At 33.7% G+C, this 125,895-nt stretch overlaps 14 protein-coding genes, 1 non-coding gene and 3 pseudogenes across 15 annotated transcripts; 9 read left to right on the top strand and 9 right to left on the bottom strand.

Moving 5' to 3' along the window:
* Positions 1-2,269: 2,269 nt before the first annotated feature.
* LOC139882358 (plant UBX domain-containing protein 7-like) lies at positions 2,270-5,336 on the bottom strand. Its single transcript, XM_071866690.1, has 10 exons — positions 5,235-5,336; positions 4,787-4,914; positions 4,583-4,699; positions 3,905-4,112; positions 3,712-3,789; positions 3,552-3,620; positions 3,140-3,283; positions 2,951-3,059; positions 2,558-2,832; positions 2,270-2,434 (listed from the first exon to the last, which is right to left on the bottom strand). Exons 1-10 carry the CDS (start codon positions 5,334-5,336, stop codon positions 2,270-2,272), a joined length of 1,395 nt encoding a protein of 464 aa, XP_071722791.1.
* A 7,784-nt stretch (positions 5,337-13,120) lies between these two features.
* LOC139882352 (uncharacterized) lies at positions 13,121-14,622 on the bottom strand. The gene is made up of 3 exons (XM_071866687.1): positions 14,491-14,622; positions 13,628-14,329; positions 13,121-13,582 (listed from the first exon to the last, which is right to left on the bottom strand). Exons 1-3 carry the CDS (start codon positions 14,620-14,622, stop codon positions 13,121-13,123), a joined length of 1,296 nt encoding a protein of 431 aa, XP_071722788.1.
* A 389-nt stretch (positions 14,623-15,011) lies between these two features.
* On the top strand, positions 15,012-15,121 carry LOC139882361 (small nucleolar RNA R71). The gene has a single exon (XR_011771796.1). It is a non-coding gene; the product is annotated as a small nucleolar RNA R71 (small nucleolar RNA).
* A 6,897-nt stretch (positions 15,122-22,018) lies between these two features.
* LOC139882351 (uncharacterized) lies at positions 22,019-25,056 on the top strand. The gene is made up of 7 exons (XM_071866686.1): positions 22,019-22,332; positions 22,764-23,508; positions 23,727-23,852; positions 23,992-24,057; positions 24,166-24,231; positions 24,725-24,763; positions 24,886-25,056. The coding sequence occupies exons 1-7, from the start codon at positions 22,019-22,021 to the stop codon at positions 25,054-25,056; spliced, it is 1,527 nt and encodes a 508-aa protein (XP_071722787.1).
* A 5,565-nt stretch (positions 25,057-30,621) lies between these two features.
* On the top strand, positions 30,622-35,273 carry LOC139882360 (protein CHROMATIN REMODELING 19-like). Its single transcript, XM_071866692.1, is given in 14 exon segments — positions 30,622-30,967; positions 31,003-31,039; positions 31,041-31,182; positions 31,615-31,732; positions 32,248-32,288; positions 32,366-32,616; positions 32,693-32,873; positions 33,230-33,415; positions 33,554-33,727; positions 33,829-33,987; positions 34,393-34,470; positions 34,563-34,699; positions 34,790-35,008; positions 35,111-35,273. Coding segments are annotated over 14 exon segments (2,232 nt in total).
* A 26,573-nt stretch (positions 35,274-61,846) lies between these two features.
* LOC139882355 (protein indeterminate-domain 4, chloroplastic-like) lies at positions 61,847-64,694 on the top strand. Its single transcript, XM_071866689.1, has 3 exons — positions 61,847-62,027; positions 62,209-62,605; positions 63,596-64,694. Exons 1-3 carry the CDS (start codon positions 61,847-61,849, stop codon positions 64,692-64,694), a joined length of 1,677 nt encoding a protein of 558 aa, XP_071722790.1.
* A 9,369-nt stretch (positions 64,695-74,063) lies between these two features.
* On the bottom strand, positions 74,064-77,767 carry LOC139882350 (protein indeterminate-domain 5, chloroplastic-like). The gene is given in 4 exon segments (XM_071866685.1): positions 74,064-74,803; positions 74,923-75,374; positions 76,827-77,223; positions 77,599-77,767. Coding segments are annotated over 4 exon segments (1,758 nt in total).
* Positions 77,768-80,883: 3,116 nt separating this feature from the next.
* On the bottom strand, positions 80,884-85,496 carry LOC139882349 (protein ACCUMULATION AND REPLICATION OF CHLOROPLASTS 3, chloroplastic-like). Its single transcript, XM_071866684.1, has 15 exons — positions 85,162-85,496; positions 84,989-85,047; positions 84,831-84,901; positions 84,497-84,631; positions 84,280-84,290; positions 84,005-84,143; positions 83,849-83,920; positions 83,363-83,473; positions 83,007-83,188; positions 82,547-82,860; positions 81,984-82,387; positions 81,596-81,703; positions 81,371-81,508; positions 81,100-81,266; positions 80,884-80,953 (listed from the first exon to the last, which is right to left on the bottom strand). Exons 1-15 carry the CDS (start codon positions 85,494-85,496, stop codon positions 80,884-80,886), a joined length of 2,316 nt encoding a protein of 771 aa, XP_071722785.1.
* Positions 85,497-86,415: 919 nt separating this feature from the next.
* On the bottom strand, positions 86,416-88,443 carry LOC139882348 (uncharacterized protein At4g15970). Its single transcript, XM_071866683.1, has 3 exons — positions 88,111-88,443; positions 87,118-87,483; positions 86,416-86,901 (listed from the first exon to the last, which is right to left on the bottom strand). The coding sequence occupies exons 1-3, from the start codon at positions 88,441-88,443 to the stop codon at positions 86,416-86,418; spliced, it is 1,185 nt and encodes a 394-aa protein (XP_071722784.1).
* Positions 88,444-94,392: 5,949 nt separating this feature from the next.
* On the bottom strand, positions 94,393-96,016 carry LOC139882347 (pentatricopeptide repeat-containing protein At5g13770, chloroplastic-like). The gene is given in 2 exon segments (XM_071866682.1): positions 94,393-95,214; positions 95,216-96,016. Coding segments are annotated over 2 exon segments (1,623 nt in total).
* Positions 96,017-96,617: 601 nt separating this feature from the next.
* LOC139882346 (protein SLOW GREEN 1, chloroplastic-like) lies at positions 96,618-97,625 on the top strand. Its single transcript, XM_071866681.1, has one exon. The coding sequence runs from the start codon at positions 96,618-96,620 to the stop codon at positions 97,623-97,625; it is 1,008 nt and encodes a 335-aa protein (XP_071722782.1).
* Positions 97,626-98,299: 674 nt separating this feature from the next.
* On the top strand, positions 98,300-99,229 carry LOC139882345 (protein SLOW GREEN 1, chloroplastic-like). The gene has a single exon (XM_071866680.1). It carries the CDS (start codon positions 98,300-98,302, stop codon positions 99,227-99,229), a length of 930 nt encoding a protein of 309 aa, XP_071722781.1.
* A 2,516-nt stretch (positions 99,230-101,745) lies between these two features.
* Positions 101,746-102,186, top strand: LOC139882344 (protein SLOW GREEN 1, chloroplastic-like). The gene has a single exon (XM_071866679.1). It carries the CDS (start codon positions 101,746-101,748, stop codon positions 102,184-102,186), a length of 441 nt encoding a protein of 146 aa, XP_071722780.1.
* Positions 102,187-102,553: 367 nt separating this feature from the next.
* LOC139882343 (uncharacterized) lies at positions 102,554-108,759 on the bottom strand (annotated as a pseudogene).
* Positions 108,760-111,204: 2,445 nt separating this feature from the next.
* Positions 111,205-113,942, bottom strand: LOC139882359 (zinc finger CCCH domain-containing protein 17-like). Its single transcript, XM_071866691.1, is given in 4 exon segments — positions 111,205-112,932; positions 112,934-112,981; positions 113,110-113,220; positions 113,817-113,942. Coding segments are annotated over 4 exon segments (2,013 nt in total).
* A 735-nt stretch (positions 113,943-114,677) lies between these two features.
* On the bottom strand, positions 114,678-117,370 carry LOC139882353 (uncharacterized; annotated as a pseudogene).
* A 2,597-nt stretch (positions 117,371-119,967) lies between these two features.
* LOC139882354 (tobamovirus multiplication protein 3) lies at positions 119,968-122,855 on the top strand. The gene is made up of 11 exons (XM_071866688.1): positions 119,968-120,126; positions 120,361-120,451; positions 120,556-120,608; positions 120,688-120,780; positions 120,867-120,938; positions 121,034-121,106; positions 121,199-121,244; positions 122,072-122,135; positions 122,220-122,273; positions 122,509-122,586; positions 122,763-122,855. Exons 1-11 carry the CDS (start codon positions 119,986-119,988, stop codon positions 122,853-122,855), a joined length of 858 nt encoding a protein of 285 aa, XP_071722789.1. The 5' UTR covers positions 119,968-119,985.
* Positions 122,856-124,422: 1,567 nt separating this feature from the next.
* LOC139882342 (uncharacterized) lies at positions 124,423-125,179 on the top strand (annotated as a pseudogene).
* The last annotated feature ends 716 nt before the right edge of the window (positions 125,180-125,895 follow it).

The raw sequence follows: 125,895 nt of genomic DNA, 5'->3' as shown, positions 1-125,895 counted from the left end.
TGCTGCATGATTGACTACAATGAATTCTGCCTCTGCTGTAGACTGTGCAACAACAGTTTCATTTCTTGAACTCCAGCTGAAAATTCCACTGCCAAAATTGCAAATAGTATCCACTTCTGCTTATGTAATTCTCTCCCATGACATAGCTAGCATCACTAAACACAAGCAGTTCTCCATTTCCATCATTCTTAAACTAGATTCCAAGATTAAGACTGTATTTCATATACCTGAATATTCTTTTCAGGTAAACTACATGAGTTTTTGAGGGATTGACACTAAAGCTTGCCATCATGTTATTTGAACAGGCAATGTCAGGTCTTGATGCACAAAGATACATTAGGGATCCAATCATGCTTCTGTAGAGTGATGAATCAAACTCTTCACCAATTCTTGTAGGTTCTAGCTTGAATTGATTTTTTATTGGAGTAGAAATCCCATTGCAGTCCTCCATCTTGTATTTCTTTAACATATTCTGCAGCATACTTTCTCTGGTGAATGAAAATTCCAACTTTTCTTTGTTCAATCTCTAGTCCAAGGAAATACTTCATCTCTCCCAAATCTGTCATATGAAATTCTGCCTTCATCATTTCTTTGAAATTGTTTACCACTTCTGCATCAGTTCCAATAATTAGCAAGTTATCAACATAGAGTGATAGAATAATCTTTGCTCCTCCTTGATTTCTGATATAGAGTGTTGGTTCACTTTCACTCTTCAGAAAGTCATTCTGCAACAGGTATGATTTTCTCCTAGATTATTCAAAACATAATCAATATTCATTACGCTACGATATTTCAATCAAATAAGCAGATTTGAAGTAATTGTATATCACCGTCATTATTTTTCCTAAATTTCGAAGTTATTATCGATTTTTTTTTTAACTTTTTGGGAAAAACTTGCCTCATATCTTAGCAGGATGCCTTAAAACCAACAGCTAGTAGTAATAAGACATGTGACAAATTTGAACTTTTAATTTTATTTATGTTGTGTTTGTTTCATATTTTTTAGAAAATTGAAAGTAAAGAACTATTGAAATATTTTAATTTTATTTATACGTAAATTTTGTGTCTTCATTATTACATTCAATAATAAAGGGAAATCGTCAAAAACGATTTTATTATAATAATTTTTATAAATACCAAATAATATTTAAATAAATAAATTCAGATAAATTCAAATCTATCACATGTGTTATTATTATTAGTTGTTGATTTTAAGGCTTAAGTTTTTCCCTTTGACAATTGTTATTAGTTACCGAACTTGTACATTGAAATATGTATTTAATAACTACAGTTTAGCCATTGATATATATATATATATATATATATATATATATATTCTGTATTTATTGAACCAGCAAATTACGTTTGTAACGTCGAAAAAAGAAACTACGATTGAGTTTTTATATAAAATGCAACATTACATTCTTTAAATATTTAATAACATACCACATTAACTACAAAATTCAGTATAAAAAACATTTATTTCAACTGATATATAATTAGTATTGTTAACTAGAGTTAATTGTATTAATTAGATATGGGTTGAAATAAATGCTCTTTATACTAAGTTTTATACTAATTAATCTATATTAGTAGGATACTATTAAATATTTAAAGAGCGCAATATTATATTTTATAGAATTTTTTTTATGTATTACATTTCGGTCCATTTCGCATAATGAAATTTATTTTGGTCCATAATAAATGTTGTTTTATAAAATCTATGTATATTTGAGTTTTTTTTTCTCAATATTACCCTTATATTTATTTCAATAAATATTCCATTTTAAATAAATATTTATGATTTTTTAATAAAAAATTTTCTTAAGATTCACAGCATTTGAAATGAACCGGAAGGAACATATAATAATATCTCGCTATAATATTAAATTTCCAGGATCCCTAGTTCTACCTTCGCTGCTACTTGAGTTTTGATTTCTCTCAATGTGCATATCCTACTAAGTTCGAGGCAACATTGCCGTGGATAGTTGGATGGCATAACAACCAGTCCACCAACACCACGTAAGAGTGAAAATTAAGGAAAATTAATATAACTTTGTCATTCATTCATTCACAAAATCTTAAACATGAACAAAACATCTAGAGGCGAGCTTACAGATTTACTAAAAATAACATCTCCAACACTAGTTTAAGAAACCTCAAAAAGCTGTGAGGTCAAACGACCTCACTGCTCCTATACTGTAAAGCTGGGTGGCTGCTGTTGCAAAACCCAAAAACAGACAAATTAAAGTTACCACTCTTAATTACTTTACTCCCATGTAACCGAGATCATGGAATTGGCTAATCCCGACTCAGCGAAGGTTACATTACTATTGTAATCTAGGGATTTGGTAGCTCCTGGGATCGCCTCTGCTAATCGGAATGGCTTCCTCTCTGCTTCCTCTAGCTGAGAAGCACAAAATGACCACAGCAGCTGCAGAAAATAAAGAAAGTTTAGGGTGTCTTTAATGAACAAAAGCATAATATGGTATGGTCCTTGTACTTTAGTAAAAAATACAAACAGGTACGTTTCTTTTCAAAAGTCTGAATTTTATACCTGTATTGGATCAGTTCGTAGGAAATTTCTTTGGACCCTGCGTCCATCAGGAAGACGAACTCCGACCCGGCAGAGGAGGCTCCTATCACCCTTAGGTTCTTCAGGAAGAGGTTGATACACTATCGGGTTCTTAGTAGTGGGGCTCATTTCTTCTTCTTCCTCCTTTTCCTTGCTGTCTTTTGCATCTTCTTTATCGGGTGAATCTTTCAGGCTTCGCATAGAAGCCGCCAATGCTTGTATCATTTCCTCTTCTTCATCAGTTTTATCTGCGGATACTAAGTGACATACATAAAAGTCCAAGTGTTCAAGCTTAAAGTCCAAAAACTGCAAATCACATAATTTAATGCTACAAAACTGACCAAAAATATCAGTTTTAAGAGAACCAACAATCACCTTTGATTTTCTGAGCAGGAGGGGGTATAGAGGTTTCTTTACGGCCACGTTTGTGAGAAAGAGTTATATGATGATCCTTTGGGCCACCATCCAAGAATGGTACAAGATCCTACAATCAAAAGACAAAGACTTATAAGGAAGCATTTACAGAGCTTCTTACTTTCGAGCACATTGACAAGAATGACGTACCTCCAGCAAACACTCTGGCTGAATCATTCCTGTCCATGCCCGCATTTTTTGCCCTGTAATTGGATCGATGACCAGAACAACTGGTATAGAATCTAACCTATAATAGGTGCGGACTTTCCGGCCCTCGGTTGTGTCATCATACACCTACACCCCACAATGCAAGATCAGAAAGATGAAGAAATTTCAACACCATGTTACATAAAAATCCAATAACCGTAATTATAGTAAAGAAGATAACTGGGAGAGGAAAAAATAAATTTTCTTTTAGACAGGAGAAAAGGAAATATTAGTTCCTGGTAAAAGAAGGGCGACAATTTCCCAGTATTATCTGCTTGAAAAGATAACCAGAAGAACATTTCACAGAAACAATGCAGCACAAAGAAAGAAAACCTTCTTATATCAAGTTACTAACCTGCCAGAATATAAAATTAGTACCGACCAGTTCACTGACAGCCTCATTTCCCCATGTGTCCCGATTAAGCTGTAGAAAGAAATCAGATTATAAGCTACAGAGCGAGATATGGTCGAACATTAGCCATGATTAAGAATCAAAGAAGAGTTAAATAGAATACCATATGGGAGCTGAACTCCTTGGTGGATTGCAAATTCACCAGGAGCCATTTGTCCTTGACAGAAGCAGCATCTTTAGCCTGATACAATATACATAGACACCTTTTAACTATTCTTTCTTGTGGCATTCTCTAACTTGTGATAATCACATCATAAGACAGCAGAAACAAAAAAACAAATAAATTACAAAGCTACCTTTTCAAATGGCCCTTGGAACATCAAATGGAAAGGCGGGCGGTAAAGAGAAGCGAGATTATCCCGAGAATGCTCCGTTGTGGATGGACCACCACCACCCTGGTCTGATCCCCAAACACCAGCCCCAGGGCGACTCACTTCCTCATCAAAATTACGGAAAGCAACCACTGGACTTGGCTCATGCAGTGGATAACCACCTCTTGCCAATCTGATAATGAATGGAAGAAATATGTATAAAAGAACAATCTTTCAGTTGATAATAAATCATGTGGCTAAAATTGCATTTTTGTTTTTACCAACGTAACAGAGAATGCAAACATATAAACGACGGACCCAGTGGCCAGTACAGAAATAAGCTTAATTATAAAGACCACAGGATAAAATGTTGGCAGAAGAAAATTAAAGCAAAGTAATGAATCCATTTAACTTATAATCATTCATTAAATCTTAGATTGGTGCAGCATTCAAAATTATATGCAGAAACTATGTAATACGTCCTTAAACAGAAGCAAGCGCCCCCAATTGATGAGGAAGAAGCGAAAGGAGAAAAGGATTGAAAATGAACGATCTAGCCTAAGAAAGGGGAATCATAAATTTATCAACCACCGCATTTCATTATAATCGAATAGCACTATTGTGTTTCATTCTGGAAGCAGAAATAAAGACTAAACACATTACCTAGCCATCAATGCATCATCGTAAAGTGTCTCCCTCACGACAGGTAAAGGAGCGCGCACACCATCTCCAGCATCTTGTGCAATTTGAGCATTTTCATCAATAACATTAGTCAAACCCCTGAGACATCAAACAGACCAGTTGTTCAAAAAAGTCAAATCTCGAAAACCACAAGCTTTTGAAAAAGAATAAACTTTGGGGACTAACCGTTGACCATGATCGGCCAAGGCATTGCCATCACCATCGGGGTTCGAGCGTGGAGCTGATGTAATCGCACCAATGCCATCACCTACAAAAAACAGCTGAATGGCCTCTTCAAGCTTCCAACTTGTAGCCTGTTTATGAAAACATTTATCATAAGTTCCGATATAAACACAAACAGTGTATCGATGCATTTCTTAAATACAACAAAAAAGCCACAATCAATCCAAAGCAGTATCACTCACCAAAAAACTTAGAATTCGTTTCATTCATGCACAAACCAAGCATCGATTAATAATCATTATAAAGAAATCGCACAAATTTCTCAGTACCCAGTATGAAAAAATCTAAACTTTAGCTCTAAATCGACCTCAATTAACAGTCGATCGAAATTTCATTAGAATTCAAACAACCCTTGAATAATAATAATTAAAAAAAAAAAAAAAACTTAGACCTCCAAGAACTGGCGCGCAGTGTCGGCGGTTTGGCCGGCGGCGATCTCGAGGAAGGATGAGACCATTAGCTGCTGCTCATTAGCAGATAAAATTCCATCCATTATTATTAATCAATGGCTTCCCGACTTCACTTAATCGAATCCCCAAAAGGAGTTGATTGTTAGAGACAGAGAGATAGAGAGAGATCGAAGCACGTTTAAGAAGACGAGCTTGTAACGAAGATCGAAGCACACTAGACTATAGCTCTGCGTTCAGAGGAACCCAAAAGACAAGAACTCAAGAAGCCGGTTGGATGGGACTTACGATGATAAATGAATAAAATTTTAAGGAAAGGAGTACTAATTAACGTGGGAAATTAATCAATAAGATTTATATCCAAAAAAAAAAAAAAACAACTGGGCTGGCCTGATAAAAACTAAGCCCAAGTAGCAAATGACTATAGGCCCAATAAAGTTGGTGCTACATACACCACTCTCTTGCCCTTTTTATTTTTTTTTTGAAGTTACCACTCTTTTGCCTTCTGTATTGGACATATGTACACAATTGAATTTCATAATCGAGTTTTCTACTTTGAAATTGCATTCCTGTTTTTCTGCGGTAGATCAGTAGAGCATACAAATTTTGGAGCAAATATGGACTTTTTCTGTATCAAAATATATGATATTTTTCATTATAAAATTCACACATATAGATATATATTTAGTGAAGAAACATCATTTATCTTGATACGAAAATATGATATTTTTGATAATGCAATAGACAATGTGTTGATTGACTATATCCCATATGTCAAATTCTTGAATTAGAGATGATGTCTAATATGTATGTTAAATATTTATGACTTATGAGTTATAAGACATTGATATTACAGAAAATTATTATGGGTTTTTTGATATGGATATTAGTATATTTGTAGGAATATGATATTATATTCGTAGGAATATGATATTATAGATAAACAATTTTCGTATACATCCTTGAATAGCAAAAACACACATCTAGTAGTTTTCGACCAAACTGTTATTAAAATTTTATTATTAGGTGCAAAGCAAAGTATATAACTTTTGCTCAAGAGTCAAGTGGAGTACGAATTAAACTTTTTTTTTGATAATAAATACGAATTAAACTTCATCTAATATTTTGGCCGTCAAAAAAACAAAACTAAACGAGGGGCCGACCAAACATATCGATTACCACCACGAGCTATTTAAAAAAATAAAACCAAAGAGCAAAATTGCTTTTGGTAACTTTAAATAAATAATTAGTGATATTAATATATGTCTCTATATCAATTATTATTGGTGATAACTGTGTAGACGATGAAATTTTAACAAAAATAAATAATATATATAGATCATGTGTCATATCCATAGAGGTCAAAATCGGGTAGGAGAGGAGAAAGTTTCGCTGTCTTTAAATTGGGTGTAGCTATTCTCTTGATTCTTCTCCAAACAAGAAACATAGGTTTTAAGGATTAGAGAAAGCCTCACGACTGAAAAACAGAAGTCTTAACAAGACCATTAAAAACTCATGATGCGTAAAGAAAGCCTGGCCCGATTCATAAAAGAAGGTCTGAAAAAGATCAGAGTGTGTGGGAAAGGTTGGACGAAAATGGAAAGTTTCGAGAAGCTTCCTCAAAGAATGCCCTGACCAAGGTATAAATAAAAGATATTTGATTTGCTTCAAATAAGAAAAGTGAACCAGGTCAACACCTGACATCACAGAGATGAGTCAGAAAGAGATATATAAGGTAAGTGAATCTTCGCCTGTTTACCAAGACATAAATAAAAGATATATGATTCACTTTAAATAAGAAAAGTGAATCAGGTCAACACCTGATATCACGGAAGCGAGTTAGAAAAAGATATATAAGGTAAGTAAATATTCGCCTATTTAAGGCAATGTTCTGATCACATGACCCAGATCACATGTATATTGAAAAAAACATATTCAAGGCACATTCGCGCTCAGGAAAGGAAAGGGATTACGTCAACTCCCAGAACTTTAGGGGATGATCAAATTATGTATACATGGTAAGTGAAATATTCGCTTATTAAGGCGATATCATGTTCATGTACCCTACAACACCTTCACCCATTATAAATAGAGGACTGGTATCATTTGCAAAGGATCCGATTATTATACAGCTGACAACACTATACACAAATTTCCAGTTTTCCAGACGCCGCTTCCAAAGCTTTACTCAGGTAAGCCTCCACTCTCATTAGCACTAAAGCATCCCTAGCTCCCGTCCATAAAGAGAGTACGTCCAATCAGGAACCAAAATAGTTTTGTGACTGAAATCTTTGAGGAAGATTAGTCTAGATTTTGTTTTAAAATAGACGTTAATCAAGGGATTCACAAGAGTTGTACCACAATCGCATTGATATTTTGAGATTAATAAAAAAATATTAATTTTATATTTTATTTGTTGTTTTGATTTTCGCCTGCTAATCCTAATTCTGACTGTGTGATTTTTCATAATCTACAAATCGATTACCGGACTCAAGGTTTATGGATGGATTCAGTCACCAAAAGTCCCTCAAACTGTTATCGGATGCCCTTGACTACCCTGCACATATTTGTTAGTTAATAAAAATGCTACATAAAAAATTTGTTGGTTAAAAATATAAAAATTAATTATCTTTTAGGGCTCACATCGTTGCTTAAGAGCCACATAATCAAGGGAGCCTTTTTGGATCAACCAATAACTTCTGGGTGATCGCTTGAAAACTACTCTCAAACCTAGCAAGTGTACTGTGGTGCAAACGTGAATTAATCGAAGTAGAAACGTCTGTTTCTACGTCTCCACCAAAACATTTTCTATCAATTTTTGGAAAAAAATAAATTTGGTTTAAAACGTCGTCTTAAACGTAAAAACGGTAAAAACGGCGTATTGTTTTTTTAAAAAAAAATCAAAAAAATGTTATTCTTTAAAAAAAAAATTGCACCAACCCATCAATTAGAGACCCAATAGATACTTCTACATCAAAAAATTATTAATTTGTTGTGATCTCATTAAAGGTAATATTTAATTAAGTTATTGATGATTGTACTTTCTATTAATTTGTCAATTTTTTATATAATTGGTTGTATTTTTTTTTTCTTTTCAAAAATATTATAATATATTTTTTCTTTATCTTCCATATTACATTTCGTATTTACGTTTTGAAAAAATAAAGATCGTTTTGAGTCCGTTTTACGTCTTTGACAACCCTACTAGCAAGTGTAAAAGTAGGAACTATAACGCGTATTTCATTTTCAATATAACAATGTTTATACATAAGACATAACATACAGTATCATAAAAAAAAAAAAAAACGACATAACATACAAGGTTTTATAGGTTTCGATTATGTTAAGTAAAGATTTCTTTGAAAATGATTTTATTGATATTCCGTCGGACTCTGCTCATGTATGATGATCTAAACAATAACAAGTTGTGAAAACTATTAGTTGAGCAGGAAAAAATAAATTCCTAACGTCTATCTTCTGCAAAATTGGTTTCTTAATTCATTAGGATTTAGGGTTCTTCATGAAACTTACTCCAACCAGTCATTTTATTCTGTGTAGCTCATGATCTCCTAAATATATTTTCAAAGTTTAAATTGACGAACCATTTAAAAGGTGCAGCTTTCTTGCTAGATTTTATCCAACGTATTGTTAGGAAGTTGTTCATCTCACATATTGATCAAAATTTGTCAATTCAATTTTTTTTCTTGTCTTGCAAGAATGTACAACTATTGCACAAAGTTCAGAATGAAAGCAGAAAACAAAAAAGGTGGAACTTGAATTGGAGAAATTAGAACAACATTACTGCCTGAAAAAAAACCACCCAATAAAGTGGCACTTAGCTACCTATCGTCCGATCTCCATATTGCTTCTCGACTTTCCCTAATCGAAAGCTCCATCAGACAGTAGGGTTATTTTACACGTGTTAAAGGCAATATTGCACGAGCCTCTTAATATATATAAGAAGATAAATATATGATTTTTTTAATTGCACGCGACCTTCATTTAAAAATTTTAGATATGAAAATGGATTAAAAGGAAAATAATTTTTTTAAAAAAGTTAATTAGTGGGGCTTGCATGTTTAAAAAATCCAGCAAACTACCCTATCAAAGTAATTCATGTTGACTTATTTTTGGATGAGGAATGATCTCACACGTCTTAATTTTTCTGTTGCTATTTCTGGTTTATCCCCTAGTAATAAAGGGTTTGCTACCTTTTCCATTATTTTTTGTTAATTAAATACCAAAAGAAGGGCCATTTAAAGTTGTATAATTACTAGTGTGTCGTGATTGATTTAAACTGTGTGCTTAACGATAGACCAAATCATGTTTAAATAATAAAACCGTCGAGCCAATCAGACTATCATCGCCCCAACCTAATTTTTTTTATAAGTATTATTATTAGTTAAATTATTCGCGGTCGAAATCAAATTGTATCAATTAGCGACAATTTTCGAATGAAAGCCTAGTTTTCTAAAGGGTCGAAATATAAAAATTGTAGGCATTGTCGATAAATATCCTCTACAAATTCGATTACTGAAGCTAATTACACAAAATTTTGAATAAATAACAAGCAATGCAGCTTAAAATATTACAAACACAAACATCATAGAGAACCATACGGGGAATTAAAGAATCATATCCACCAACAAAATCGATGATTCAAAGCATAATAATAATAATAATAATAATAATAATAATAATAATAGTCTCCGGATATATTCAAGCAAGATAACAAACACCTTCTCAACGGCTGTTGGACTAAAACCACTTACACGCAAGTGTACGTGTCGCCTCAAGTAGTAATGGGACTGTGAAGTCCGATTATCGATCTAAGGGAATCATGAAGAATTCAAACCAAGTACTAGTATCGAAATTCGGCTTATTGTCCAGACAAATTCTAGCAGTTGATTGTTGTTTTAAACTAAGAATATAAAATAGCATGCAAAATTGAAGTTGAGACAATTAATGATTAAATATCTAGGGTCTTGCGAATCCACGTTTACAATTCTCAATACATGATTAATTGTCAATTCCTATCTCTCGATTCCTAACTTTACTACCCAATACCCACAATCGTTCATAAGTGTCTTGCGACCCTTGACTTATGTCCCTAATTAAGATTAAACAACCATATCTCCCGAATGTGTACGAACTAACCCTAATTGCATTAAGTTCTCAATTCGTGTCAAGGGTAGGTTAATTGGTCAACTAGCTATATTCCTACCTTTGTCGACAAATCAAACATAAGTTCAATCAATTATTTATTAAACAAGTTCTAATCTTAATCTCACTATTCCTAAATTTTGATTAAGATAACCAATCAATCAATTTGGTGATCAAGCAAATTAAAACATTAAGAACAATTTAACAAAAGTAAATTCATGAATTGATTAATTGGAAAAGACGTCAATCTCAAAATATATTGAATTGCAAACGCTTCATCAACCCTAGATTAAAGAATTAGTTCATGGAGGAATTCATCATACAAGAATCAAAGTTTGGGGACATAAAATAAAACAACAAAGATAAAAGCCTAAGTTGATTCTTCGTTGTCGCTTCAATTGTCACGATCTCCTTGCTTCGAGAGTTGTAGACTTGTTTCCTGATGAATGGGATGTATTCTAAGAGAATCGAGTTTTTACTTTTATAGTTACAAGGTTTTTGGTGCTGAAAAAGACATCCTAAAAATAATAGGAGTATTTGCCGTCGCGATTCACGCATAATCTCACGCATATGAGTGGGTTCCACGTGGATTTTGCTTTGTCCCGTAGTCCCACGCATAATGCCACGCATATTCGGGGGTTATGCTTGGGTTCGTCCAGTTTTCGTATTTTTTATCATAAATTGAGCTCTCAATGTCCAAATGACCTGATTCTTGATGTTTTGGAAAGCTAAGACATCAAGCTACAACTTTTATGTTGAACACTTTTGCTAAATCACAATGGATGATATCTGAAAATCACAATAAAGTCAGAACATCTGCATATACTCCAATCCTTTCAACTTGTAATATATCGCTATTTCCATAAGAACTTCAAAACATCTAAAAATACCCCTATTTCCTATATTTGCAACAAAAAAGCAATACCAACATAAAATCTAAAAAATAGAGAAAAACAACCTACAAACGAAACCGATTTACTCGAGAACGAACAACTTATTGCAAAATCGGTAGGGAATGGAAAGCATAATTGGGCGTTATCAAATACCCCCACACCCGAAATTTGCTGGTTCTCGAGCAAAAATTGAAGAATAAAAAGAAAAGAAAAGATAACAAACAATTATGACAAGAGTGGGCATCGGTAAAACCTCAGTGAGGGAAAATATTATCAAAAATATGTCATTAAGCACCCCTTGACATAAAAGCGACTCATGCAAGTCTACCTAAATATGCAACACAATCTAAAACAATCTAAAACATGTGTGTAAACATAGTCATTATCAAGTCATCAAAATTCCGTTATCGTGCAATGCAAACATGACATATATGCTAGCTAATCCACAATCATGCACCATCAAAAAGTGACCTCCTAGCTGAAATCACGATATAAATTAGATGAACACTTAATCTCTCAAATTTTATTAGTCAATTCGCTCACAATTCACAAGAAATTACTTTTTCCTCACGCGCTCAAGCACTCAACATTTATTTCAGTAAAAGTGTTCATCCCTCTACAAAAATTTCGGAATGCCAACATAAATTCGAGTTATGCAATTCGAGGATGTCATCCCAATTTCCACTAATACAGTGATACACTCATAAGATCAAGAAGGTCTTTGGCTTCTGGTTGTAACATATGGTCATGTGTTTGGATAAGTTTGGCTTATAAAAATTTAAGGTCTCAACATCTTATGTGTCACACTCACATCCCAACCCATTGATGTCCCAATTACAAACTTTAGATTTCCAACACAACCTACATAAATGACTACCCTTCACTCAAAAAGAACCTATACTATCCGAATTCTTCAAATTAGACCATACCAATACTTTATGAGAACATAATTATTAATCTTTTTTATTTATATTATATTATATTATATTATTTTCTTTTAGTTTTTTTTTTCTCTTTTTATTTTTTTTTCCTTTTTTCTTTTATTTTCGGATTCTTTACATTTTTTTATGTGTCAAGAGCTCAGTAATTTCATACAATAATTTTCAGGAGCATGGCATGGTCTTTTCTTTGTTCTATCCGCATACATAACAATCTCCCAAATTGTACTCTCAATAGCACATAAGACATTAAAATATGGACTTTGGTTAGTACACAGAGAGAGGCTTTAAGGTAGTCAAAGAAGTGGTCAGCCTCAAATTGGCTCACTAATGATCATACGTTAGGATGGCTTTTTGAATATAGTAGCTCAAACTTAATTTACCTTCTATCACATCCTAAGATATCATTAACTCAAATATCATTTCAAAAGCAAATCAGACTCATTTAGCATTCTAACTCATGAAAAATCTTAATTTTCAAGATTTTAATCAGGAAAAGCATCGACTTTTCAAGGCATAACTCAAACTTTATATCTCAATCCTACTCATTTAGTATAGTTGCATCATAGCATGAAATCAGTTCAGTTTCAACAATCATCCAATACACTCATGCATCATAACCAACATTTCTTTCTAATTCAAGTTCAGTACATTGCATTTCAAGCGATACCATCGATTTCTTAACTTAAACCACATTCCACACATGCGACTCAAACACATAAACATAAAATGCACAAAGATGAAAATATAAAAATAAAAGACATAAAATAAAGATAAGGAAAGAAATACATCATAGAGGATGAAGTCATGGGTTGCCTCCCATAAAGCGTTTGATTTAACGTCTTTACAACTCAACGAGATTGAGCAATCATTCAGCTAATCGCAGAACTCCTCTAACGTAGTAAGTTGTAAGAGCCGTTTCACCCCAACATCACCTAAAGCTAAATTGAGCTTTTTGATGGCTTCTTCGCGCTCCCGTAGGATTTTCAGCAACTTAAATTCAAGTAGAGGGGTTAGTTTTGCAGAAATAATGATCGGTAACGTCTCAGATTTGTCTAAAAAGGTGTATTTGAGATGCTTTGGTAACGGTTGAAGCTCTATATCCGGTGCTTCTTGTTTAGAAGTCGCAAAAAACTTACCTCGAACGGCATGATCAATTACATTAACCTTTGAGCATTCTTCGGATTGTCTAGAATATGTCATGGCTTTGAAGATATTAAAGACAATCTTTTCATTATTCCACCGTATCGTAATGTCCCCTTCAGCTACGTTGATTTTGGCACTATTAGTTGCCAAGAAAGGTCTTCCGAGAATAAGGGGAACATTTTGATCAGCCTCCTAATCCAGCACCACGAAATCTGCAGGAAAAATAAAAGTACCAACTTGCACCAACACATCCTCTAATATTTCTTCAGTACGAGTGATAGACCGATCATCTAATTGTAGTGTTATCGTAATCAGTTTACACTTGCCCATGCCTAATTTCTTAAACACGGACAAAGGCATAAGGTTAATGCTAGCTCTTAAATCACAGAATGACCTCTTGAAAGACAAATTACCAATCTTGCATGGGATAGTAAAACTACTCGGATCTTTTAGCTTAGGCAGTAATGTGTTTTGCACGATGGCCGAACAATTCTCATTGAGAGATATTTCCTCATTATCAAGAAATTTCCTCTTCTTGCTTATCATGTCCATTAGAAATTTAGCATACTTTGGCATTTGCTCAATCACATCTATCAAGGGGATATTAACATGGACTTGTCTAAGCAAGTTGAGGAATTTCTTGAACTTACCATCCTCTTTAGATTTTTGCAACCTAGCTGGGTATGGAACCGGTGGCACAGCTTGCCTCACCGGTTTTTCGACAACTTTCTCCTTCTCGGATTGCACCTGTTCATCTGACTCTTTTTCAGGAGTCATTTGTTCTTGCAACACATCTTTACCATTGTTAGTGTTCAAAACAGGAGGATAGCTTACCTCTTTACCGCTACATAATGATATAGCGTTATATTGCTCCGGCTTGTCATCCCTAGGATTTGCTTCGGTGTTACCAGGCAAAGTCCCAGGTTGTCTCCCATTAATCTGAAGAAACAACTATCCAATTTGATTCTCAAGATTTTTAATGGCAGCTCCATAAGTGGCCTTCGCTCGGGCCATAAAAGACATAATCATGTCCTTTAGCTCATCATTTGTGGTCTCCTTCTTGGCCGGTTGTTGAGGAGGAACTGGCTGGTTTGGGAAACCTGATGGCGATGGTACTTGTGGTCTTTGAAAATTAGGTTGGCTAGCAGGAGCGGGTTGATTTCTCTACCCAAAATATGGTTGGTTATTCCATCCTTCATCGTACGTATTTGAGCAGGGATTGAGGTCCCCATTACGTACATATCCCATGTAGTTCACATCCTCTACATAGGGGCAACAATTGTCCGCATGTTCACCCCCACACCTGCTACACACAACAGGTAAAGAAGATACATCATTAACATTAGAATTATTTACCTGCCCCTGGGTCAAGGTCTGGACGTGCTTGGCGAGCAACGTTATCTATGCAGTTAAGGCTGTCATGAGATCTACTTTTAGAACCCTTGCAATCTTTGGAACTTTCTGCTCATTGCTCCATGAGTTGGCCGCCATTGTGTCCAAAAGCTCGTAACCCACTCTATATGGTTTTGACACAAAAGAACCATTCGCAGCCGCATCCACCAGAGGCTTAGTAGTCGAATTCAACCCATTGTAGAAGATTGAAATGACTATCTCATTTGGTACCCCATGATGTAGGCACTTCCTCAGCAATTCCTTAAAGCTCTCCCAAACCTCCTGGAGAGATTCACCTGCATACTGTGAGAACGATAGAATCTCGTTTCTCAACCGGTTAGTCTTAGCTGGAGGAAAGAATTTATGCAAAAATTTGTTGGCTAGATCATTCCATGTAGTAATTGAATTAGCTGGCAAGGAGTTTAGCTACAACTTACCTTGTTCCCTTAAGGAGAACGGGAATAATTTATGCCGGATAGCTTCATCAGTTACCCCATTCCACTTTAAGGAACCACAATTATCTAAAATGTTAGAGAGGTGAACACTCGGGTCTTCCGAGGAGTGTCCACTAAACAAACCTGCATTCTGCAGCATCGTGATCATGATCGGTTTGATTTCGAAATTGTTAGAATCCATAGAAGAGCTAACAATCCATGAGGCAAAGCCGTCAAGTTTAGGCATAGAGTATGCCTCAATCGGTTGTTCTTGGCCAACCATAGGAACTTGCCTCGCGCGATTCTCTCTCAAGAGTCGATGCAAAGTTTTTTCTGGCTCGGGATACGGTTCAACTAAATCTCCTGCAGTACGAGTTTGTCGCATATAGTGACAAACCTAGCAGCAAAACTTTAGAGAACACCGTTAGGCAGCACTGTTCTAAAAAAAAAATTGACAAAAATTAAAAGGCAGAAAAATAAAAAGTCTAATCCAATAAAAAATTTCTACTTCTAATATTGGTTCAGATCCTTGTGCACGATTCCCCGACAACGGCCCAAAAACTTGTCTGGCTAAAACCACTTACACGCAAGTGCATGTATCGCCTGAATTAGTAATGGGATTGTGAAGTCCGGTTATCGATCTTAGGGAATTTTGAAGAATTCAAACCAAGTATTAGTATCGAAATTCGGTTTATTGTCCAGACAAATTCTAGCAGTTGATTGTTTTATTAAACTAAAAACATAAAATAGCATGCAAAATTAAAATTGAGACAATTTATGATTAAATATCTAGGGTCTTGCGAATCCACGTTTACAATTCTCAATACATGATTAACTGTCAATTCCTATCTCTCGATTCCTAACTTTACTACCCATACCCACAATTGTTCATAAGTGTCTTCCGACTCTTGCCTTATGCTCCTAATTAGGATTAAACAACCATATCTCCCGAATGTGTACGAACTAACCCTAATTGCATTAATTTCTCAATTCGTATCAAGGGTAGGTTAATTGGTCAACTAGCTTTCCTACATTTGTAGACAAATCAAACATAAGTTCAATCAATTATTTGTTAAACAAGTTCTAATCTTAATCTCACTATTTCTAAATTTTGATTAAGATAACCAATCAATCAATTTGGTGATCAAGCAAATTAAAGCATTAAGAACAATTTAACAAAAGTAAATTCATGAATCGATTGATAGGAAAAGACGTCAATCTCAAAACATATTGAATTGCAAACGCTTCATCAACTCTAGATTAAAAAATTAATTCATGGAGGAATTCATCATATAAGAATCAAAGTTTGAAGACATAAAATAAAACAACAAAGATAAAAATCTAAGTTGACTTTTCGTTGTCGCTTCATTTGTCACGATCTCCTTGCTTCGAGAGTTGTAGACTTGTTTCCTGATGAATTGGATGTGTTCTAAGAGAATAGGGTTCTGCTTTTATAGTTACAAGGTCTTTGGTGCTGAAAAAGACATCTTAAACATAATAGAAGTATTTGTCGTCGCGTTCACGCATAATCCCACGCATTTTTGGTGCTAAAAGAGACATCCTAAACATAATAGAGTATTTATCGTCGCGTTTACGCAGAATCCCACGCATATGCGTGAGTTCTGCGTGATTTTTCACTTTGCCCGTCGTCTCACGCATATGCGTGGGATCCCACGCATCATGCGTGAAAGTTTCTGCCTTTCCACGCATAATCCCACACATGTGTGGGTTATGATTGGATTTTGTTTTGTCCCATAGTCCCACGCATAATACCACGCATATGCGCGGGTTATGCTTGGGTTCGTCCAGTTTTTGTATTTTATCATAACTTGAGCTCTCAATATCCAAATGATCTGATTCTTGATGTGATGGAAAGCTAAGACATCAAGCTACAACTTTATGTAGAACACTTTTGCTAAATCACAATGGATGATGTTTGAAAATCATGATAAAGGCAGAACATCTGCATATACTTCAATTATTTCTACTTGTAATATATCGCTACTTCCATAAGCACTTCAAAACATCTAAAAATACCCCTATTTCCTGACTTTGAAACACAAAAGCAATACCAACATAAACTCTAATAAATAGAGAAAAACAACCTACAAACGAAATCGATTTACTCGAGAACGAACAACTTATTACAAAATCGATAGGGAATCGAAAGTATAATTGGGTGTTATTAGCGGCTTACATGAGTGTTGAAGAAAGATGGAACAATCATAATAATAAAACAGATAATATGAGATAGTTTTTTTAACACACGTCCCGATATTAAAGCAAACCGCACCCAGAACATTTCGAATTTGATGGTGAATCAAGGAGCTCCTGGTCTGCTAGGATCTTAGTGAAGTAATATTCCTTGCATACACATAACATATCAAAATGTATACCATCAGGGAGCCTCCTTGTCAAAATAGTGGATGCTTCACTTCGCTCAAAACATTGCTAGAGTGGATTTTATTGGCGGCTGGGATGCCCAACCTAATTTATTGATATATCTATTATATACTCCCTCTATATAATAAGTGACGTTTTCACACTTTCACCAATATCAAGAATTTTATTTTTGAGACAAATTTTGTTTTCACTTTACTCTTTTGTTCTTTCTCTTTCTTATTTAATTAATATTATTTTATATTTGTATTTTAGTGGAAATAAAGAGAAGATAAATATGTAAAGTTTATATTGATGTTTTAAAAACGTCAAATTATTTAAAGACAAATTTTTTTCTAAAAACGTCATCTATTTGTATACGGAGGGAGTATATATATTTATTAAGAAAAAGACTAATAGTATTTAGGATGAGAAAGACTTGCTAACGCTCTACAACCAATACTTGTTATTTTTCTAAAAAAAAAAATTATAGTTAAGGTTGTATTTTGCGTATAATTTTATTTTATGATATGGTTAATAATAATTTATTATACTACCTTCATTTTATAATAATTGATGTTTTGAGTTTTAGTGGCATGTCTAATTAATTAGTTACATTAAGGATATTTTTTATAAAGAAAAAAAGAGCTCAAGCTTCTCCAAATTGAGCAAAACAACATGCATAGTTTAAGAAATATTTTGTTTTAAAAAAATACTCTCATTATATCTATTAATTACACATGCTATTAAAATCCAAAATATCAACTATTGTGAAATGGAGAAAATAATATATTTTTTATATTATTCTATATCTTACGATATATCGGTGAATTCTTGATAAACAATATAAAAGACTATAAATCAAATATATCTTTAATTATAAAATTTTAAAAACATTAACGATCACAGCATGTCAAATTTTATGTGGATGTAACTTAAAAAAAAATTATGAGGATATTGGTTGTAGAGTAACTTCTTAATGCAATTGACAAATTTTTGCCATTTAATTAAGATTTCCAAAAAGAAAGAAACCAATTCATATTTAACATTAAAAAAGAAAAACTTTTTAAATGAGAAATACTAATTAGGATTTCCAAAGTACAAATCACTCATTAGCTACAAAATATGATGCAATTAAAGCAGTTGATCATTGTGTGCCGTGTCTATTGAAGAAGCCGAACCGGTTCTTCTTTCTTGAGCTTGTCTGGTATGGCAAATTGGTACCCAAAGTAGGGGAGGAAAGAGCAAATTAATTAAAGGTGAAAGGAAAATAAAAATTCCGAAGTGGAACTATGAATTAGGGAGTGATGGAGACGGTGGCCACCTTTAATTAACACCCACCAACTAGACCATGGGTCACTACCAACTCTTTTCTCCATAATTAAAATATTTTATCTATTTATATCTACATAAATGACAAGAACCAATAGCTTTCAGAAAAGAAGAAGAATAGTCGATTAATATATTAAGAGGCTGGAATTCATTTTCAAGGAATTCTTAATGTATTATGCGTTTTAAGGTAGAAAGGAAAGGAGATGGTGATTTGTAGGCGTGCATTTTTTAACATATAGGGTACTAGTTGCATATTCTTTGGCGACGGGAAACTGATGATTCATCGCTCTTTCGCCCCTTTTTTTCCTTCTTAAATATATACTTCTTCCATTATGTTTTTAGTTTTTAATAATATATATAATTAATAGATATAATGATGATATTGTTTTAAAACAAAATATTTTTAAATTATATATGTTGTTTTGTTTAATTTTAAAAAATTTAGACTAATTTTTTTTTTTTACAAAAGTATTTTTGTGTATCTCATCAATTAGACATACCATCAAAATATCAATTATTTTAAAATGAAAGTAGTATAAACAAATGAATGAAAATAAATGAAAGTATATATGTTATTTTTTCTTTTTTGAGAAGAACTATATATGTTTTCAATCTCCCACTTATTATTTCAATATATGTTACAACATGCATGGTCGACATATATTAATTGTTGTGTGCATCCAGTTGCATAAAAAAAAACAATTTGATTGTGACCGATCAGAGACGTGGTATAACGATTAGATATTTTTTCCATCGCTAATTCGATTTTGGTTAGAAAATGGATTTTGAATTATCAGTTTGGGTTAGGAATTTATAAAAAAAAAAAAAAAAGAAAACTTAGATTGTCAAACCTAGGTACCAATTACCTCATCACTCAATTGATTACCCTTGCGCAACTGTGCATGCAGTAAATTAGTAATATTTTACATTAATGAGAAAAATATCAGGAAATAAATTAAAGTTAAGGAATTTGATATGGATACTGATCGATCTAGGTGAAAGACTCCCTCAAAAGAATATTCTAGGTGAATCAAACCAATGCTTAAATTGAAATTGAGATACGCATAAAATTCTCAATATCAATCAAAATATATATGTTTGGCTATGGCTGCATATGTGTTCTAGAACAAGGAGACAGACTTAAACACGCACGCGTGCGTTGAAGATAATAGCATGGTCAACTCCAACTAAAAGCACCACTAATTTCCCCTTCCGAAAATTAAAAATAAAACAGTACCACTAAGAACAATTCTACCACTAATTCCACGTTGTACCACTTCCACATGTCAAATTAATTATGATCGATCCTCTCATTAGGAATTTATGTTCTCTTCTCGCACCGTAAGTTGGCAAGTGGTATCGAAAGCAGACCTAAAGTTAAAATAGAACCGACTTGTTTAACATGTGTCAAAGGTTAACCAATTTAGTAAAAGGGATAATATGTAAGAATTGTCCTAATGATCATGTTTTAAGGAACTTTAACTATCATGAATATTTTTGTAAATACCTTGGATTTTAAAACGGAATGAAGCCACTACCATAACATAAAAAAACAATCTCAAACCGAATCAATGAAACAATCACTAGCGAAAAAATGGCGTCATAAACGCATTTCTGCTGCGTGTTATGAGCCAGAAATATGCCAACTAACTAGATTTACCACTATCGTAGAACAAACATCCATCCTTATTGTTATTATTAATATTATTATTTCATAAAGGCTTATTAGTTTTATTAATGTGTTCAAGATTAAATGTGTGAGCTGTCATAGATTTTCGAATGAAAGTTTTTTAGCCCTCTATACTATAAAGAATCGTAGTTGACGAGAAGAGCATCGTCCACCCTCGGTCATCTATTAATGATTACAAAGCTAGAATCGAGTCACAAGCGTATACAAATATAGATACAGACATCCATAGTTGTACAATGATAATCAAAATAAAAGCTAGACGCTCATACAAGAATTAAAATAACTAAACTGCCAGGATGAGTCTGTTGCATTTGTTGCGCTCAGTTACGAATTCCATACGATGAGATTTGAATCTCCAAACCCTAGTTACAAATTCCATATGATGAGATCCGAAGCTCCAAACCCAAGGAACAAAATTTCCCATTGGAAGCTTTAACCAGGGTGCGGCACGGTGTGAATGACAAGAAAGAGAATATCCCTTAAGCTCGGCAAGCTCAAAATCATGGCATTCTATACTGGATCCATAAAGTCCTAGTAACCATCCCAAACATAATAAGCATGAAAAAACATGCATCGTTATTAAGGTATCTTAAGACGAAATGATGCCGCCTCGTCATCATTTTAACGCCAAAACTGATTTGATCACTTGAAATAAAAGTAAATAGCCACCTTCTTGAGCAAATTAGCATGCAAAATAATGTCGCCGCCTCGTTTTTATTCTATTCTATTTTATTTTATTTTATTATATGGGATGCAATTAATATTATTTGTAATAGAGAACGATTACCGGTGCTAGTTGGATCTTGAAATTAATTAGGTCTATATACATAGATACTTACGGGTTACTTACGATTGAGTGGTGTCATACATTTATAATGATTTATCTTTTATATATACACCCCACATGATAATTCTAATACAACATTGATATATATGTATTATTGTAGAGAGAGGGAGAATTCTACAAACAGTACTTCTCCAACAACAACAGCACTACTCCTAGCCAGAACTGAATAATTAATAATGACGACTAATAATGCTTGGGATATATATATATATATATATATCTGTGATTATGCACCTAAAAAATGACGACTAATAACCCAGCAACGTCAATTGCTTAACTCTAAGCGAAACACTTTCCTTACATGGACCAATAGACAATAATAAATTTCCCATCTAAGCTTAGTGCCTAGTGGAAAAGTTTTTCCACTCAGGTTTGCATAATTTATTGTCTCATAAACAAATATAAACGTCACATCCTACTCATCCTACAATTTCCTCCATAAATTCCCCATCACCCCCACCTTAACCAAGAAGGAAAGAAAATTAATCATTAGTAATAAGAGAAAGAAAGAAATTGTTTAATTTCTACATTAGGGTTTTCGATTTACAATGAAAATGGCTGAGGAATGTACTGAGCAGAGCTCTGTGGCTACTTCTACACCGATAAACTGGTGGGATCTTCATCATGCAAGTTCGAATAATTTCTCCTCTTGGCACCACCACCAACAACAAAACCCTAATTCGAATAACTCGTCTTGTGAGGAGGATGTCTCGATCTCCACGGCGTCGTTTACTAATGCCTCTAATCATTCGGGACTAACAATGGAGGAGTCATCAGGCCGTCAGCTTATTCATGAGACGGCTGCTGCATCCAATGAGTTGATCGGGGAGCATGCCTCCGATAGTCACCTCTGGCGACAAGTTTTATTGTAAGTAACTGTAATTAATTGCTTTTAAGTATGTTGCTTATATCTAAGTAAATATGTACAATATATTTTAGGTAATAAGGTGACTTTTAGTACTGCAAAATAAAAATAAAAATGATTGCCTGTGTTAAAGATTTATTCATCTTTTTTGATAGAAAAAATTATGTGGTCAATTTCTTAATACTTTATGCGCTGTATAATTAGAACGAGTCACGATTGTCGGCCGTGAGGTACCCGAGATGACTTTAAAAAATATTAATTCACGAATTAAAATTTAACTAAATCCCTTGGCTTAAATAGTTTCCGATCAATTTATGAGAAATTTTTACCTAAGTTCACGTTTCTACCATAGGATGGAACAAATTATTTAGGAATACAGATAACAATTGTGTTTTGATTAATTTTTATTTTCTAATTAATTAACGCCTTCGCAGGAGTACTGTCGGAAATAGTGTAGAGCTCAATAACAGTCGTGATAGTGGACATAATTTACTTGATGCTTTGTCATCTAAGAGTGGCATCTTTGATCAGCCTGCTTGTGACTACTTGAAGAAAATGGACAATAGCAATTGGGAATTTACATCATCATTCAACAACTTTGAGAAACATAATCTCAACGGATTCAACACAGATCATCACCATCATCAACAACAAAACTTATTAATCCCTAACGGAAGCGATAGATTAAGTAAGTTAGTAAATAATTGGTCGATCGCGCCACCCGATCAAGAAGCCAATCAATTATTCGATCCTAAACCATTCAATATATCCTTGGATTGCTCCGTAGATCGCCATGATCAGTACTTGTCGCAGCCTGGTGCTTCTACTCTTTGTCAAATGCAACAGAAACAAATTTTTGATCCGCTAATGGGTCAAAACTCAGCTGGATTGTTTCATGATCTGAAAATGGAATCTGATCATCAGGAAATTGAAAGATCTAGGACTTTGATTCAAAGGTCATTTGATAATTTGAATGAGTATCAAGTTGGACTTAATAGTCCTATGGTTGGAGACAACACCAAGCTTTTGCATGGCATGCCATATTCTCCATGCACAAGGAAATTTAACGATGTTTTGAATTTTACTAGTCGATTTGCTAAGCCGTTACTTGATATCAATGTCTCAAAGCCTTGCCTCAAGCCTTTGAGTTTATCGGATTGCAAGAAGCAAGCTTCATCGGTAAGCAGAATTAACATTAAATTTTATGTAAGAGAGTTGATTATTTAAATATCGATGGATAATAATTTATGGTTGTAAATTCATTGAAATAGACATGTATCTAGTGAAAATTATATGTTTTTTATGAATGAATGTAAAAAAGCAAAACATCTTTCATTATAATGCGAAGTAAGTATTAATAAAGGTTATTGATCAATTATTATTTCAATGTTTTGCAGACGAGAATCAATGGGAGAGGACAAGGAGGTTCGAATGAAGGAAAGAAGAAACGATCTGAAGAAGCATCAGAGACAACCTCCACAAAGAAAGCTAAGCAGGAGAGCTCAACTGCATCATCTGTGAAGGTAATTAAGAAAAAAATATTAAGATTGAAATGCTAATTAATTAATAGGCATTTCATTAGATAATTAAATTAAAAGTTGTACATTTGATCACATGTTGTTGTGTATATCACATTTAATATATTCAATGAAATATATGCAGGCACCAAAAGTCAAGCTTACAGATAGGATCACAACTCTCCAGCAAATTGTGTCGCCATTTGGGAAGGTATAAAACACATAGAACTAAACTTAAACTTCTATTTATTTCAATTTATGATTCTGACTCGTTCTATAGCATCGTATTTTTATTTTATTTTCCATTAAAATTTTGCAGACAGATACAGCCTCTGTTCTTTATGAAGCAATTCGGTACATAAAGTTTCTACAAGAACAAGTTCAGGTAATTATATGAATTTACACTTCGCAGAGAGAAGGATTTAGAACAAAAATATATGGCATCAAATGATTACATTAATAAATTATTTGACTTTTTTTTGTACTCAAGTATTTTAAGAAAATAAAATATACTATGTTCAATGATAGAATGATACAGAAAACGAAAGAAATTAAATGATAATGACTACAGTAGTGATGGAAATTGACTTATCAAATATATGACTTCACTTTTTTTTTTTTTTTTTTTTTTCAAATGGAAATGGAAGAAGACAAATGTGGTGGTTGAAAAAGCTCTATTCCACCAAAAAATAAGTGTACATTTTAAGAAAAATCGATAAAATATTAAGTAGTCGGCATGTAAGCTACAAATGTTATGATTCCTGAGAATCTAATTGTAGGTTGTGATTAATCATTTTCAAATTATCGTTAATTTAATTTCATGTTAGAAAAATTCTTATTTATTACTACTAATTCCTTTCATTTTGATTTACGAACAGTTGTTGAGTAACCCTTATTTGAAGACCAACTCTCACAAGGTACGAAGAAAGCTCATTCAATCTTGTAAATAATTTTTATATTATAAATAAGTAACTATTAATTATGAATCAAATTAGTTTTCTCGAAAATAATGATTTAAGAAATTAAAATTGATGATCAGGATCCATGGGGAAGTTTGGAGAGAAAAGATAATAAGGGAGATCACATAAGACTTGATCTAAGAAGCAGAGGGCTTTGTTTAGTTCCAATTTCATCTACTCCTCAAACTTATCGAGAGAATAATGGATCGGATTATTGGTCACCCACATTCAGCGGTTGTTTATACAGATGAAAAGTACTTTGCTCCCTATCCTATATATATAGTTGAATTGAATGCCTTTAATTAGAATATATACTCAGTATCAGAAAGTCGATACGTTTTACATTAATTAATATATCATTACAAAAGCAAACATATCTTGTATAAAGTTATGAGACATATTATAACGATTGAGGACTAATTATTTTGCTTTAAGAGTGTTATACTCACAATTTTGATAAAACGGTACAAAAGCCCGACCGCCCCTTACGATGGTTTGGGGGCGGCGACGGCAACGCTCCACGATCACGGAGACGAAGTTTGAGGGTTGACAATTGTTTATCTATGCAAAATTTCTAACAACGAACAAGCGGAACTACTAATCATAGGACAAGAATTTTGACTTATTGAGGAAGGAATCCAACAAGAACTTGGTGCAGAGAAAACGATTTACCAACAAACGGATAATTGGGGTGCAGAGAAGAAAATCAATTCAACTATAGATGGAAGTAAGAGAAAAAGAAAGCAAAAATTGAAACCTCAAAATTTATCTGTTTAACAACAAACTACCTCCATCGTACACTCTTTGAAGAAGAAGCTTGAGGAGCTAAGGGGTGGTAATGTGATAGAAGTTTCACACGTCTTGAGGGGAGGCAACAGACCTGTCGATATATTAGCTCGATTTACTAGATTTTTGAATATCGAGTGCAAGTTTTCAGAACTTCCCATGTTCCACTTCCCCATGTACTAACTTATTTTATAGAAGATGATAAATACGGTAGGCGTGTCGGGAATAAACCAGGGGCGTCTCAACAAATTGTGAGGTCCTAGCGAAACGAAAAAATGAGCACTCATATTTGGACTGACATAGAAACAAATATCATATGGGACAGAAAAATAATGATGAAAGTGAATTGCGCAAATAGTAATATGATAAATGATGATTTTTTATCATACCTTCTACGATTTAAATACATTTAACCAAATTGATAAAAAAATTAAGCATATTTTTTATTATTGTCGTACATACGGTATCAAAGCCCATGTATGTTCTCGATGTGTGGATGTTTGTATTGAACTGCCATAACTCAATACTCGTATTGAACGTGTGAGTTGTCGTATCACTGTCATGGACATTAAAATTTGCAATTGGAATAAATTGAAAAGTTCTTCCTATTGTCCATAAGATTCGACTCTCAAAGACTGAATATTATTGCTAACTAATTATATAATTAGATATACAAGCACCAAACAACATATACATATTTGTTCATCATCTTAAATATAAAAGAAATCTCATATGATTAGAAATAAGTAATTGGTAGAATTTTATTAGGAATCATTATATTTTTATTGTGTTTTGATTTGACAATAAAATTTGCCATTGAATTTGTAATTGAAACAAATTGAAAAATCTTGCTATTGTCTATAAGATTTTAATGTCGCACCTCAAACATTTGGAATTTGATTTAATAAAATTCATTAAAATTGAATAATAATAAAATTATAGGTTGAATATTTGAACAAAGATTATTTTTTAAGAGACTTCGTTGCAAATAACGAATTATATAAATATTTAAGAATATTTTAAATATATATTTAATCAAAAGAGGAGAGAAAATTTTAAAATGTAAAGTGACGTGTGGAGGTGATGAGGTGTTAATCGATCATATGAATTGTATTTTGATGGGAAGTATTGCAAATCACTTGACTAACTGTTTATTAGACAATTTTTTACAAAAAGTATTTATAACAAAATGCTAATTTAATTATAAATATAATTTATTTTTTCTTAACATATATTTTTGTACCTTTTTTTATGTATATAATTTTTTTGGGCCCTTTTAATATACACATGTAAAGCGATTTTAATTTTTTGGGGGATTTTTTATATTTACGTTTAGCATTTTATTTGTGGGGACATAATTTTATTCATTAGATTATAATTTTAGGGGAGATGAATAGTGTTCCTCTATTTTTTAGGGATCACTATTCATTCTTCTATTTAAAATTTTTTAGTCATTTTAATTATTATATTTTTAGTTTAGTCCTCATTTCATATATTCTACATAATTATTAAATATCTATTGATAAAAAAATTAAAATAGACTCAATAATTACTAAAATTACATTAAAATTAAAACTACTACAACACTAAAAAGAAAATAACATAATTAAACTAAAACAACATTAAAATTAAAAATACAATATTATTAAATAAAACAATTAAAACAACTAAGTGTTTAAAAACTAAAATCAACAAGATAAATTTAATATTCGACGACTCTAATTTAATTTCCTCCGGATCCAAATGGGAGAGATATAGTAACTCATTACAAACTTTGTAACGTTTTAACGTCTCAATTGAACATTTATGGGAGCGATATAATAACTCCATTGATTAAATTGTAGTAGCACTATTAATTGCATATTTGTAATTTATTATTACATCAATAAAATTGTTATTTAAATTAATTTGTCAAAAATATTATTTTTACTAGAAAGCTAAATTATGTTTTAATTAATTTATTTACATATAATTAAATTAAGATATGGATATAAATCGTGATAAATCATGTATACTTTTGATAAATACATTTACGGTAATCTAACTTTGTATATTTATACAATACTCATTTCTTTATAATTTGAAAAATATGGGTTGGAGATGAAAAAATTTAAAAAATTGACAATTTATAGTGATTTTATAATGATTGGATGATAAAATAAAATATAGAGAAATGGATTGAAGATGGCCTAATAATAAAGGAGCAAAAGCCTTTAGGCAAACGGGAAGGAAAAACTTTAAAAAAAAAAAAGCAAGGTATTAAAAATAAATTATTGAGACCGTTCCTCTTGGATTAATATAATCATCAATACTTAAACCTTTTGTAATTGTGTCATAATAAAAAAAGAAAGAAATGCTGCCTGTGTCAAACCATGCGATCTTCATATATAAATTACAATCCTCATAAAACATATTATTTGTACAAGAAAAATGATAATTAATTAAAGAGGGAGAGAATAAAAAATAAAGAGCATTAAACCTAAATAATGCATGGCAATCAAATCAAACAGTATTTATGTCGCCTATACGAGCTCTATATAGGTCGAGTCTAAAGCAAAATTGAAGTCAAAACAATCAATCAAATGAAATCGGGTGGGAAAAGCCCGGCCCGGGTCCAATTCCAATTTCCCGTAACATATGGTCAATGCATGAAGCTCAAAATTGAGATAGCAAGCCCAAACATATTTGGGCTGAATGTTTGAAATTCTGTAATTGAGCTAGCGAGCATAAACATATTGTGAGGTGTTTTGTTTTGTTTTGTTTTTTTTTTTTAATAATTCTATAATTCTTTCTTCGATATTCTTAATACAATCTTATTTATAAATTCTTAGTGTTAGGCGTTTGCTCTATCATAGCTTAGCCTCCGACATCCATTTTTGGAATAGTAAATTAAATGACTAATAGAAAGAGTAAATGACTAACTATTAGAGACATTTTTGTTATAGCGAAAAATCTAGGCATTTATTGATGTCAAAAAATCTTATTTTATCTTATATATAATAGCGAGATTTTTTCAATTTTAAATCTGTTCTAATTAAAAATTCAATTGTCAAATCAACATCCGATACATGATATTTTATTAACAAACAGTAATTTGACATATGTATTTTAGAATTTTGACTTTAATTAAGTTTCAAGTTACATATTTAAGTCAATGATATTAATTTTTTTTCATATTCTAATTAGAAAATCAAAACACAATAATAACGTAATGATTCCTAATAAAATTTTACCAATTATATTTTTCTAATATAATAATTTTATTCCTAATCAATTTTCTATCTATTATTTAAAAAGTTATTCCTAATAAAATTCATATATTCTTTTTTCCTATTCTAATTAAAATGGGTAAATCTTATTTTTTTCTATTCAAACGGACATATTATTAAAAAAAATATTCCTCATTAAATTATAATATATATTATTTTTTTCTAATTTTTTCATTAAACTATTATGCCTTATAAAAATCAGTTATATTTTTTTTTTCTATTCTTAATTAAAATGGGCATATATTATTTTTCAAACAATAGGAACAACAAAATTGATTAGATGCAATTACAAATTTTATTATGAAATCAAATCTTGAGATATAACTTCTACCTTTTGCTATGTTTATTAATTTTGAAAACAAAATAAATTTTAAATTTAATATGATTGTATATTTTGAAATCATATCAAAATAATTATAACTGATGTAAAATTAAAATAATTCTTTTTTGATATAATATTTTACATAGATTTAATAATGTTTAATACAAATAATTATTATATAATTTTTTATATGATATATATTTAAGTTATTAATTTTTAATGGTACGCATTACCCGTCCAATGGACGGGCCCACTAACTTGTATATATTAGACAATAGCAAGACTTTTAATTTTAAATCTGTTCTAATTACAAATTCAATTGTAAATTTTATTGTCAAATCAACATCCAACACATGGCGTTTTATTAACGAATAGTAATTTGACACATGTATTTTAAAATTTTGAGTTTAATTAGGTTTTAAGTTACAATTTTAAGTCAATGATATTATTTTTTCCTATTCTAATTAGGAAATCAAAACACAGTAATAATGTAATGATTCCTAATAAAATTCTATCGATTACTTTTTCCTAATATAATAATCTTATTCCTAATCAATTTCTAATCTATTATTTAAAAAGTTATTCCTAATAAAATTCATATATTCTTTTTTCCTATTCTAATTAAAACGGGCACATTTTTTCTTCCTATTCAAATGGGTATATTATTAAAAGAAACATTCCTAATTAAATTATAATATAAATTTTATTTTTATTTTTTCTTTAAACTATTATGCCTCATAAAGACCCGTTATATTCTTTTCCATTCTTAATTAAAACAGACATATATTATTTTTGAAACAATAACAACAACAAAATTGATTAGATGCAATTATAAATTTTATTATGAAATCAAATCTTAATATATAATTTTTATCTTTTGCTATGTTTATTATTTTTGAAAATTAAATAAATTTCAAATTTAGTAGGATTGTAGATTTTGAAATCAAATAAAAATAATTATAATTATAATTGATATAAAGTTAAAATAATTATTTTTTATAAAATACTTTATATAAATTTAATAATTTTTAATACAAATAATATTATATAATTTTATACATAATATATATTTAAATATTAATTTTTAAGATACAGACTTTTCGTCAAACAGACGAGCCACATACTTGTTCTTAGCAAAAGGCGAAGTGTCCCGAATTGCAAACTCAAAAATCAAATAGCCTTTGTTGTAATTGGAGGAGCTGTTATTAAGAGTGTTCTAAAATATCAGGGACTTAAGTTATAGTTTTGAAAATATTGGGAGTAGTAGACACATATTTTCATGGTAGCGCCTTTTTCTCTCTCGATCGACGCTCCAGTGGAGTTCCAAATGGCGCCTTCTTCTCCATCGGTCGTCCTTCCCTTATTCAGTCCCTTAAAATCAAACTAGTCTTCATTGTTCGTTTCTCTCTTTAAAGGGTTTTGCTTCAATCAAGTAAATAATGAAGCGAGTGTTCGATGAAATCTCCGACGAGGAGTGGGAGGAACATCAGGACTTCAAGCCTTCACGAGTCTTCAAGCAGAACCCTATCCCGCCACCACCACCAGCAATTGAGTCATTCTCTTTCAAGTCAAAGAAACCCAACACTAGTAATTACGAAGAAGATGACTGCGTCGAAATCACACCAGGGATATTCACTAATTCTTTGCAAGGAAATGGAAGTAATCACAATTTAGAGGATGAAATTGAGGATGAGGTGGAAGAGATGAGGCCTAGTCGCACGACGCGGAGGTTTATAGTGGACGATGACGAGGAGGAGAATGAGGGAGTGGTAGAGGGAACGGAGGGTAACCCGGCTTTTACTGAGGTGTTTGAGTTAGAGACGAGTGAAGAGGAAGAGGAGGAGGTGGAGGAAGAAGACGACGACGATGTGGTAGGGAAGGCGTTGCAAAAGTGCTCCAAAATATCAGAGGAGCTGAGGAGAGAGCTGTATGGTTCCTCACTGACTGCTTGTGATCGGTATGCTGAAGTAGAGTCTTCTTCCATCAGGATTGTAACTCAGGTGATGATTGTAGCTCAGCTTTGCTTGGAGTTTGTTTCCTCTTGTAGATTATCGATTATGCACATAAAAAATGATGATGCTTTACTGAATCAAAATGTTGCGGAATTTGATAGACTGGTAACATTCACAATCACTGAATTTTTTTACTTTTTGCGGCAAGTAATGAAGGCATTGTGTATCTTCACTGCATGTTATGTTGAAGGGCGATAATTTTGTTTCTGGGTATTGGTTCTGTCTTGCTTCTATTTCCGGAAGAATGAGGCCCATTAGAATTTTTATCCAATTTCATTTCTGTATTTTGTAGCAGCTTTACCACTGTATGTCACATAGACTTGAGTAACTCTGCCTTATGGCATGTTTTGCATTGATGCTGAGTATATAACTGTCTCTATTAATGATTCATAGTGAAGTGATATTCGGGTTTTCTTATAGGATGATATCAATGAAGCATGCCAGGCAGAGGATTCAGATTTTCAACCTATTCTCAAGCCATACCAGCTAGTGGGTGTCAACTTTCTTCTTCTTCTGTATCGAAAACGTGTGGGCGGAGGTACATTGTCCACCGTTTCTTTTTGTTGCTGTGTATTTTCCATAGAGTTTTATCTATAAATAATCATCAGTAGCGTTATAATTTCGGGAAAGGTTTGAAAGTATCGATACTGATATACACAGGGTTAATTATGAAAAACTTGCTTTATGAATTTAAACCTGAAATGTCTTTCAGTGATCAATGGAAATCCTCTGTCTTTTTCACTAGTATAATGTCTTTCACATTTGATATCTTTTGGTTTTATGAACTCCCTACAAGGGTTAAAATCCTTACAACCATTGTAGCTGGATTTTTTTATGTAGGGTGTCTGCCATGGTTTATAAGCATTTGAGTTTGCACTCCATATTATGATATCATGGTCAAAGTTTGAATGTTGTGAATCCTGCTGTGTTTTGATGTCACGAGCGTGTTAAGACAATAGTTTCTTGTATGCATATGCACCAAGTAGACTTCTAGATGCTTTCAGTATGCTCTGTAATTCGAACAATGATTATTGAATCACCCATCCTGTGCAGCCATATTAGCAGATGAGATGGGACTTGGGAAGACTATTCAGGTATCTCAAGCTTGCCTAATCATTTGCATTATTGATCTGGGAATACAATGTAACGTTCTTAATTTTCCTTGCACCAGGCAATTACATATATAACCTTGTTGAAACACTTGAACAAGGACCCTGGGCCACATTTAATTGTATGCCCAGCTTCTGTTTTAGAAAACTGGGAAAGAGAACTTAAAAAATGGTGTCCTTCATTTTCTGTGCTCCAATATCATGGAGCAAACAGATCAGCATATTCAAAAGAACTGAGCTCTTTGACCAGAGCTGGATTGCCGTGTCCATTTGATGTGATTCTCGTGTGCTACTCGTTGTTTGAACGACACAGGTTTGTTTTATTGCGTCTCTCTGTGAATGCACATGCAATTTTTAACTTTTGTTTCTAATTTCAATTGTATTTGTAGTGCCCAGCAAAAAGATGACCGTAAAATTCTGAGGCGTTGGCGGTGGAGCTGTGTGATAATGGACGAGGCTCATGCTCTAAAAGATAGAAACAGCTACAGATGGAAAAATTTGATGTCTGTTGCCCAAACTGCGAACCAGCGCCTCATGCTTACTGGGACGCCCTTACAAAACGATCTGCATGTAAGATTCTAATAACAAAGTTGTTTTTAGTTTTAGACATGAAACATGTCTGTCGTGTGACTCGTGTCAGTGGAATCTAAGTCTTTTCAATATCAGAACTAATAGATTTCTTAGGTCATATCACTTGACTGTAGGTTATGTAACTTTGAATACTGCCTTGAGGCCAAGCATGCACAGCGTTCTCAGTAATGGGTAAACCATTTAGGGGGAAGGCATTTTGTTGCTTCGCAATAAGTTTCTATTTTCTGACTCTGAAAGTTGTCTTTTTGTAAAACAAAATTTTACGATTATTGACTATCGATTTCTTAATTAATGGTCTATTTAGTGGTTACTTGAATATTTTGCCTCTTGTACAGGAACTATGGTCACTACTTGAGTTTATGTTGCCTGATCTTTTTGTCACTGGAGATGTGGACCTCAAAAAACTGATGAACGCTGAAGACAGAGATTTAATTGTTCGCATGAAGACCATTTTGGGGCCTTTTATCTTGAGGCGCTTAAAATCTGATGTAATGCAGCAACTTGTTCCAAAGATACAACAGGTAAACAATTTTTGTGCTCGATCATCTGGTTCAAAATATGTACCATATTAGATAGGAGGTTGGATTTAAATTTTAAATTTTCACCAGCTCCTGTTCAGTTTATTCCCTATGTCATATGATAAGAGAAATATTGTGCAGGTTAAGTATGTAGCTATGGAAAAGCAGCAGGAAGACGCATACACGGAAGCCATTGAAGATTATCGGGCAGCTTCACGAGCTCGTATGCAAAAGCTAAAAGTGGTTGACTCTACTAATATAATTGGAGTTCTTCCTCAACGTCAAATATCCAACTATTTTGTTCAGTTTCGTAAGGTGACATGATTTGAATTAAAGACTATATTTTTCTTATTTTCGTGTTCCTTACTTCCCTTGATTGTTGCTAAGCTTTCATCTATTTCATTTTCTTTATTCAGATTGCCAACCATCCATTATTGGTGCGCCGAATATACCGTGATGAAGATGTTGTTCGTTTTGCTAGAAAATTACATCCACTAGGTGCATTTGGGTTTGAATGTACGTTGGACAGGGTAATAGAGGAGCTGAAGGGTTACAATGACTATGCTATTCATAGGGTAATCATTTTATCTACTTCTCTCTATATGTAGTTCAGACCAGCAAAAATTTAAGTGATAAAGGTTCAGAGTAGACGAGTTTGGATCTAGTGTTTGAAATTGGATGTCTCCATATATACTTCATGCTTTTGATTCTTTCAGGTTAAACTGTAGAATATCGTTTTGCAATGCTTTGAGTTGTGTAAGCGGTTGTAGGAATGCTGTTATATTTGTTAACTGAAGAAGACCCTGATTGACAGGGAATATGCTAAAATTAGCCAACAGAATATTAGCGCTTGAATTTCATTATATTTGTCCAAAATCGTATGCATCAGAACTCTATTTTTTTACCAGTCCTTCACATTTTTCTTCCACAAAACTTACCATTTGTCTTGTTACACACATTGACGTAAGTTTACATTACAGCTTTTACTTTATTACGACGTCAAGGATACTAAGGGAAGTCTGTCGGATGAACATGTTATGTTATCAGCAAAATGTCGGGTATGTGTACATTGTTGTCTACACATTCTACATACATAAGCATTCTTTTGGTGTGTACTAAATACACTAATCTCTCTTGTGTATGCTTGCAGGCATTGGGTGAACTTCTTCCGTATCTGAAGAAAAATGGGCATCGTGTTTTGATTTTTAGCCAGTGGACATCGATGCTGGATATCTTAGAGTGGACATTGGAAGTGATTGGGGTTTCATATAGACGGCTTGATGGAAGGTTCTAACAAAAAGCATTTCTTCATATTATATATATATTGAACTCTATCGAAATCTTGTCCAGTAAACATTCTTCTTCTTTTATGCGCAGTACACAGGTGACAGAGAGACAAACTATAGTAGACACGTTCAACAACGACAAATCTATTTCGGCGTGCTTGCTTTCGACAAGAGCAGGAGGCCAAGGTTTAAACTTGACTGGGGCCGATACTGTTGTCATCCATGATATGGATTTCAATCCCCAGATTGACCGACAAGCCGAAGATCGTTGTCATCGGATTGGTCAAACAAAGCCTGTTACGATATACAGGTACCTCTCCTCTCATCTCATTATCTGAAGTTAATATTTCTAGAATTTTGATGTAGATGGTTTTTACAAGCTATGCTGGTATTATTTATCTATTTATTACAGGCTAGTGACAAAGGGTACCGTTGATGAAAATGTTTATGAGATTGCAAAGAGAAAATTAGTTTTGGACGCGGCTGTCCTCGAAGGTGGCATGGAGGTAGATACAGAAGGCGAAACATCTGAAAAAACTATGGGGGAAATATTATCGTCTCTTCTTCTAGGTTAGATCACAGAAGAGTTAAAAGATTTATATCCTCAATTATTTTGTAATGTACATTGTCGTGTATTATTATCAATGTCTTGCCTGAAAACAGATCATTTCAAATGATACCCAATACAAGCCCATAACGTTCATCTAGTGTTGGCATAGAATACTATTGAATCGAATCTGAGCTCGATATATTATCCTGAAAATTTCATGGGTAAAATCGTATTGAATTGCAAATTGAATGGCATATTTAGTCTGGTTCAATTATTGCTTAAATACTATCTCCGTCTCATTATTTGCATTTATTTTGAGACGGAGGTAGTATGAGTTTTTTTTAGATCCAAAAAATTTGCATCTATTTTGGAACGGAGGTAGTATGAGTTTTTTAAGATCCAAATTGAAATTTTTCAAACCGGAACCGAGTTCTCTTTTTAATATACTTCTGTATACAAATAGTCGACATTTTTACTTTTTAAGTTTATTATAAATTTGATGTATCTAGATAATAATGATAGATAATAATGATGATTAGATATATTAATTTTTTAATAAATTTAAAAAATAAAAATTTCATCTATTTAATACTTACTTTATCGTTATTCGTAGTAGATACCATTGAGATTTATGAAAGAGAGTCGATTTTCTTAGCTGTTCTTAAACAATTGCGGATTGGGAAATTATATATTCATTCAACAATCTAAAATATATTGAAATCAGTTGAATAGACCAAGACGGCTGCCTCATGCTTGTATAGTATACAGTACTAGTAGTTTGTGTGTGAAGTAATTGGCTAGAGACTACGTGAATGGGTTTCTTTTCATTTTTTTCAAGTACAACAGAAAAAAGGCGTCTCTTAAAAGATATATATGGTCATGATTTATGTTGAAAAGTTGTTTATAAATAAGAGTCAGCATTGTTCTCTCTCTGCTAGAGCTTGCGGACAATGGAAACAAAAGAAACAGTGGGGACTTAGTTTTAATTAGATGAGCAGTTGCTAATATGTATGTCATGTTGGAAAAAATACCCTTTTAACTATTTTTCTTACATCATTTCACTAGCGAAAAGGTATTCTCGCTCATCTAGACTTAGCTCATCCATGTACATGTAGTATTTTCATCAAAAATAAAAATAAAAAAAAATGTACATGTAGTATACATATATAGTACGTACTACTAGCCCGCGACTCTTATCCTCTTTCTCAAGGAAAGTTGCTGATCGATCGATCGAAAAAACTGTCCTCATATTTTGTTACCGTCATGTCCTAATTAACTCAGAAACTGATTAAGTCGACATTGTACAACTCGATCCCTGTAAGCTATAGCTCATATATATATAAGCTTCTCAAAGACTGGTTAAATGAACGCATTTCCCTTCTAGTTGAGTTTCTTTGGCTGTATCACTTAAATGTTCGTAAACGATCGATATATTTAAACAGAAATAGGCCGGATATATATCTTTTGCGTGTTGAATCAATCAATATATACATATATACGGAGTGTTTGATCAAGTAAAATCTGATCGAGAGCTGCTCGAATATATATTGATCGATCGAGTACATTGCTAGCTCTTGGGGTGGGGTATATATATACATAATATTGGTCACAATGTCCCAAATACATTAATGCTTATAAGCTCCAAATGAAATCATATAATAATTTAATTATAGGAATTTATTTTAGGACCCACGAGTTCTAGTACCCTGCACAGTTTGTCCCTTCATTTGTCATTATCATCACCTCACATGCATCAAAACAGGCAAATCACATGTAGTAATTCTGCCTCATTTCTTAATTATTTCGTCTTTTTTTTTAATTATATATTCCCATGCATCCACATACACATACACATAATATACTACACTTGATCACATTGTAGTTTTATACTCCTCCGTCTCAAATTAGATGTTAAAATAAATATAATTTTTTATTTTAAATTAGATGTAAATTTTGATAATTTTGAGGAATATTAATTATGTTTATCCATTATACTCTCACCAACTTCATCATCATGTCCTATATGCACTCTACCTCACTAATTTCACCATCTTCACCCTCATGTCTCCATGATGATTTTTTAGTCTATATAATCATAATTATATTGAAAAATGACCTTATAAACATGTTTTCTTGATATGTGTGAAATCACAAATATTAGGAGTTAATTACAAAACTAATGACCAATCCTAAAAGATAGACATAATATGTGGTGATTTTCAAATGGTGGACAGAAATAGAGAGCTCGAGTCTTGAAAACTCAAACTTCGCATTTAATTTCATGATTAATTAAGAATTAATCAAGATTAACAAAGATTAAAGTTAAACTCGAGTTCTGAATACTCAATTTTGATCATTGCACCATCATCATGGCAACGTGTAAGTTCAGGGTGAGAAGTCTTGATAGGATCATCAAATTCGAGTTTTCAAAACTCGATCTTGTGCAAAAACGTGTAATCAAAACTCGATCTTCTGCATAATCGGGTTATCAAAACTCGAACTTAGTGGTCCTATCCAAACACAATCCAAACTTCTCACCCGGAGATTACACGTGCTCATGATAAGATAATGATGGGTAATGATATTTTTATTTCATGTCTCTTTCGGTCTCCCGTCATTCTCACTTCTGCAACAAACTCTCTCTAACAGAAGGATAAAAAACTCTAGGTCTCTCTTCTTAGAAAATCAGGCGATAATCTTCTCCGTCAATTTTAATTTTCCATTCTCTCTCTACAACACTTCATTCTTCTCCTTACTTATAAGGTACGATTTATTTATTTTATTTTCTTAATTTTGATTCGTAAATAGACGGAATCAAAAATCCTATTACTCAAAGTAACATTAGATGTTATTGTATTTCAGGTTAATATATGAAATTAATTTATTTTAAAAAAAATTTAGCGGATTTTTGGTTTGTTGATGTCTATCTTTAAAAAATTTTAGAGTGTAAATTTATTTTGAAATTAATTAATTATTTATTTTAAGTTTAAGATTGGTTTATTCATAAAAAAAATATGAGCGCCAAATTATTATTTATCGAAAGTGTAAGGACTGAATTAAATATTATTTGAAAGTATGAGGATCGATTTATAATTTATATGGAGATTAATGATTCAATTATAAATATAATAAAGAATGAGGTCCGAAATATAATTTAATAGATACATTAGGACTTGTATAAAATTATGATGAAATGTGAATACCAAAATGTAATTTTGCATTACTAAAAGGATATGATTGTAAGTTTATGGAAAATGAGGATTCAATTGTGTTATTGCCGCAACTATGAGGAATGAATTGTGATATTATATAAATTTTAAATACGATTTGGTCCCTATAAAATCGAATCCTTATAGTTCAAAAAGTTTTCAAATCAGACTTTTTTTTTTTTTTGTGTGTGAATGGCTTACGTTAATAATCCTTATTTATTATATTGTTGTATTTTATAGACTTAATAAAAAAAATTTATTCACGTTTAGGTTATGGAGGCGTCTACGTCAGGTGGATCAGAGAGATCATCATGGGTTTTGCAGGGACCTGCACAGGGCGATCATTTGTGGATGCAACCGCACCATAGATCCGCTCATATTTTTCGTTCCTCCAAGTTGTATGACAAGTAATTGGATGTCCGAAAGTCGAACAAATTTATCTGGGATTTACTGGAAAATGTGGATTAATGTCCAGATAACGTCAAAGACCAAATAGACAGGCTTGGGTTCGGATTGTTCTCGAGGACCAGTAAAATCCCTTACGACCGTCATTTGATTACAACATTGGTTGAGCGTTGGCGGCCTGAGATGCACACGTTCCTCTTCTCCATGGGAGAGGCCACCATAACATTACAAGATGTAGAGGTCCTGTTAGGTCTACGTGTAGACGGTGATCTTGTCACGGGATCAGATGGCATACCCTAGGACCCCCCAAATTCTGCCAGAGATTATTTGGCTTCCTTCTAGAAATAGAAAAGTCAAAAGTGTAGCTCAGTAGCCTCCATGATCATATATAAACAACCAGTCTATCCCTGTTACACAATTTGAGGCGTTGCAAAGGACGCGATGTTTTGTCGCGTACTTGCTCGTCCGTGCTTGTTTTGCGATAAGAGAAGCACACATGTAGATCTGTTTATATTGACTCAGCTTGAGAATGAACACGTTTATGATAGCCTTAGCTAAGGCTGCGCTGTTCTGGCGCATACGTACCTCAGGTTGTCTGTTGCTCATTTTGAGGCTAAGATTAGACCGTCATTTGGTCGTGATTATGTAGTGCCATATGTTGGTCTCCCATGTCTGCGAGGTAAGCTTACGCCAGTTTATCATTTAAATTTCGTATTGGATAAATGTATTTGTTTTACGTTGTTCGGAAAAAATGGGTCGTCATTTTTTTTAGATGCAGGTGGAGGGAACCTCTAAGGTTTACACACGTGACAAGCCACAATCTGGTGGCATTCAGGGATCAGTTGTCATGGTTGGGCCGTGACAAGATTTTTTCCTATAGAATGACTCGTTTATTCATCACTTTACTTATTTCTAGTTTATTAATAATCATCAATTTTAACCTTTATTTAAAAATTTTATTATTTCAGTTCAAGTGGACGCCCTACAATGAAAGGTACCACACACTTTTTGACAGATGTCGTGCGAGGCATGAGATATGAGCGTCTGTCACATATCTCCACTTCTATCATATTTTCGAGCCACACCAACCAGACAGGGTCATGCGACAATTCGACTTGGTGCAGCCTATTTCCCACTCCCCTCTTCTTGATCGAGATACGCAAAATCGTCTTCAAGGTATGAAACGGTCGTGGAAGAGTAAGAATTGGGCGGAGAGGCATGTCTCATACATTGACCATTGGAACATGCAAACAAAGTTCGTCGTCCCCGGTACTTATGCTTGGTACCCGATGGTGGTTATCGATTATTTTGATTGGTAGAGTGTGAGGACCGTACAATTTGTTGAGGATCCCCGTCGTCTGCACGATACGATCGGTTACCGGGGCCACACTTCTGTTGCACGGTCTGTGGTGCGTATATTTTAATTACATGAATCCTACACTGATTTTGAAGAGCGTTCAATTATGAATAAATATTATTTGTTGTTTTGTAATTATTTGCAGATGGGTACGTTGGGTCGGATATTTGGAAGGAATGTCGGCCAGAATGAAGACGATTGCAACTGGACTATTAAGCAGATAACGAAGACATGTCAGGCGACTGGTACGCAGATCTCTGATCCGACAGTCAAGACGAGTCAGGGATACGCACATGTAGACCCATCCTAAGGATATGACTTGCCCCATGCTAGGGTACGTATTGGCCACCGTAGGGGACAGGGAGCCGGAGTTGCTCCTCCACCGGCCGCCTCACCTCTTTCTCCACCACCAGAGGTTCATCCTCACTCACAAGAGGAATTTCATTCCCAAACAGTAGGTGATACGTCTCAAGGTTTCTTTACAGGAGTCATTTGATATTGTTCGGTCCGATTCTGACACATCGGTCGCCTCATCGCATCATCTAGTCACAAGCACTGTTTTTTTCGATTATGCTGCATCTCGAGATTTGTCCGCATTCCTAGATGATTTGTAGTGTCTATCACAGTCTATTGAGTTGTAATTTCTCGACACTCGTTGTCATTCCCCCCACGTCTACTCTGAGTATCAGGCTCCAACCCATATAGATTCTGCTTATCAAACTCTGAGCCATCACGACTCTCAGTCCCAGACTATGACACACATGGATAGTGAGTATCCGGCACCACACCTGTCTAGCCAGTTTCAGTCACCGATTCTCAATGATACAAACCGTATTGGTTTTGGGGCTCAAACGAGTTCATCTACCAGTCTCGATTTTGGATTTTATGCGGGATCATCCACACACGCCCTATCACCGCCTGAGGTTCAGCCCGACGAGGCTCTGATAAATAAAATTTCTGGACACAATTATAACTTACGTGAAATTGGAGGGAATACCCCAAGATCCCCCGGGAGTTGTAGTGGACCAAGACATGTGAGAAGGAGACATCGACATCGGTAGTGTTTTTTTTCAAAATGTTTCATAGCGTATGACTATGTATTTCCTTAAAAATTATGCTATTCAAATGGACTTGTTTCTTTTTCATATTTAATAATATCATAATATTATTTTAATCTCATATTTGAACGAAATTCGGATTCTCCAGTTGCAATCAATACCGTAAAGTCGCTCTTTCGGATAGTCAGGCTCGTGTACGACATTTTGCAACCCATGTCTTGTTTCTCTCCTTAACGTAATAGCCTCTTCTCCGTTGGGCTGACCACTTGGTTATCGCATCTTTAATCTCTTTCTTACACTTACTGAAATATGTTCCGATCGTTATGGAATTAGGATCGCTAAAATACTTAGTTGGTGCATGTGTCATGCGGCGGTTTGCTACGATGTCAGGTCCGCCCATGTTGTTGTACACATAATAACTGGGTGTCCCGACAATCCTTCCTCGTCACTCTCTATTTCATGGTTGTCTTCATCATCACAAATGTCTACTTGTCTGCCGTGAGACCTACTTGACTCTCCCCCGGTATGGTATCCATATATTTCTTCGAGATTTTGATTTGGAGCGATGGAGATGAAGACTTCACGACTAATTGTTGAAATTCGATATATCCACAATAGTGACTCGTCATCATGGATCACTAAATATTGTCTTTCACTGTTGTCGTCCGTGTACACAAATTGGAGATACAACTACACATCTCCCATACGAATACCGACACGATTGTATATTAATTGTAAAAAATCACTGTAACTCATCAGACGATCAATTAAACATTGTGATTCGGCATTACCATTTCACACTAACTTATTACCCACCAACTGTAAATAATTCCTCCAATGCAAGTTCAAATAGAAAAAAGACATATCGTGTGTTTTTTCCGAAAAAGAAACGCTTGTAAAAAAATGAATGAAGAAGAAGAAATGGTTTGTGTTTTTTCTAAAGACGGTAGTGGTTTTTACAGAATTTAAGAATCGAGTATTCATTACTCGATCTTGGTCTCCCAACCATAATTCAACTCGCAAACCATTATTCAACTCCCAACCACTTGCATTAATTTTGACAAAATCGTGTTTGCAAAACACGAGGTCACTTTTTCCCCTTACCAAAACTCGATTTTGTTATTTTTATTTTTTTAAAATCAAAATCGTGTTTTCAAAACAGGATTTTGCTATTTTTTTAAAAACCAAAATACGATTTTGCTATTTTTTTATTTTTTTTTCAGCCAAACAAAAGTCGTGTTTTAAAAACTCGATTTTGTAATCACAATTTATCAACATCGAGTTTTAATAACTCGAACTCTCTAGTCCTCTCTAGTCCATGTCTACATACTAGGATTCATCCCCATTTATATAACACACTTCAAATATTATGATCTAATTTGAGACGGGAGTAATAAGTATGCCCCTTAATCGATCGCGATTTTTTTATACTTTGCGACGAGCCGTTACATCACAAGTTCATGACCTGGCCCGGCTAATTCAATTGTCTTTAGATATAATTCAATTTGCTATTAACAAATATGTATATCTATGGAGGCTGTCCGTCTTTTATGGTGTACGTACTGAAGAGCTAGCCGGCAAATGATTCTAGATCTGGACTTGACAGTATACACAGGCAAGAAGTGGGACACACACAATTCTTTCGTAGATATATATACTCAATCTCGATAGTTATTAGAATGAATGAAATGAAATATTGAAATAGTGGCGTGGGGCTCTCCGACCTTCATGTTACCTTGCCGTGGGACATAGGGAATCCCTACAAACCGCTAAGAGTCTCTCCCTCTAGATAAAAACATGACCCACACACGTACGATTACATTTATTTCTCATTATTCTCGTTAATTTAGATTAGAGTCATGCTACACGTCTCAACTCCAATATAATAATCCGAATTGGACATAGATAAATCACAATTTACTACATATCTATACACCGATGACAAAAGCAATTCACACAACAAGCCAATGCAATTGGTTTACATTCAATTCAGGGTTGCCGGATTTGGAGCATCTAGATTAAGGATATACTTCTTCAATTTTTAATTACTATTTATTTTTTTCATGTAAAATATATATAAAAAATGACAAGTAATTAGGGACGGGGAGAGTATGAATTACGCTCTCTATTGTTTTTATGCATAAAATAAATTAAAATGCTACATACTCAATAAATACCATAGATTTTTGTAGTTAATTGACATTTTACATTTGTATATGCAAATCTCTAGAACTGAATGGTAAAGATACCATCTAAATAGAAGTTCAATTGATCATCCGTCAATAATACTCGACAAAAATTATTCTCACAATATAATTTCACATGAAAATATCGGAGAAAAAGTAAAAAACATTGGAAATCGGCTAATGGAGAAGGTATATATATATTTGTAATTGTATGAAACCAATTAAGGATATAAAACTAAACGTGGGAATCTACATGTTTGGGTTAATGTGTGTGGGCAACTTTATTAGGTAGCGATCGAAGAGGATGTGACGTTAAACTTTACTATATATTATTGCAGTCTGGCATGAAAGTGAACACCCCGTGAGTAGGAAAACGATTGATTGAGAAATACGAAATTTCATTTAATTAATTACTTTATCATAATTCTGCATATATATAACTAGAATTTATGTACATTTCTAGAAAATATCAATGAACTATTGACCTTCATTAACTGTGATTTTTATATTTATTTTTTTTAAGTTAATTTGTGCACTGATAAATTTCTATACGTGGAAAGAGCATAATCACTTATAAGAACACGAAATTACATATCTAGCTAGATAAAAACGTTACCACATAATTCCTGCAATTATTGAATAATTCAGAGTTTACAATACATATCTTCACTTGTACAATGCAACAATAATAGGATTAATTCGGCAATTAAGCTAGAACTTAAGTATTGTTTAACTAACATAAATGTAACTTTTAGCGCGATTGATACTGCTGTTCATACAAGATTAATGTTATGGCTCGCGTTTCGTATGAATGGAGTGCTCCCAATTATAAGTTTATGGTTGTTTTTGTCCAATTTTTCAATTGTTGAGAGAGTGCTTGCAAAAGATAGTTTGGCCGAAACAAACGCATAAAGTGAAAATTCACTAAAATAATTTTGCCAAATTCTATAATCTTTTTTTAAATATTTTTGAGAAAATGAAATTTAGGTGAGTGGAATATTATAATAAATTATATAACTTAAATAGAAATACTACTTTACTTATTATATGCCGACATTTAAGATTTTAGTTTAGATTTATGATTGCTCAATATTTATGATTATATTAAATTTTAAAAAAATAAAAGAATGAAGTAAAATGTATATCATCCACAACCTAATTATTTTTAAACTTTATATCTAGCACTTAACGTCTTTAGCCTTTTATCATTTTTTCTTTCTTCTTTTCAATTAATTTTTTTTTCTGTGTTTCAATATTTTTTTTCTTCTCTTCAATTAATTTTTTTTTCAGTGTTTCAATATTTTCTATCTCATTTCATTTTGTCGTTGCTTCCTCCTTCGCTTTCTCTCGAACACCCTAAAAGAATATTTTATTATCACAAATTACATGAATCAATGATGATAATAGATGATATAGTTTCGATTAGTTTCCAACAAAAATTTAAGAGCAAAATAGCAATAAAATATTTACGAATTTATGGCACTAAGTCACCAACCTGTCAAAATATAAATTTTATTCCGAACAGTTTGGACACCACCCTCATTTGTCGAAGTGGCATTTTCATACAACTTATGTAGATTTAAAACACACATTTATACGATATAAAATAAATAGTAAATACAAAAGAAGCTAAAGAAAACAAATAAATAAATAGTAAAATAAAAATGTAGTAAAAAAATTATAGCTTAAAGTAGAGTCACTTACAAGTGGAAGTTTCAATTTAAAATAAAGAAGGTGATTTATGTATATATATACTCTCTCCGTCCCAAAATTAGATGTCAATTTAGAAGATTTCATATAAATCAAGAAGATATATTTTTTAATTCATTTTTCAACATAACTGTGATTGTATAACTAAAAAATTTTCATAAAAATATGTGAGTGAGTTGGTGAGGAGAGTATATGGGGATATGAGGATGAATATGGTGAAAATGGTGAGAGTACAATGGAAAAATATAATTAATGTTCTTTAAATTTGTCAAAATTTATATTTATTTTAAAACAAAAAATTATGTTTATATTAACATTTAATCGAAAAGAATTATTAATTTTGGATTACTTGTGATAAGAAACCTCTTTAACTTCTCAATTTTATGTGAAGGTTATGCAGAACAATTAACCATCATTTATGCCGTTAAGCTAACTTTTTAGATTCAAAAGTCGTTACATACAGCAGACTAACGATGTCATTTTCTGTCTATTTAGGGATTGCTTATTGATCGCTTCCTTTAATTTTGGAATCATATGAGGTAGAAATAAATAGTCAGGATAAAAATATGTAATATGGTTAAATTATGAAATGACACTATTTTAATAAAATTATGTGGTTTAAAATATAAGGATTATTTAAAATGTAAAAGAAAATCTGAACTGCCATGTTATCCACTTGAACCTCAATATTACTATATATAGATTGATTTACTCTGTGAATTTGCTTTATCTAATACCCATATTTTATCGAGGAGGCGCATGATTAGTCGTGTTGAATGGTTTCGGATACGGTAAAAATTTGATTCCTGCGTTACAAGATGAAGATGTTCTCTGCAATTAAGAGCCATACAAAAATTGATATGGGCCAATTGTGAATCTTTTAAATTTTCATAGTTAAGATGGTTATATTTTAAAAGGTTCAATGAATATAAAATAATATAAAAATATATTATTATCTTTCAATATTATTAAATTATTATTAAATATATCATAAAATAATATTTAACACCAATCACATCTTTAACAATAAAAATTTTAAAAATCAACAATTATCACATGTCATATATTTTATGACTGTTGGTTGTAGAACCACACCTAAAAGTATCCATTTTTATTAGAATTTAAAATTTTTTATTTAGAATGGTTGATCCTAAACCGGTAAAAAGTGCCAAATATTGACTAGGTGATTGTTATATAAGGCGTATCTCGATCGGTCGAAGGTACGTACGTAGTGCCCCTCAGATCAACGACCAAATTTAAAATCGAGAAAAGAAGATTCATTGAAGGAACTCAAAGATCTAACTCCTATTCTACTTAATTCGGAAAGGGAATGGTAAGAGGCGACCAAGGAATCAGACCAACAATTTGCTTAGCGGTCGTTAAAATTGAGTTGTGGAGCCAAAATAAAGGTGGAAGTGGCGATCGAGAGGCAATTACGAGTTAAGGATTCTTATGTTTGGCAGACAAAGTAGGAAATAAAGACGACGAAGTTTGAATTTATATTATATAGAGGAAGTGGTAAACCAACCTCTCACTTGGATTGAAGAGGAAGAACTTAAGGCCAAATTGGGGTGAAAGTTTGAATTTATATTATATATATGGAGCAGAATTGGAGGAAATTGTAAGTGGATCCCTCCACATAATAATAATGTATCGAATCAAAAGCGTTAATTTAGACACTAAGCATAACGCGCTTATTTCGGTTACTTTTGAGATAAAGAATATCTAGTTTCAGTTTTAGAAAAATTAATATATACCACATACTGAACTATTTTTTCAACTTCAATTCGAATTCAGCTGTGAGCATCCGTTCTGTAATTTTTTTCATGCTTTTTAAGGTTTACAATGATTTTAGAAGTTGTTCCTGTGGATCACTCACGTACATCTAGCTCCTTTTCAGTTCTCACGTGAATACAGATAAAATTTTCCTTGATTCTCATTGAATGACACCGGAAAAAAAATAAAAAAAAAAATTCACCAAGTTGTGATAGACAGACTACTTTCGTAGTTTTTTATTCATCCGCCAGGACTAGCTAGTTGCATTCGATATTGTTTTGTCAGCTCCTTTTTTTTTTTTTTTTTTTTTATGTTAAATCAAGTGTATATATATGTAATTAATTGATCAATAATCCAAATCTAAGCTATATTTTAAAAAGTATGAATTGTTTACTACGAAGATTAATTAAAGTAATTTTTGTTTCTTTGTGTACAGTGTTTTATTTTAAAGGAGAAAAATCAATCTCAAGTTACAGATAATTAATAAGGTTGTTTAAGGCCGTATAATTGCTGATAATTAATGATCGTTCGACTCACGTTTTAAGCAAAGCGATATTTTACTCCATCATTATAAATGCAAAACGAAGGACCCAAAAACTAATGGATGGCAATTAATAACCAAAATCAAAGGGTTGGTGGTGCCACATAAATGTATATGATCTATATATAAGCAAAATATTGATCAATTTGACTAAAAGTGACTCGAGAGGACCCCTCATGAAGAACTAAAAACAGCAAAATATATATGTTACACATATTGGTTGAATCCTGAACTACCGATCGACGACGAGCTCACGATCCGATCAAAACAAATTTAGAAATAGAAAAAACACGACAACACAATCATAAATTGCAGAAAAACACAAACAACTAAGAACACCGATATATTAAACAAAGATCATAATTATATCTCATTGTATTTGATTTGAATCGATCTTAATCTCTAAATTAAGGCTTGATGTCTAAGGTGTTTTCGGACTTAGAAATCTAATTTAGATGATTGAAATCTAGAGTTCTCTCAACCAATGCAACCAAGCTTTTAAACTGTAAAACAAAGATGAAAATGACGATTTTAAATTTTTCTTCATACCATTCTTAAAAATATGAAAGAATCGACTACAACTTGTTTGTATAGGCGTCCAAAGATAAGATCTAGCTGACATGGAATATAGAAAATGAAATTACAAACTGGTAATTTGAAAAATCAGAAAATCAAAAAATACAAAACTAGAAATGGTTTTGCTTTTTGCACGATCTTACATTTTTGAATCTTCTCTTAACCTCAGCTTGATTTTTCACTTCAGGATAATCCGCAACTTGTTTTCGAACTGGTAACTTAGTAAAAGAGACAGAAATTACAGCTGACTCATCGTCTTCTCCAAATCGACAAAGTAGCCATTTTGGGTTGAGTTTAAGCTTGACTTTCATTCTGAGCTTGATCAATCACAAAGCAGCATTTGAACTTCTTCAAACACTTCTACGAACTTGACTAAAGTTTAACTTGATTAAAAACAATCTTCTAAATCAACTTTGATAGAAACTTGACATAAACTTAAAAATCAGAGCAAACTCACTCTTGCAATCTTCAAACAAGCTTTGAAATTTCAAGTTTAACATTCAGAAACCTTCAATGGACCTTCCTTAACGATTCTGAATCAACAATTCCAGCTGCAACAACTTTTAATGAAGAATCCCAATTCCATTTCATAATTTCCAAACTCGAGCACACATTTTGAATTGCATGTCATGTCAAACTAATTACGACTTGCAAATTACTTCATAATGGTCAAGTGAAACTACCTACATTGCCAATTTAATCTAATCTTATTCAAATTACTGAACTGGAAATTTAAAGCATGAACAATAACTAAAAAATCCTAGCAAAGAGGGATTTTTGAAGGAACGATTCTAACGTCAATTGAAAGATATGTCGTTGACGATGCCTTGAGTCTATTGAACGGGGTCTCGAACTTCGCAAATTTGATCTCCGACCGGCAAGTCATCTTCTTCATTTTCTTCAAACGGACTCTTGACGTTTGCAGCAGTTACACCAAGGTCCTTAAACTTCTGTCGATGTGTATCGGCATCCTTTTTGCAGAAACCATGTTCTTCTTCACTGTTTGATTCTTTAATATATTTTTTTACTTCTTCTTTCTTTATAAACCTTACCAGCAGCCTCAAGATTGTCTTCTCGATCAGATTTGCTGAAACAAGTTTTTTCTTTCCAATTTTCTTCTTCTTCAAGTCAGCTTGTTTTTTCTCTAAGTCACATTGTTGCTCGCTTTCTTCTTCTTCTTCTTTGTTGCATCCATCATTTCTTCAAGTTCTTCGAGACGATTCAATCCAACAACATATACCGTATTATAAGATATTTTCATTCACCCATGTAAATAAAACGTTCTTTTAAAGGATATAATTAATATTGATTTCGTTAAGCAATTAATATGTTTTATTATTATAAAAATATTGTAAATATTTATGAAAAATTTAATCTAATTTAAGAAAGATTATATATCATTTATAGGAGAATTTTTAGGTGGATCGATTTAGCCTAACACTTTATTTAAAAATATTCAAATGAAATGTTGACATGTATAACATTGTTTAATATGTGGCATGTGAGTTGGTAATTAATGAATTTTCATAATTAACGATTAATTAAAATTAAAACTAACACCCAACCATCGTGAATGGATGAAACCCAAACCCGACCATCGTGACCGCACCAAAATCACCACAACTCCAATGCTTAAGCCGTTTTTCATGAAATAATTTACTGGTTCCAACGGAAGAAAACCAACACCCAACCACCGTGAGCACACCATCACCACAACTCCAGCCCGATCCAAGCCGCTTAATGTGACGTATATTCTTTGATTCCATCTAATGAAAATTCAATTCAATCAGATCTGAAATATAATTTCCTTTCTATCTTGTTGATGAAGAAATACTTACTTAGTTAACCTAATTAATGATCGTTGTTGTTGAATAATGGATTAGTACAATGAGACATGGAGGAGTTTAGGATGCAGTGTAGTGATACTATTCAAATGTCCAATGAGACATGGAGGAGTTTAGGATGCATGGTAGTGGATGTTTGCCGCGTACACAGTGTTTTTTTTTTTAATTATAATGGAGGACTACACCACTTGAATTTCTCAACTTACAAATGAAAAAAAAAATTGATCACTAATTGTAAAAGAAATAACATATTTTTGGAGATTGTAATTATTATTGTTATTTTAGTTCAGTTAATTTTCAGTTTTCCACCTCATTTTTCAATGTAGCATATATGTCTACAAATTTGTATATAATTCGAGTACTTAAGAATGAGCTATTAGACCAAACTCACCCAAAAATAAATTTTTCTATTTATAATTATATTTGGATAAAAACTAAATTAAATACATAATTTTCAATTTCAATTTTTTCTTAATATTATGTTTTATTAAATAATTATCGAGTATAACAGAAAAATAATAAATAATAAAGGACATTTCCTTTGATTACATGACTAGTAACTCTCTATCTTTCTTCTTATATATAATAACGAGATTTTTTTAATTTTTAATTTATTTTAATTGTAAATTTATTGTCAAATCACCATTCGATATATAACGTTTTATTAACGAATAGTAATTTGACAAATGTATTTTATAATTTTGAATTTAATTAAATTTCAAGTTATAATTTTAAGTCAATGATATTATTTTTTTTCATATTCTAATTAGAAAATCAGAACACAATAAAAATATAATGATTGCTAATAAAATTCTACCAATTATTTTTTCTTAATATAATAATTTTATTCCGAATCAATTTCCTATCTATTATTTCAAAAATTATTCCTAATAAAATCATAATACACTATATTTTTTTCTAATTTTCTTATTAAAATATTTTTTTCCTAACTAAAATTCATTACATTCTTTTTTCTATTCCTAATTAAAATGGGTACGTCATCTTTTTTCCTATTCAAACAGACATATTATTAAAAAAATTATTTCTAATCAAATTATAATATATTTTATTTTTTCTAATTTTTTATTAAACTATTATTCCTAATAAAAATTCTTTATATTTTTTTCTTATTCTTAATTAAAACGGACATATCTTATTTTTCAAAAATTTAATATTTTTTCTAATTAAAATTCATTATATTCTTTTTTCCTATTCCTAATTAAAAAGGAATATTTTCTTTTTTCCTATTCAAATGGACATCTTATTAAAAAAATTATTTCTAATGAAAGTAAATCTATTATTTTTCTAATTTTCTATTAAATTATTATTTTTTATAAAAATTCGTTATATTTTTTTTATTCTTAATTAAAATTAAAATCGATAAATCTTATTTTTCAAGCAATATGAACAACTAAATTGATTAGATGCAATTATAAAATTTTGTTATGAAATTAAATTTTGATATGTAACTTTTATTTTTTTTATGTTTATTATTTTTGAAAATAAAATAAATTTTTAATTTTAGAATTGTAGATTTTGAAATAAGTTCAAATAATTATAATTAATATAGAGTTAAAATAATTACCTTTTTTATAATATTTGATATTAATTTAATAATTTTTAATACGAATAATTATTATATAATTTTTTATATAATATATATTTAAATTATTAATTTTTAAAGATTTTCTGTCGAACGGACGGATCACTGACTTGTATATATAAAAAAATGCTTCTTTGAATTTGATTTCTTGACTTATAACAAGTGCATCAGGTTCGAAAATAACTTTGCGAAAACCAGCCACAAATTGCCGGTTCCTACACTAGTATATCAAATTTATTAAAAGTTATTACTAATAACTAAAAACAAATGTGAACTTGAATTTTCTCGTAAGAACCAGAGAAATGAGAATGACCACTGAAGTTGACAAAGGAAAGACGAAAGTATTGTTTCACGTCGAAACAAGCTCGTCTCGGTCCTATGTAATGACTAAAAGTAGTTAAGTCAAAATAAGATGGTAGAAATTATACCCTGGCCCTCCAAATTTGGACCAGGCTCATGTTTGGGTCCCTATATTACGTTCTTATCGTCACCTAAATTATGTGTCCGTCTAACACCTAGCTCAATCCGTTAATTACTGTCGAAGTGGCGATACTATTCTCGTTTATTCAGCGTTTTTTTAGTGTTGGTGTCTCCAATGAGTGGAGACTGATAGACAGGTTGGAATCGATCTTCACAGTAAGGAAGACAACACCAACACAATTCAATGTAAGAGAAACAGACAGAACTATACTTGCAGTCAAAGAAATTTACTCTATAATGAAGAAATCAATGATCACTGCCTCCATGTCATAGATTTGATGATTGAATACTAAAAACAGGAGTTTTCTCACCGGATTCGGAGGTAGGATATCCTAAATAAAACTATGGTTGGATCGATTTCGTTGTTCCTAAGTACCGAATGCAAAAAATAAGCTTTTGAAACTGAAAATGATGATGAATTTGAATGTTTTTCTCTGATTTTCATTCATAGCACATAAAGGGTAAAGTGTACAATTTAAGGACTTTATATATGAGTCCAACATAAATCTAGACGTCATAAAAATGGAATTATAATTTTCTGCAAAATGCAAATGCTGCCTGTAAAAACTGGAAAAAAGCAGAATTGCTTTTGGGACCACATTGTTGATATGCTGCCAACTCGCTTGATCAATCCGTATTTCTTGAGCTCCATTCTTCTTCTTCTCTTTTTATCTTTTTTGGAGAGTAATTGGTAACTTGATGAAGTAAAAACTTCATTTCTTCTTCAAATCTGCAGATTAGGTTTAAAAATTTCAAAAATTTGACTTTGGAGTTGACTTATTGTTTCAGCCATGATAGATGATTCCAACCATTGTAGAAAATTTCTAAATGAGCTATCAAATGATTTTGAATAACTATTTCTTCATAAATTTGACTGGAAAATAAAATGACTACATGACTTATTTGAACTTCTATTGAAATGACTAAGTACAATGATCATCTTCATCCTTTCGAGCTGTAACTTTGCTAACACCTCCACAACAACTTCTAAAAACATAACATAACTTATTTGGATCAAAGAACGAGAAATCTAAGCAGCATACAAAATCTCCAATTTCTAGCAACAAACTCAAGAACACAGCTGATTGAGCTTCCAAATTATTCATTACTAAGTAATTGATGAAATTGACTTAACCATTCGATTCGCATCATCTATTATAATGAATGTAGAATTTTGAATTGATTGTTTTGATCAACTACACCAAAAAAACTACTAAACCCTAGTTTTTATTCTGCGACAGACGAAAAAAGAAAGTTCTAAATTACTGTACCATTTCCATAAATGGAAATCCTAACCTTCGAATCGGGTGTTTTGATTATGGGAAATTGTAGAAGAATTGCTCTTGGAGGTGTTGTAGCAGACGTCTTCCTGAGCAAATTGGCATATCGCCTGAGCTCCGACTAATCGTCAGTCGCTCCGTAGATCGTTAATTGTCTTCTCAGTCGACAAACTTTCAATAAAGCCGGCAAGGTCCCTAAATTTTGGTGCAGCTACACCAAAGTCCTCAGCTTTTTCACGATGTGAAAATGAGTCCAAACCTGCAACATTGTTCTTTTTCTCACTACAATGTCTGAATTGATCCTGACCCCATCTCCGAGTTTCAGGCCAGTCTGCCTGAATTTCATTTTAAACACCTCTAAGAATGTTTTTGCAGCAATTCTTCCCAAAAAAGCTCCTTGATTCTTATTCTTTCTCCTTCCAAGCTTTACTTTTACTGCATTGCTTTTCTTCTTCTTCTTCTCCTCGATCCTAACATTCATTAAGCTTTCTACCACATCTTGGATTGTTGGCCTCACGAAACAAGCCAACTCAACAGAGACATCTTTCGAAAGTGTGGATTTAGGTGGTGGTGGTGGTTGTTGTTGCGTTTTAGGATTTTGTTATATATTTATTTTCGTGCAACTTGCTTTTTCATTTTCTTTCTCCATGATGGCATATTTGATCTCCTTATTAAATATTATATGGTTAATTTTTTTTGTCTGTTATTTGGTGTTTTGCTTTGTGTGTTGGTGGTTCTCACATTGTGTCGACCTGTCCTCGCCTCCTCATATGGTTTTGGTGGGACGTGTTGAGTCACGCCACACACGTAGTGGTTTACGGACATTGGCTACAACTTTTGGCAATAGTTGTTGAAGTTAGAATGTTGTTGTTATTACAACTACAAAATCAATAGGTCGTTTAGCATCATGGTTAGATTATTTTGTGTTAATCTATTTGCTTGTAGTTTATTGATTGGCTCAACATACGAGTCTGCTTTACGGCTTCGTGTTGTTTTTTCCTTCCAGCGGTCCAAGTGAATATCCAACACTAATTTTTTTGAGGATTAGTTGGCTCGTTTTTCTCGATCGATCATCGGATGCATCTGCAGCAATTTCGACACGACAATTATGGGCTCCATTTTCCATTTTGAAAATTATAGCTAGATGATTATGAACCTATGTATATTTGTTTAGACGATGCAGTTCCTATTTAGCTATGGTTTCTTGCGTCTGGTCAGATATTTTTCATCGAGTTGTAATCTCTTATACCGTCTTTAAGTATCAATAAATTACAATTAATAAAAAACAATTAGTCACTAAAATCTAGGATTCTATAGTACAAACTTCTCCTAACTGAATTGCATGAAAAATGAGCAGCTTTAAGGGACAAGATCGTGGGTCCCACTATCCGCCAGCTCAACCAAACCATTGCAAACTTGGAGCCTGGAGCTACTGTATATGTACGGTGATGTTATAGCCACGTCAGCGCCATTTAACGAGCTGGACTTGGATGTCACAATAGAAAAAATAATTTTTTGGTCGTAACATACATATTTTTTAAAATTACTGTAATTAATTATTACCACGTCATACTCATGCTATAATAGAAAAAAATAATTTTTTGGCATCCTGAAAAGCCAAATTGAAATTAGCTCATACACATTTAAACATCCGTAAAATTTAGGTTTATAATCCATCATTATGTTTCACCAAAAAAAAATCAATCGCCTCCATTTTCTTTTTAAATGTTACTGGTTTATGTTTACAGAAATGTCAAAAGTCGTTTATTTCTTCTAAGTCAACATTTCAGTTCTCTGCCACTTATGCACTAACAGAAATGTCAAAAGTCGTTTATTTTTTCTAAGTCAACATTTCAATTCTCTGCCACTTATGCAAATGAGTGATTAATCTGATCTCAGTTGGCTAAAGATACAAAACTTAAAAACACATTCTAATATCACAATCATAATTTCTGATTATTGAAAGTATATATATTATTTATTCTAGATTTATTTATTTATTTTCCAAAAAGCACAGAGTATTATTCTCTGAACTCAACCACCATGTAATTGTGTAGTGTTGTATTTCTGGTAATTGTGTGTCTAGTTTTTATTGATTACTCATTTTTCAATATTTTTCCACATTGAATTAAGTTCCTTTTTACTATTTAAAAAAAAAAAAAAGGTTCCTTTTGAAGGAACTATACGCATTTACTAATATAAAATGTCAAGAGCAATTTATATTTTCAAGTAGATATACAATTTAGAACCACAATAGTTTTTGTCTTCTTTTATTTAATTTATATGTTCTTCTTTTATATTCGTTTTTGGTCCACACCAAGATCACAGACATATGATTAGTTAATTCGTTCTAATCACATTAAATATTATTTCATCTTTAGTGGCCAGTGGGTAAATTTTGTTAAAATAAATAAATTAATAACGTCCTCCATTGTTGTAATTGATTAGGTAAAAAACAATTTAGGGTCACAGGAGGGACACAAAAACTCCCAAATTGGTAGATTTCCCATTTAAGAATATCAAATTTTCGTAAATAATGTCTTCTTAACCAAGTATACATAAACGGTAGCTGGGTATTCAATTCATTTGACATCTTAAGTATATAGATAAAGACACTGAGCGAGCGAATGTGCAAATTTAATGTGGAAGAAAAAAAATTCTTCATAAGATTATTTATTGAAGACATTGTTATAGGTTGTATGATAGACGATACTATATGCTTCATTTATTGGAGAATTTGACTAGATTGGAATTTTGGGGTCTGATGTATCAGTTCATTAATACTTCATTAATGAATAGAAATCTGATCAAAATGACCAAAAAAACTATTTTTTAATAATTAATTGGAAGCAACATATGTCTACATTGTAAATTGTAATGATTTGTAGTCCACAATTGTTCGCTGGAATTTCTTGGTCGTAACATACATATTTTTTAAAATAATAATAATAATATGCTAACGCCATAGAAAATATCGTCTTGCGGTCAAATACAGACTCTCCGAATATATACAATTCTTGTTGAATGAAGGTATACTATAAAACCTTGTAACTGCAATTAACAGACTAATAATTCTTCTCTTTTAGGAAATGAGTGTTAGAAAAAAATATTTTCTTGTCTTGTAAGAGATGACAAGTCGTATTAACTACATGACAATGACCTCAGTGGCCATGGCGTCTGTCTTATCTTATATCCTTCACATATAGTAAAATTTTTCCTTATGATATGCTGTATAAATTTGTACTTATCCATACTATTAAGTTTATTCTAGTTTTTCATTAAAAAAAAAAAGTTTATTCTAGTTAATGTTATACTCTAAAAAAATAATGTTATATTTTCAAAGTAATCTGTACCTTTAATTTGTTAAGAAAAGAAAAAAAAAATGTTAAGAAAAGAAAAAGAAAATGTTAAGGAAAAAAAAAAGGCAACTTGTATTTATATGTATTTATGTACTACGTATGAAATAAATTAAGGCTAGCTTGATTTTATACTGTAATTTATAATTGTAACGTGCCTAACGGCCTAAAAGCAGCTCTAATTGTTCCTGACACATTAACCATTAATTAATCCGCATTTTATCACCGATAAATTTTCTACGCATCACTTATATATACAAATCACATTATGACATATAAAATTTATAAGATCTATAAAAAATTTAATTATAATGTTATATTTTATATGAAAATTATGAACCCTCAAAAAAAATAAATATTTTATCTTTTATAATTAGATTCCAAAAATTATATGTGTTGATATATGACATTCGTGTGCAAATGATCGATGGCATATTACACATACACATTAAAATATTTCTCAATCAGTTACTAATAGATCGAGGAGAACTCCATGTACTTTAGGTTAATTAGGATTTACTAATACAAACTTATCGTTTCTACTTCAAGTTTATATGAAAGAATTTAGAATTTTATTTTTAAATTTCTGTGGTCGGACCATATCCGATAAAGAAGTTTGTTCTCATAACACTGTTTTGAATAAGGTTGCCGTTCACCGGATTTCTGTCGCCAATCACAAACAATCACTTATAATTATCTCTTTGAAAATGTAAAAAGTTTTTTAGTGTCGGACAAATAGATAGAAACTATCGATTGAGGCATAATAAACAAACTCACATCTTCACAAACTCATTACATGGGTGTTCACGTTAGATATGAGTAGATAATACCTCTATTAGTATTACTACTATTTGAGTTTGGGTATGAATTCCTATTCCACCTCTACTATAGTTAGGTCATTCGAACTATATATTGATTCGCCGAAAACCAAAACACTCTCTCAACAATAACTTAATTTAGTTATTAAAACTTTAATTCAATTACTTTTTAATATATATATATAAATAAAATAAGATAACAACAAAGTGGTTGCGTTTGTAACTTTTTATTTCTTTATTGCGAGTATATCCAAATAGTATGCGTCCTTAGATGTAACAAAAATTGAAGCCGCCTAGTCTTATATCAGCCTGACTTTTATGTTAGTTTATCAAAATACAAAATGGTTTTGGTAATTTTTATTAAACTACTCTATATTGTAAAGTCGTTTTCAAAAATAATATCATATTATTATTTACACAGATGCATGCATACACATGGATGTGATTTGTGATGAAGAGTACTATTGAAAAATGCCAGTTTTTCCATTTATATTACTACAATAATAATATACAAAATATTTTTTAAAAACAAGTTACATAAATACATTAAGAATCCAATGCTATCCTTTGCACTTTGAAATTCTATTATCCAAGTAATTCTTCTCTGGCTTTAAAATATATATAACAAAATTGAGTTGTTTTTTTTTTTTTTTTATGAAGATGGTAATTTCATTGATGTAGAATAAGAGAGTCATTACAATTTAAAATTTTGATTAAGTATATCTAATACTTAATATGACAGCCAATACAAATAATACAAATTCATAATAAAGAAATATAGTTGATTAATCAAGAACTTGCATCCCTTTTCGTTTTGTAGTACGACAACTCACAACTATTCTCACATAAGAGCGAGAATATCATGATCTTAATATAAGGATCATATAATCAAAGCAACTTCGGGCGACATTAATGCCGTATAACAATTGAGATTGAGCCAACTTCACAACCCTCATGTCAGCTTGAACTTTTGATTGGGACATGAGCTTCCATATTCGGAGGTATGTACTGCAAATAGGAAGAGATAGGCTTGAATTCCAATCGCCGAACAATTGAAATCGAGAACAACACAGCACCCTTGAATAATGAAAATTGTCCGAGAGCATATCAAAAGCCTCTTCCACCTGAAAGTACTAACCCTCATACGAAAATCGAATATGCGCCCAGTCATTTGGAAACCATATCTAAAATAAAACATATAAATATTATAATAATAATTAAAATTAAAATTAAAAAGTCCCACCCACCAACTAACACCATCCGGAGCCAAAATTTGTAAAGCCCCAATATCAAGCCGAAGATTCGACCTATCCACCAACTCTACGCTAAGCAAACAATTCGGACCAATAATGGCAACGAAAATTACCCTTTTCCAACCACAAAAGCACCAAACATCGTGTAAAGAGGGAGGAGAGCGTCGTAGAGGTCAGCCACCAGCCATCTGTCGCCGAAGATGATGACATCAGCTGAGGAGGGAGAGGGAGAAGGCCAAAGCCGTTTGACAAGGGGAAAAAACAAGATTTGGAGCCATCAGATGATAGATCGGGAGATTGGGAGGAAGAAAACATAAAACGAAGGGCCTCACCGCCGTTGAAAATCCGAGCGGCGGTGGGGAGATAGTCTTAGGGTTTTTTTTTTTTAGAGAGAAGCGGGAGAGAGAGTGGTTTTTCCTAGTTTATTCAAAATTGAGTTGTTCTAATTGTATAATTTATGCCCAATCGAATTTTGCAATGTGTTTTTTATTTTTAATTTTATCTATCATTTTATAAACTAAAATTAAAATTCTGATATAATGATAATTTTTGAAAAAAAATTAGTAGAACTAGTGATTTGTTATATACAAAAACAATAACCGGCCTCAATTCCACCGAATGAAGTCGATTATATGAATCGTTACGTTTAAATTCAAAGACAATTTGTTATATATTATAAAATAAACTATACTCATACTCATACTGAATTTTAATTTTAATTTTTCTTACCTTTTGGTTTAGTATTTTTCATACATTTAAAATTTTTTATAATATAATAAATTTTTCTGATCTATTTATATACTTTATTATTATAATCTATTTACATAATTTTTTTAATGGTGCAGACTCACGTCCAACGGATGAATTCACTAACTTATTCGTTATTAATAGTATCCTGTATGAATTTTAATATTTATCAATATGAATGATGATATTTTATAAATTTATTTTTAAAAAATATGAAGTATTTCATTAGATTAATTCTGTAAAACTGAGATTTTAGGTAATTATACTTATACTATAATTATTCATCTGGTCAAATACTACTCGTTCCATATCACAATACATACAGTTTTAGAGCCTATTTTTTATATCAAAATACATTCATTACTTTTCCTTTTTTACCTTCACACATATCCATCATTTTTAACTCTATTGTTTTGTTGAAAAAAATTCAAATTGATTCTAGGGTTCTTCACGTCAAATTGCATCCTATGCTCGCGCCACACTCTATCTATTATCTAGTGCGCCTTCATCAACGTCGTCGGATTCGAGTGGGGCCAAGGCCAGATCCCATGGCGACCAACTACCACTTGGGAGTTGGAAATCGACGGCGGCGTGTTGTTGTTGATCGAGGTGGAATCAGCACGAAACGGTGCTAATATGGTGTACCTTCATCAACCCCGTCGGACTTGGGTGGGGCCAAGGCCAAATATGGATCCCATGGCGGCCAACTACCACTCGCAAGTTGGAAATCGACGGTGGAGTGTCGTTGTTGTGGATCGAGGTGGAAGCAGCATGTATAGGTTACCGGTAGTGGTGGGGAAAGTTGAGAAAAGGAAGAAGAAGATCAAACGAGAGAATCGACGAAGTGACCGATCGACAAAGTGAGTAAGCTTGTTTTTGAAGATTGAGGAAGAGAGTAAGGCGGTGCTGAGAATTTCGACTGACTTTTTTTGAGTTTGAAACGGAAATTGTCGAGAGAAAAGATTATTGGGCAAATTGTAATTATTTTATTACATCAAGAACATTTATATCAAAAATACATAATTCTTAAATTTAAATAAATTTCTCAAAATAACATATAATTTGATATAGTGAAGATATAATATAAACTTTTTCACGTGAAGAAAAAAAAGGAAAAATACAATAAAAAGAACATAAAATACTTCTTCGAATTGCACAATATTTTTTTTATTATTATTGTTACACAATATTAATATTAACAACCATAATAACCCCTAGGCGTACTCAAACAAAATTTTGAATTGAAATTGAAGTAACTTTTATCTAAATTATTAATTCATTTTGAAAGTAACGGATTTCGTGATTCGATTCTAATCAATTTTATGTATTGAGAGTAACTTCTTGTGGGCCCCAACCAAACCTTTGGCATATATCAATACTTACTATCAGATTCAACAGTACCACGAAGGCAAATTTTGAAAAATGATTTTGGAGTGACATAATAAATTGGATAAATTATCATAAAAAAAATAAAATTAAATAAATCGATCCAAATCCAGTTCGACTTATTTTTCAATAAAAAAATATATCGATCGATCAAACAAAAAGAATCGACCAAGCGACTTCAATCTGATTTAATTCAACCCACTGAATTACCTTACGTACTGAATATGAGATTATCAATAAAAAATATTGTTTTAATTACATATTCCCTTCTTCCATAAATAAATATGGCATACATATTTCTTTTAATTTGTAAAAATATTAAATGTATTTAAATATAAATCAATTATATTTATTATGAACGGTGTGAGTATAACTATATTTCGTGAATAAATTTATATAAAAAACCTAACTAAACCATGATGATATCATATATATATCTATGCGATATTTGGAATTTGTGACTTTTAATTATAGCGTAATTCTTTACACTAAATGATTGAACAATAGGAAGAAAGAGAATATGTGTGGACAGACATGTCAATTTAAAAATAAAAATAAAAAAAATATTATAGAAAAAAAAAAACAGAGAGAGAAGGTGAAGGTTGGCTGGGTTCTTATATTGTTTTGTTGCTCATGAAGCTATACATACACTATACTCTCTTCTCCGGATTGTAGCTGTCTCCTTATATACTCCCTTCTTGGTTCTTTCAGAGAATTTCTCTACTCTTCTTTGTTCCTTCTCTTTGTATTTCTCAAGACTCGCAAGGTAAATTACAAATATTTTTAATTTTTTTACATATATAAACAAAACATAAGAGAAAGATTTTTCCTCTCTTGTTTGTTGTTTTTCTTCATAAATGAATTCATCTATAACTAATAGAGAGAGTGAGAGAGTATTAGCTCATATTTTATGTGGGTGTTTTGTTGTTGTACTAATCAATTTTTTTATCTCTCTCTTTTTTTGTAATGAATAATTCTAGATTTACAAAGATAGATTGATAATCTTTGAAGATATGGCTGCTGCTTCATCCTCACCGTTCTTTGGAATCAGAGAAGAAAATCAAATACAAATGATACATCAACAACAGCTTATGAGCTCATCCACTCCAACTAATTCCAATATTTCTTCAGCTCCAAACTCATCCTCAGCTCCTCTTCCTCCAAAGAAGAAAAGAAATCAACCTGGAAATCCAAGCAAGTCTTAATCTATTCATTTATATAATTAAAGTCGACGCCTTTTTTGCAATTTGATTTGGATTTTTCAATCAAAATTTAAAATTTAAAATTTTTAAAGGAAAAAAAAAAAACATTAGGGCAATTTGGTTTCTTGGTGTTAAGTCTAATTTGTCAGTATTAAATTTTGGATGATGAACAGATCCAGATGCAGAAGTGATAGCACTATCTCCCAAGACACTAATGGCAACAAACAGATTCATATGTGAAGTATGCAACAAAGGTTTCCAAAGAGAACAAAACCTACAACTTCACAGAAGAGGACACAATTTACCTTGGAAGCTTAAGCAGAAAAGTACAAAAGAAGTAAGGAAAAAAGTCTATCTCTGCCCTGAACCCACATGCGTCCACCATGATCCTTCTCGAGCTCTCGGTGACCTCACCGGTATCAAAAAACACTTTTCAAGAAAGCACGGTGAGAAGAAATGGAAGTGCGAAAAGTGTTCCAAGCGTTACGCTGTTCAGTCCGATTGGAAAGCTCATTCGAAGACTTGTGGCACTAGAGAGTATCGTTGTGACTGTGGCACTCTCTTCTCCAGGTAAATCAAATTAATAAATTTCATTGCCAAATTTTAAATTTTGATTAATTAATAACCCTCAATCGAAATTCAATTATCTTTTCTGGGTCGAGGTAAAGATTAAAAATTTTGATTTGAAAATTGAAGAAAAGTTAATGGCGTTTACAAAATTTATCTTATTTTTCTCTAGGCCAAAAACAAAAAACCCCATTTGGATTTTCATGTCATCATTCATTTGATTGTCCTTAACTCGGACAAAGGTATCTTTTTTGTAACTATAAGTTCAAACTCTACAGTCTCCCGACTATTTTTTTAACAATGTTTAAATCTCATGAATTATAACTTGCCGCTTAGCTAAAAAATTAGAACGGCAGCCAATTTAATTGAGAATATTTTGGCGACAGTGGTGCGAAAGAGAAATGGCGTCGAAAAGAAGATGTTTTGTGCCTCGAAAACAACGCCCTAACACCTTTTTCCTATTCACGTGTTATTGTAATATAAAGAAATTTGTCAGACACACACAGTGAAAGATGAGATGTTGTTGTTACTGCTGGGTTTGTTCTCATGTGAGTTGGATATGTTTACTCAATTTGTTCTCTTCTGGGGATTACATAAGTTAAAAATAAATTAAAATTAGGGTTTGTGGGGTAAATCAAATATTCTGTTTCACTCCCAGCTGTGTTTTCTTTTCCTAGGGAAGTGTGAATTTACAGTTCTTCTTTCTAATTTTATGAAGTATTTGTAAACTGAGAGAAGTTCACTGTGGTCAGTTATTGGTAACTTTCATGGCTATGGAAAAATATTCTCTATAGTGTTTTTTTCATCAGTTTCTTGTTTTCACAAAATATTTCACTTCATTTATTATTGAAGTAGAGACGTACGTACAAAAGTCCTCTAGGCTCTATACATCTTAGTGACCGATTTTTCATCATATTTTAAATAAGTGCTCTTATTTAAATTAATGTCCATATCGTCAGAGAAATTATTAATTTTGTTGTGTAATTTTTGTAGGCGAGATAGTTTTATCACGCACAGGGCGTTTTGTGATGCATTGGCTCAAGAGAGTGTAAGAAACCCAACAAGCATACACACAATTGGAGGGAGTCATCATCTATTTGGAAACAATCACATGAGCTTAGGTCTATCCCAAATTGGTTCCAACATCTCCCACGACCACCCTTCTACCCACCTTTTGCGCCTAGGTGGCGGCGCCCCAAAATTCGAGCACCTTAATCTCCCCCCATCAAATCCTTCTAATGGATTCTTCATGCATGATCCTAACCAAGCTTTTCAAGATCATCAATCTTTTGCAAACAACAAATCTTCGTCGTCGTCACTCCATGGCCTAATGCAACTTCATGAACTTCAAAGTGGGGGTACTAATCTCAATAATCCTAATTCATCTTCAAATCTATTCAATCTCGGATTCTTCTCCAACAACAATAGCAATCCAAATAGTGAGAGTGCCAACAATTCCGGATTGTTAAGCCCTAATCATCAATTCAGCAACACAAATGGCGGAGGTGGCAGCCAAGGGACAACTATATTCTCCAGTGAGATGAGCGATTCGGGTTTCTATAATGCTTCAATGCAACATGAGAGCATGTCTCCCCACATGTCTGCCACCGCATTGCTTCAAAAGGCGGCGCAAATGGGGTCGACTACGAGCAGCAACAACACTAGCTCCAGTCTTTTGAGAGGCCTAGCTGGCTCTTCTTCAAGTAGGGGGAAATCTCCACCACTTATGTCTTCTAACTTTGGCAGCCAATTTGGGGGTGAGAATGGAAACAATACTAATCTCCAAGGACTAATGAATTCTCTTGCAAATGGATTCGGAGGGGGAAATGGACAAGACAATAGCTTGATGATGAGTAGCTTCAATGGAGGTGGGATTAATTCAATTGATCATCATCAAAACAACTCGAATTTTGTGAATGAGCCTAATAAAATGAATGTGAATCTCGGAGGAGCAAGCATTGGTGGATCTGATAAGCTCACTCTGGATTTCCTTGGCGTGGGAGGGATGAGAAATATTGGAGGAGGGTTTTCACAAAGCGATCAACATGCCATCAACAATAATATTAACTCTCTGAACTCACAATTGAAGTAATGCACTCTGGCAAGTCTGATCAAATGGGCATCGCTTCATGAATTTTAGTTTAACTAGTGGAAAGTGAAATAGACCTATCGTGGAGCATATTTACTAGGTATGCATATTTATGTTGAACTTGTAGGGAAGAGAAGTAATATCATGTTTTTTTGACTTAATTAGGGTTTCAATGTTTTTAGTTCATGATTAAGTGCTCTATATAAAACTTTTGTAGCGTTTGATGCAAAAAGATTTATGATCTTGCTCATCTTTTGTGGACTCTTCATCATATGCATTTAAATTTCCTTCTGAATTTCTCCATTTCTTATTTGAGTGACTAAGATTATGGCGATTCGATTATATGAATCTCTCTTGTACGTTCGGCAAATTAACTTCATAAGCGCTATGATATTTGTTTATTAGATGTTAGATATTGTCCGAGGTGCTTCAAATTGAGAGACTCTTAATCATTCTCTAGAGGGTCAAATTCGATGTGGTAAATTAAATATATTATTTTAATAAATAAGCTACTCAATAAAATTATATTTTTACTTTCAAAAAAAATTAAAATTTATATTTTAGATACAATCAAGTCTTATTTATTAATTATGAGGAGATTATAAATGTGTGCACATGTGCGTAAACTGACATGCAGAAAAATTAAAATGCTTGCACAAGAGAACAATAATGTCATATGAGTTGAGGGAAAAAAAAAATAGACTGCCAGTTCAATAGGCAAAATGACAAGTAGCGTTCTTGTGTCAAAGACAGATATAAATTACTACAAGTTACTACATATTATCCACAACTATCTGAATTAATATGATTGCCGTTGGATGATAACTCCAACCGTGAATTCATTTTTTAGTCATTTAGATGCTAGCAATGAGTTAGTTTTGCAAACGAGGCAAGCTATGTTTAGTGGCGGATTCTATATTTTGAATTGAAATAAATAAAATTTTGAATTTTTGCATAAATTGACTAGGAAATGGAATTTATTTATTTATTTGGTAAGGGAGGAAAATATGATTATTAAATTAATTTGTGGTCGAGTCTAATCATAAGAATTATCAATAATTCTCAGATAAAAAAAACTCGTAGTTCACTAGGTTAAAATCTTAGTATTATCAGTAAAATCGTCTGCGATTCGACTAACAAGACAAATTATAAAATTATGTAAACCAATATCGAATACATGCATTCTATAACACAAGGCGGATAAGGAGTAGTGTAATTAAGATGACGAACAAGGAAATGGAATTGAGTTGATTTAGAACTATTGGAATTTCGGAAACAGTTTCATTTCAAAGTAAAACTATATATAGATCTGGAAGCGGATGTTGGGTGCCCTAATTTCTAATAGAACCCGGTTCAAGTCAGAACTAAAACAGTATATCCTAGCTAGATCTTTACATATTCATTCAATTAAAGCTCGAGGCTAATGTTTTCATTTTTAACAGTCGTTGCGACTAAACCATATCGCGACTTTATCTAAATTTTTATTGTGGGATGAACAATTGCCGGAATATATCTACTAAACAATTCATGGTTAATGTTTTTTCAAATGTGACCATAGATTAGCGTCGGTCACAATAATTAAGAAAAAAAAAATATACATAGATTGACTTGCAGTAATTTTTTTTCTGATATTGACGTGGATAATAATCAGCATTCAGCAACTCTATGTATCTCTCCCTCTCAAAAGAATCTTTACATGTTGACTACATTCCAACACAATCGACAAACTGAGTTTTAATTTCTTATCATTTGTCCACTTGCTACGCTCTCTATTATTATTATATAATAATGTAAACTCAAAACCATTGAGACAGCAAAATATTGTGTATGATCTTTTTGATTTGTTTATATTTTTCATAGAATTTGCTTGGCCACCTAATACCTAATCCAAACATTAAAAAATTAGTATAAACTAAAATAACACCAAAGTCAGATGACATTCTTAAGAGATCATTGTCTATTTGTTTAGATTTGAATTATCTCTAGAGTTGACGAGGTTCAACGTACAAACCTTCACAAAATCCAAATGAGATTACATTGACGGAAGCCATCTGACTTAGTTTCAATTCTGATTCTTGTGGAGAAAGTTAATTATCCAACTTTTTTCAGAAAGAACGTGCTTCATATGATGACGGTAAAAATAAAAACAAACATGATATTTTGGGAGGATAATATATAGTTGCCCAAGTCATAGACTAGCTAGCAACTTGTTCAAAAGAATTAAAAAAAGTAAAATGCACCGGTGAGATTGTCGAGAAAATTGACAATTTCCAATTTATTTTTTAAATTTTTCTATGTTGTTTAACGTTCAATATTCTATCACTAATTTAGATTAACTACAAATTTTAATTTAATATTCTACATTTATGTTATCTCTAATTAATATAGTTACCATTTAGTTATGTTACAACCCGCTATTCTCAAACTATTACAAAAATTAATATAAAATATATTTTTAACTCACGTTAACATAATTCTTTTTTTCCCGTACTTACACTCAAGCAAAATAAAATAGAGCAAAATTTAATATTTTTTTCTATTTTTAATTAAAATATAATTTCTTCAATCTCAAATAAATAATCACGAGTGAATAAAATATTTAATTATAATTTCATAACTAGCATAATTTTCGAGGTGTTGTCTGAAATATTTTGAGAAAATTTGCTATCAAGGACATGGTAACTTTAAATTTGCTATCATAAATTAATCATCATAAATCGATGGTATGTCAAAAAAAATAAAAATTAGGAAACTTTTTCGTATATCTTTACTTATCAGTAAAATTAAGTGATAAAATTGGTAATGACGTCAAAATGATTCTTGGTTACTTAAAAAAAAAAACACAATCTTCTTCTTTATAAAAAATAAATTTTTTTATCTATTGTGTTTATGATTCTCCTTTTTTCGCAATTTGATTCCCATCTTGTATTGAAAAATAAAAAATTGGAAAAATTTGTAGTTGAAGTCTTAATTAGAAGAAGGAAAAAAATTAAAATACAACAAATAAAGTAATAAAAAAGGATTTAGATTTTTATAAAAGATGAAAGAAAGTGATTTTTAGATTTTTAATTTAAAAAATAATAGAAAAAAAATAAGAAAATTCTTATCGACCAATAATCTTAAATTAATGTTCTTGCTTCAGAATAGTCCAATTTAAAAAATCTTATTTTAATAAATTTTACTGATATATATTAATATATTTTACTAATATATAATTCATATTAGAAATATTAAAATATTGATGAAAAATTCAATTACATTTTGAATCTTAATATAGAAAAACAGTTAATTATATGAAAAAAAGAATGAAAAATTAATTGAATACGTAAGTTCATAGTATAAATGAAAATTAAATTATGTTGATTTAATATAATATGATAATATATAATAATTAGAAGAAATAATTATTTAAATTATGAATCTATTAAGTTAATTAAGGGTAAACTACATTAATTAGAGATAAAATAAATGTAGAATCTTTAATTGAAATTTGTAGTTTTTTTATCCTAATGGTAGGATATTGAATGTTTAAAGAGTGCAATGTTGCACTTTATAAAAAATCATTTCTTTTTATGTCGGTCAAGATTTACTATTTTCTCTGGTCCATATATTTAAGTGTCGTGTAATTAATAAAATTTATGAATATTAAAGAAATGATTAATTGATCGAAACAATAATTTCTCTATTTTCATTAAATACATGATTTAATAGGCTAACTCTTTTTTTATGTTAAAATGAAGAGAGTTTTTTTTAAAAAATAAATAAATAAATTTAGCTAATATATATATATATATATTGATTTTATAAAAATTAACATGAGCATCCATCCAACCATGCCAGCTAAAATCACATTTTAAGTTGACCAAAATAAATTTTATTACAAAATATTTAATATGGATTGGAGGGAATAGTAAAACCTACCATTGAAAAAATAAATAAAACCATAAATGTATTTTTAGCCCAATGATTATATGTTAATTGTCTATGTTGATAAGTGTTGGTATAGATTGTTTCAGGAAACTTGTTTGGTCACATTTGATTGAAAATTTGATTTGTTTAGAAGTGAAGTTAGGAAGAAAATCAAAGATAAAGTTGAGTATGAAGTTGAGTTCGAAGAAGAAAGAAAGTGAAAGAGAGCAATCTATTTTGACCATTAGAAATTGTTTCATGAAGGTTTTAATGAAGCTCTACAAGGATTTGGAAGCAAAACTATGCATCACATCATTGAACAGAATTGATTCAGGTTTTTATAGCAAAGTTACAGGATTGCATGAAACAGCACACTGTAAAAAAGTTCAAGGACTTTGATGTAACTGGTTTAAAAGTCAGGGAGTCGAGCAGACTTAAGCAAAACAATCTCGTCGGAGCTACAGTCGTCGACGAAGCTCGTTCAACATATGAAAATGCTCATATTGATATCATCTATCCATCCATGACATTTAATTGTACTGCAATTCATCAGAACGAAAAGTACCAATGGATTATGGCTCTACTGTTCATATTTGTTGATTTCGAGTATCTTCTATCTCTCTCAATTCTCGATGGATTAACGCAATTCAAAGTATCATTTAGCTTGGAATGTTGTTCTGAGATGTTTGGTTGAGTCAATTTTATCATATAACTACTAATGAATAAAATAGCTGTTGAAATTGTCGACTGGCCTTTTGTGACTATAAAAAATTGGGGGTTTCTTGTAGAATGGAGATTTCTTGCTCGTTTCAATTCAAATCAATCGCATTATGTTTTAGGAAGTTGTAATGAGGTGTATTCAAGATTTCAACCATGGAGAATGAGATTTGCTATTAAAGAGGCCAATATCAGATAATTTTCAAACAAGTCAAGTAGTGATTTTTAGTTTCAGTTTAAGTTGAAGAAAAGTGTTAATGTAGTTTCATTTAGAGTAGTATGGTGGAAGTTTCTGCAATGGTAGCTACTTGTTTCAATGGTCGAATCGAAAGTCAACTTCAAAATCAACTGTTTGAGGCATTGTGTGATCTTATATGCAATTTAGAGGAGAAAAAATTTCTATTGCAATCTTTTTCATCAGTTACAATTTTTATTTACCAGAAGATTAAAAAATAAGTGAAGATTGTGGAGAAAAAAAAAACAGAATGGCTTGTTATTTTGGTAGCTAGCAAGATGTCCCTTTCATGCTTTTGCTTTTCTCGTTTTCTTTTTTTATAAAATACCAGGTGGATTATCCTTTATGTCATTAGGGTTTTATAAAGAGTAGTATATAAATTCTTTTTGTACTCAGAAATTTTTGAACCAAAATACACAATACAAATCAAAGAAGCTCTATTTTCTCTTGTTTTACTTTTATTTTCATACCAGTGATATTCTTATTGCAGAAATCAAATCTTTCTTTCTCTTAAATCAATTTCTTAGGATTAAAAACTCAAAATTTTTCTATTAGATTAGATTACACCTTTTAAATGAGATCAAAATATATGAAAATGAGTGTTATTGGTTCTGTTTTAGGTTTTTGAGTCATGTTTTAGCAATTTCTGGTGTTGGACTGTATTGATTTTCTTGCTGAATTTTTCTTCCTTAATCTATTCTAAATGTTGAGCTTCTTGTTGTGAGTTCAGTTCCATCAGATCCTATAATAAATATCCTAGCATAGCTCTCACTCGACATTACATAGAAGCCCGTATCAATAATATCGAAACAAAATTCCTAACTAATGGAGTATTCTCTATTTGCAAGAAAGTGTGTGATTTAGTTCTTAATTAATACTCCATCCGGTCTCAAATGGCTATTGGTTAATTAAAAAAAAAATATTACAGTTCGAAGTGTCGTGTAATGAAAGTTGAAAATCGTAAGAAAATAATTAATAATAGAAAATATTACATGTCTATTCTCTATTTATTATTTCCAAGCCATAAATATTTATGCAAATGGATTAATTATTAAATTAATACAATGGTATAATCAAAAAAGAATTAATATGATGGTAACAACAACAATCAACCTCAATTTTACCGAGTGGAGTCGGCTATATGAATCCTTACATTTAAGTCCAAGAGGAATGTGTAGATCGCATGTCATATCATAAAGTAAGATTTGAAAAAAACAAATTTAAATATGCATAAATTTCATAAAACAATACTTGAAGTGGATCAAAACAAATTTCATTACGTGACAAAATTTAATGATGGTAATCTTTTTTTGAAATTTGGCCAACAACATAGTATGTAAGAGTTTGATGACCGGAGGCAGGGAAACAGAGATAAGGGTAGAACAGAAAATGTTCGTTATGGTAAATAATAGGAAGGAAATTCATGTGAATTTTGTTGAGATTTGCTGTCTTTATCTTCTGTTAAAATAGTTTTTACTCTCAATTTGTAAGGATCTATTTGTTTGGTATGGTAACTTGTTAGTGACGTATAGGCCTACTCACTCACACTTTAAAAGCAAAAAAGAGATGTGAAAAAGAAAACGAGTATCTAAAGAGCGTTTTCAAATATCAATTACAATTTCACTAAATATTGTGTCCTTGAGCAACTCGAATATACATAATTCTATACCATTCCTTTGAAAACGACGGTAAAACAATTGAGCTTTTCACAAACTACACATTAATGTCAAATATTATCACTGTCTCAAAATATATATGTCATTTTTTTTATTTTTTTTATACAAAATGCATATAAATAGTGACAAGTATTTTGGGACAAAAAGAGTTAAATTCTGCAAAACATTATCTACATAAAGTAAAGGAGTCCGTTCCAGAATATACTAATAGTCTCTAATTCATTTTTCACATCTTTGTAATAATTAAGAGCTTTGTTGAAAAGAATACTTTATACTAGAATATCGAAGATCGGAAAAGTTTTAGATGTTGATCGATCGGAAAACAGACAACAGAGGAAGAAACAATCTATATAAGGAAAGCTATCGGTTTTGTATTGAATGAATATTGTGTTTCTTACGTCCTGGAAACCGGAAAATTAAACTATATATATGGTATAGCTAGCACACTAGGGTTAGCCGACTCATATACCATTTGACCCTAAATACTAGACCGAAACTATGGGCTCTCTATTGTGAACTATCTGTAACAAAGTCGCAAATTCAAAGGCCTTATTTATAAGCTAAGCTAAGCATAATAGAACATAAGTGAAGTTATCATGCATATTTGATCAAAACACTGAACCACAATTTAAAATCGATCCTTAGAGATTTCAAATATCTTCTCAATTAGGAAATTGTTCGCGAGTCATGCTGATGGATTGCATAGAGAGTACATAGAGGTAATATTCCAATACTCTCCCGGTTCACTCTAAGTGTCGCGCGATAAAATTTGCTTCGATTCACATCAAGTATCTGTTTGAAATCTTGTGTAGAATTTCATCCGGCAGATAGAGCATAGGAGACTTAAACCGACTCGACCACATCTCATTTTCAATAAATTATATATTCTTATCAAAAAAAAAAAAAAATCAATTCATATTATAGCTGATATTCTTCAATCACACCCTCCATTTAATCCACTCAATTAACATACTCTTTCGGTCCGAAAATACTTGCCACTTTTTTTTATAATTTATATAAGAAAAGTGGCAAGTATTTTCGAACGGTGATAGTAATAAAATATGTATTCAGATAAATTTTACAGTTAATAAGACATACTACCTTTATATTTGGGAGGGCGAGCCTTGACACAACCACTTAAGGTTGTTTCTTTGTGGCATTGAGGTCACGAGTTCGAGTCACATAACCAGTCTCTTTTCAATTGTAAGTGGAAAGTTGTGTACTACGACATCCTCCCTCATATCGTTCAAAGCGGGAAGACTTTAGCGCAGCGGAGTTTGATTTTTCCCACTACAAATCATTATTTCGGTCAACTAATTATTTCCTTAATATTTGCAGCTTTTATTACGCGACACTTGAAGTGGACGAAAATGAGTATATATAAAATAATATTTTATAAATTATATATTCTCGCTTGTCAACCGGCGGTCGTCGGAGGTTTGAACATAGATATCTACATGGGAATTACTTTACTTCACAATTTCTTATTGAAACAATCAAAACCCACAATTGACTTCAATTTGTCCAACGCAGCACGGTGCCACACAACACAAAAGTAACATTAATTCACATTTTTTTTATTTGTTGACTACATTTTTTTATTAATGGGAACAAAGTTAATTTGTTGACCTCATGATGATCAGAAATTCATGGAAGGCATGCATATAGCAGAATTTACAGTTCAACTTTCTTCTACATTGCATGTAATTAAAGCTGCTGGACAAAATTACGGAAAAGTTTCTTAGAAAATTTGAGGAGAAGAAAGAGAGGACTAAAAGTTTCATGTCTTTTCCTTGATTTAAATTTAACTATTTGAAACTAGAAAGAAATATATAAAGCTCCACGGTGTCAGATGATTTTCCAAAACCTGAACAAAAAGAAATTTTGCCTTTTCAACCAACCTAAGTACCTGCCTGCTTCACTTCACCTGCAATTTAAAAAATTTATGACGATTAAATTAGTGAATTTTGTAATATCTCAGGCATGCTTTTATTAATCTAAATTAAATAAAGGTATCAAGTTATTATTATTAGAATAGTAATAAAACATAGATGTGACATATATATTCGAAAAATCTATCTATCAAATAATGATGGTGGGGCTGATAACTATGTGTGATGTCTCCTCTGAAAAAATGAATCACCAACTATTATGTTCATGTGTTTCGCTAGAAAATTTTGGACTAAAATAGATAAGTCAATAATTGCATTGGTCTGTGGAATTCATGCCCCCCCTTTTAAAACTATATATAGAAAATAAAAAAGAATCGCAATTATTAATTTAGTTATATTCCCAAAACATTTATATGCTATTTTGTGAAAGCCCTTTGAATAACCTAAAGAAAAATATCTTTACTAAGTAATAATCAGGCCAAAAATTGGACCCATAAGCATGCTTTTAAAGTCCAAGGAATCGCATGAAATATTAAAAATAATTGAACTATTAAAATTAAAAAAAAAATTATTATTACTGATAAACATAAGTGCTAAAATAGAAAGATAATTGATGAGTAAGAAAAGGAAAAAAAAAAAAAAGGCAAAGGATGAAACAAAACCCCATCTGCAATCCAACTCAAAAAAAGTTTATATAATGTTTTTGTCAGAAAAGTAAATTAAAATTTTAAATAAAACCTGGTTTTTTTTAAAATAAAATAAAATAAAATAAAATCTGAAACAAGATATAAAGAAAAAAAAATCATTAATTTAATTAGACACATTTACCAAAAACAAAGCCAAAATCAATCATAAGAACTTTTTGTGAGAATAATCATCTGCTAGCAAGACATAAAAAGTTGTTAGGTAGTAGTAGTAAAAACGCACCTTGTACTTTCTCTCTTCAGTTGAAATTTGTACCTCTAAAAGCTTGACTTGTCGGGGGTGGCGGCTGCTGCGACGGCGGCGCTCCATCCAATGAGCTTAATGTCATACCATTTTGAGGTTGATTTTGATTTTGTTGAGAAAACCCTCCACCACCACTCACAGTCCTCATTATTTGACCAACACCAAGAAAATCTCTAGTCAACCTATCATCGGATCCCATATTTTGCGTCAACTTCTGCTGATCATCATTTCCACGAAAGCTCGGAATATTATTATTACCATTATTATTATTATTATCATGGCCGAAAAGAGGCGAGGTTGCATTTCCACTAGCGAACGAGTTCATTAGGTCATGAAAATTATTTTCATTCTCATCGAAAAGCCCTCCAAAGTTGCCAATTTGCCGATGATTAATATTATCCGATGATTTATTGTGGTTATTCGTTGATGATGAGCTCCCAAAACTTCGGAGAAGAGAAGCGCTCGTGTTGCTGCTTGAAGACGAGCCCATTTGCGCTGCTTTTTGAAGCAATGCAGTTGCCGACATGTGAGGAAGAGTGTTTAGGGCATGATCTTGTTGGACCGAAGAAGTGCTAAAGAGTGAAGGTGCCAATCCTCCACTTGAGGAATTCATTTGATGATGATGATGATCATTACCCATCATGCCGTTACTCGAAAAGGCACCTCCGTTGGATGTCATCAACCCTGTAAACAATAACGAAGCCATAAATTTTAGTTAGATATCGTAACTACTACCTCTATACCAGAATAATAGTCATATTTTCTATTGGAGAAATATGTACATTAAATTTTATGGGGCCGAAATATGTAAAATTTGCCTTACGTAAAAAATATATCCATCAGATCAGGATTACCTGAAGAGTTGTTGCTGGTGTTGCTATTAGATAAAAATCCGAGATTGATTGAATTGTTATTATCCAATGGAAATTGCATCATTCCATGAGGAAATTGTTTACCAGCCGATGAAATTAGGCCTTGTCGGTGCTCTACTTGGTAAGTTTGGCTCGGTTCTTGCATAAACAAGTTTCCAGGTGCTCCATTAGATCCCATTAACATTGGTATGATGTTATTCAATTGTGAGGCTCTCGAATTACCACCTCCAAGCCTTAACATGTCGGTATTTTGGTCTTGTATTGAAGAAATTTGGGAATTACCAACTTGAGAGAGTCCTAACCCCATGTTGGAAGCGCCACCACTTGCACCGCCATATAGATGGCTGCCAGTTGTTGTCAAGGAAGTTGGATGTGTACCACTTTCTTGAGCCAATGCATCACAGAAAGCTCTATGAGTGACAAAACTATCTCTCCTGTAATAACCGCAAATTAAAGTCAAACAAATATTTTGTTTAAATATAATTTATAAAGGGTTGAATTAATACTGTTATAATGTATAACGGTTTGAATGAGGTACATAAAATTTAATTAAGAAAATGACTGTTTGACTGGAGTACACATGTCCTATGGTTTCAAATACTTTTCAACTAAGTGTGGTGACTAATTAGCTAGCTAGCTAGTTCAATTTGAAGGACATATGAGTGTACCTTTCAGTGTGAGGCCCTTTTCATGTTTTTTCTAAACAATTCTTCGTCACATGGGGGACTAGTGACTTTACATTAGAAATTATTAACCCCGGTAAAAATAAGACATTATATTGGACAAACAAGACGGTTAGAGCTACAACTCTGATACCACAATTTCATGATAAATGTTAGACTAAACCTAATCATTCAAGCTTGCCATTAATCGGGTATGATCCTTGATGTTGTTTCTAAATTGACTAACTAGAGAAATTTTTTTGGCCGGCTTGGATTGCTATACTTGAAGAATTTATGAGTTGGTAAAAGGAAACATGTTTGAAATAGATGGAAATTAATGAGAATTAAATGTATGAAAATCAATCAAGCTTGCCATTTGAAGAAGTGGATGTTCAATAAATGCAACTAGAGAATGTATCAACATTGATGAAAGATGGTGAATCAATCAGTCAATCAAGAGAGAAGAATTATAAAAAAATCCAAATAATTAAGGAGTCGAATTTAATTCAATGCCGAAGAAATAAATGAATGGAATCCCAGTTTGATCAGTTTCACTGTCCTATAGAACTAGAAATCCCACCAGAAAAATCAAACCTTAATAAATTTCACCCTCATTAAAAATCTCTCCCGAGAGAGAGAAAGAGAGAGGGAGGGAGAGAGAGAGAAAGATTAAATGTAACTTATCATGAAAAAGTAGAACCTGCAAGAGAACAGACCTGAACACAAATAGCCAACCCATAAGAGAACAAACCTATGCAAACAACAACAACACACAATTACACACATGAATCTCTTTCTCTCTCATATGGCGTAGTAGCAACACGTGAATTGGTGAAAAAGGCTATCAAACAAACGAAAAATAAGGGCGTTGGTTTCGAGGAGAAGAGGGAAAAAAATTAAAACTTTTTTTTTCTTGTTTTCAAGTTTTTAGTTTTATCTAATACTCTTGTCTGCTCATTCAAGAATCTTTGTATGTGTATGCATAACTATGGCATTTTTCCATAGAGATTATTTCACGTGGGGCTAGCTAGACTCTCTTTCTCTACTACAGTACAAGTAAAAATCCTTAATTCGCAGTGTTAAAAAAGTTGAAAACGGCACACATGTAATAGCTGGAAAGGAAAAAAACGCTATACTTCTGTTTGATCTTCAAATCAAAATCCAAACTTTGCAACGACCCATTTAAGATAATTGAATTTAAGATTGAGGGTATTTAAAATTTACCTGGAAAAGAGAGTGCCACAATCACAACGGTACTCTCTAGTGCCACAAGTCTTGGAATGAGCTTTCCAGTCTGACTGAACAGCGTAACGCTTCGAACACTTTTCGCACTTGAACTTCTTCTCGCCGTGTTTTCTGGAATAGTGTTTCTTAATTCCAGTGAGGTCACCGAGAGCTCGAGAAGGGTCATGGTGGACGCAAGTGGGTTCAGGGCAGAGATAGACTTTCCTCTTAACTTCTTTTGTACTTTTCTGCTTAAGCTTCCAAGGCAAATTGTGTCCTCTTCTGTGAAGTTGTAGGTTTTGTTCTCTTTGGAAACCTTTGTTACATACTTCACATATGAATCTGTTTGTTGCCATTAGTGTCTTGGGAGATAGTGCTATCACTTCTGCATCTGGATCTATATATTTTTGTTGTTGTTCATCATCATCATCATCATAAAATGCCAAAAAAAACAAACATTTAAATTAAAAATTTAATTATTAATTAGAAAAATTCCAAAAGAGACTTCAATAAAATTTGTTTGATATTCATCATATCCCCTTTTGAATTTTGAGCATAACCCCATTTTTTTCATTCATGTCAATAAGTCAATTCCCACCGCTACTCCTATACCACCACTACATCCGACTAGAAATGAATTAAAACACCTCCCATCTTGTGTAAGCATAATTCTGATTTAGGGTTTTTATTAAAAAAAAAAATTGATTCTTTTCAAGAATTGACAAATTTGTTATGAAAAAAACATATATATGTATTGAGTTGGGGTACTTGCTTGGATTTCCAGCTTGGTTTCTTTTTTTCTTGGGAGGTGGTGGAGCCGGCGCCGGAGTTGAAGAAGAAGTTGGAGTTGATGATGAATGTTGCTGCTTCATAATCAACTGGTTTTGATCTAGTTCATCTCTGATTCCAAAAAAGGCCGAGGATGAAGACGAGTTGGCCATTTTTTGAAAAAAAAATAAAAAAATCTTTCACTCTGTCACTGTTTGATTTCTTTCCCTTGAAGTTATTTTCTTATCTCTCTCAGCTGCAAAAGAAGAAAAAAAATATCAATCTTCTTTGATTCTTCTATCTAATAATTAGTAGTTATAAATATTAGTAATTTATATATATATAAATGAATGAATATTCAAACACAAAATAAATAAAACCAGCACCCCACATTCAATTCTCTGGGTTCTTTCCTCTTATCTCACTTTTTCTCTCCGCATTTTTTTTTTAATTTTTTCCTCTCATCAAACTTTTGTTTTTTAAAATTGCCAAATTTATGAACAAGAGATGGGGTTATACTGTGTCTTTCTTCCTTGATTTGGTGTCATGCAGAGACACTCACACATATACCAAAGCATATATAATTTTTAAAATAAAAAAAATGGATTTTTATTTTCATGAAAATATAAAAGTTTTAATTTTTTATTTATTAATTTTTCAAAAAATTCTACCTCGAGTGAAAAATTTTGTAACTGAAAGGAATTTCATTTGATGAGTCGGTGGACCCAATCCTTAGCCACATAACGACATTGTATGGTGAGTGAGGGCAGCATGAACAGAACATCTTCTTCTCACTCTCTTTCTCTTTCTATCTCTAAAATGTTTTTCGTATCTTCTTATTCACTTCCAGACAAACATTTCATCATCCACTGGCCCTCCAAAGTAACAATTTTTATATATTTCAATAAAAAGGAGAAATTAATTAAAACTATATATTAACTAATCATGAGAGATTTAATAGCTAATGGTTGGTGATCATCATAGTTAGAAAGACAATTTCTAGGTAATTTCCTAGTCTCTTCGATCGTCTATTCATTAATGAATGAATTGTAATTGAACACCACGGTTTTACAAACAAGCAATTAATGTACTACATAATTTGATTAGGGTTGCCTATGAAACTCGAACTACATTTTTTTACTAAATGAATTATGTTCTGATGAAAATTTTCTTGCGCATAATCATATATTTCGAACCCTCAAATCTCTAAATACTAGACACTAAACCTAAGGTCGAAATCCTCAGTTCTTTGAGGTTGGACCAAATATACATTCTCCATCATATTTTAGATCATTATTCATTTGGTTTCATATTAATGAATATTGAAAAAGGACTAATCCTATGATGCCCAGGTATAAAGAAATATACATGATCGATGATTCATAATCTAATTAATATGGATATATATATATTAATAATCCGATCATTTCGATATATAATTCCTCAACGAATTATTGTTATTGTTGAGATCGACTTCGTCAAAATGTCGAAGTCCGACCAGTGGTTGATCGATCGTCTTAAAAGTTCAGGCTCTCACACTTATTTTTCTCCGATTTCTCTCTAGTAATGTGGCTGGGATTGAAAGTACGAGCTGGAATTATATATTTTTCCATTGTGCTTGGCCATAAAGATCGACAACTAATTTTCAAGAACTTCATGAATTATGATCTATGAAATTACTATTTACCCTTTAATCGGACTAGATCAAATGAGCATGTTTCACAATATAAATCGCTTATGGAGCCCGATATCAATGAATTATATTTCAAATTAGACTATATAATCAAGTAATCAACTGTAAACTTACTAGTTACTATCATATCAAATCAAGTCTCATGAAATTAAGCTCTAGAAATAGCAAAATTTGAATATAAGATGATCTTGACCGCTCATGTTGGAGAAATCTTTCATAAGAAGTAGCCTACAACCAGAGGGTTAAAAGGAGTTGTATATAATCATGGATTGAGGAAATTAATGGATGGAAATAAAAAGAAGAGGTAAGAGAGAAGTGGCCGTGTATGTATTGTAATTGTCTAAAAGTCTCAAAAAAAAGCTTAATTTGGTCCACTCTCTCACTGTTAAAATATAAAAGTCCAATGCCTTTCTTCTTTGACTCAGTTATTTGGTTGGTTTTCTTACATGCAAACTGGTTTTCGGGGGGACTTTCTTATATTTTAACTTATTTATTCAACCCTACTACTACGGTACTTACTCTTTAATTTGATAATTTATTTTGATTTATTTTAAATATTGTTTTATAAAATAAAAATATATTTAAATTATTTTTTTCAGTCTTATTTTTTATTTAGTTTAATAAATATTTTATTTTGAATAAATATTTATGATTTTTGAATAATAAATAATTAACAGACATGTGAATTTTTTAATTATTAATTATTTTTTTGAGATTCTCGATTTTCATTACGAGACACTTAAAGTGTACGGGAGAGAGTATATCTTTAATTCCATTTCAAAGTTATATATGTTTTTTTTAACTTGATAAATCAATTCAAATATCAGCTAAGATAAATCTTATGTCTCTACAGTAGCTAATGATGTAGTCTCAATTATGGTGCATCATATTAGTCGAGAGTACTCATGGAAGTAATTGCATGATTTTGTGTGAAAGAGCAATTAATGAAATATTGGAGTGCATTATTTCTTACTACCCTTTAGCTTGTTCCTAAATAATTTACGAAAAGATGGCTATTGATAATCCAACAACCACTAGAGTTGAACACTAGAAAACAGACACATAAATTTTAATTAAAATTTTAATTAATTTTCCTATAGCATCACAGCCCTGTCATGGTCCACAAATGACAACAGAATATTGACCATTAGATTTTGCAGATTAACAATGTCGTCGAAGGGGATTATGGTTCACATAAAAGATTTTGTGAATACTTTGTATATTACTATTAAGTAATCAATTAATTAATAGTATTTCTCGTTGTCAAGTTGGCGAATGTATTAGATATTATTGTCAAAAAGTTGCGTTTTTTGAGGAATTTAGAGTCTTGATTGAGACCTTTTCTTTTTATTTAGTTTTCTTTCGATCGACGGTTTTCATTCCTTGCAATATACACTATTAATTTAAAATAAATTTACACTAAAACAAGGCCAAATTGTCCTTCTTAAACAATGAATTGATCATTATCGTAAACCTGTCACACAGCCCATAAGCTAGTAGCAGGATTACCGAAATCATTCCAGTTTTAAGTACAGTAGATTTATGTTTCCTATACAACAAAATTGGATTCCTAAAATCAGTGGAGAGTTGTACTTATCAAGAAGTTGTATCGGAATCTTGTTCCTTCCGGCTAATAAGCACACCTTCATCCCAAACCTCAACAAACCTGTAATGTAAATACGATCGCTAAGATTTTAAGGCAGAGAAATAACAAGAAGAGAATTTCATTGAACTTTGGGTATATGTAAGAATTGAAATAAAATAAAAAAATAAAAAACATTTATAGAGTGCTATGAATGTGTATATATATACCTTGCTCCATCAACATCAATGCAGAGGAACCGGCCGTGTCTCCAGCCATCTTGGAAATGGCCGAAGAATACATCACCCAACTTTGAATAGAAACGTCCTTCACCATTTGCCTTTCCTTTCCAAAAGTTAGCAAACCATCTGTCCCCAGTGTGAAAATAATACCAACCCTTCAATACCATCATAAAGGAAGAAACCATTAGATAACATAAAAGAAATCGAAAGGATATATAATTATCTCTCAATTAAAATCCAAGCATATATAATTACAAACCTTCCCGTGAATCACATCATCCCTCCAGGATCCCTGGAAGACATCTCCATTACTGAAGTAAAATGTGCCGACACCTGATCTCGTACCAGAGTGCCAAGTACCATCATATATGCTTCCATCTCCAAGTGTCAGGCACCCCTGTACAATTTACTTGTATTTAGTTTAAAAGAATAGTAGCGAAACTCTTATTATGAAGTTTTCAGGACATTAGACTAGTATGTATACCTTCCCTTCAGGAAGTCCACCTTGGCATCGTCCCTTATAGACTCCACCTCTGTACTGCATCTCAACGACAGGATTCCACTTCTTATTAAACGTGTCACGTTCAGCTTCCTGTGACAAGGTTATGAAATATCATCAGACCATGACAAGAAGTCAGCTCCAGGATAAGGATAGATGTAAAAACAATTTAGCAAGTTCATCCTTGTGATGCAAAAACAGATATGCACAATACTACAATACTTCAAATTGTACTTGGACAGGATTTATCTTAACAATAATTTGGAACGAAGAAAAACTAGTAGTTTCAAACCAAAGATTATGAGAAAATTAAAAAGAGATCCGGGATTCCACAATTTAACGACAGAAACAATAACCACAGGACGCAAATTACCAGCATAGATGCTGCACGAGCTGAAAGAACTCCTTGCTTCTTGGGAACATCATTAGGTTTTTTCCTTGTTAGGTTTGATGCAGTATCACGAAATCCTTTTATTGCTTCAACACCCACATCAGTAAACCTACCCAAGGAAAGTATACTCAACTTATTAAGAGATCGGTCTTTTGTATCATCTTCAGGTTTAGAGTCATCATGCTCTTCATTATATGAGCCATTGACGTCGTCTTTCAAATCTTCTGAAGGTCTGACACCGACAGGGAGGCAAAAGATGCTCAAGTTATTATGCATGGAAGTGCCTCTAGTGTTAACAGTCCTCTCTTTGGCCCAATCCTGGGCAATCTGGTATGCGGGCCCCAAGTTCCACCCAATTCCAGAATCTCTTTGAAAAGCTGGTGTCCCTAAAATAAGCATTTCAACCAATTGATCATCAGAACTAGGTCATTTACTTTTTTCTAATAATCAGTAAGCTTTGGCTTTTGAAAACTTATTTGGCGTACAAAACTGATCAACATGAGCTAATCGTACTTAATATGACCACATGTTCCACTTGATCATACCTGTACTCAGTTGATCATAAGAATTGGACGACCATGAAGCATTGACATTGCCGTCATTGCTGCTCAATTCTGGCGGAACTTCCTCCAAGTAATTGCCGAGAACTATGCTGCTACTCTCTTCCACAACTTCATTTGCCGCATCACCAGATTCAATTAAACTTGAACCCTCTGATGCTAATGCACTTCCAGGTACATCTTCCTTACTTTCAGCATTTGGCTGACGGTTTCCTTTCAAAAGATTAAAGACAAAAGGGGCATGCTTGGCTAGTCTGGAATAAATGGTACTCTTCGGTGAAGATTTTTGTTCAGCACAGCTGTAGTCATTCAAATAAGAGAGTAAGAAACAGAAATACAGGTCAGGTAGTTGCAAGAAACACTAGAGTTTTTGTTGGATAAACCTGTGGTAATGGAAAACAAAATGTTTCACATAGTATTGTCATTGTAACAGAATAATTCTCACCTCATAATAATAATTGTAGTAACAAGACGGTTGGGCTCCAAATTAGGTTCATGAATAGTAGATATTATAAGGTCCTTTGTATATCCAGTAGTTTCACGGAGAGTTTGTAAAAATGAATGTAAATCGCTATTGCAGATCACAGCTGAACTTGCAATAGTGCACATGACCGTTCCATTTAGGTCCTTCACGATAAAAGAAGCTATTAAAAGGAGGAGAAAAGGGCTACTTGAGCAGAAGCTTCATGTCGCAGACAATAGTGTGGAAAAAAGGCAACCCAATATAAACAAAAAAGAGAAGAATGTTTTGACTGAATTGTATCAAAAACATACATATGAACAGGTTTACTCAAGTTATACCTTCAAACCAGTACCAATAAAAGGGCAGTCAAATACAGCTTGCAAAATTGAAGATTTAATGTTGTATCCAGCTCCGAATCCTACCTTTGCTTCCTTGTAGCTATCCAGAATCTGTGAATGGTATGATTAGCCTCACACGCACAGGGAAAACCATTCAGAAGGGAAGAGAGAAGAGAGAAATACATGTTAGAGATGAAAAAATTATTCTGCGTGTTTTAAACCAATCAAGTCCACAACTTCCAAGTTAAGGACATTGGGTCTGTGTGTTTTTAGAAAATTCCATGTCAACTTTAATTAATGCCAAAGCAATTTCAGTAAAATTTAATGGCAAGGCTTTAATAAAGGTGTCAAATATATGATTATTAACACAAACATTTGAAGATGAATGATGTTATCATATATTCATATCAAATTTCTTCTAGTTTGCAGGGTTGAAATAAACAAAGAGAATCATTAATTATTAGCACTAGAGTAAGTTGAACTTACTTTAATAGCTTCTGAAGCGTGTAGTTCTTTCAAACTACTTAGTGGTGCATCCAAAAATCTTCTTTGACTCTCCTGAAAATGTTTAATATAACAAAGGGGGCTAGAATAATGCTGCATCTTTGAGAGACAAACTGAAAAAACTGAAAATATGCTTACAGATATAAGAACAGATATTGAATTTATAGCCAATAAGAATGCAGCATTGGCAGTTCTCAGAGCTTCAGTTAGAGTAACCAAATCCTTTTTCAAAAGTGCATCGGTCTGAATATCTGCAAATGGCAACCAAGAACCTATGCTTTAATTGCATTGCGCACCTTTGAGAACGTCAAAGTCAAACAAAGAGCATTTGTAACATAAAATATGTTACAGTCAAAATGCAAGGCAAAACTTACCTATACAAATACTTGCATGGCTCTTGAAATTTCTTGAACAGATGTTTGACCTGGAAATTGAGTCAACAGATACCAATAAATGAGCTACGTGCCATAAAAGTGAATTTAATAACTTATGAAGGCAGGACTCTAGACTGTAAAAGAGATAAAATTAACTGAAATTCAATACACCACATTAATAAATGATAAACTGATGGTTTGACTACAAGAGCTCATAGTAGTGCAACATAGGAAATGTATCTGGTATGCAAAGTACCTCGTCTTGGCGCCTTTTTCCTTCAAAGCTGAAAGGCTTCAGAATAATAGCTACTGCTAACCCATTTCTGGACTTCATAGTTTTGAGCATATCTATTGCTGTAACATGATCTAAGCCATATCCAGCACTTGCCACCTACAAAAGACAAATTAACAAGGGGAAAATTAACTATTACAAATAAGTTTTACACAGAGAAAACTACAGCAAGATTGAGTATTCATATGTGCTACATAAACATTTGTTCAACTAGCATGTAGTATAAGATAACTAAGCGCAATAAGCTATAGAAAATATCTCAGATAAAATGAGTGTAGCAGGTAAGAAATCTACAAACAAGTATAATAGCCTTTGGGTTTGGAGATGATTGCAGATACGATGATGCATCAACAATCTTCGGCATATTATCTGTAGAAGGAACCAACATTAACTTTGTATATTTATGATAATAAAAATAAAAAATGTTAATTTAGCTTAAGTGAGTACAATACTGACCATTTCCAAGAGTCCTTTGATGCAATTGCACATTCCCGGGTTCCTTGGTAACAATATTCCTACAACAAAGCAAGAAATATTCCCAATTGAATTTGAAGGTAGTAAGCTAAAATTGTACTGGAATTCAGAGCCTTCATCAATCAGTCACTTCAATCCACTATATAGTAGCTTACCAGAATCGCAGTGACGACGAAGACTGAAGAGGTGAATCCAAGCAGAATTCGAGCACTGAATCTTTCCTGCTTCCAATGCAAATTACTTCAACAAGCTCCGAATCTTCTCTCCATAATTCATCTCCGTCGTTACTGTCTCGATTCGACTCCAATGAAGAAGAAGAAGAGTTATTCTCTTCGCTCACCATTCTAACCTGAGCTAAACGCTTCGTATTACAGTGTAATCGTCCAAATAACAACTTTGGAGGACGAAAGAAGCAGTAGTCATGGAAAATCTGCTTGGACGAAAGCGAAGTGAAGTTTGTCAAGACAGCAAGCTCCATTGAAATTGCCATTGTAATGCTCCAGATTTGTTCATGAAAATCAATTGAAGCAGTGAATTGTAGTGGCTGTGATAATTATGTAAACACTGAACTGATGAAGACTGCAAATTAAATTTGTTTTTATTTTTTATTTTCCGCTAAAAATAATGTTTGTTTGGGAAAAAACGAAGATAGGCCTCTTCTCTGATCCGACCCGGCCCAACTAAAAACCGTTAAATTGGTCGTTGGACTTGTTAAGTACTGTAGTAGCAAACATTCAAATTAGTACGTATAATAATTTCTAAAAGCTTTGATTATTAATCCTTAACAAATACTCCGTACTAAAAAATGGAAATCGTGTCAGGACTAAGATAAATTCGTTTAATTTTGAGTTTTTGCCAGAGAAAGCAATTAACCGGTTTAAAATCAAGGAATTCCAAGAGGTTTCGGCTTGATTAACTCTACACTAAATTTCGAATCTCGGACAAATTCTGACTCGAGTCCAATTCAAAACTTGCCTGCATACATATATAAGACTCAAATGTGCACCGCTTTCTACAAAGTTTGATCAATGAAGTCACTCTCTAACAAACTACACATGACATCTTTCCTTCATCTTCTGTCATACATCATGGAAAACATGTGCTGCCCGCCCAAAGTCTTTGACAATTTGCAGGCACGCTATTAGAATTTCCATAAACCGGAATCAGAGATTTAGCCGAAGTTAATAGAAATGTTATGGTTTTTGCTATACGACATGGAAGGTGGTCTTGACTCTGAACCTGCTGGTGCCTGTTGAATAATCTCCCCCTTGGAATCGTAATGAACACGAGCCGAAAGGCTAGAACAAAAAATTAACAAAAACATTAAGCAAAGTTTGGAATAATGATAATAAATTAACAATATTTGAAAGACAACTCAAATTATAAAATCCAAGGTAAAAGAAACAATCTTACCTGCAATTTTGCGGGACATTCCACGAATACATCAATGACCTTTTCAAACTCAGTGGCCAAGATTTGAAGGTTTTCCAGTCCTCAAGCATAACTCTAAGGTCAATAAGCTTGCTTTCCAGACCAAAGCAGCAATTTGCATGCATTGTACAAACTAAATTCAAATCTTTGCTGGGTTCACAAAGCCCACCAAAGTAAGTGGTATCCAAAAATTTAATCGTCAGTCCAATATCGTCGATAAAAGGATCATACTTTATCCTGTTAAAGACATCCTGGTCATGGTATTCAGGGTATGTCTCCCGGGAGAAATACCAGAACTTGTAAAATTCTATAGTACGGTTATTGGATTTTACATAGTTAAACCCTCCATTTGGTCTGTTGAGTATCTCATCAGGGTCCCCTAGAAATTGATCACAAGCAATTTGAAAATCTGCATCGTCATAAAACCGCGGGAATGGATCTCTAAACCACATGATATCAGCATCCTGGAGAAGGAACCAACAAAACCATAAACAGATAGCAATATCCATATAAGTGAAAAATACAATTATGGATTTTCAAATAAAAGACTTTCTATTAAGTTTTTTTTATCAAACTACATGAGCATTGAGTAGTAAAACAGACCAGTATCAAACAAAACCACCTCCTAATAAATTTGAGTAATAATGATTCAGCAGAAAGAAAAGATAGAAGGGAATTACCGTAAAAACAAAATTGTATCCCATCTCAAGAACAGAGCGAAGTAAATCAATCCTTCTCCACATCATCTTTAAGTAGCTAGGGGTCATAAAGTATGCTTCCTTATTAAAATCAACACCCTCAGTGACAAGAGCATAGCAATGAGAATGTACCAACAGACACCGATTGTAAGCCTTCTCATCTAGTGCAATAATTACTAAGTGCTTCAAAAGCTTACGGGTGCCTACTCCATTTCTAAAGCTCTCAAGGAAGAGATCTATGACTGAATTCTGAGTGGCCCATGCTTCATTCAAAGTTGTTAGAATAACAGTTCTGCTTTTCATTGCTGCACTTTTCAAAACTCTATCCAGCTTGGATTCCTCATTCTCCTGCAAATAAATGAATTTTTTAAGTTATAAACAAAACTAAAGGAGCAAAGTTACCAGCACAACAGCACGCAATACCGAGAAAAAGGTTAAATAATCTATTAATAATCATGTTTCAAAGGAGAAAATGTGCCCACATAAACCTGTAAGATTTTTTAATCACTAATTTTTTATTATTAAAATACCATACACTACTACTGTATTAAAATAATACCATAAACCTCCAAGATGATCGAGAGAAAAATTCAGTACACACTTCTTACTTTAAAAGCAGAACTCTCAGTATCGATCTAGTTCCCAACTCACTGAATTAGAATTCTAAATTAATGAGAAGTAAATGCTAATCAAACAGGATTGATTTACTGGAACTATTATGGAAATTTAAAGAGTTAATTGGATCAAACATGCTGGAAGATTGTAGAATTAATAAGGTTTCGTTCCAAATTTATGACGAAGAGCAAGCCAATAGCAGCTGAGTTCAATGATCTCCGTAACTGTTCGCACACTCCATTTCAGCTCAATTGCATTCTATTTCAGGTTAGAGTTTTGAGCAATTGCGATCACTAGACAAACAACTATGCAAATAAAGTAAGCTTCTAAGTTAATCAAGAGAACGAGTATCACATTAACCTGAAGGAATGAATCGAACAAGGAAACAGTGGAGGAATTGAAACGCTCAGAGACGGTGGCGTGATAGAGAAAGAAACAGCATACGATAATGGCGACGACGGAGATTAAGGTGCGGCCGCGCGAGCTGAATCCGGACAGCATGGTGGAAGCCGCGGCGGAGGAGGTGTCGGTGGCAGAAGAGGAGAGAGGCAAGGCGTCGGAAGATGATCGGAAGGATGAAAATGAAGAAATACCGGCGGAGGAGCGGGACCGACCGAGATGAGGCCGCCGCCGGTGGTGAGGCCGTGGGGTGGTACGGCGAGAGAGTAACAGTAACTTCTCAAACACTAACATAAATGAGAGAGATGATAGGGAATTAGAAAGAAAATAATAGTAAAAACGAACCGACGAGGTCCATGTAGAATTGTGGGTTTTGCATTTTCTGGGCTAAACATTAACTTTTCTTCCCAACTCCCAACCATATTAAATAGGCGTGCGTATGTATATAGGTGTGACCAAATCGGAAACGAACCGAGTCGATCAATGCAGTTCTGTTTTTGAAACTGAATCGAAATTAACTTTTTATAGTTCTTTCTTAGGCTCCGTTTATTTATTTATGTTTTTCAAACGATTATTTTTGAAAAATAATTATTATATATTTTTTATTTTTATAATTTTTAAAAAATATTTATATTTAATTTTTTATTTTTTATAAAAAAAATGAGAAGTTGGATATAATTATTTTTTAAAAGTTGTGAAAATAGAAAATATATGAAAGTTATTTTTAAAAATAACTGTTTGAAAAACATAAACAAACAGAGTCTAACTGTTTCAAAAATTATATAGAATCGAAACGAAACCACCCACTTTAAAGAAATATTTATGGTTTCGGTTGGTTGTATAAATATGAGAAACGTGAGCCCTCAATTTTGAATTGAAATCGTACCGAATCGGATCGTGGACATGTCTAGGAGCGGTGTGGCCAAACTCAAAACAGATTGAGTTGCCTAAATATAAATTACAACAAACACAAAACAGTCCGAACTAATTTAAATATATATCATATACAAAATTACATAATAATTATTTTCATTAAACATTATTAAATTTATATAAAATATTTTATAAAAAAAATTATTTTAACTTATATCAGTTATAATTATTTTGATTTGATTTCATAATCTATAATCTTATTAAATTAAAATTTATTTTTTTTTAAAAAAAAATAAATATAACAAAAAGTAAAATTTATATATCAAGATTTAATTTTATAATAAAATTTATAATTTCATCTGATCAATTTTGTTATTCATATTATTTGAAAAATAATATATGGTCATTTTAATTAAGAATTGAAAAAAAAAATTTAACCGATTTTTATGAAGAATAATAGTTTAATGAAAAATTAGAAAAAAAATAATATATACTATAATTTAATTAGGAATAATTTTTACATAATATGTCCATTTGAATAGGAAAAAGAAGATGTGTCCTTTTTAATTAGGAATAGAAAAAAAAAATATGAATTTTATAAGGAATAATTTTTTAAATAATAAATAGAAAAATTATTATGAATAAAATTATTATATTAGGAAAAAATAATTGGTAGAATTTTTTTAGGAATCATTATGTTATTATTGTGTTTTGATTTTCTAATTAGAATAGGAAAAAAAATAATATCATTGACATTGTAACTTGAAATCTAATTAAATTCAAAGTTCTAAAATACATGTGTCAAATTACTATTCGTTAATAAAACGTCATATATCGGATGTTGATTTAATAATTTAATTTTAATTAGAATAAATTTAAAATTTAAAAGTCTTGTTATTGTCTATATATAAGAAGGAGAAGATTGCGTATATATGTTGTTTCGATCACCTCTATTTGTAAACTTTTTTTGTTACGTTTTGGTGCAATTTCAATACTCTTTACATGTATCGTTAATTACTTTTATCTTCATGGAATCATGGTGCAGCCAACCGTTAATATGACACAATCATGTAGATGTAGATGTGTGCGTACGAGGAAAGAGTAACAATAACTAGGATTAGGATTAGTAAGGCAAGTATGAAAGAAGAATTCGTTATAAAAATACTACTGTACTACTAATTGTTTCCATATATTGAAAGAATAAATGACATTCGTTTTCATGTTTGCAATTCAAAGATGTTAAAATGGGTAAACTTTGGAAGTGAAAAACAACAAATTATAGCAAAGGTACTTACTAGTGCAAAACTGCAATTTAATTTTCTTTCTGTTTTGTGATATTTGTACAATAAAATGGGTTAGATATTACTACATCTATATATATCATTATAATAAAACTGAAAAAATTAATAAGAAAAATGTAAATAAAGTTTGCATTGATTCGTTGATCAGCACCTAAAAAACTAAATATTGAATGACTAATCAGTAAAACCAAATAATCAAAACAGAAGTAATTTTGCCTTATACAAATTGAAGTATGAAACAAGAAAATTAGGAGGGGAGTGTGGCATGGCAAGTTTTGGTTTTGATCCATTTTACTAGGTTACTTGATTTATCTTAGTCAAGAAAATCAATTATCATGTTTGAATAGATTGAAAATGTTATATGTCGACGAAGATATATGATGCATTAAAATGTGAGCCGGTCATACTAATTTTACAAACGAATGAACGCACGCAAATGAGCCATGAACTGATGAAGTGATCTCTTGATCACTTCTTATATATATTGATCTAGGATTTATATATACTGCCCATAGTGTCATATATAGATAGAGATAGTCTCACATGCTACCGTAAAAGCCTCACCCCTAATCGAACAAGTTATTACAACGTTGCGAGTTTCTATCTTATGATACGACCAAAGAAATAACTTACAAATGCCAAAATCTACAACTTTATTTATACATGTAGCTAGCTATATTGGGAGAAAACTGTTTGATTGGTCAACACATGATTTTTACGTACCTCTTCTGTTTTTCCGTCATCAAAACTACTCCTTCCGTCTCAAATTACATAAAGAAAATATCATATATTTCTGGCAGAGAAATGGTATAATTATATCCAAAATGATATATATGGCATCCCATGTCCAACTTTATCCATCCATTTATTGTATTCAGATACTCGAGTATCCGATGACTTCAAGTTGAGGTACAATTCCTTCGTAGGAACTTTTTCTTTCATCGGAACTTCATTTTGTGAGGATAAGAATCCCATGTCTTGATCAAAGACTTTACTTGCATTTTGATGTGAGTGCCATTGTCGGAACAATTTTGCTATAAAAATATAAATACGAATAAAAACACAAAGCGGAATATCCGGAATATACGATAAATGAAACACATTTTATTAAAATTTTAATATATAAATTTAATTTAATAAAATGATGGGATACAAACGACTATTCATTCCTTTGATCTTCGCTAGCTAATTTTCGTCTTCTTCGTCGTCTTCTTCGTTATGGAACTTTCTTCGCTTGTGTCTTTGTGCTATATGCGGGCGGTGGAACTCCGACAGAGTGACAACGTCTTCTTGCTTTAGCTTCTTGCCCAAAGATTCTTCTCCTAATTTTCTGTGTTGAATTATAAGGAGGAGACCCCCCTATTTATAGTGTTGAGAAGGCTGGGGGTCATGAATGAGTGAATGTATACTTTCTTTTTTCCCCTTAGACTTGATGCTCACACAATGTCGACATTCTCTTATGTTTTTAGAAACAATTGCACGTCTTCCTAGCTTCAGAACTAGGTGTAGCACGTTTCCTAGCTCCGGAGCTACTATCAGCTCGTTTCCTACCTCCGAAGATAGTATCACTTCTGCTTTAATCGTTTATTTCCATGTATATTTGTGTGCAACCCACTTCTTTCCATAATGCAATTATATCTCAATGTTTTCTTTCATTTTTTTATATTATGGGGACACTTTGACGACATCATGACGACATTATGTTGTCATTTTTTATTATGTTGTCATTTTTTTAGAACATGAATATTTTTATTTTTATTTTTCCTCTTCAATACACGTCAACAATATTGAGTTATTTTGCTTTCTTCCGCTTAGGTCCTTAACTTTTTATTCTGTCTATTTTCGTCCTTATTCACACGTTAACCTTTGTTCGTATGACGATCATATCTTGAGCTCCAGATTTCCTATTGACTCGATTCTTGTGGCATCGGAACCCTAAGAGTTAGGGCTACAATTTTTGTGATGTGCCCTGAGCCTAATTATCAACCTAGCATGACGTGTCATATTCTCATTGGTTGACAAAATTTCGATGCCTACAGATGCCCCTTTCAAGACTTGGTTGCTTATACAAATTTAATGAAGTATTAAGCGACTTAGTCTTGAAATCCTTGATGTTTCCGACCTTCAACTTTTTTCCAAACATGTTGAGCTTCTTCTTTCTTCGATGAACAAGACGTATTTTTGTTTGTTTTGTTTTGTTTTGTGACTATACTCAAAATATTTGAGTTGCCTACGTATTTTCTTTAAGAAGAATCAAGTCATAACGTAGTTCAAAGATGTCCCCAACGTTTAGCCTAAGAATTTGGAGTAGTTTATTCTCATACTTAGGAGAGAATTTGTTTGGGACAATTTTAGTTTAATCTCGTTTTAGAGAATTTTATTTGGGACAAATTTATTTTATACTCATTGCGAATTTGATTTCAGTTTATGACCTCCTTGCGGAACGTTTGTTTTTTGAGAATTTAGTTTATACTCATTGCGAAAAATTTAGTTATCTTTGCCTTCGTCACGGATTTTGGGCCCTCATATATCTTTTGTAGTCTTTGTGCCCTTCACATTAAATGAAACTTGATTTTTGTCTCCAAATTCTGCCAAGATAATTTAACCTCTGTTGAATTTTTTCTTGATCATTTTTGGGTGAACTATTTGAAAACTTGAACACCATAATACACGACTTGAATAATATATGGACTGTATGAGTGGCTTCAATCACCTCCGACACGAACTCCGCAAACTTATCAAACATCATCTACCATTCTTGTAGAAACTTGGCATCGTCAATTGGGTCACCCTCAAGCTCGAGTTTTGAATTATGTTTTAAATAAATTCTCGCTGCCATTTTCAGCACGTGACAAATTTCACTTTTGTAATTCTTGTTCGTCAAATAAAGCCCATCGGCAACCTTTTCAAACATTTACCTTATCAAGTACTATGCCTTTGCAACTTCTTTTTAGTGATTTATGGGGTCCTTCTCCAGTTTTATCTCTTGATAAAAAACGTTACTATTGTATTTTTGTTGATCAGTATACTCGACATATCTGGTTATATACTTTAAAAAATAAAAGTGAGGTGACAGAGATCTCAAAAAAATTAATCCGTTGATGGAAAAACATTTTAATACCAAAATTTTATCGCTTTATGCTGATGGTGGCGGTGAATATAAAAGTCTTGATCCATATCTCAGTTCCAATGGAATTGAACATCGTTTCAGTCCTCCTTGCACACCTCAGAGAGTTGCACTTGCTGAACGTCGTCATCGACATATTATCGAAACAGCAAAAACAATTCAACATGAGGCGTCTCTTCCATCAGTATTTTGGTCTTTTGCGTGTCATTATGCTGTCTATCTCATTAATCGTCTTCCAAACCCACTTTTAAAAATCCAATCACCATTTCAAATGCTATTTGGTGAACAACCAAATTATTTATCTTTAAAAAATTTTGGATGTTTATGCTACCCTTTGCTCAAACCTTATGCACAAAATAAACTCGAACCACGCTCCACGCCATGTGCATACTTGGGTTTCTCGGTCACTTATCATAGTCACCAATGTTTTGATCCAATAACTTCAAAATTTTATTTGTCACGTGATGTCCAGTTTTTTGAAAATGTTTTTCCCTTCAAGACTATATTTACTATGTTTAAAGTTGGCTCTCTTTTTTTAAGCTATGGTGGCATAAAGTATGGATTAAATTAAATGAACATACTTAACTATGTCATGTGTATGTCAATAGAAAAAAGTACTTGCTAAATGGAAGAATTACTGACTTGTTATCTAAATCATTTCCTTGAAATTTGTATTGAATCATTTCCATGAAATTTGTATTGCTGTGATAATAACAATTACCAAAAGTTCAAAACCATTCACTGTACTTCCCCTCAATCAAGAGATTGATGGTATGATATAATACATTGACTAAAAATTATACACATGACCAGAGCATAGCATCATCCTGCACTGTCTTACAACCTTTACAGGCTAACACCGTCGTCAACATATTTACCTTCCATTCATCTAAAAAAAAATCACAGTAGTCTCTATCTATCCATTTTTACCATTTAACCGTCCTATTTTTCCCCGAAGCTTTCCTGCAACCATTTCGCTTGCACTTGTAATCCAGCATCCCTCAAAGCACTCATAGCCGATTTATAAAGCCTTCCGTCCATTTTCGTCCCTTCCGATCTCATATCCTGTAAAAGCTTCACAAGCTCATCAATCTGACTTATCTTCGAGAACACGCCAACCATGATTCCAGCCAAGGCTATATCGATCATGCCTCCATTCAACCTGTATTCGCGGTAAAATCTCATGCACGCCTCGAATAATCCTGCCTTGTTGTAAGCGTTTATCACACTAGTATAACTAACTTTATCGGGTGCCACCTTTCGTCTTTTCATTTCTTTCCATATCTTTTCCACTTGCTTAATATTCTTTACACGTCCGTGCATATCCATTAGAGAATTGTAAATCCATACATTCGGCTTAATTCCTTTTTCTTTCATTCTGGCAACGAGCTTCATCGCATCTCGTAATCTGCCTAGTTTTCCGTACATTGCGATAATGTTCGAGTATGCTACGACACATTTATCGAATCCCCTCTTTTGCATCTCAGAAAATGTCATCTCTGCTTTTGAATGTAGACCTACTCGGCAATAAGCATTGATAATGGATGCATAAGTGACTTGACCAGGAACAATTCCCTGCGAAACCATATCTTCATAAACATTGACAGCAGCCAAGAATCCTCTTCTTTTCGAAAATCCATTGATAATAGCACAAAAAATGCAATCAGAGACTTTTAGTTTAGCATTCTTCATTACTTTGACGATTTCAAGCGTTTTCTCAACTAAATTTTCTTCTACATACATTAATACAACTTTCTGAAACATCCTCTGGATCTCTTAACATCCTTTTCTCTTCTGCTTCTTTGAAAAGCTCCTCAACCATCTTAACTTCTCGTAACCTCGCAAAAGAGCATATCAAAGAAGAATACAACGAACAGTTTGCTAAAAGGCCATTTTTAGTCATTCCCCTAAAATACTCAAGGGCTGCAAAAACTTGGCCCGATTTCCCCAATGCATCCAACAAAACTTTGTACACCTGAGCGGAGTATGGCGCCAAATCAATCTTTCTACTTTCGAATTCGTGAAAAATCGAGACGACATTATCTGTTTCGCCGACTCTGTGAAAAGCTTCCATAATCTGAGTATAAGAACCAGGATCAGGCATGATCCCAGAAGATTTCATATTCTGATACACAATAATTGTCCTGTTATACATATGCAGCTTGTTATAGCCTTTGATAGCAGAATCAAATGCCGAAACTGAAACTTCATCATGGGATTTGAATGATTCAAGTAATTTCTCTACAATCTTGAATTTCCTAGCTTTAATGCAACTACCAACCAATCTTGAACAAGTAAAACTATCAGGAAATACATTGTACCTCGTAAAATCATCACAAACCGATAAAATTAAACCCCATTTTTTCGACCAAATCAAGTACCTTGAAAAATGCTGGATCGTCGATTTCTCCGGCACGAAATTAGGGTTTTGCTTCGCTTTTAAGTAGTAATCACAAGCTAGGTCTTGAGTCTCGGGAACTTGGAGCAATCCACATAAGAGCTCATTCAACTTGTCAAGATTCGATTTTTCATCAGACCCTTGAAAATTGGGATCGAATTGGATCATGGGGATGTTGTTGTTGGTGGTGGTAGGAGCTAATTCTTGCCTCTTCTAAGATTGGGGATGAACATCCAGTAGAGGAGTTGACATGAAAGCCTCTGAAGTTGAAGCATGGCATTGAAACAAAGTGAAATGTTTTGCATGATGAAGTTAAACTGGAAAAGTGTAATTGAGGTTTTCTGCAACTGTTAATGGAAGCTACTGACCATTCTGGAGAACTACAAATGGCCATAGAAGATGATGATGATTAAGCTTCTCTTCTCATTCTCTGTAAATTTTTACTTCTTTCGGTGCCTTATCTGAACTGGATTTTTCATGCAGAGAAGAAATATCACATGAACCATTTAATATTTGACACGTGGATCGTTTTAGCTCACTCGATAACCAAGTCATACTATCAGTTATTCAGAAAAAACAGTAATATTAGTCCTTTGATTTAAATTAAGATTTTTATTGGTCCTTTTACTTTTCAAGTAGTCAATTACACCCATACTACCGGTCCTGAGTTCATTTCCTACCTAAAATTTCCCTCTTGTTCAACAACAAATCCAAATAAAAGAAAAATCCCCAAAATTCGAAAACCTAACTCGATCAATCTACACACACCATGATCCTCAATTCCTCAGCTTTGGGTACACCTTCTTCTTTCATCAATCTCAATCCTACAACCTCATCAACAAACTCACCATCTTCACTTGTTCGTTTCAAGCTTGAGACCTTAAAGCTCAAAGCTTTATCTTCTAATCACAGTGATAATCACAAAAACCCACCACCAAATGATGATCCCCGACCCGGTTTTGATCGGGTCTTCAAGTCATTATGCAATACAGCTGTCTTTGTCGCCGTTACAGCTTTTATGATCGATGGTTTTCCCCGATCACGGCTTCCGGCGATGGCGGAGTCCCCGGCGGTTTTGGAGGAACAGAAAGAGGAGCTTGAGGGAGATTTAGAGAGTTCACGAATACAAGACAATGGCAGTGTTGGGCATTTGTCGTCTGTGTCAGAATTTGCGGTGTCAAACATTGGGATACTGAGCTCTATCATGAAGCAAAAGCTGGAAGAAGGTGAAGCTATGGAGGCTTTTAACATTTTAAAGCGGATGGGGGAAATAGACGCATTGGAGTGGAAGTTGGTAATGTCAAAAATGTTGACCGAAATGGGTCGAACTGAAGACGCACGCAAACTGTTCGAAGAAATTCCTGCTGCCTCGAAACCTTTGTCGTTTGAAGCATCATTCGAGAATGCCTTGTTGATGGACTTGTGTGGTGAGGAAGAGGCTGTTTTGAAGAGGTTAGAGGAGGCGTTGACTTTGGCCAAGGAGGAGAACAGCGTGGATGAAACCAGGGAAGCGAGATTGATAATGGCACAGATAAAATTCTTTCAGGATGATGTAGAGGAGGCATTGGCGAGTTATCGACAATTGGCAATGGAAGATCCTGCTGATTACAGACCGTATTATTGTCAGGCTATGATATACAGCTTGCGTGATATGAATAAAGAAGCTAAAGAAATGTTTGCCAAGTATTATGAACTTGCACATATGAGGAGTACACCATTGCCAAAGATTGCCAAAGATGAAGGTTGGAGAACATTACCAATGAAGGCAACTGAGTAATGGATTTTGGGATTCGGTTTTCCGGTGATGACTAAATAATGATCGAATGGCAGAGGCCAGTAATTCTTAGCCTTTAGACACTTTCATTTCGGTATCTTGTTCATTCATCATTATGAGTTTTAGATGTGATGTTAAATTTCCATAAGTGATTAGAAGTGGAAAAACAAAAGAGGAATAAATTCTTATTTCATGTTGCTTTGTGCACATCGTCTATACTGAATAAACCTTCTTTGTGTGAGGTTTCAGATGAATTTTGTAGACTAGTATCTGTTAAAAACCATTTCGTGCATACTATCATTCGAGCTATTGAATTCATGTCAAGTTTATTCATGTGGTTTATTCGTGGTCGATTTTTGAATTTAATTCCAGAATTTTTACTCTTGCATCTTATTCGTGAACGTGAAGTGGCTCATACCTTCCATCCATAAAGTTCACCAGACTTCTGAGTATTGTATTGTTATTGCTTTAGGAATTTAAAATGTTTATTTCGTGCACCACGCCCTTATATTTTACTAATCAATTAGAAAAAGAATCCAATGTAAAAGCAAGAAAAGTTGTGTAGTGGGTGGATGCTGGTGCACATGTTCATTTTCCTACTTTAACAACAGCTGAGCTCAGCTCACACTATAAAGAATCCCCAGATTCCAAAATCCTAGTCAACAAACAACATGATAATGAAAGAGTCCTCAGCTTTAGCTACTATCCCTTCTTTCACCAATCTCAAAATCGGAACCACAACAAATCCACCATCTTCACTTGTTCGTTTGAAGTTCAACCCTTTAAAGGTCAGAGCTTTGTCTTCTTCTAGTCGCACTGGAAAAAACAACCCACCAACGGATGATCATCGGACTTTCAAATCCATCTGCAATGCGGTTGTCTTTGTTGCACTTACAGCTTTCATGATAGATGGTTTCCCCCGATCACAGCTTCCGGCAATGGCATTGCCCCCAGAAGAAGTTATGGAGGAAAAGCAACAAGAGAAAGAGAGTTCACGAACAGAAGCCAGGAATGATCCTTTGCTGTCGGGATTTATGGACTCTGCCTTTGAGCAGATGAACTCTCTTATGAAGCGACATCTAGAATCTGGTGACGCTGAAGGAGCTATGAAACCTTTGAAACGTTTCTTCTCTATGCCACCAGATGCACCCGAATGGAAAAACGTAATGGCCAGGCTGTTGAACGTTGGTCAAACTGAATTAGCTCGCCAACTGTATGAAGAAATGCTCTCCCTGAAGCCTTTTTCGGTTGAATCATGGTCGGATACTGATTTTACATTCGACCAAGTAGCAAAGGCGGGGGTTATGAGGAGGTTAGAGGAGGCGTTGACTTTGGTCAACGAGGAGGAGAACAAAGTGAAGGAAGCTAGAGATGTAAGGTTGATAATGGCACACGTACGTTTCTTGCGGAAGAATGTGGAAGAGGCATTGGAGAGTTATCGACAATTGGAGATTGAAGATCCTTCTGATATAAGGACTTACTATTGTCAGGGTATAATATACACTTTGTTTGACAGGGAGGAAGAAGCTAAAGAAATATTTGTCAAGTATTGTGTATTTGCACTCCACCAAAAATTTAAGAGAAGGATGGAAGGTAAAAAAGAATGATTTTGAATGCGACTTGTGTTTCTGGTGGTTCTTTGCTTTCATTACCTTTATCTTGTTGTGATGAGCCATAAGGCTAGAAATTGCTATGTTTGATTTATCTTGTTGTAATTAACGAGAAAATTATTGTTTTAAAGCTTATCAAACGTTATGGAGTTCTCAGAGTTCTGCAACTTATGTAAGCTTATGGCTAGAAATTGCTATGTTTTCATTTCGGTATCTTGTTCATTCATCAGTATGAGTTTTAGATGTGATGCTAATTTTCATAAATGATTAGAAGTGGAAAAACAAAAGAGGAAGAAACTGAATTTGAGGAATAAATTCTTACTTCACGTTGTTTTGTCCACAGTCTATACTGAATAAACCCTCTTTTTGTGAGGTTTCAGATGAAGTTTGTAGACTATAGTATCTGTTAAAAAGCATTTCGTGACATACTATTATTCGAGCTGTTTGAACTAATGTCAATGATTATTCAGGTGGTTTAGCCTATCATCGGTCGGTTTCTTTCGAGTTTCCACTACATTGACACATAAATCCATGATTAGCAAACCATGATCGATTTCTAAATTTAAGAATTTTTACACTTGCATCTTATTCGTGAACGTGAAGAGGCACATACCTTTCATGAAGAAGTTCACCGGACTTCTGAGTATTGTATTATTATTGCTTTAAATATTCAAAATGTTTATTTCGTGCCTTTATATATTTATCAATTAGAAAAAGAATCCAATGAGATAAAGCAAGAAAAAATGTGTACTAGGTAGATGGTGGTGTAATGTAATGTTCATTTTCCTACTTTAACAACAGCTCACTATTAAGAATCTCCTGATTCCAAAAACCTGTAATGTTCTGAAACAGTCAATCAATCAATCAATCAACAAACAGCATGATCATCAAGTTCAAGTCATCAGCTTTAGCTTCTAGTTCTACCCCTTATTTCACCAATCTCAAAACCAATCCTTCAGCATCCTCAATTGTGGTTTCTTAAAGGTGAAAGCTTTTTCTTCTAATCACACTGGGAACAACAACCCACAACTGATATTCGAATCCGACCTGGATTTGATCGGACTTTCAAGTCCATCTGCAATGCGGCTGTCTTTGTGGCAGTTGCAGCTTTCATGATCGATGGTTTTCCCCCGTTCAAGGCTTCCGGCAATGGCATTTTCCGCAGAAGTTATGGAGGAAAAGCAAGAGAAATACCTTCAGTTTCATGCTATTGTATTTTCATTGCTTCATAGTAAATTAAAAATAAAATAACTCCAAACAATATACTTTGAAATAGCCTGAAATTTCATTCCAAATGGGTACGAGCTACATTGAGTAATTTCAGAGATAGATTTCCTTTCTCATTGCGTTTTCGATCTGCTAACGGATGAGCTAGGCAATTTCCTCTCCTACCGATAACGAAAATTTACAGTTTACAAAATACATGGAAACCGAATAGATAGAAAACGTGAATCCGGGTTGTGGATGACATCCAAAAGTTTCTTAGAGTCAGATTCAAAAATCACTGATTGGCATCCAAGACTTAAAAGCCAGCTGCATCTCCATTGATAATGCCATAGTATCCAAGAGGAGGACGTCCGGATTCAGGAATTCCATCTACAAAAAGTGACTCGCTGCAAAGGATAAGGACCACTCTATTTGAATCTCTGATAACTGCTCCTAATCCGATCTTATGCGTAGAGGAGAAAACCGCTCCATCGCATTTGATTTTGAAAGAGCCAACTGATGGAGGAGACCATTTAGCTGGGATTGATGCCTTTGGATTCGGATTATGGGTAGGATTTAGAGACAAATAATCTGCTCGCCAGTTGCCATTCTGTTATCTTGAGACACAAGAAACTTGGTAAGGAGCATTTAAAGTTAAGTATCCGTTGGCTAGCACTTAGGTCTCAAAGCATTAGTTTAATCAATTACTAGAATAGAAACAAATGAGAATGCGAGAAAAATTGTGTAGTAGGTGGGTGGATGTTGTCAGTTCACTATAAACAATTCCCACATTTCAATCAATCGACAAACATCATGATCATCAAGTTCAAGTCCTCAGCTTTAGCGACTACCCTTTCTTTCACCAATCTCATAACCACATCAAACACTCCATCTTCACTTGTTTGTTTCAAGTTCTACCCTTTAAAGGTCAAAGCTTTGTCTTCTTCTAGTCACAGTAAAAACAACAACCCACCAACGGATAATCGAACCCGACCCGAATTCGATCGGACCTTCAAGTCCATCTGTAATGCGGCTGTCTTTGTCGCAGTTTCAGCTTTCATGATCGGTGGTTTTCCCCGATCACGGCTTCCGGCAATGGCATTGTCTCCAGAAGTTATGGAGGAAAAGCAAGAGAAAGAAGACAAGGTTGATCCTTTCTTGTCGGAATTCGTCGACTCTGCCTTCGAGAAGTTGAACTGTCTTATAAATCAACTTCTCGAATCTGGTGACGTTGAAGCAGCTATGGGGACTTTGAAATATTCATTCACTATGCTGTGCTGCGTGATGCACCCGAATGGAAAATCTTAATGGTCAGGTTGTTGAACGTCGGTCAAACTAAAGTAGCTCGCCAACTGTATGACGAAATGCTCGCCTTGAAGCCTTTTTCGCTAGAATCATGGTTGGATACTGATTTGACCTTCGACGGAGTGGCAGAGGCGGCTGTTGTGAGGAGGTTAGAGGAAGCATTGACTATGGCCAATGAGGAGGAGAACAAGGTGAAGGAAGCGATGGATGTGAGGTTGATAATGGCACAGATACACTTCTTGCGGAAGAATGCGGAGGAGGCATTGAAGAGTTATAGACAATTGTCAATGGAAGATCCTGGTGATATAAGGCCTTACTATTGTCAGGGTATAATATATACTTTGTTTGATAGGAAGGAAGAAGCTAAAGAAATGTTTGCCAAGTATTATGAACTTGCACTTCGCCAAAAAATTTCGAGATGGATGGAGGAGGGTAAAAAATAATGATCGAATGGTAAATGCAGCTTGTGTTTCTTTGCCGATGTAAAACTTTTATGGCTACAATGTTCAACTTGTTACCAAATGCTTTGTGTTTGAACTTTTTGATGTAATCTAGTCTCTAATTATCCATAGATTCACTTCTCTGCTCCAACTTTCAAACGTCTAATATCGATCCAGCACTGTTTCATGATAAGAGGCGGAATATTTAAACGGAATGTGAATGTGAGGAACAAAGTATTGGAAATTGTACAAGAACAACGATCGAGACGATTAAATGAAACTGACAAAATGTATAGAAGTACTAGAAATAACAATACCAACACTAGTTCTAGAATCTAAAAGAGGACGTCTGCTCATAAACTGGATCATCTCAAAGTCCTATCCTTTTAGCACCACACTCTGAGCAGAATTTGGAAGTTTCCCTCATGTATTGAGAACCACATTCATCACAAAACTTTGCTGGGGTGTTCGGCTGAAACAGAAAAATCATAAACAAGCAGTTAGGAAACATCATACTAAGATGAAATACTATATTAATTCAACCATCGAATTCAGAAAGACAGGTTCAAATTACTAGAGCCTCACCGTTATAGGCAATCGCCCTGAAGATAGGGTCTGTGGAGAAGCCATGTGTTGGGAAACAGGAGGTGATTGGTGACTGGGGGGAATTTCAGCCAAGTGCGAAGGCGGAGCACACGGCAGGAGGCTATGGGTGGGAAAGTGTGAAGAGTGTTGACTTGAGTGAAGCGATTGATTGTTGGCTTAGGTGAATAGGATGAAACTGAGGTTGACTTGTAGGCTGTTGTAGCTTAGCTTTGGTGAATACGCTTTGATCGGTCTGCTGCTGAATTGGTGGCTGCAAAAGGAAATAAGTGAGTTTTCGAAACAATCTATCATGATTTAATCACTAAGAAGTAAAAAAGTTGAACTTAGACGATAGTTCTTACTTCATTTACAGAACGGAATCCTTTTGCAGAATCTACAGACGAATTACCTGCCCCGGGCAATCTCTGAAAGCAACAAATAAACATTAACAAAAACAGCAAAGCACAAGTTTAGCATGATTGGAAAGGATTTTGTTCAACATGACAACCTAAGCTCTTTGTTATTTAACTCTCTTTCACAAAACCCACATACAGGAATAGATGGAAAAATGATTTGCTCAACTTCTCCCTTGTTTCCTTCACTTATATACAATAAATAGGAATCACAAACTGCACCTTCGAGTAGTGTAAGAGAATCGTACATCAACTCTCCAAGTAAACATTGGATCGAAGTTCAAACTTACAGGCGGCGGATGATGCATGCTAGTTATGGTGATCATTGCAGGATGCCTAGTCTTGTGTTTTGGAGAATAGTGCTTGTAGTCGTGAGCACGTAAAACTACTTCATTCCGACCAGTCAATCGTTTAAACCTGTTGGAACGAGCGATAAAGTTGGTAGTAAAATATGTGCCATGGCATACTAACAGATCAACAGTCACCTACAGAAAATATTGCCCCAAATGATTAACAGAACAAAAAAAAATAAAAAATACAGTTGATGAAATAACTCACCACTCAGCATCTTCAAGTGGCATATTATTTGGTCTCTCAACAATCTCTAAACCATTGATCAGTGTAAAACGAACTCGCTTCTCTTCCTGAACAACTAATTCCGGAAATTTTATCCTTGTTTCCTGTGAAGTTGCCAGTTCTGTTCTTCTGAACATATAGTTACCTACGGGAAAATATAGCCAAAGACGGTTTAATAAAAAGTCAAATTTACAATCAGCATGAATGTTGATTGTAAAGCAAAGGAGTAAACATCTAGCTGCTAAAATGTTTGTCGAGTATTAAAGAAAGAGAGCACATTACCCCTTTTAGGAAACTTCTTAGCCACCATTCTATACAAACCACCAGCTGCTTCCAGTGGCACCCCAATGGTCTTTTCCTGACCACCATTCAAGGAGGCAAGCCTGGCGATGTTGGCTATATACATCAACGGCAGAGCGAATGATGGATCACCTTCAAAGTGGGCACCTCTTGTCTTCCTTTTGATCAGTTTATCTTGGCTTGGCTGTGTTGTGTAGTCTGTCTCATTACCCACTTCTATCACATGATGACTAATGAAGTGATCGACAATAATTTCCACAAATCTACCCCTTGCATTTTCAATAGGATTAACATCTGGTTCCACATCCCATCCAACGAGTCAATGTTCATTAAAACATAAAGGATCTATAGAAGTAAAAGCCAAGTTCCATGTAAAGTTGATATTTCAAGTTTTCAACCAATAATGGGTAACAGGAACAGTTAAATAAGCAAAACCTTGAATATGTTACCTTCGATGGTCAGAATCTCATAGGCAGCCCTCGATGAATCGATATTTTCAAGGCTAGAACGTTCATCTTCCACTCCAACAACCTGAGTGGGTAAGGAATCTGGAAATGCATCATTCATGCAGACCTGTAAGAGTAAAAAGTTTAGAATTCCAAAAATGTACAAACTAGACAAGACGAAGACTCTTATAAATCCCTAATAAAATTCTTCTGCTTACTTGCTATCACACTTTTCTATTTATCTTAGTCCACCCTGGATAAACGAAACTGGGGTACAATCGCATTACCAAAAACCGAAAAACTTGAAATTCGATGCAAGCTCAGCTCAGCTCAGCTCAGAAACTCATAAACAAGAGTATATCACAGTTGACACTATTATCGACTCTAACATATGATTGAACTAAAAGACAGTTGTTTGCAGAGAAAATGAAGCTGAAATTGGCAATTTCAATGACATGGTGCATTATAATAATTTAAATAGAAAAAGAGTAAAACTGACTGCAGCGTTGGAAGTATCGTCTTCTTCGTCATTCAACCTGTGTTGAACAACAGCATCCTGATCGTCAATCCCATGGATATTCTCAGTAGGACGAGAATCAACGGTGTTTAGGTCATGCAACGTGCTGCTGGACATGAAGGAATTGTCAGCTCCAGCAGCCGATCTCACGTTATAGGATTGCACTGGAATCCCGCTCTCCATACAAATAACGATTGGCAGAACTCGTCCGCGTGGGAGAAGAAAAATGCCTCCTCTTTTCTCACTGTAGATACAAAAAGAAGAGAGGGTTTTAGTAAATTGAGACATTGAAATTGAAGATTGACGAAGATGACGATTTGATTTTGAACAAGATGAGCAAGCTTGTAAGTTAAAACGGCTCTATATAAGAGACTTTCTAGAGAGAGTGAGATTGTCCAAGGCTGAAACCGTACCAGAGTTGAGAGAGTCCGAGCCTGAATCCGATCTCCACACCCAAACCGCTTTCTGCTTAGGGTCTTTTGACTCTTTTTCAGACTATTACTATCTGACTGTTTAGTAATTCTATACTGTACAAAATTAAGTTTTAAACAGATTATTTATTTATTTATTATCAAGAAATCAGAAAAGTAAAAACATAAAAAAATAATAATCGATCAATAAATAAAAATAAAAATCGTCCCTCACGTTGGATTTAACCAATAAAATCATGACATGCGGCGTCTGATGCATCAAATATATTCCACGTCATTAAAATAATAAATGACCAAGCACATCCACGTCGTTATACAATTTTCATTCCAAGTTGAATGAGCGAGCTAATACAATTTTCTACCAGCTATTTAACTGGAGTAAGCAAGTCAAAACTAAACATGTTCTGATACAAAATTCCTTCTTAACTAAACATTATGAAACTCCAGATTATGGTCTTTCATCAAATTGTATCAATCTCACAAGGAACTTCCTTTTCTTTGTCGTGTTCTTCATCTATGGTCTGAAGACCCTTCTTTCAGACTGTGCTATGTCTTGCTCAATTGTTCCAAGGTTATCTGACAACAAGACACAAAAAAATCATAGTTGGTCAATCACACTGGCATTGCATCAATCACTACTAGTTTACCTAAACTCAAATGCTAGCTAGTTCATCGGAGAAGGGTAATTACCCAATAAAGCTGCATTTCAAACCGTTCAATGTCTCCCTTTTCACACATGACGTTTTCGTTTGTCAGTCCTTCACAGCTCGAACCTTTAGCCGACGGCCACCCTAGAGTTGACAACTCTGCAAAGATTCTTTGCTCAGTAGCAGTTCTTGCATCCAATGACATTCACAATCGTCAGTCAAAACAGAGCAAATGTTGGCTGCTTGAAGCTGCTTGTTGTCAATTCTACCATAGTTTTTTCTTCTCAAAAAGGTACACAGCACAAAATTCACAGAGACAAATCTAAGTTTGCGAGTTTGGCACCTCAGAAGTTACTATGCTAGTAATCAGACCCCTTTGTATCAGCTCGCTTTGCATCTTAGCGGCTTCATCTACATTTCCCATCTCATAATACTTCTTTACTAGACAGATGCAAAGAATTTCATCTGGAAGGATTCCCTTCCCAATCATTTCATAAAGAAATTTGTTTGCTTGATACAACTGACCACATTGACTCAACCCCCAAACCAAAGCAGTGTAGGCATGTAGGTCAAGCTCCAAACCGATTTCGGTCATCTTGTCATGCAATCTTAAAGCTTCCATGAAATTTCCCAACTTTAAATTTGCATCAATTAGAGCAGTATAAGCAGTTTTATCCGGAGTCATACCTTTATCCAGCATTTCAACATATAGCTTTTGTGCCTCTTCAAAGCTGTGATTTTTACAAAGGCCGTCAATTAAAGCTGTGTAAACTGCAACATTTGGTTGCAAACCGAATTCAGAAATCCTACCAAAATAATCAACCGCCTCTTGAACCAATCCTGCTTTGCATAAACCATCAAGTAATACACAGATGGTGACAATTGTTACCTCAATATGCAAGTCCAACATTTCTTGCATGAGACCACGCACCTCACTGGTTTTACCTGACTTAAAGTATGTATCCATGAGTGTCGTGTAGATAACAGTATTAGGATTAATACCATGCTCCCTTCATATCGTTAAATACAAGTTTAGATTCCTCAACCTTATTCTGACGGCACAGACCCCAGATGATAGTTCCATAAAGCAACAAATCTGGTTTAATGCCTTTCTCCTTCAATTCTTTCAAAAGTTCCATGGCATTCTCCATCTTACCAACTTTCAAATAACCATGAACAAGGGCAGTATAAGTTCCCAAGTTGGGAGTTATTCCAGCTTGCAGTGCCCCTCTGAAAACTTCCTGTGCTTCCTTCATCCTGCCGGCATCACAAAGCCCGTCCAGTAAAGACGTGTAAGTAATAACATTCAATTTAAGTCCTGCTTGAAACATCTCGTTACCCAGCTTAAATGCTTGAATGATGTTACCTTCTTTGCAATGTGCATCAATCAAGGAACTATATGTAAATTCATTGGGGAACAGACCAATTCGCCACATGTCGAAGAAAAGTTTAATAGCCTCTCGCATCATCCCCTCTTTGCAAAAGGCGTCGATTAAAGTACTAAAGGTTACCACATTCGGTTTCAAACCTTTACTCTTCATTTCATTGAGAAACCCAAAAGCCTGAGGCATTCTTTCAAATTTACAGAAACAATTAATCAAAGTATTGTAAGTTATTACATTGGGATTACACCCCACATTCTTCATTTCTTCCAATAAACAGACTGAGTCATCTAATAGTCCAGCCTTTCCATATCCATCGACAAGAGTATTATACGTGTATATATCTGGTATTAATCCATCTGTTTCATTTGTAAAAGCATCCTTTTGGCAGTTACCATATCCCCAACCTTGCACAAAAAGTCTATCATTATATTGAATGTAAAAACGGACGGGGAAATACCAGCCCCAAGCATATCATTGAAAAACTTCCTGGACAACTCTAACTTCCCCAGCCTAGAAAGACTATGCAGAAGAGCATTACACGACCTCGTTTTTGGCAAAACCTGAAACCTCTTCATCTTCATAAAGCAGTCATTTGCTTCCTCGAGAAATCCCAACTCAGCCAAAACACTGAACAAAGCATCAAACACCCCAAACCCATAACCACAGACATGCCTAGTAGACCACAACATGTCGAAAGTACCACAACTCGTCAGCTCCCTCCTCAATAAAAATCCATTCCTTAAGAATATTAGTGGCATCAGCATACATTCTTGCATAAAACAAAATGTGAACCAATATACAGTAAGTTTCAGTTGTGTGGCTTAACCCAACCCGAGCTTGTGCCCATTTGAACAATTTCAATGCTAACTTAGGTTCTTGCTTCAGCTCAACTAGAAAATTAGACACCCAAATGGGAGCTAACGCGGAGCTGAACAAATTAACAATCTTTGGATCATTCCATTGCTCTTGCTGAACAATTTTACGCAAATAATCTTTATCTAAACCGTGAAAAGAATCATGTGGGGTTGATTTGGAGGTAAATGGGTGTCTGAATATATAAAACAAAACTAGTGAACCATATACACAGAGGGGAAACAATCAATGGCCATCTCGAAAACGATTGTTGATGTGAGAGTGAACAAATAGTGGAAGATGAAGACCTTACACCGATCAAATGAGGGAATATTCTGCTGCGACTCGAGTAGAATGCTTTACGAACATGAATTAACATCTTGAAGAAGAAATTGAGAGCGGTGACAATGATAAACCGCTTCATTTTGAAAACAGAGATAGCATCTGCTGTGTCGTTTTGGAGGGAAATTGAAAGTGATTATGACCAGCATTCATTAACATGGCTTTAGGCTGATACTTTTTTTAGGGTTTATGAGGATCGAGCAGCTGAGCTAAGCTGGGGTTTACCAAAAGTTCATCACAATCGAATCAATGTTTGTTTGCTAATTGAAGAGACGAACAGTGAGTAAGAAACGTGGGCTCAAGCTCATCTCTTGAAATCAGTTGAGTAAGAAACATGGGCTCAAGAAGAACTATCTATTTTATTTTGGGCCCTTAGGATTGTATTTTTTATTTTTTTTTAATGAAAGATTGTATTTTTTTTTTATTTGACTATATAAATAGTGGATTTTTATGAGTATTTTCTATTAAAATAAATGAAAATAAAAAGTTAATAGTATTATTTAAATTTTTAATAAAAATAATTTCAAAACAAATTTAGATTTAATCTACTACTATATGGCGGAATCGGAATCAAGTGGTTTTCGATGCAGTGTGTGGTAGAGCGATAGCTTGTGTTCAGTCAATTCACCATTGGCGTTTAGAATTTCAGGCTATCCAGCAGGTAAATAGTCCGGCATCTGGTCAGGTGGGAAAGGCCTCGCCCCGCTACACGACCATTGGCGTTTACATCAAACAACTATGGATTTTCCGCTCGCAATTGTTACGGTACCCTCATCCATGCAGATTCAATGCTGAAACACTTACAGCATGGCGTCCTATTAGTTCTTCCTCGTTTTCCATTTGTTTTACTTTAAGCTAACTATCTTTTCGTATAGCGGGTATTGTCCAATTGGATGCGTTAGTTGAATGAAATTTTGACAATTGCCAATTAAAAAAAAAAAAAAAAAAAAAAAAAAAAAAAATAGTATAGTTTGGTACTTCTTCCGTCCATATTTAATTGACTCAACATGATATTTTGATAGAATTAAAAAATATAATCAGATATTATAAGTTTTGATTAATTTATGTTTTGATTTTTACAATGAGATTATAAATGAAAAAATTAGTGAAAAATAATTTTAAAATTGGAATGTGACAATTATAACATCCAGATGAATCAATAAACGTTGAAGTGGTCAACCATTTTTAAATTAAGTGAAAGAATAAATTCGAATCTTAAATAATAGCATTAATGAAATGTACTACAAAATGCCTATACTAATTAATAAATATCCTACTACGGAGAATATACATTATTATCACGTACATTTTTATAAGTAACAGAAATAAGTCTTGTTTCTCTTGGTTTTCCTGTTCTCTTGAGCATTCATCCTCCTCATAGCATTATCTTGAGCATCTTTCACTTCCATCAAGTTTAATCCCACCTCTGGCGCTCTGAACGGATTTTCGTCCGGCTTCCCTCCGTTTTCCACGTAAGCATCCCCGAGACGATCAACCTATGAGGCAAGGCTTGTCCAATCTTGATCAACTAGTTACTTGAGATACTCCACCACTTGACCACCGTTACATCGAGAGACAACAATTGCTGGTCTAATTTGATTCCTTAAATACTCCACAAAACTATTCCATTCATGTCTCTTTCGAATTATCATGTAATGCTTCGTGTCGCTGATCGTGTAGTCCTTGTCTGGTAATATTGAATATTCTGGCTGGAGGAGGAAGAGGAACTCTCTGCTTTCTTCGACGCACGCCGTCTAATAACGACGGCCGCGGCCGCCGCTGCAGATGCAGCGGACATATTAAGATGTTTTGTCCAAACGACAAGTGATTAATTAATGATCAATGTTAAATGAAGAAACTTAGATGATCTTATATGGATATAAAGAGGAAGTTGCAAACGCAAAGAAGATGAATTGATGTCTAACATTGTTTATTTATATGGTGGAGGGGAGGTACCGTGTTTGCCAAGTAAAATAATGAAAATTTACGTGTAATGAGCTCATCACCAGCTCAACGCGTCTCGGTGATGTACATAGGTTCACACACCAACATGTTGCGTGCAAATTTTCATTTAAACTACTATATACATATATCTTAGGCTGAAAACCATCCAATATTCTTATAAGAAATTTCTGTCAATTGTTGCTCAGCACAGAGTTTCCAAGAAAAGAGTTTGAAGCAAAAAAGAAATGGACAGCAAAAGTTTTTCTTATATGATGCATTTAGCAATCTTGACTAAAAACTAAAAGCCGGAAACGGTGGCTGCATAAAAAAGAAAGCCTCAAAGCATCAAATCAAGAGTTTAGCCATTCAAATCAGCTATTCCAAATACAAAGGAAATAAGCTCTGAAATTCAAGTACTGTAAAAGAACAAAACTTAAAAAAACAAAGGGATTATGCCTTCTAGTGCTAGCTATAGCATAATTATGTATCAGTTTACTTAGCTAGCATGATGATTATCAACCAAATCAGTTTTTCCTCCGCGAAACAGGATTCGTTTACAACCACAACCTACAACAACCTCCCCTCAGGACAACATCACATCAATCTTTTTGGCAACATTGTCTTCCTCCTCTTCTTCTCCTTCTTCGTCAACGTATTCCTCTTCTCCGGCAGGATTCTCACCATCCTCGTACGTACCTTCTTCGTAAGTACCTTCTTCGTATCCTTCTTCTTCATAGTACTCTCCTTCTTCATCACCCTGCTCATATTCATATTCTTCCTCTCTCATATCATCACCATCGCCTCCTACAACAACCTCTTCCTCTTCAACCCCTGAGGAGTCAGAAAGCTTATTATCAGTTACAACATGTTCAGAAGTTTGAATATCTTCCTTTCCTTGGACGTCATTATTCATGGAAGACGGCTGTTCAGATCCTTTTTTCCTCTTCAATATCTCACTGAGAGGCTTTGGCCCTTCGAAAGAGAAATCACCATCAGATGGAAGATGATGATCTTCCAAACTTTTTCGCTTCCGAAGCGAGTTATTATACTCCCTATTCTCCACGTTCTTCCCTTTCAGCTCCGCCAGACTTTTCGGAGGATCGAAACCGAATCTTCGTTCATCAGAAGACGACTCCCTTCTCATCATCCGTGGCGGCTCTCTGAAATTCCTACCCTCGTTATAGTAATTCTCTTCCACTCTTCCTTGAATTCTATCACGAAGCCTTCCCTGGTGAGAGGAGGAGGAGACAGGTGGTCTCCCTGGGGAATATCGGCTCCTATTCCTTCCCCTGTCCATTTCTCTTTCAGGGAGTTTTATTCTTCCTCGGAGGCGACTACTAAGAGAAGGCTCATGGCGCTGCAAGTCTCTTCTATAAGGAGGCTGGTAAATATTATCTTCATTGCGATTGTCAGTCGGATAGTCATGACTCACAACTGATCTCAAGCCATTAGTACTTCCCCTAGGCTTCGACAAACGGTACCGCAGATCCGACTCTTTAACATGATCAGGTCTCTCCGACTTCATGTAGCCACCACCACCCCTCCTTTCGAGATGAGACGGTCCCACTCTCTCGGATGAAGTTTTCTGTTGCTCCCAGCCATATCGCCCTTCCATTTGGTCATAGTGCTCATACGAGTCATAACCCTGTGGATTATGGTATCTGTCAGCATCACCCATTGAATTGTATTCAGCAGACCGGTCAATGTTGTATTCATCAACGGAATTCAGATTCCTTCCTTCAGGTCTCCCGAATTGATCTTCACCTTGGTAGTAATCAGAATCTTTCTCATCCTCCACAAGAACATCAAAACCAGGAGACGACTCTCTCAAAAACTCATCATTGTCGTAGCCACCATTTTGCAAACCATGATCATCAGAAACATCCATTTGATGAGAACGATTAGAGCGACTCCCAGAATTTCCATTCCCAATAGAAGAAACCATTTCCGGTCGGTATTGAGGAACCTCCTCTTTCAAAACGGGTAGAGGTTTGGGAGCAAGTTTAACTTGAAGTTTAGCTTCCTGAGGAGCAGCTTTTGAAATGTTTGCAGGTGGGACCCTCCGTTCTTCAGCAGTACACTTTTGCAGGCCACCAAACGTTTTCTTTGGAACCTCATTTACAGGAGCCGGTACTGTTGTTGGCTGTGACGATTTATTACCGAATTGATTGGTTGGTGCATGAAAGAAAGGACATCTGTCGCCTTTTATGCACTGCCCTTTCTGAAAGAAAACACATGGAACTCCCGGTTTGCCGGAATTGTAAGAAACATGAGTTACCGGTGCCACTGCTGTCTGAGATGGAGGCACAAAAAGAACCAGAACCTGTTGCTGCTTGTGTTCCTAACAAACCATCAAGGGGCTGAAAAGAGAGAATAAAAACACCACATAAGTTGATAGATAATAAAACACAGATAATCTACTGGAAAATCTCACATAGAATTAACTGACATAAAAACGAGTCAAAGGAAGTGAGAAAAGATTACTTACAGGATGCCGAAACCCACATTTTGGATTCATGCAATTACCATTGAGCCAGTAATAGCAATCCCTCGGGTTAACACGGGCATACTCACTGTGGCGGTACTCACATTCAGCTCCCTATTGAAACAGAAGAAAAGAAGAAGTCTTAGTTATGGGGAAGTAATCAAAATCAAAACAAAGAAAAAAGGAACACCGCATAGGAATATAACAATACATGAGAACAACAAAAATAGCCGGTGACAATGAACAAGCTGAACCAGGAAGAATACTAAATTTATTACTTAACTAGACTTTTGGCATAGTGAGAGCCATTTTGAGCAAGCTAAAAGCCACCAGAAGCAATATTCCATCCATAATCACAAGAATATACACAATTAAACGGAAAAAAAAAAATACAGCGCAGGTTTTCCCCACATGAGTTTGTGAGATTCACGAGGGGTTTAGCAACGAAATTAGGAATCGCCAATAACTACCAACATGAACACTAAAGAGATCATCATTTCCAAATTGCAGCATCGTAATTCACATAACAACCAAGCTTCAAATACAAAATTTCAAAGACGGGGCTAAAAAGATAAGTCGAATTATTTAAATCTGAAAACTTTAGTGAAAGAAACCAAAGATCCAAAACAAACAATTAAGAGATCTTACGAAAATAGGGTAACCCCCCAAAAGCTAGAATAATCATCAGAAAGAAAAAAGATTCCACAAACCTTTTTGCAGGTTAAAGGCGAAGCCAGAAAGTAAACACAATCCGTGTTTCTCTTTAACGCCTCTTCTTCAGCTGTCAATGGTTGGGAAGGTTGTGGTTGCTGCTGGTGTTGCGTAGCTGAAACCATGGCGAGATCGAGCTTCGAATTCAGATCGAATTATTATTGAAGGAGAACGAAATTAAGCTCCCGCCAAAGCCGATCCAACAAATCTAAAAGAGTGATTAGGAGAAAGAAGAAGCCGTCACCCAGAGAGAGAAAACATACAGAGAGAAAGAGATTGGAGAGATTGAAGATGATGATGAGTGTATGACCTTAAAGCTAAGGCCTTCACCTCATGAGGAGAGGAAATTGTCTAGTGCTGTGTGCGACTTAAGTCCCTTTCTCTCTGTGTGATTTGTTGTGTTTGGGCCTTTGGCTTGTGTTCAAAATATTGGGCTTCCCCAACGACCAACCCGGTCCTTATCTTATTCTTCTCACCTGATTTAGTCCCTCTCTTATTTTAAATTACGACAGCACCACATTCGATTAATCCTCAAACTTTAAACTATTTGATACTAAAGTCCCTAAAGTTCACTTTGTTACTATTGAGTCCTTCATATGCTTGTTTTGAAGGAATCATTACTAACGGAGAAAGCTAAGCTTCCACAAACAGATTAAAAGATGAGGAATTTTCATTTTAATATATAAAGTGTTACATTAAAAATAATCACCACGGAATTCACATAAGATAGACTTGATGTATTCAGGATTACCAACTCGACATACTGTGTAAAAAATAAACACAAGGACATGTGAAGTGCACATAGAAATGGAATGCCACCTAGCAAAAAAATGCAGACAAGACTGGTAGATTCTGAGTTTTCACTTGCACCAGCCACAAAAGGAGAATGATGGGAGCCTAAACCAGGAAAATGAGGAAGGTATATGGCCAGTTTTGCGGATGTAGTCAGCTTGTTGTTCTGTTTTCGCAGCTTGCCGATTCCGTTTCGCTTCAGCCGATGCTCGCTTCTCTTCGGCCTTATGCCTTGCAGCCGCTAACTTGTTCATAAGCTTATCCTGCGCACGCCCTCTTATTCTCTCAACCTCAACCTGCAAAACAAAGTCTAGAGTTCACCCCTGCTACCTTCAATAAACCAAATTCCCAATATTTTTTTTAATAACATGCAGAAACACCTCAATTTTTCTCATTTCAGCTTCTGTTTTCGCCTTTTCATGATTCTCCCATGCCTGAATTTTCATTTCTTCGCGCTTGAACCTGCACAAAATTATTAACTTGTTAATGGTTTCCCATCACACATTAGGCATGTTTTAGAAAAAAAATTGATGATCTTGTAAATACCTTGCTAGATACTTGGCTTTCTCAGCAGCCTCCCATGAAGCAGCACGAGCTTCAACAGCACTTTTAGTTGGTTGATCAGCAGTGGCCATGTTTTTCAGTGAAGTTGATGCATCTTTATCCTCTTCCTCTTTACTAGCCCAGGCAGCAATGTTCATTTTACCAAGCTGTGTCCCGAGGGCAATGATTTCTCTCCTTGTTTTCATCTGTAGCTCCTTCTCAGACAAATCCTTGTTTGAATCGACAAGCGTGTTTATCGGAGATGAAACCGGAGCCGCTCGAGTTGGAGTCGACGGCCGAGAGGAATTCGGACTCAGTGTTGGCGTCGTGGCCCTAACAGGTGTTCCTGTCCTTGAAGGTTCTTGACTAGCAATTGGAGTCATTTCTGTACCCATATCTCTCATCGACACCGACCTGGCGGTAGGCGGCGGCGGCATAAAAGGTGGTTGAAGTATGGATGACAGAAGATGTATCATGGCAGCTAAGGTTAACTGCAACAATATAAAATACACACAATCTATAATTCCCCATATGTACATTTTAATTTACAGACTTGCCCGAGTTTCTAACAAGTCTTTGAGTGTTGCTGATAAGTGGAAATGCTACAGCATATCCAAGTTTCGCAAGGAATTACAATTTTTCAATCTCAAATAACCAAAACAACCATGAAGCACTTAAATTTAAATTCAAACAAGGCACACTTACTAGCTGTTTCTGCAATCGAATTTTCAATCATAAGAACCGGCTTGCCATATGAATCTAGATAGGGCTCCATCTCCCAACTAACAAACTTCTGCATCCCACTTTCCTTCTTAGCTTGTTGACTTATATCAATCCTTTTAGTATCTGGTTCTTCATAAGCATCAATTCTTTGATCTGGAACTTCGAGGACCACCTTAGCAGACGACTGGCGAGCAAGATAACCCACCTTCCGAGCTCCACCAACTGGCACTTGACCCTGACCGCTCTTCGGCTTGCTTGCGGCGGTAGGGCTTGCTATCCACTTTTGTGCATCGTCCCATTTCGACGGAGCCGGTTTCGAAAATGGACCGAGGGGAACTCTTTGAGGGGCTCGATCAGCCTTCTGAAAGTCGAAGATCGAAGAAGACGACATACTTATACTATTATCTTGCCCACTATCGTAATCTGGTGAGGAGTCTTGGGACCTAGTTCTAGAATTGAAGAAAGATTGATCTTTTGTTCTGTGTTCACCGAGTATTTCAGTAGTTGACGTCGAGCATTCAGGACGCTCACAAACCACATCTACATCTTTGCAACTATCGGAACCGCTACCACCTACAAAAGATTCGTACATCAAATGAGCTCGACAGTTTACCACTAGACACTATTACAATAATCAAAAGACCAGTATAAGCACAGGTAAATTTCTAAAATAAAATTAGAAAACAAAAGCTTTCTCCACAAAAACATAACACCTTTTTCCCTTTTCATATTTTCATTTTCCCCTTTTTTGTTTCTCTCCCACCTTACCTAACAAAAGATATGAAGAGATAGATCTCAGTGAAACAAACAGAAACTTTTCCCTTTCTGATTGGTTTTTCAAAAAAACTAAACCAAAATGGAAAAATTTTAGATCTCAAAACTTGAAGCCTTGAAAAATCTGATTTTGAAATAAGCATTCCAGAAAAGCAGATGCAATCATTTTGCTTTTCATCCAATGGAAAGAACAAATTATTATCTATCATTCTAAAGTGCAACATCTGACATTAAATGATTGATCTTTAAAGCTCATTATAAACTTAGTAGCCATCAAAAACTCAAATTAATCACATGATTAACATACAAACACACTTAAACAAACAAGCAATCACCTGTTTCATAAGTGGGAATAATCTGAGACTGAAACTCTTCTACTTTATATTCATCTTCTTTCCTCTTCTTATCCACTCCCAATAGCATGCTTCTTGAGCTTCTTTGGTGAAAACCCTCCCCACCCTAAACCCAATAAAAAACTTAATAAATAAATTGCACAGCCTAAAATTGAAAAAACAAGATATGGGTTTTGTAATTGAGAAACCTTTAAGACCAAAAAATGACAGATCAATGGGACAATAAAGAATGAAGGTATGATCTTTTGCAGTTAAAGAGCTTAAAAAAAGGTTTATTTTTTAAAAAAATGAAACAAGCAAGCGGCTACATTGGGAAATGAGAAAAGATAAATGCAAACCTGGGGCTTTTCAATTCTTTCATAATCCATTTTACGGAATGAAAATCATTTGCTTGATCTGAAATTCATGCAAAGATCTTCTTCCCTGTAATAATGTTAGCTTGTAACACTAGCATTCCCCTTTGAATGAGTATCTCTCATGAATGAGTGAGTGAGAGTTGTGTTGTGTTGGGTTTGTTTTTAGCATTTGCTTTGCTTTGTCTGATTGTGTGTGACAGTCATGGAGTAACAGTGAATGATGATGAGAGAAGAAGAAGTCATCTCATATCGTCTTTGTCTTGTATTGGACTGTTTAGTTTAAAACTTGGGTCAGATAGTCAAACAAGACCAGACCAGACCAGACCAGACCAACTCTTCAGCTCTTTGAGAGCTACAGCTACACTACTGTTTTCTCTGTATTGTAAGAAAATTATTTTAGCCTCTCTACGGTTCTTCTCGTTTTTTTATTTTTGTGATACACAAAAGTTATTATTAATCATTTAATCTTTAATTAGATTTGATTAGCCTCCTTGAAATTGCAATCAATGACATAGTAGTTCCCACCATTCCAATCCAATCTGAGTCAAACTTGTGCGTTTGACCGAGGCATATGTGATTAAAGAGACGGGTGCTGTCACTCAAAGCATAGCACGGACGAATCAGAACCTCGTAATGATGCAATAATTAGAAAAATAAAAATAAAATGAAACCGTGCAGTTGCCGCCTGCCGGTGCATAAATGCAAGACATTCCTTAGACGATGCAATATACTGGTTGTCACGGTAAACTTTCAACCTTTCGTATATTCTTTTGTTATTATTAAAAAAAAAAAAAAAGTTTTCATCATAATTAAGTCCATTAACACGAATCACGAGGCTTGTAAATTTGTAATTCCGGCCAAGCCAATTTGTGATTGTCGAAATTTTGTCTTCTCCTTTGTAGGAGCACATAAGTGATAGAATTATTGGTACAATATTGATTATACTACGAACTCCTTAAGCACATATTGTAGTAGTGTCTATGTTCAAAACTAAATCAAGAACATTTTGACGCGGCCTATCATCCATCCTCTTTTCGGACATATGGAAGAAACCTGATGCATGTTATTTAAAGTTGAATTTTAACGCGGTACTTTCTTACGATTCAAACAAGAATAGTTATGGATTTGCTTTTTGCAAGATAGCGTAGTAGCAATATCATCGACGCTAAAGCTGGGCTTATTGAAGCAGCCAATGATTCTTTTAACGTGGATTGTCTTGCTGCATGGTGATGTGATCATGTGACCATCCCAAATGGTGTTTCTCTTTTTCGAGCTTGAAGCCGATTGTCGGAATCTCATCGATGAGCTAAAGTTACGGGCACATAGATTAATCGCACCAGATCTCCTTGTGTATAAAATTAAGAGCATTAACTCTAATTTTACTTCATGTTCTTATTTATTTGTCAGGAGGGAAGGGAGCAAATTGACATATAACTTCGACTAAATTAAACACTAATTTTTTCTTTGTCCGATTAAACGATATTAATGAATGAATGAGGTATTTGCAGATTATTATAAAATAAAAAAACAAAAATAAAAAACATATGAAATTTTATAATTCAATTGAGTAAATTTACTTGATCAGTTGATCAAATCAATACATCATTTTATTTAGGATGCGTTCGTTTATTGGTTGAGGCATGCTTTGCTCCAAATTCTTTGAGAATATCTGGAAAAAATTAATATTATTTTATATTATTTTATGTTTTTTAAATGTGTTTATATATAATTGATATGTGATTAAGTTTTATATATTAAATAATATAATTTAATAATTTTTAAATTATAATGTCTACATGTCATTATAATAGCCACTTATCAATATTTATTTATATATTTATAGATATATTCTATGATAAAATTAATCATTAAATAATAAAATTAATAAAATAATCATAATTATATATATATGAATTAAGATATGTTTAAAGATATTTATAGTAAAAAATAAAAAAAGAAACAAGACTAAACATATTCCCAAAAAAAAAACGAACGCTCTCTTAATATTTTTTAATAATTTAGACCGATCGCAATAACTCTACATTCACTTGAAAAAAAAAAAAAAAAAACTTTACATTCAAACTTTATTTATGTTCGAGACAAAAAAAAAAAACACCATATTTCATACTATTTCCGTCCGTAAATTTTTCAATACCGTAGATTATTCAATTAATAACCAAATTTCTAATCTACACCCACAAACTTCCGATCTAATACTCCATATTAATGTTTATAAACTGAAAATATTTATAAAAGATAAATAAAATTCCATATTTTAAAAACAAAAAATTACAATTGTCCAATAAATAAATAAATAAATAAAATTCCATATTTAAAAAACAAAGCAAAATAGTTTCATCCACGTGTAGGACAAACAGCACGTGAACTGGCATCTACCCCCACAAAGGCGCGCGTAACACATAAACACCACCAAAAACCGTCTTGTAGCCGGTGGTTTCCAGAAAATCCACCGCACAGAATCTCTTATCTTCTCATCTCCGACAAACAAACGACCGCTTCCAAAGTAGGGAAATTGAAAGTGATCTGACTTTATTGTTTGAATAGAGAAGCAAATTTCCAATCTCCGGCTAGGGAGAGGGATGTTATCCAGTGGCGGCGGCGTTCAAATGGATACGGCGGCGCTGATAGCTCGCAATCTGAAAGAAGCGTCTAGCTGGTGGAATGACATAAATAAATCCAGGCTTTGGCAGGATCGCACTTTTCATGTCCTCGCTGCTCTGTACGGCCTCGTCTCCATCATAGCTCTTGTATGTATCTCTATGTAAACGTTTATTGAATTGGTTTAATGGATGTTTTAATAGCTTGCTGATTACACCTCGCTATCATTGTCAATGGAAAGTTTGGTCCAAAGTCCTTTGTTTTCAACTGTTTTTTTCCTGGACAGAATATTAGCTAAGGCACTGGAATTGGAGGCTCTTTGTTTGTTAAATGTAATTTTCTTCTCTGATTCTGATTCTGATTGTTCTTGTTTTATTTTTTAGATTCAATTAGTAAGGATACAGTTGAGAGTTCCAGAATATGGTTGGACTACGCAGAAGGTGTTTCACTTTCTCAACTTCCTGGTGAATGGATGTCAGTACTATACCCTATTTATTCGTTCTTCTTTTTGTTAATAATCGTCTTCGTGTCCTGTTTTTATGTCTTTCTTATTAGCTATTCTTTTCTCCCTCTTGCAGTTCGATCGGTGGTTTTTGTTTTCAGACGTGCTGTGCAGAAGTTGCAGCCAGAGGTTTTTCTTCACTAATGTTAGGAGTTTATTAATTTGAAGTGTCTTCGATTCCATATAACCTTATTCTTTAACTTTCTAGATTGTCCAACATATTCTCCTAGACGTCCCAAGCCTTGCTTTCTTCACGACATTTGCACTTTTGGTCCTGTTCTGGGCAGAGATTTACTACCAGGTTAAGCTTGGAGCATTGGCTGGCTTATTTTATCCTCTCCAAGGTTTAATGAAACTCACGGTTTATATGTACTTGTTGTGTTACAGGCACGTGCAGTATCCACTGATGCCCTTCGGCCCAGCTTCTATACAATTAATGCCGTGGTGTACACAATTCAGGTGAAAATTCTCCTCTGTTGCTATGATTGCATCACTAAGCATTTATGATGAATATTTCTATTCAATCGTTTACATCTGTGGTTGTTTCATTTCAGGTTGCTATATGGCTGGTACAATTGTGGAAGCCTGTGCGGCTTGTCATCGTCCTATCGAAGATGTTTTTTGCAGGTTTTCTTGACTGGAAAAAAGCATGATTGTTTAGATAACAGTTTGTGCAATTAAGAAACTGATGCATCTTTTTTCTTATTCTTATGTTGCAGTATTGTCTCTCTTTGCCGCTCTTGGTTTCCTAGTTTATGGTGGAAGGTAATTGGCCTGCATTTTTTGTCAGCTTAAGTTTGTCTTTAATTCGTTGCTTTAATCTCTTTCTGACTCATTCGGATCAGATTGTTCTGATCTAGACATAACTGAAAATTCTCTCGACTTTGCGACACTATTAAGTGCACCATTAGCTATTGGTTTTAATGTACCCATTCTCCTTATACCTGGCACCGATGACCCATTCATGCAATAAAATGAAACAAATAGTTGATTGTATCAGGTTAGAATACCAGTTACCTGTTTTGTGTTGGTCAGCAAACTACTGAATTGGCAGATTCCACCTTATTATAGGTAGCGAGAGAGTAATTTGAGGTGGAATTTAGGTTTTCATAATTGGAAGATTTGTTGAGCAGAAATATCCCTCTTTCGATATTAATGTGCGAAACCCTGAAATTCTATGCATGATGAATACAAACCTCCAAAAGTATTTCATGTATGAAGCCCTCTGTTATAAGCTCTCTGCAAGACAGCTAACATGATCAGGTGCCAGGGTTAAAATGTTACAACTTTCATAATTTGTTTATCCGGTTGCATGCGTGCTTCATTATGAGTGCTGTATGTTGATATCAATCTTAGCCACTAAGACATGTGTAACGAATTTTTCAAGAGAATAGTCGATATGATACCTCTCTAATTGCCATACGATGAAGCCTGCCTTTGCCTTTTGCACGAGTTACTTCATGTTTAAGCATTGGTAGAAAGTCAAGTAATGATTTGTCCCAAACACTTCCCCTGCTTTGTGTTGAAGTGTAATTCAGTTGTCTCAAACTCTCAATCTGACATTTCATAATTCTATTGTCATCTTTCTGTAGGCTCTTCTTAATGTTGCAACGATTTCCTGTAGAATCAAAGGGACGGCGTAAGAAGCTTCAAGAGGTGACTACATTCTGCAACTATAAAAATTTGGCAATGGTTAACTTTTATCAATTCTAATGAATGTTTCTGATTTGGCTTGGGCAGGTTGGCTATGTGACCACAATATGTTTTTCTTGTTTCCTTATCAGATGCATTATGGTGAGTCCTCATTCCTCACCCCGTTAACTTTTCTTAACCTGATATTTGGAAGACTGGCATGCTTGCATACTTAAGTACTAGTAATTCTCTATTGTAACAACTTGTCCACTCCAATTTCATGAATTTGGATAAGTTGATGTGTGACCACAATGTCAGGCTTCATACTAGACACGTATAATCTATAAAGTTATACCTACATACTTGTGGTATTCATTGTGATCCTCGTGTGCTTCAGATGTGCTTCAATGCATTTGATAAAGATGCAGACCTTGATGTTTTGGATCATCCAATTCTAAGCTTCATTTATTACCTGGTACGTGTTGGTTTATAGTCATCCTTTTCATTTCTTTTCTGGAGATTCTCTCATATCATAATTGTATTTCCCATTCTTACTGGCTGGCAGATATAAATAAATGCTATATAAGATTGTGTTGTGTGTCTACATGTTGTCTATCACCTATTCATTTATGTTTTATGTCAATTTTGCAGTTGGTTGAGATATTACCTTCGTCTCTGGTTCTCTTCATTCTGAGAAAGTTACCTCCGAAACGTGGCATCACTCAATACCATCCCATCCGCTGAAAGAATCACAAGAATCGGGAAGCAAGCTGAACTCCTGAGCCAGTATATTGGCCTTTAAGATTCAAAAACTAGCGTTGGTACTTGGAAATGAAAAAAGAAAAAGAAAAAAACTCTAGATACTTCATTCATGTATGTTAAAATTATGCTCAGTAATTTTACAAATCGTTTATGCAATACAAACTTTTCCTATTTGATTTGGGATAGATGTGTCCAGAAAAAAAGAGAATATATTGTGTGGAATGAACCAAGAAATTTTAAAACTTTTTCAGTTTTGATGATCAAAGAAATTAATTAGGATACCTGTTTTGCGAGCATCCAATACTCCAGATTCCCGTGATGCAATTTCTTGAAGAAGGTGCAACTCCGATCTTGTCCAGTTCAAATATGGATTAATTGCAGGAAAATGGAGAACAAAGGCAGATTACCGGTGATGAAATGATGTCTCTCAAGTGTTAAATGCTAGTAGGTTTGACTGGCTGGTTTTTTCTCTTTTCTCCAAACGGTCAACCTTAGTACTTTGACTCCGTTTGTTTTGTTTATGCTTATTTTTGAAAAGTATCTTTATACATTTTTTATTTTCACAATTTTTAAAAAGTAACTATATCAAATTTTTTATTTTCTCGATAAAAAATAAAAAATCGAAAATAATTATTTTTTAAAAATAATAAAATAAAAATTATTTTTCAAAAATAAACATTTGAAAAACATAAACGAACATTAGAATTCCCATTTTACTTGCATATAGCCATATACTACATTTTCCTATTTGAATTCCAAAATATTGGCACCAGAGATTTTTTTTTTTTTTTTCTAATAACAACTTGCAGAAATCAAAATACTAGTATCCTCTTACATTGACTTTCACTGTCGATGTTAATCCATGCTATGGATTAAAATGAATACACTCCAAAGTTTAGGGATCAATATGTTCAGATTGAAAGTTGGGCAGAATTTGAGAAACAACATGCAAAATATGCGGTTTTGGACTTTTTTTTTTTTTTTTTAAAAAAAAATTAACATGGTTTTCTCATTGATTAGCCAAACTCGGCTTTGGAATGCAAATAAGGTTTTGGAATTCAAAAAGGAAAATCTCAGGCATCAATCAATCAAACCTTTATGTGAAAATAATTTTTTTTTTTTTAAAATTGCTAAACCTAATTTGATGGAGACCTCTCCTATCAATCTTTCTCCAGCCAAATACTTTTTGAGATATTAGGGAGCTTGGCCGCCGCCACAATTTTTCAGCCGCCCACCGCTTACACGCGCCGCCACTCCAGTATGAATTCTATATACTTCTCTCGATCTTCCTTTGATGCTTTGACATTGCTGAAATGCAAATATCTAGGAGCTACTATTCGAATTTTATTTTCATGCACGTGTTTCTCTTGCTTTCAATTGTTCAGGATTGAAAAGTGTACTGTTTTATAATTCCATTGCTGTTATAAATGAATTGTGGGAGAAAAAAAAACTATCTTTTTACTTATACCCATGATTTCGACATTGGTGATGATGAGTTCAAAGGACGTATTCAGGCTATTCTTATTTATTTGTCTGGTTTTAACTACAGATGCATTCCAAAATTGCCCAAATACGGCTCATGAGCTCACACCCTGAAGTTTATGAGCCCTGTGATGATTCATTTGCACTTGTAGATGCTCTCTTGGCTGATAGAAGCAACATAGTAAAGCATAATCCAAAACTATGCATGGAAATCGGTTGTGGGAGCGGATATGTAGTTACTTCTCTAGCCCTCATGCTCAGGGAAGAGCTTGAAGGAGTACATTTCATTGCCACTGACATCAATCCACATGCTATAAGAGTGACCAGTGAGACAATGGGATCACATGGAGTTCATGTTGAGTTAGTTAATACCGATATTGCATCAGGTATTGAAAAACGTCTTGAAGGAATGGTTGTCTGATGGTTGTGAATCCTCCCTACGTGCCAACGCCGGAGGATGAAGTTGGCCGCGGAGGAATTGCAGCCTCTTGGGCTGGATGGGAGAATGGCCCGAGCGTAATCGATAAGATATTACCGATTGTGGATAAATTTTTGTCCGAGAAGGGTCGTTGTTCTTGGTTACGCTTACGGCTAACAATCCAACTGAACTATGCATTCTAATGGGAGAGAAAGGCTACTCGTCAAGAATTGTTGTCCAGAGATCAACGGAAGAAGAGAGCCTTCATATCATCAAGTTTTGTAGGGATAAGACCAGTCAGGGTGATACTACGGAAACAATGGCAAAGAACAAGTCTGTTCCTGTGAGGGTCATGGAGTCTTTGGTTTTCAGGTTGTCATTCCTGAAAAGCGGCAATGCGGACTGACATTGATGATATGATAGGTAGCTGCTTCCTGTCTTGTAAGAATACTTGTAATTAATTGTTTAATGCCCTTAAGCTCATTAAAGGTGATTACTTTTTGCTATATAGAAACGAAAACATGTTGTTTTGAGCTGCATAATTTCATCAATCCTTCTTTTAAATGCTAATTCTTAAAGTATTATCTGCTGGGAATTTGTCTTTGTGTTCAGTCTCTTGCTTTATTGCATTAGCCTTGATCTGCAGTTTATAATTTTGTCTTCCTTGTGATTGACCTTGCTCGAGTTAAGTTTCCTCTGCTCTTAGATCAAGTGTCAAAGATGATAAGCATATGACAAAATAGATCTGTAACCTCTATTGATACATCCAACTCTAATAGTATCTCGTATATCATGATAACTCAATACACAAGTATCCTCCATATTTTATAGCTCTAGAAGTCGAATTTTTCAAAGATAATCAAAAGCGAACCAGGTCACCTCCATTTGTACAATAGTATGCTCTTGTATAGCTAGAACTTAAACTTTCACTATATTGATGTTGCTTAGTCTTCTGCTCTATATAGGCATTCCTAGGTTTAATGACGGACCAATTGAGATTGCTAATACCTAGACCTTTCCAAGTCTTCTTGACTTTACCAATTCTACTCTAATTATCGGCTTAATCTCTGAACTTTTCCGCATACAGTATTTGAGAATCTGCTCCTTGATTTGTCTAAGTTC

The sequence above is a fragment of the Rutidosis leptorrhynchoides genome, unplaced genomic scaffold, assembly GCF_046630445.1.
Source record: "Rutidosis leptorrhynchoides isolate AG116_Rl617_1_P2 unplaced genomic scaffold, CSIRO_AGI_Rlap_v1 contig26, whole genome shotgun sequence".
Lineage (NCBI taxonomy): Eukaryota > Viridiplantae > Streptophyta > Magnoliopsida > Asterales > Asteraceae > Rutidosis > Rutidosis leptorrhynchoides.
This window is presented reverse-complemented; position numbering and strand designations above follow the sequence as displayed.

What these genes read in the sequence shown, in the direction of transcription:
- LOC139882358 (XM_071866690.1), bottom strand. Translation starts at nt 5,336, where the DNA reads ATGGATGGAATTTTATCTGCTAATGAGCAGCAGCTAATGGTCTCATCC. An exon ending in TTGGCCGATCATGGTCAACG is followed by an intron (nt 4,700 to 4,786) that starts GTTAGTCCCCAA and finishes TTGATGTCTCAG; the next exon opens with GGGTTTGACTAATGTTATTG. An exon ending in CTAATTTTATATTCTGGCAG is followed by an intron (nt 3,284 to 3,551) that starts GTTAGTAACTTG and finishes TGTGGGGTGTAG; the next exon opens with GTGTATGATGACACAACCGA.
- LOC139882352 (XM_071866687.1), bottom strand. Translation starts at nt 14,622, where the DNA reads ATGGGGACCTCAATCCCTGCTCAAATACGTACGATGAAGGATGGAATA. An exon ending in ACAAGTACCATCGCCATCAG is followed by an intron (nt 14,330 to 14,490) that starts GTTTCCCAAACC and finishes TTGTTTCTTCAG; the next exon opens with ATTAATGGGAGACAACCTGG. An exon ending in TAGAGGATGTGTTGGTGCAA is followed by an intron (nt 13,583 to 13,627) that starts GTTGGTACTTTT and finishes GTGCTGGATTAG; the next exon opens with GAGGCTGATCAAAATGTTCC.
- LOC139882351 (XM_071866686.1), top strand. Translation starts at nt 22,019, where the DNA reads ATGGCTGAGGAATGTACTGAGCAGAGCTCTGTGGCTACTTCTACACCG. An exon ending in CTCTGGCGACAAGTTTTATT is followed by an intron (nt 22,333 to 22,763) that starts GTAAGTAACTGT and finishes ACGCCTTCGCAG; the next exon opens with GAGTACTGTCGGAAATAGTG. An exon ending in TTCTACAAGAACAAGTTCAG is followed by an intron (nt 24,232 to 24,724) that starts GTAATTATATGA and finishes ATTTACGAACAG; the next exon opens with TTGTTGAGTAACCCTTATTT.
- LOC139882355 (XM_071866689.1), top strand. Translation starts at nt 61,847, where the DNA reads ATGGCTGCTGCTTCATCCTCACCGTTCTTTGGAATCAGAGAAGAAAAT. An exon ending in AAATCAACCTGGAAATCCAA is followed by an intron (nt 62,028 to 62,208) that starts GCAAGTCTTAAT and finishes GATGATGAACAG; the next exon opens with ATCCAGATGCAGAAGTGATA. An exon ending in TGTGGCACTCTCTTCTCCAG is followed by an intron (nt 62,606 to 63,595) that starts GTAAATCAAATT and finishes TAATTTTTGTAG; the next exon opens with GCGAGATAGTTTTATCACGC.
- LOC139882349 (XM_071866684.1), bottom strand. Translation starts at nt 85,496, where the DNA reads ATGGCAATTTCAATGGAGCTTGCTGTCTTGACAAACTTCACTTCGCTT. An exon ending in ACCCAAAGGCTATTATACTT is followed by an intron (nt 84,632 to 84,830) that starts GTTTGTAGATTT and finishes TGTCTTTTGTAG; the next exon opens with GTGGCAAGTGCTGGATATGG. An exon ending in ACTACAATTATTATTATGAG is followed by an intron (nt 82,861 to 83,006) that starts GTGAGAATTATT and finishes GAATGACTACAG; the next exon opens with CTGTGCTGAACAAAAATCTT.
- LOC139882348 (XM_071866683.1), bottom strand. Translation starts at nt 88,443, where the DNA reads ATGTTAGTGTTTGAGAAGTTACTGTTACTCTCTCGCCGTACCACCCCA. An exon ending in TGTTCGATTCATTCCTTCAG is followed by an intron (nt 87,484 to 88,110) that starts GTTAATGTGATA and finishes ATTTATTTGCAG; the next exon opens with GAGAATGAGGAATCCAAGCT. An exon ending in GATACAATTTTGTTTTTACG is followed by an intron (nt 86,902 to 87,117) that starts GTAATTCCCTTC and finishes TTCCTTCTCCAG; the next exon opens with GATGCTGATATCATGTGGTT.
- LOC139882346 (XM_071866681.1), top strand. Translation starts at nt 96,618, where the DNA reads ATGATCCTCAATTCCTCAGCTTTGGGTACACCTTCTTCTTTCATCAAT.
- LOC139882345 (XM_071866680.1), top strand. Translation starts at nt 98,300, where the DNA reads ATGAAAGAGTCCTCAGCTTTAGCTACTATCCCTTCTTTCACCAATCTC.
- LOC139882344 (XM_071866679.1), top strand. Translation starts at nt 101,746, where the DNA reads ATGGTCAGGTTGTTGAACGTCGGTCAAACTAAAGTAGCTCGCCAACTG.
- LOC139882354 (XM_071866688.1), top strand. Translation starts at nt 119,986, where the DNA reads ATGGATACGGCGGCGCTGATAGCTCGCAATCTGAAAGAAGCGTCTAGC. An exon ending in CAACTTCCTGGTGAATGGAT is followed by an intron (nt 120,452 to 120,555) that starts GTCAGTACTATA and finishes TCCCTCTTGCAG; the next exon opens with TTCGATCGGTGGTTTTTGTT. An exon ending in TAAGCTTCATTTATTACCTG is followed by an intron (nt 122,587 to 122,762) that starts GTACGTGTTGGT and finishes TCAATTTTGCAG; the next exon opens with TTGGTTGAGATATTACCTTC.